General features: G+C 36.7%; 3 protein-coding genes, 1 long non-coding RNA gene and 1 pseudogene across 4 annotated transcripts in view; 2 read left to right on the plus strand and 3 right to left on the minus strand.

The window, feature by feature from the left end:
- Positions 1-5,758: 5,758 nt before the first annotated feature.
- Positions 5,759-14,482, minus strand: ABHD17B (abhydrolase domain containing 17B, depalmitoylase). Its single transcript, XM_074330563.1, has 3 exons — positions 14,016-14,482; positions 10,135-10,314; positions 5,759-7,300 (listed from the first exon to the last, which is right to left on the minus strand). The coding sequence occupies exons 1-3, from the start codon at positions 14,480-14,482 to the stop codon at positions 7,081-7,083; spliced, it is 867 nt and encodes a 288-aa protein (XP_074186664.1). The 3' UTR covers positions 5,759-7,080.
- LOC141571130 (cytochrome b5-like) lies at positions 14,348-29,615 on the minus strand (annotated as a pseudogene).
- A 20,526-nt stretch (positions 29,616-50,141) lies between these two features.
- LG04H9orf85 (linkage group 04 C9orf85 homolog) lies at positions 50,142-100,457 on the plus strand. Its single transcript, XM_019736676.2, has 5 exons — positions 50,142-50,305; positions 77,142-77,248; positions 92,285-92,398; positions 93,307-93,458; positions 94,720-100,457. Exons 1-5 carry the CDS (start codon positions 50,204-50,206, stop codon positions 94,755-94,757), a joined length of 513 nt encoding a protein of 170 aa, XP_019592235.2. The 5' UTR covers positions 50,142-50,203; the 3' UTR covers positions 94,758-100,457.
- A 17,904-nt stretch (positions 100,458-118,361) lies between these two features.
- The window catches only part of LOC141571345 (uncharacterized), a 72,769-nt gene continuing 46,951 nt past the window's right edge, over positions 118,362-144,179 (plus strand). The window contains exons 1-4 of the long non-coding RNA XR_012496107.1: positions 118,362-119,986; positions 120,993-121,149; positions 121,801-121,893; positions 132,442-132,514. This is a non-coding gene — a long non-coding RNA (uncharacterized LOC141571345). The remainder of the gene's footprint in view (positions 119,987-120,992; positions 121,150-121,800; positions 121,894-132,441; positions 132,515-144,179) is intronic.
- Positions 132,712-136,862, minus strand: LG04H9orf57 (linkage group 04 C9orf57 homolog). Its single transcript, XM_074331484.1, has 3 exons — positions 136,838-136,862; positions 135,680-135,802; positions 132,712-132,836 (listed from the first exon to the last, which is right to left on the minus strand). The coding sequence occupies exons 1-3, from the start codon at positions 136,860-136,862 to the stop codon at positions 132,712-132,714; spliced, it is 273 nt and encodes a 90-aa protein (XP_074187585.1).

Consider the following 144,179-nt stretch of genomic DNA (forward strand, 5'->3'; position numbering starts at 1 on the left):
GTTATGCTCCAGGTAGCTCATGAATTGCAAAATGTTCCTTAATTGACAGGGTGTTTGGGCTGTATTTTTACCTACCGTGCCTTTATCCTGATTATGTGTATTTGCTAAATTCTATTCCATATCCCCAAATGTTTGCAACTGCTCTACTTTTTGTCTTGAGGATTCTAAAGAGAACACTTGCAACTCCATCATCTTGGTCAATGATGGCTATTAAATAGTGCTAAACTCAAGGCCAATTGACGCATACTATCATTTCCTATGTTCCCTCTGTTTCTTAGATTGGTGGTGTCATTTAGAAGCCACTGTTTCAACACTGGCAAAGTTGGAGATGGTATATTGCTGTTTCTTGAAAATACATGACTTTTTTAGAAGACAATAGCAGTAACATTTTCCAGAGAAGCTGGCTCCTAGGAGCCAACCGTAGAAATCCAAATCTTCTAGACAGAAGCCAGTCTCCTGGGCAGCCAATAACTAATTCTTACCTCGGGGTGGGTAGCCTTGGTCTTGACTATCTGGCTATAGCTTATGTAACTTTCAGGGCCTTATGCAGAGCCATTATGGTCTTAATTTAGACATAATTTAATGAGTTCAGTTACCTGTTTGTTAGATCATCTGAGTAGAAACAGCAAGTTAGGCAGGAGAAAGCAGCTCACAGTAGCAAGTAGTGACAGTTAACAGTGTGAAAGGACAACTGAACAATTATAAAGCAAACATAAGAACCCAAAAAGGTAAAGCAGCCTGGGGACTATTAACATAAGAGCAGATGACTAATTCTGTAATCCTTGTAGCCCTTGAACTGAGAGTAACAGAGAGGAGAAAAAGAAGAAAAAAATATTTGAAGAATGGCAAAAAGTTCCCCAAATCTATAGAAAAACACTAACCTACACATCATGGATGCTTCATGAACTCCAAGGATAAATGCAAAGAGACCCACAAATAGACACATCATAGTTAAAAAGCTCAAAGTCACAGACAGGGAGAAAATCTTGAAAAAAGCTACAGAAGAACAATTTGTGACTTACAAGGGAGCCCAATGGAAGCCAGAAGGCAGTGGGAAAACATATCACATAAAAATACTGTCAACCACGAATCCTATATCCAGCAAAGCTATCTTTAAAAAAAAAAAAAGAAAGAATTTGTTGCTAGCCAATTCATCTTACAGGAAATAAGAAAGGAAGTTTTTCAGGTTGAATGCAAGTGATCCCAGACAGTAACAGAAATCCACAAGACCAAAAGTGAACGTAATTATATAACATAAATGCATATTTTCTTAACTGATTTAAAATGCATTTTCATTAAAAAATGTGTATATATGTATATATATTTGGGCCTGTAACATATAGAAATGTAATATATTTGCCAACAACACAAATGAGGTAAATGTGTGCAAAGCTGTAGTAGGCTGAGGAAATGACTATAGATGGTAAACAATGCATTGCTGGGTTTGTAACATTAAGAGGTAATATGTAGGCATTGTCTAGATAATACTTTCATTAGACTTGACATTGATAGTCTCAGATATTATACATTACATTCCCTGTCAAAAAACAAAAAACAAAAAATTCAACATCACCAATATAAGGAATCCGCTTCTTTCCTTTTGACTACTTTTTTGTGCTGCTCTGACAGCCAGGCTAAAAATGTGTTACTTCTCCGTGGTCTGTACTGGAATCCTGATTTCAGAAACCTGGACTTAGGAGCCAGTTTCTGACAGTGAAAGTTAAGAACCAGGTTTTTCTCTCTTTTTTAATAAAAACTAACATAATAGAAAAGATACCTCAGAAAGGGAAAAACCTCACCCATAATCCTACTACCTCGACACAATCATTTTTCATTGTATTTAGTCTTTCCTGGTTTTATTCCATAGGCAGTCACATTGTTTCATGGAGGTGTAACCATTTATATTTTTCTTTTTTGACTTGGTATTATATTTGGATACTTTAGCAAGCTTAATTATCATTCTTGATAGCATCACATGTACTCAGGGTTATGTTATTTTCTTGTATCTCTCCCTCTGCCCACTCTATCTTCTAGTGGTGGACATAGAAGGCTTGGAACTCAGACTTCCAGACTCAAAAAAACTAGGGGAAAAAAAAAAAAAAGCAAAATCTTGAACTTTGGTAAATATATAATAGATGGCCTCAATTTCACTGGTTTTAAACTTGTATTTACATAATTTGAAATTGTTTATACATACAAGTAGCATCTGAGTAAGATTTATAATGTAAAATGCTAATTAGAAGTTTTGATTTATAGTCTATGAATCCACCATACTTTGCAAGTAATTTGGAAAGGAATAGTACATTTAAAATTTTTGACTCAGATGCCCCAATATCCATAAACCTACCTGCTATCCTTCTTACCTCTTCAATTCAATATACTGCCTTAAGCAGTAATTTTGGAAAAAAAAAAATCAACTCTGAATTAGTACAATGGTAGTATGAAAACTGAAATTTGAATTTTATCAGCAGATAAAATATCAGATTGAAAAAAGCATTTCCCCCTATTTTTCTAATACAAGGATCTCATTTCTTAAAATACACATTAAAACTTTTCTCTAGATGCTATAATAGTATTACGAAAGTCAGTACATGGCCTACAAGAGGAAATGGAGTAAAATAATTTCAAGTCCCTCTGGCTTCTTACAAAAGGAAGAGTTCAACACCTTTTAGCTCACAGACATTTATGAAGACTATTCTTTTTTTTTTTTTTTTAACTCTAATGTCAAGTGGGTCATTTTTAGGCTAACGGTATTTACTTCCTTCCTTAGCATTACTCATTCAACTATTCAGAGGCACAATCCATTCAGAAATGTAATAGACAAATGTGAATTTAACTCAAAACACAATTCCAAGTACCATATGAATAGTTCTCTTTTTGGTTACAGGACATTTGGGGCGTACATTATTATTAGGATGCAACATGTTATCACAGTATTTGAATAGATTGCCTGTTTTAAATCAAAGCAATAAACCAAAAAGCCCCATCCATCACCAATTAGTAGTAACTGCTTTGGTACTTTATTCAATCTAATTGCTTATTCCTGGCATGTTATATGATTTATAGTAAAGGTGCTGTTGAAGTAAACACTTGTTTATTTGACTATAGTCACTATTTTCACTAGGTTTCAACACAACCAAATAGCTGTTACTGAGTCTAGTAAAATGAATTAGTGTTAAATATACAAGTCATTAATTTTGAGAAATGTGAAAGGTACAACATACCAATCTATCATTCAATGAATAACCAGCTGATAAGGAGGAACCTAGGAGCTAAATAAAATTATGATGAACATTGGAGAACAAAAAAGCTTACGCTGTATAATTCAAAAGGATCTTTGGTATATTAGTCCAGATAAATTTGGTGAAGAGACAGTACAACTGTTGACAATTAGATTGTAAACTGGCAAAGTCACTTCGAGTTTCCTCACAAATAAAAGGATCAGGCTATTATCATATCTAAAGTTTTAAGATTTATGAGTTTATCTGGCTTCCCATAATACCTGTTGTTGAAAAGTTACTTTCTGTCATATGAAATGTCTAAATACACTACAAATACCCTATTTACATGACAATGTAATCTTATAATTTTAAAAATTCATTTTTATTAAGCTTTCTTAAAGTTAGCAACACCAATATATGCACAGAAATCAAGAGAAAAAAATGACTGCGATATATATTCTTGGATGAAATACAGAACTGGTAAACTTGAGTAAGTTAGAAATCTGGAAAAGTGGGAAGATGATAAATGAATTCATTCAAGTTCTTATTCTGCTTTTGTACTTGTAAGATATGGCAGGAATAAATGTATACTGCTGACCATTTTCTCAAGACTAGTGTTACCATTCAAATTACACCATGTTTGGTATGCACAACAGCCAAATATCAAAATAAGTTATCTGGGTCTACTCTAGCTAAGGTTAAAAAACGATATGAGTAGGGTTGAGAGATTTTCATGTTACATTAGCAAAGTGGGGGATTATGTTAATCTATCAGTTCCATCTCTTCTAGTGAAGAAACAGGTGGTCCAGAGAAGTAATCCGCCAATGTCAGAGCTAATTGTGTCAGTTGAGAAGAGCCCAGGTCTGATTGCCCATTCAATTCTTCTGCATAATACTGTCTTTCAATGTCACAGGGCAAGTGATGCAGATTCGGTAGAAGAAATCTAATGAAATATAATCTTTTAATATAAAATCTTAAAGGGGTCTTATACATGGTCCGTCTAGTTCAACTTCTCATTTTAATCTGAAATTTCTTCTGTAGCCTTGTGACAAATGTCATTCAGCTTCTGCTCTGCTCTAGTCATTAATCCTTCGGAGGGCATTGCTTTCCTGGATGGACAAATAACCATCAAGTTCTTTCTTACACTGAGCTCTTACCTGTCATTGTGCAATTTTCGCTTCATTCTACTTTGAGAGTCAAAAAGAATAAATTGTACATGCTTCTCAAATATTTGAAGACAGCTAGCATTCCTTAGTAACGTAATTCTTCAGTTAGTTTTAAGGTTTCAGTTTATGGGACTTTAACTTGTAAAACTCCCCAGGATTTGTTCTCATTCGTGAATATCCTTTCACTGCACCCTGAAATGAAATTAACATTGCAAATGTGGTTTGACCAGCACTTTATATATACAGAGGGTGCCAAAAAAATGTATGCACGTTAAGAAAGGAAAAAGCTATTAAAATTGTACTATTCAATATATACCGATAACAGAAGATGAATACAAGTCACGTTTGACTTCTGCACTTACAAGAGGTGCTCAGAGTGGTTACCATCAGCGTCCAGACACTTGATTACAGTGAACTGCTGCTTGAGCAATGTTGACCAAAGTGTCCACTGGTAGACATTTTTTTGGCGCCCCTGGTATATATAAATCATTCTTCCATGATGAATTTTTCCACACCCTAAGATTATATCAGTTTCTAAACAGTTGGCTTACGTGTTATTTGTAGCAAGCTAAAATCTCCAGATTCATTTTGTCTGCAAACTCTTGACACATGCAGTTTCCTGTTTCTATCAATGGCTTTCAATTGTTTCAGTGATCAGGGCCTCTGATACCATGCACGATTGTGCCGCTAGCTAGCTGGCTAGCCTCATCTCTATGCTATCCTTTCCCCTTGACCTCTGGCTAGTCTACTCTGTTTCAAATGTATCATCCTTCCTCTATGCTTCCATACACTGTTCCCCTCAGCCAGGAATGTTTTTCCTGGGCCACCCAGGTTTTGTCATTTCTTAGGCATCTTTCAAAGCTCAGTTCAAACACTATTCTTCACGGGACTCTTCCTTACCCTTCTCCCCATGCTCTTCTCCCAGGAGTACCTTTTACCTATAACAACACCCTACGAATCTCCTTCAGCCCTTACCAAATAGTAATACCTGTGCAATGAGGTATCTGTCTCCTTAGCTACTCTGTGAAGTCTGAGGATATGGTCAATGTCTCTCTTTATCTGGCATTTGGGTTTTGCACGATTTAGACATTCAATAAGTATTTGTTGAGTGAATACGGAATTAGTATGATCAATATTTTGATTTCCCCAGGTAATCAAAGAAAATACTTAGCTAAATTCTGGGGCTTATGTTGTACATAGAAGGACTCACATAGGCTCCAAGACAATCTTGAGAAGGAAAAACCTCTCTAAAAGAAAGAAGTGATGATAAATTTAGAGAACTACAGAAATATGTTCTATTAAGATGAATTATCTTTTTTCACTCTTTATAGTAGGATGTGGAGAGCATGGAAGAAGGCAAGCAAGCACAGCTGAGTGGTATATTTGTTGTTTTACTGTTAGTTTGACACATCTGAACCGAAGCATTCACAATACTTGATATACTTTGAAGAGAATCATATACTATAGTCTTAGACATAACCACAGAACAAGCAGAACAATTAAAACTACATAAGGCCTTAAAATATATCCACAGTGTGTATTATTTCAATATTCATTCATTTACAAATTAGACTACATACCGTTAATTTAATTTTTATTTTTCTTTCTTTGTTTTATTCAGGCAAGATTCATTCAAGGAAAGGCAACTTAGTTTTGTGTGTGAACTTTATTTTTTACTACATTGGTTATTATAAAAGTTATGAATTAAATGTTTTCTTAATTCCTGCATCCAGGAGTGAATCCATGAATTTCTCAGATAGTAATCCAAAACAATAGGTCCTATTCTTAAAAATAGCCAAAGTGGAAAGGGACCAAAGCCAGTCTATTTGTGGTCTTGAAGAACGTGTAATGGACTTTCAGGTTGTCTTATATCGAAGAGTACTGCAATTGTAATTGTACGAGATTAGTCAAAATTTAAAACATTGCATACAAAATCATTCTTGAAGCTCTAAATGCCTTTTAAATAACTAAAATAAAAATTTTAAGTAGTTGCCTCACAGTACCAAACTTATAAATCAAAACTAGTTAAAATTCAGTGCTATTACGACTTCTCATTTACAAGGTAACTAGTTGGTAAATTAACAGATAGCATAAAAATTAAGACTTACATCATTTTTTTGTAAAGGAGAAAATGTATGATAACCAGGAAATACAGAAAATTCAATGTATTTTACAATAAAATCACCATTTAAACCTCTATCCCTGTACAACAGGGTTTAGGTCATCTTTAGTGGACTTGTGTGTTTTCTTACAGTTTATTCTATTATGAGTACTTGAATTATTAGATATACAGCCTTTTATCGAAAGAATATTACATTTGTATACCAGGATATTTAGTACATTGAGATGTTTTAAAAATATTTATAAATTTGTTTCTTATATGCAAAAGCATTTGGCAATACTTTTACAGCATCTGATTTTACAGAATTAAAATTCCATACAGTACTCATCTTGATGTTTAAAAAAAAATTCACAGAAAAAATATAAATTACACAGCCTGACTGCATGATACTGTTATTTCCAGTTCTAGTTCTGGTAATTAAAACCTTCATTAAGTCTGTTAACAAATCATTACCTGTACATTTATGAAGGCAACTGACATGATTTGCAAACAAAACCTTCAGGTTTTATGTTATTTACCAAAGAGTGCAGTTCAGCAAAAGAAAACCAGGTATGCAAATTTACAGAATATTTTACAAATTTACCAGTTCCTGAGACACAAACTGTTTCAACCTTTCAAGGTACTGTCCATAAAGTTCCACGTCATTGTGACCTGCCCCTTCAACCCACAGAGGCTCCACGGGTCTTTGGCAGCGCTCAAACAACGCGAGGCCATGGGAAAAGTCAATGACTTCATCTTCAGTCCCATGAATTATTAATACTGGAGAGGTTATCTTAGAGATTTTGTCAATGCTGTAGGGAAAGAGGAGGGGGTAGAAATCAATGAATTAACTATGAAAAGGAACATGAAACAAATTTTCTTGTGCTATGTCAGACAGAGAATTTAAACATAGAATAATCTGAATCGAGCCAGGAGAGATGGATGCCCCTTGGATTTCAGATAAGATTCAAAAGTCATCTTTACATACTGTACCTTAAGCCTATCTGAGGAAGTTAACTTCATGTACCTGTTTTGAGGGAATCAATCACTCAGTGGTGTTACCATCACCCTACTCCAACTTTCTACAATGTTGATGTTTCACACAGAGAAACTTAGGTGGCGAGGAGAGGAGGAAACTAAGGACCATTTCAAGTAGGTGCTTAACTTCATACCTCTCTGCACTCATGACAGCAAAATGTTTTTTTGTTTTTGTTTTAGGGTACTAAGTCACAAAAATAGAGTGAATGTAATAAAATATAAAATCTTGGAGCTGAAAAACAGATAATAGAAAACACAATTTTAAGAAGACAGAAGGTAAAGTGAAGACCCAATCCAATTTACACCATGGAATACCCCAGAAGGCTAGGAAATGACAGCAGGATGAAGGGGGTGATTGAAACCTTAGAATTTATTTAAAGTTTGTTTAAAAAATAGTTTAGGTCCCTCTCCCCCAGGTTCTTTCCCCTTCTTTTGGCAGCTGGGTAATTGCTCTCTACCCCAAACTGGCCGGTTTATGGACTAGGGGGTTGGCAGACAAAGTTTAGGGCAGATTCATCAAAGACCAAGCAGACATTCACATGTAGGCTGCTGTGAACCTTTTCCCCCACTGGGATTCCAGAATGCCGGCAGCCAGGCCTTCAGCCACATGGGGAGTTTCAGAAAGTCTTCTTTGGAGACTGCATCCACTTTAAGAGGAAAGATATCTAAACATTGACATGGGAGTGGGGTGGGGATCCACAACTAACTGGCTTGAATAGATCATTCTAGAGGGAAGCTCACAGTCCAAAAGCCTCAATCACCTGCTTCAGATCAGCACTTTAGTCCCTCACCCTTACTATCAGCAGACAACCAAGAATTATCAGACATCAGAAGAGAACACTTTAAATATAAGACAGGGGCGGCTGGATGGCTGTTGGTTAGAGTGCAAGCTCTGGTTCAGTTCCCGCATGGGATGGTGGGCTGCGTCCCCTGCAATTAAAGACTGAAAAACGGCGATTGGACTTGGAGCTGAGCTGCGCCCTCCACAACTAGATTGAAGGACAACGACTTGGAGCTTATGGGCCCTGGAGAAACACACTGTCCCCCAATATTCCCCAATAAAATTTATTAAAAATAAATAAATACATACATACATACAACAAAAAAGGACAGAGATCAAAACAATCAGAATTTAAAAAAGGCAACTCAAAGGAAATATAAACTACAGAGATATAAGAAATATTACAAACAAATAACTCTTAAAAAACCCACAGAGAGAAAGATAAAGCATTATAACTGTAAAACGAGGACAGAATCTTGAAAAGGAGACAAATCATCAATGAAGTAATTCAAGGATGCATTTGGTAAGGAAAAATATTTGGGTATATTATTTGTTATCAAATGCTCAATAGTAAAGGAATTAGAACAAACAATAAAAAGAAATATATAATCGTTTTCAAAGTTTACTGTTAGTGCTGTCCTCTCTGTTGGTGTAATAATGAAAGAGGGAGCTAGACCGAGATGTGTTGTATGGTGACAGCCGTACCCCAAATAACTCCACATCGTCCCTACTATTCAGCTAGACAGAAGAAGTATAACGCACATACTTTCCAATCTACCGTTATCTAAAAGCAAAACAAACCCCAAATGTGAAAATCAAAAGTACCCCCTCCATACACACACAGCTTGTTCTGGTGATAAGATCATATACTTCCATAAGCTTCCCTGGAAAGTGAACCCTTACTGGCTAATGATGAAAAAAATTTGTTTTGGAAATGACCCTTGTTCTTATAGAGAACCAAGTCATGACTTGGCCTTTGGCGCATCTATCACTCATCTATCTGTCTGTCTGTCTATCTATCTATCTATCTATCTATCTATCTATCTATCTATCATCAACAATACAAAAAATCCTTTGTATTGTTGCCTACTAGGGAAAGAAAAGAAAACTGAAATTTGTCAGCTTCTCACTTCTTGCCGTTTCCCTTTGAGAAAAATAGGCCATCAATTTTCTCCAACTATGAAGAGGAGCTGGTGGGAACAACCATCCTGACTTCAGAAGCAGCAGGAGAAACAGCCTTTTTTGCAAATTTGCCTAACACTGCATGTTTGCAGACTTTGTGGCAGCAACTTATTCTAGTTCATTTAAGACTCAACATTTTGCATTTCACTTCTTTTGTCAGTCAGATATCATTAGAAATCATCCACTCATTTTTATGCACACATGTCTCATCTTCCCTCCACTTGTTTCTTTCCTCCAGTACTATGTGTCTCACTGAATGGCACTATCGTCCATTAGCAGCCTACGTCAGAAACCTGGGAATTATAGTCAAGTTCTCTTGTTTAGCATCCTACATCCAGTCTGCCATTTAGTTCTGTCAATTGCATTTCTCAAATTTACTCTCGTCTCTAGTACTAGCACCGGCCACCGTCTTGGGTAAAAGGCCCTCAGTCCTCTTCACCCAGATCACTATGGGTCAAACACCTCAGCCTCCTGACTGGTGTCCTGCCACCACCTTCTTCACAAGTGAATTCTTCACAATTTCTATAATATATGTAAAACAGAAGCTCATGGCTGAGTGAGTTGTATCATGAATACCTCAACCGACGGAATAAAATTCCCTCAAAAGTTTCTTTGAATTCAAATATTTTGAACGTTGACACTTACTTTGGGAATGCATCAAAACAGTAGGTCTTCTTGGTATCAGGAAAAGCAACTCGCATTCCCGAGGTCAGAGGAGAATGAAGAATAACAGCAGCGCTCTCATATCGAGCAGCAAGGTCCACAGATGGTACTGTCCCTATACTTTGGCCATAGATTATCACATTTTCAGGGCGAATGCCGTATCTACAAAGTCCAGAAATTAAAAAAAGAAAAAAAGAGTTGGACTGGTATGAAATGTGCAATCATTCCTAAGGACTTAATTTTATAACAGGATGATTTAGAATGAGACAATATCAACAAATTTATATTGAAAATTTAAGTTTCTTAGACATCGCTATCATATTTTAATGCTGTAGTAAGATCTACTCTCTTAGCTTATTTCATTTGTTTCAGTTTCATCTTTTGGAAAAACAATTGCTGAGGTATTTTAAAATTTCAATCTTAAAAATGGATTAAACCACTTGTGTAATTCAGTGAGGCATATTGTTGACTAAATTTGGACATGTATTGCTAATATTTTAATGAATTGAAATTTAATGGATATGTAGTGTTTATTTTCCACTTAATGTAACAACATTTTTTATTTCCCTAGATACCAAAAGTGGCTTATTTTATTTTCTGAAGTTGGTCATAGTGATGAAAATGCGACACAGTTACAGTATGGAATGAATAAAATATATGCATCATATTAGGCAAGAGCAAATGACTATTATTTCTTGAAATTTGCCTTTACTTACCATAGAAATGGACTGATGATTAAAAAGATAAACAGATGAATGAGAATTCGAAATGCCAAATGGTTCAGTTAATTATGAACAGACTTCATGCTAAAATCTCGAGTATTGCTTTACTCCCTTTAAAGATGCCTCAGATTTAAATACTTAAACTCACTGACTCAATAATATTGGGTACATACCATGTTCCAGGCACTGTTACTTGCCTACAGTATAATTGCCCCAACTGTAAACTGCCCCAACTACAAGTTTAAGTGAGATGTGACACAAGCTAATGAATGTGGGGTTAAGGGTTAGAGTGACATCAAACATGCCTCTCTACTTAGACGTCTGACAGTAGTTACTTTTGGCTGCTAAGGGCCATTTGCACAACAGCTGCTAATCTTTTGAAAAGGTAATAGAGCTTTACAAATTATCTGAACATTTACCAGGAAAAAGCAAGATAAACCCCATGTGCTCCCCACGGCCCTTTCCAGGGGCACAGGACCATTGGAACTACCCAGTTAGTGACATACCTCCCCATAGTATCTCCCAATCAAGCACTTGGCTATGTCCCAGAGACTGGGTTCCATCTACTTCAGACTGACTCTTAAATGTAAGTAAACTCAGAAAAGCTTTTTTCTTTAAATAGGCCTAGCTGTACAGGAATAAAAAAAAATTAGGAAAATGAACAATTGTGGCATCAGCATAACTGTTGAGGTTACACAGTTGCTGTTAGCTGAACAGCGGCACTGCTGGTGGCAACTATGGATTTTAGGCTAACGCTAGTAATGGCAAGGCTCCAGAATAGCAGAGGCAGCTGCCAATTTAGCATCAGAGGACTCAAAGCAATAACAGAATTTCAGAATAGTACAAGTTAGAAAGGACTTTAGAGACCATCTAATCTAGTTCAGCTGCTTACTGAGCAGATGTTCAAAGTCAGTTAAGTTAGTGACAGACCTATAATTAGAACCCAGGTATCCTGACTCATAGTCCAGTGCTTTTTCCATTATAGCGCAAAGACAATGATTTCAAAGAATGTAGGGTAAGGCTGTATAGTGAATATTGGTCCCTTATTTTCTGTTGATCGATCAGAAGTTCAGAAACTGGGATTATTATAGTTTATTTAGAAAATAAGACCATTCGAATAATAATTACTTAAATTCATTATTTATTTTCCCCCTCCTGGTTATTTAAGCCCAAACTGTTTAACTTTAATCAAATAAAGGAAATAAAAGGCATGAATTCTGATTATATACATTTTATTAGATGATAGAATTCCAGAACTGGAAAGGATCTGAGAAATCATTAAACTCAACTTCTTCATTAATCAGATAAGGAAACAGGCTCAGAGAAGTTAAGTATATCTCCGAAGACTACCTACACTTACTAACTCTTCCAACCACATTTAGGGTTCAACATGAGAAAAAATATAAATGTGAAATTCCATGCCAACTAAACTGGTATGTGAGACTACTTAGCAATTTTCTATTCTGTCCTTTTTCCTCATTCATACTGATCAAGTGTGTATAAAAAGATTAATTAACCAAGATTAGGAATCATTTCAGAATGTTTCCTTCAAATTGATAGCTGGCAAGATTAAAAAAGAAAAAATAATTAAGCTGACCATTTACAAGGGTGTTTATATAAACATACAACACTGAACTATATAGTAACGTTTTACGTGAATGAAGTCATCCTTTTGTGTTACTTAGAAGTACTACAACGAAGGCTATCTGCTTTAACTTAGCATCCTTAAAAACTACACTAATTCACCTAAGTTATGCTTCAAAAGAGTGAATTATGGTATGTAAATTATGTCACAATAAATCTGTTATTAATAAAATATTATCACACTTTCCTGACAGTTACTATACCACATACAAGTACATTCAACTGGGCACTAATTTTTGTTTCTTTGTTTGTAGGCCTGAGGGGACTGACCTCACTATATCTGAAGCTGATTTTGACTTAAGTTCTTTTAAGGTGGTTTTTAAGTTTATGTATTTTTAACATTTCGCACCCCTCTTCCACCTCCCCAAACTTCTTACCCATTACTTATACTACTTACCATCTATTTTTTTTCTTACTCATCAGATATATGGTTTCGTATCTTTTCAATTGATTCAAGAATCCCCTTTATACAGAACTTTGCTATGAGAGTTTAGTTTTATTATGTATCTTGGAGGGGTAAATGGTTCTAAAGACATTTTCTAAAAAATGTTACACCTACTAACAAAATTGAGGAGGTTCTTCACTAACTGAAACCACTAACAGTTAAACATTTAAATTAGAAATGGTAAGATTTCTTTATGTCCCTTAGATTCTGTCTAAAAGACTCTGGAAGTCAGGCAGCTTACCAATGTATAATATAAATAACTTGTACTAAGTTATTTCTATTTATTGTAAACTGTCTAATGAGAAAAAACAGTCAAGTCTACAAAACTGCATTATTTTTCAAGAAAATTTATAAGTATCCTGGTGACTAAAAAAGATTAATTCAATTTCTAATTCCCCAAAATGTATCCTTATAATCAAAGAACAACTGACATAGTAAGAGAATTTACTAAAATGATTTACCATAACATTATTCTTGCTTGAGATCATCTCTCCAAATTTTATGAGTCCAGAATGCAAAGTAAAAATCTCCATTTTACAGAATGAATACTTTAAAAATAGTTCTAACAAGGCATCTTTAAGTCACACCTTCAAGGAGGTGATTACATAAAATCATCCAAACCCTGCTTTAGGGTTTTAACAAAAACAATTCAGTCTTTTACATGGTTAATGATAGATCAAGTGAATGATTAACTAGCTAAATCACTGTTTTCTCTTATTCCCTTGAAATGTCGCAACTTTGAATAAACATGTTTATATCACATTCTAACAAGTTTATAAAACCAAACATTTGTCACTGGCTTAAATTTTTAAGAAAATGACACACACATATATACACTAACACACAGACACACACACACAAACGTGACCTGAATTAAAAAAACTTTTTGTCATTACATAAAATTTAAAATTATAATCTAAGTTTAACTCTTCATTGGTATATAATGGCAAATATAATCTTTATTTAGTACTTCAAAACATGTGTTATAAAAAAAGCTTTTATTTTATTCTTATACATAACATTTTGGAAAATAATTCCCAACTACTATTTACCTTGTCCTAAGAGCAAGCCAAGCAGCTTCTATGTCTGCATAGAGGTTCTTCTCTGTCGGTTTCCCAGAACTTGCACCATATCCAGAATAATCATATGAGAATATATTACAATTAATCCGTGATCCCAGTCCTATGTAAAAGCTGCTCATCTGACCAAGATCAACAGCATTTCCATGTGAGAAGAGTAAAGTGTATTTGGCATTGGGTGAGCAACGCACAAACATGCAGGCAATTCTGTTGCCTTTACTGGTTCTAGTCATGAAACACTCAATAGCATCTTTTTCTCTAGAGGAGTACTGCCAGTCTGCTCGTTCTGATAGATGTAAAGTCCAGCGGCTTCCACTTTCATCACACATTAGCGTGTAAGTTGGATCAGGTGGCAAAAATGCTAATTTTGAAGCAATTTTCCCTGGACAAGGTGGACAGCAGAAGAGGCAACATAGCTCACTAAATGAAAGATTATTCATCTTCTGAAAAAGAAAAGGAGATAGAAAACGTTTTAATCACAGAATGTGAATTCTGCATTCTCATACAATAGAAGGTTTAAAACAAAGACACCAGTGGTCAGTGTCTACTATTGTTATTTCAAGTATCATCCCCCCCAAACAGATTTTTGGGATGTTCCTAGAAATGCTGTAAATCCTGGGATGAGGCAAATATTTCTGACTAGGAGAAAGACTCAAATACTATATGATATGTTTCAAACAGTAGTGATTATATTTTATAGTATTTAACCAAAATATGAAAAATAGTACAAAGAGGAGAGGTGATATTTGTTTTTTCTCTACAAATAACATAGAAGGTATGAAATACCTTTAGTTTGTAATTTCTGTGTAACTCAGTGAAAATTCTCAAACTCATGGAGAAGTTCAGGATTTAACATAGTAAATCTATAATAATAGCACTTATAAAGCACATACTATTTGTCAGGCGCTGTGCTAAGTGTACTATGCATATTTCTATGTTTAATTTTCAAAACGACCCTGTATGTTGGTCTGAGAGAAGAAACCTGCACAAGGTGAGGCAGTGGTGGAGCCAGGACTTGACACCAGGCTCAATCACTGTCCTCCATCACCAGGGTTCACTGCCAAGGGCTCAGAGCACTGTTTGTACCAGGAGCGGATCATTTCAGCAACAGTGCCAGAGGCCCAAATAACCTATAAAACATTAAAAAGTATGTAATGACTATCCAAATTAAAAAGGCTATAATATAAAGTCCATTAGAGAAAAAAAGGTAAAATTTGGTAAAGGTAAAATTTTCTAAATGGTTAGATGGGAAGAAACAAAGGTTTGTAGTCAGAAAGGGAGGTGGAATCCTGAATCTACCACTTACTAGCTGTGTTCCCTTCGGCAAATTATTTACCTTTTTGACCCTCACTGTCTTCTTAAGTGGAGCCAATGCCTACACTGAACAGAGTGCGGTTGAAAAGAACAAATACAATGGTAGAGTTAAGGCATATAATACAGTAACGGCCATATAACTGGCTCACTCAGGAAGGACCCACTCTCCAAGTATCCACCTCACATTAACTCGTTTGCCCTATCAACATTTCCTTCTATCTTGTCCTTTCTCAAATTCCTACCTCCTTTTAGCTGTAGTAGATCTTTGCTTTAGTTCCAGGAAGAAGGCATTCAAAACAAACACCTTTCAGAGGTTGGTGGCACCTAATTTTCTCCCAAAAATTTAAATACAAAGATAGGAAAAAATGTACATTATACCAAAAATGAGAAGAAATCATCTCAGGAATGACTAAAGAGGCAAAAATATTTGGAAAGAAAAGAATGCCTTGTTCACTTACTACTGAATCAAAATCTAGTTTGTATTGCCCAATACAAATATGTTTAGTCCTTACTGTGAACTAATTAAGTACAAAGGAGAAGCAGAAATAGAACAGAGAGAAAAAAGGGTAGGGGCGCCATAAAAGGCTTTAAAAGATGAGTAAAAGAAGGGTAGAAAAGTGTCGCTTAGACATTGGGAAACATCTCTACTTGTTATTCTACCTTTATTCCCTTTCAGCCTTCAAAGCAAATAGAGTTTGAATATATTAATGTCTTAATCTGGATGGAACAAGAGTCAGGACAGAAATGACAACCAGGTGTCATCTCTAGTGTTAACTCTAATTGGATCCCTGAAGTGCTGTGCTGAGAAGGATTCTGAGGGCGTGCCCAGGGCTTGGCAGCAAAGACTATGTGATAAATTGGTAATGTCAACTGCAGAATTTAGCTATAAATTTATTATTGTGGTCAGCAGGATAAAGGACCTGGTGAAGAAGATGGCAGGGAAGGGAGTTCAAATGGTCAGTTGCAGAGAAAAAGATGACTTGGTCAAAAGATGAGGTAGCGGAGGCCGGTTAGCTCAGTTGGTTGGAGTGCGAGCTCTTAACAACAAGGTTGCTGGTTCAATTCCCACATGAGATGGTGGGCTGCGTCCCCTGCAACTAAGATTGAAAATGGCAACTGGACTTGTAGCTGAGCTGTGTGCTCTCCACAACTAGATTGACTTGACCTGGAGCTGAAGGTCCTGGGAAAAACACATTGTTACCCAATTAAAAAAAAAAAAAAAATGTGTTGACCAAGGACACAGCTAAGCAGGTTTTTTTTTTTTTTTTTTTTTTTTAAAAAGATGAGGTGGAAGGTACAATATAGCAATGCTATCTGTTTAATAGTCTGCCTATGGTTAAGTCTCGCCCCCAAATACCTTACATACCATCAACTGGTGACCCACAACAGCTTATTAAAAGCTTGATTAATAAGTAAACTGTGTATAGCTAAACTATGTTCCTATAATTTACCTCTTGAAGACTTTTATATACTATAATAAAGTTAATTTTGAAGTAAACCTGGATGACTGAACACCAAAGGTGAGAAGCACACAGGAGAAAAGCTGCAGTGCTAGGTAGGGCCTGGTCCAATGAAAAGACAACCTCACTTTCTTCATGGTGGCAGAAGAAATTATTTCCACCATCACTACCTCAAACTGAGATAACTAGTGTCCATTTAATAACAAAAACTTGCAAATTATCCCCTTCCTAATAATAAGAGGCCTGGTATACAGCAGCAACACAGACTTGCTTAAAAAGTGAACTCCTTTTCTGTAAGTGGGAATAATAAAAGTATAATAAAACCAATAATCCTACATTTTAGTATGATCAGAGCTGAGCAAGTAACTGAGGAAAAACATTTCATTCTTGATAAAAAATTTAAAAATCACTGAAATAGCTTGTTAAATTTAGATTAAGTCAGATTTGTTTTATATAAAACTCATCTGAATAAAAATGCCATTTACTAGTTATTTCTTGGCAACAAAATATTCAAGGGATAAGGCAGTGAATAATTGTAGGGGGGAAAATGGTAGACATCTCAGTACATAAAAGCCATAAAAGAGACAACAAATTGATTTATAGAATTTTTGTACCAAACAAGGATTTAAAATATGTTACAATAAACCTGTAAAAAGAGAGAAAGAAAATGATACTTAAGGATGATGTGGAAAATACTGTCAAAGAAAACTCCAACTGGAATCCCTGATATAAAAAAAAAAATCACTACTGAATTAAAAAATTAAACTGGTGGGTATGAGAATCAATAACAGTTGAAGAACACATTAGTGAGTTGGAAGATCAGGTAGAGAAATCCCCAAATATGGAATTTTTCAGGGGGAGAGGGAAGAGACAGAAAATATTAAATAAAATTTAAGGAGGATAAAAATAGAAATACCATTATCAGTCCCATAGGAGTCCCAGGGAAAAAATAGAGAGGAGAAAATTAAGATAATCTAAAAATTTCTCATAAGTAAAGAAAGTTCAGATTGAAATAGCTTAGAATCCCAAATAGATACTTAAGAACAAATTATCTACAAAGCAACAAGAATCAGATGAACATGACTTTTCAATAGCAACACCTTAGAGGGATAATATTAAAGTAAGAAGAAAAATAAACTTTGAAGCTAGAATTTTACATAGTGATAAATCATTTTAATACGAGGATAAAATGCAAATATCTGCAGGCATACAAGATATTTTTACCAAACCAAGACCCTTTTTGAAACAGACCAGCAAAGATGAAAATCAATCTTTGAAATCACTGAAATATCTTGTTAAATTTAGGTAATTTTAAGTCTAATTTTACATGAAACTCATCTGAATAAAAATGCCAGAAAGTTTACCAAACCAAGACTCTCTGAAATATTCCAGCAAGGAGGAAAATAAATCTTAGAAGATTCTATGAGATATCTGAGCTATGTATGACAAATAAAGGAAAAGTTAATATGTATTTTTTCTGTAAGTAAGCAATGAAGGGAAAAAAAAAGGTATCAAACCATATTCCTAACAATCCAAAAATCAAAACTCTGGAGAATACTAGTATAGAGAGGATTGGAAGAAGAGTTAAAGAGTATTTAAGAAGTGAAAATGTACTGGGTCACCAGTCACTTGACTTGTTCAGATAAGCTTGAAACGTGGAAGAAAAACATGAGTGTAAGTATGACTCAGATATAACCACCATAAAAATTGTAGTTTGTAGGACACACCTTAAGTATAGTTATTCATTACAAACGTCTAGCTTTGAATATTTATTAGTATGTTGAACTCAAAACGGAGAGTAGGCCAAATAAATAAGAAAAAAGAAATTAAGGGCCAATATCAACAATAGAGAACAAAAAGTAACAGAGAAATTGAGACCTACCAAAACCTGAATCTCAGAAAAGACTTCCACTACTACCAATAGCAACTATCATTCACTGAGCACTTACTAAGTGTCAGGCATTGTTTGAAACAATTTTCATATATTAACTCACTTAATCTTTTTAACAACCACCCTCTGATATAGGGACTATCATTATACCATTAGGGGAAACCAGCACAGAGTAGTTATGTAACCTGCCAAAGGTCAGGTAGCTGGTAAGTGGTGGAAATTCTAAGTGGTAGGATGACTGGAGCCAGAACTCACAAGCACTGTTTTGTGGAAAGAGTGCTCAGACAAGACCAATCAAGAGAAAAGCAAATTACAAAATACTGAATGAAAAAGACAGACCTACATAGTTAAAACAAAACAAAAGCCTCAATAAATTAAATTACTTTCATGAAATGTACGAATTTCTTAGGTAATAAAAAAGGACAACAACAACAAAAAAAACAATTAAAAAATGGACAAAGAATCTGAATACACATTTCTCCAAAGATATACAAATGGCCAGTAAGCGCACTGAAAGATGCTCAACAGGATCAGTCATTAGGAAAATGCAAATCAAAACCACAATGATAACACTTCACACCCACTGGCATGGCTCTAGTAAAAAAGACCGATCAGATCAAGGGTTGACAAGGATCTAGAGAAATTGGAACCTGTTGGTGGCAACTAATTTGTAGAACAGCTTGTCAGTTCCTTAAAAACTTAAACACAGTTACCATTTGATCAAGCCAAGTCCACTTCTAGGTATATACCCAAGAGAAATGAAAATATATATCCACACAAAAACTTGCACATGAAATGTTCACAGCAGTGTAATTCGTAATATCCAAAATAACCACCAAAATGTCCATCAACTGATGAATAGATAAGCAAAAGTGTTATATCCATACAATGGCATATTACTACACCATGAAACGGAACAGGTATTGATTCATGCTACAAAGAGGATGAATCTTGAAAAAATTATGCTAAGTGAAAGCCAGTCACAAAAGGTCATTTATTATCAGAATAGGCAAATTTATACAGACAGAAATAGATTAGTGCTTCAAGGGCTATGGTGGCTGGAAGGGCTGGAAGCAATGGCTGAAGAGTATGGGGGTAAGAAAAATGTTCTAAAATTAATTTGGGTGGTGGCTGCACAATTCTATTGATAGTATATTAAAAACCACCAAACTGCATATTTTAAATGAGTAGATTATATAGTATATGAATTATATCTTAATAAAGCTGTTAGAAAAAATAAAGTCTTTGGAAAGCTAAGGTAACTTGGCAAAGAAAGAGCATAAACACTCATGTATTTGTTGGGTAGTTGGGAATTTTCCCTCCCAGGTACTAAGACTGCACAAAGACAAATAATAAAGACAGACTGGTGCAGGCACAGAAACCATCAGACCTAGTAACAGGATACAGAGCATATAAACAGACCTATGTATAAATGAGAATCTCCTATGACATAGCTGGTTTCTCAAAGCAATAGGAAAGGATGGATCCCTGAGAAGATGGTCCTAGGAAATTTACCACATAGGCAAAGTGGTTGGATCCCTACTTCTCAGTATGTAGAATATAAACCCCAGAGACCTAAAAGGCAAAATTAATATAACTTTAAAAAGAAATCCACAAAAGATAAAAACCACTGGTACTTTTAGCTTCGTTTATAAAAAGGATTTCTAATTCAGTGAAAAAAATGCATGGGAAAAATGATTTATTACTTCATTCAAAACTGTCAGAGTGTTAATATTAAAATATAAGGAACTTCTGCAAAAACAAGAAAAAAATAGGCAACTCAAGAGAACAAATGGGCAAAAGATACGAGTACGTGATTTACAGAAAGATAAACAAGGCTAACAAGTATCTGAAGAAAGGTCACTCTCACCAACTACTGGAGAAATGCAAGAAATATCACTTCAACACTTTAAGAGAAATGAAAATTAGAAACTGAGTAATATCAAGTACTGGTGAAAATGGAGGGAAACAGGAACCTTTGTGATCTGCTTAGTAAGCCATTTTGTCTACCTGTGACCCCGAATCCCACACTTGGGTTAAGTACTCCAAAGAAATACTTGCACGAGCCTTAAGGTAACATACTAGGGTGCTCACTGCAGCATTATTTATATTAAGGTGTAGGAAGCAACACAGATTCCATCACTGGGGAAATTAATGTAAATGAGTTGGATACAGACAATGGAATATTATGCAGAGTCAGAAGTGGTGACTTTGATGGCTAGAGCTTAAAAACATAGTACTAGGTGAAAAAAGTAAGAAATAAACAGATCTATGCTACCATTAATACAAATAAAAAACACATAAATGTTATGTATCTTCAAGGACAAATATCTAAGGACATGCACAGCTGAGTGGATGTTTATGGAGGGGGAAAGGAGGTTCAAGGGAAAAACGGAAAATTTAGTAAAACAAGAGCAGGGTCTATGTTCATAGATCGATGATGCTATGTGCCGCGAACTAGTCTTGAAGTTCCTGGGGGCAAAATCCCATCTGCTTGCTCACCACTGGACCCCGAGTGCTCAGCAGAGTACCAGGCACATAATAGTGTTTGTAATATATTTTGGATGAATGAGTTAGTAAAATAATAAGATTAACAACTCTCTGCATCTAAGAAGCCCCCACAAAATAAAAAAGTTTACTAAATCACGTTAACAAAGAAAGCAAATACATTTTGTGACAACTACTTAGGTTTCTTGTATGAACAAAATAGAAGCAAATAAAAACCTATGAACCTAAGTTTGGGGAGGTGGGTGTATGTGGGAAAAGCACTGCTAGTTACTAAAATCATTCAGTGCATTACGAAGCTCAGAATAGGACAGTCTTCCCGGGAGGAAGAAACCTTGCTTCTCCTGAAATCAATTCACAAAATGAAAGGTCAACTCAATGTTAAACAGATGGCCCATTGTGAAAATTAAGGTTTTTCTTTTGGCAGGGGACTCAAGTTACTTCACTTACAGTAGGAGGAATTTCCTAAAACTGTATGAAATAATAATTTAAGAACCGGCTTCTCCTGGTAACTTTTCCTGCTCAATGACAAAGAAAAAAAGATGAACATCTCAGTTCTTTCTCAGCAAAACAGGAAGACTAGTGTTAAAAAAAAAAGTCCCTAAATAGAATGACCTACTATATCTCCTTCCTCTCTTCTGACAGAAGAAATTACTGAAATGACTCCTGTCAATTCCTGATGTATTAACATTTTACTGGAAAAAAAAAAATTTTTTTTCCCCTTCGATCTTTTTTTCTTGGCAATGTAGATTGACTCACATTACTACCATCTACAAAGGACAACTGATTCTTTTAGGGTTCAAGATTTTATTGTAATGAACAGAACGAGCAAAGGTCTTTTAAAGGTTTTCTCTCAACATTTTTAAATGCTTAGATTTTCATTTTGTGTGATATTTTGACAACTATGTTGTCAAATTTAGCCTGTAGGTAGTATACCATGAACCACTAAAATTCTGATATACTTGATTTCATGTTGAGAACTATATTCTAAAGTCCAAGATGAATTATTTTGAATTTGGCTTCATTCACTAATAAATTTGGGGAAGTAACATTACATATTCTGTTCTGTAGAATGTCAGAATGTATCCTGTCACCTAGAGAACCAGCAACAACTTCCAGTCAGTTATAGGCCCATTTATTTTTAGCCATCAGGCTTCAGGAAGTCCCAATGATTCAGAATTCACAGCAACACTTTTCAGATATTACGTTTTTTAAGTTATAAACAAATCTCTGAGTATTTAAAGGCAAAAAGTAATTGAAAACGGGAAGACTGCACAAAATGTAAAGACTGTCCATTTGCTACCATTAAAAAAAGCCCCCACAAACCCATTTTTGATGCTCATCTTTGGTTATCAAAATTAAAGCCTGATGGTTTTTAGGGTTAAGGGTACCAAGTGAGTTAGGCACTGCCGCCCTAAGAATTAGTATGCAATCTGTGGCAGCACTTACCACTTACCACTGTGCAGTGATAAGCAGAAACCATGAGTGTTATGGTCTTTAGAGAGCCATATATGTTACAGAGTTTAGTGCATAGAGAGAAGCTGAATGTTCACCTTTCAAGAAGTTTGGGAATATGCTTTTTCAGTCAAGATGGAGCATCCAAAACATTTATATAATGGTCAAGATTTCCACTAAGTGTAACTTAGAAACTAGGTGTTTAGTATGATGTTGTTTTAACACATTTTTATCTTATTTGTATATGCACTGTATAGAAATATAGCTTGTGAACTCTTTTGTCTCTTTGGGGGTAGGCTGTATTTCTTTTTTTTTTAGACTGTCCTAGGAATCAGCAGCAGAGGCATCCACTCGGAGAGATCACAGGACATGATCAAGTGACTCTGCTAGGAAAATTCAACTCTGATGGAAGACACAGACCACATTATCTGTGCTACACGGGAATGGAAACTGAAAAACTTAAAAATGTAAAAGTACTGTATTTTTTAAAATTTCAAATTGAAAGGAGAAATTTTGGCAAAACCATTTCTTTTTTAAAAGGAATTAGGTCATTTACTTTTTAAGGTACAGTTATAATTTTTAAATACTATTAAGATTCTAGAGATACTTAATGACAAGCATCTATCTACCAGAGATATCAAAATAGTCTCAACCCTAGTGTTAGTTCTGAGCTTACTATTTTCATTAAATAAAGTTATGTAGTAAGGATCCGAGGTGAGAAAACTGGACCTACAACAATATTATAGAAGATGGAAATTAAGGCTGAAGAAGCCTGTAAACTCTGTCAAGCAAACCAATTTGGATCAGAAGTCCTACACACGTCAACGGAGCCATTTCTATACTTATGGTTTCCCTCAGTTTCTTAATACTGCACTAATATAGGAGCCGTTAACTACATATGGCTATTTAAATTTTAATTAAAATTACATAACCTGTTTCCCCGAAAATAAGACCTAGACAGACAATCAGCTCTAATGCCTCTTTTGGAGAAAAAATTAATATAAGACACGGTCTTATTTTACTATAAGACTGGGTCTAATAAAATATATAATAATATAATATAATACCAGGTCTTATATTAATTTTTGCTCCAAAAGACGCATGAGAGCTGATTGTCTGGCTAGGTCTTATTTTCGGGAAAACACGGTATGCATTTTCTCAGTCACCTAGCCATATATGACTAGTGGATATCAAATTGCAAAGTGCAGAATGAACATTTTCATCACTGCAGAAAGTTCTATCAGGCAGTGCTGAACTAGAATCTTCCAAACCCAAGCAATTCAGGATCAGAGCTTACTTGCTTTATATCCATACTGCTGTGTTTCCCCAAAAATAAGACCGGGTCTTATATCAATTCTTGCTCCAAAAGACACATTAGGGCTTATGTTCAAAGTATGTCATCCTGAAAAATTATGCTAGGACTTATTTTCCGGTTCGGTCTTATTTTCGGGAAAACACGGTAGGCAATTTTTATCGGTCCGCCTATTGAGCAGTGTAAACCACATAGAACTAAATGAGATTATGTACACAATATTGTTTTAGGAGAATGTGATCTTGAGAAAAATATTACAACAGCTAACCCAATTTTAATGTAAAAGCCATTTTTATTAAAAACGAGCACTTCAAATCAATTAGGCTAGCTATACATTTTAACCCATGGTCAGAGGGATTCCCGTTCTTGAAAGGTTCCCCATAAGCTGGAGTTGCATGTAAACCCTAAGAAAGTATAAAAACACTTGTGACTATTAGACAACTATTTTCTGAACATAACCCAGGCAGTATTCTAAACACTTAACAATGCTGATGATCCACTTAAGCAGTGCCCTAACAAGTGAATCAAGTCTTCCAGATTAAGCAAGACAGGTTGTCGATTTCTGCATATGCTAATTCCAGATTCTCATCGAGCTTTTGGTCTCTGGAAAGTGCAATTAGCTCAGCTTTCAAAGTCACATCTCTAAATGTTGCTGAGCATAAGATAAAACGTGGACACACGTTTCTCCACCTTAATCACCAGTTTCTGGCACCTCTATGGAAAGACTTTCCAACACATGCTTACCCTCAAACTTCACAGAAATGCTGTCATAACACATTAGTAGAGACATTCCACAAATACACATTTCCTCCTCATTTCTAAGAAGTAAAATCTGTTCTTGGGAAGCTTTTCAAGCGAACATTTATTCAATTTAATCCTTCTGTATCTCAGGGGGACCCCTGAGTATACCAAAATCCATAGATGCTTAAGTCCCTTATATAACATGGCGTAGTATTTGCATATTACTTATACACATCCTCCCGTATACTTTAAATCATCTCTAGTTTACTTATTCCTAACATAAACGCTATGTAAATAGTTGTTATAGTGTTACTGTTTAGAGAATGACAAGAAAAAAAGTTTGTACACATTCATTACAGATACCACCACTGTAGGCCTAAATACATAGTGCACATCAGCAACAATGCAACATTTTGTTAAAAAACGTTAACATTTTTTTCTGAATATTTTAATCCCTGGTTGGTTGAACCCATGGATGCAGACCACATGAATATGGAGGGCCAAATGTTAATACCCATCCATAGCACAATATAATCAGTATTATCTAATCAAAGTAGTAATACATTTTGGAAAATTTAAGAATAAGTGATGATTATAAATAATGAGAACACAATTTTTCTTTCAAAGAGGGCTCATATTACTGGTATACTGGTTTGACTTTCTAAGAGTTATAAAAAGCAGTATAAAACGATTTACGGCCAACACTGCATATGAACAAGTACCCAATGAGCCATTCCTTACCAAGCAGTCAATAAAATAAGCAGTTCCAATAAAGTAAAAAACTATAAACAGCAACGTTTTTGTTCTCAGGCAAATGAAACTGCTGCAAGATTAAACTGGAGTCCGAGTCAAAGGACAGAAATGTAAATGGTGATAACACTACCATTACATTCAAATAATTATTAAACAAGCTGCATAATTAAGGTTTGATATATTAAAAAATAACATTGTAATTATAAAAGTATTAAAAGACATGGTTTTAAAAAAATTCACACTTCATAGGAAATTACAAAATAAGAAGTCTCCCCACCAGGCTAAAATAAGGATTGGTTAAAAGTAAATTTAAGATTTTGTTTCCCTAGATATTCTCTCTCAGAAGACCAGAGGTTTACACTGGAAGAACATTTTCTGAGGTATCAGACTAATCTGAACAAAAGATCCAAAGATACTGATATGGGGGTTTACATGGGGAAGTAGGGAGAATGAGAAGGATGTGTGCAAGGGCGGTGGGGGGCTATATCCTCTTCTGTGGGATGTCAACATGTCAGAAGTAGCAATGTAATGGTGTTATCTAGAGATATAGAGGCAAGCATCAAAAGAATCCTTCAAAAGAAAGTAAAGGCCCCTGGAAAGGGATATATCAAGGAGATGGGGGCACAGGCAAATTTTCATAACAAACTTCACAGAATCATTTAGTTTATTAACCATGTGCTTGTACGAATTTGAGAAAAATAAAAATTTAAAACAAAAAGTCTCTTCCCTAATCTCAACCCAAATTCGGCTCAATTGCAGAAATTACAATTTTCGATCAGTTTTTTCTTGTTTTTAAAGCCAGATATATTTTTTTAAAATCATGCCTACAACAAGTACATTATATAGTCATGGAACATGAAAATAAAGTTGATGAACAAAAAGGGACTTTGCAAACTTCAAGAGTAGAGAGAACTTTTTTTTTTAAATTGGGGAATATTGGGGAACAGTGTGTTTCTCCAGGGCCCATCAGCTCCAAGTTCAGTAGCCGTTTTCAATCTTTAGTTGCAGGGGACGCAGCCCACGATCTCATGTGGGAATTGAACTGGCAACCTTGTTGTTCAGAGCTCGCGCTCCAACGAACTGAGCCATCCAGCCGCCCCAACAGCTTTTTTTTATTTTTTTATTGTTTTGTTTCTAACAAAGGAGGAAAGGAAAAGAGGTGTATTAAAATTACTTTTCAGGTGAAGGTTTCTGTCAGTCCAAGCAGTTAACATTGGTTTTTTTCCCCTTGGTCCAAAGCAGTCTTTTCTTTGACTGGATTCTGAGGATACAGCCTTATGCTGTGTAGACATGATACATCACGGTTACAACCAGTGCTGAGATGGCTGGAATCACCCAATGGTCCACCGCCTCGAATAAGAGTTTCCAAAGGCTTGATTATCTTTGATCTATCATCTGGATGAAGCTCTCCAATGATGTACATTTTGGACAATTCTCCAGTATCTGTATAGTGTCCAACGTCTTCCAAGTTTTCAGCAGCATCACCTCCAGCTTGTTCCCTAAGACTTCTTCCCCACCAGGATGCTCCTCCAAAAATTTGGTCAAATAGTATACACCTTATGGTGCAGGATCAGCCAGCGGCTCTGGCTGTGGTTGTGCTTCTGGATCTCTTCCCCGCTGTAGCACTGATGGCCTTGTCTGACTGCTCGGCCATTTCAGAATGTGGGGGGTCTCAGGCCCTGCAGACACCAGCCGAGCGGGGCAAAGCAGAGTGAGGGTCTCAATGAGCCAGGCCTGGACATTCCCCGGGCCCGGCCCACCCCACTCTGCCCCCTCCCCCTGTCCCCAACCCCATGCCCAGGGCTGGGCAGCTGGCCCCACAGAGCTTGGGTCATTTGTTTTTAGTTCTGGTGTTTAATGCCATATATTTATCCTGTTTATCATAAGGTATCCTCGCAATGAAAGATTCAGAGAATTTACCCTATTTTCTCCCTTCTCTGATCACTCTGTTTTTATTTTTTATTGCTTATATAACTTTAAATATTATACCTGAATCTCCATTTTTTGTTCTATCAACTTGGGGAAGTTTCTATTGGTTCCCCATGTGATCATTTACTATTATTGTTGGCTATATAATTATTTTCTCATTTTTATATCATTTGCAGTTTGCTTTATAACTCAAGTTTTTCTGTTTATCTGTAGGTGGATTTTTAAAAGTTGGGTAACAAAGAAAGTATTTATAATTTTATTCATTGCCATCCAAGCAGTGTGATAAAACCCAGAGAATGAGTAGTTATTCTATGTCACTAAATTCCAAGTGCTGAAAATTGTTCCAAAATAAGGCACGGTTTGCATCATATTTGGGTTTTCTGAAGACTCTCTATTCTTCCTGGAGTTTCTGCCTTTAATTTTCAGAAAATCCATAAACTTTTATCATATTTAACATATCCCAGCTTCTTATTCTTAAAATCTGTGCTAAAGAAACCATGCTGTTTTTGAAGATATTTTTAGACCCCAATGAGTTGTTTTCATCTGAAACAATTATGTTCTGGGCCAGTTACAGCCCAGCTGTCTGTTTACCTACAATTTCTTTCCATCACATCCCTCTGTTGTTTCTCAATCTCATATTTTAAGCTTTTTGTGGGATTCTCTTTTGTTTGATTTTGCTGGACTATATCTCCAATCACTTTGCCATGTCTCCTTCCTAAGTGCCTGGGGCTGTAAACCACATTTTTATGTATACTTTCATAAAGTTATTTTGATTTCACACCTATAGCAAACTAGGTATGCTTCAGAATTATAGGCTGCTTTTTAAATTTTCCCTCAAAATTAAAATTATTAGCCCACATCTGCATCCAATGTTGGTGTCTAAAACCAATTTGGTTTTGTTTAACTGATTCCCACCTCTTTCCCACCAAAAATTTATGAAATTTTCTTTTATAGTTAGGTCTGAAATTTTATGATACTACATATATTAGGTTGGTGCAAAAGTAATTGCAGTTTTTGCAATTGTTTTTAACCTTTTAAACTGCAATTACTTTTGCACCAATCTAATAAATGTGTTATTTTTCATCCATTCTGTTTTGTATTTGTAACAGATCCTTTAGCTCAAAGCCCTTGGATTTTCTTTAGCTCAGAGTGTTTTTCTTCTACTATTTGTTTATTTTTCTCTCTACCTTCCTCCCTATTCCATTAGGAATTCCTATTTAGGAATCCTACGGACTATCCATTATACTAGTAAGCTTTTCTCTCCCCCCCCCCCATTTCAGCTCTACGTTTTAGGGAAATTCTTCTAGTTTATCTTACAGATCACTACGTTAGTATTCCAGAGTGTAAAATCAATTTTAACATTAAAACTCTGTTTTTGTTTTATGGGTGCAATATCCTCTCAAATCTCTCTTAGAATACTAATTAAGACAAATTTGTTGTTCTTTCCATCTTGAATGTTCATGTTGGACTGTTTCTTCATTGACTGTTCATTTATATGAGCAGAGAACTAAACTGAGTTTCCTTGCACTTGTGCAAGCCTGCTGACGCAGAAAACTTCTAGTCTGAATTAGGACGGACTAGGCTTAGATGATTTCCGAGGATATAGTACTTTGAGAGTAAGTCTCAAGTATCTGAAACTCTCAATATCGCTCATACACAGACCTACCCATCCACATCTGCCTATGGAACAAACAAGCTTGTTCTTTTAACCATTTTCAGTGGTAACAGAAGATACTTTACAAATATTCAATAACATGGTACTGCTTTAACTGTTTGGTCCAGTAATGCAAACAGGGATTCTACCCGGTAAATTATTCCAATGAGTATACAGTGTAGTCCAGAAAACATGAAGCTAAGAATCAAGAGACCTGGATTTTAGTTCTAGTTTTACTACTAAAAATTTGATTTTAGGGAAATCAATCTCCTTATACCTAATTTTCCTTTTCTATAAAATTAGAAGTTTGCAGTAGATATTAAAGTTTCTTCTAGTTCTACAACTTTATGACATGTCTTTATGACATGTCTTTTTCTTCTCATAAACTTCAGATTTAATCTTCCATAGCACGTAAAAAAATGAAATTTATAATTTGAAAAACTTCAAAGATTTTTAAAAGTCTTCCTGACCACTAAAAACAAAGCATCTAAACAAGAACATTAATTTATATTTAGCAAGTTATAGTTAATGAGTTGTAATTTTGGGGGGATGGGTGGGCAGGGGAGTGCAGGTGTTTGTGAGGGGGTGAGAGAGAGTCCCTTTTCTCACAGCTCTGCTTTCCAAAACGAGTGATTTCTCTATCTGCAGGCCACTGTGGGTAAACAATGTTTTTTTTCCTTTTAATTGTGATAAAAGATACATAAAAAATTTATCACTGCAAGCATTTTTAAGTGTACAGTTCTGTGGTACTAAATACATTTACATTGTTATGCAATTATCACCACCAGTCTTCTCCAGAACATTTTCATCTTCCCCAAATGGAATGATGTATCCATTCAGCAATGACTCCCCATTCCCTCGTTCCCCCAGCCACGGGCAATTACCATTCTACTTTTTGTCTCTATAAATCTAACTACTCTAGGTACCTCATAGAAGTGGAACCATACAATATTTGTCCTTTTGTGACTGGCTTATTTCACCTGGCATAATGTCTTCAAGGTTCAAAATGTTGTATCGTGTCAGAATTCCATTCCATTTAAAGGCTGAATCATATTCCACTGTATGTGTATATCTTGTTTATTCATCAATGGACACTTTTTGGCTACTGTGAATAATGCTGCTATGAACATGGGTGAACAAACATCTGTTCCATTCTCTGCTTTCACTTTGTGTGTGTGTGTGTGGGGGGGGGGCACAATATTTTTTAAAAATATAATAATATTTTGTTTTACTGTAATGTAGATTTATTGTTTGAATTATATTTTACTTCCCATCAATTGGAAACAAAGAGATGCTGTATCTAGTAACTTGTATAGTTAAATAAAACAAAACTGAGTTAACACTTCAAAGTAAATTTAAAAATCTGATTTAAATATACTTTAAATTTTAATATGTAAAATATAAAATTGTATGAGTAGTCAACTATTCAAAATATCTAATTTCTAAAATAAAAAGTTGATATATTTCTATTTTTCAAAAAATTTAAACATACACCCTGTAAATTCTCTAGGCTTCAAAATTTTTAGACATTTTACATCTGTAACAGTGAATTATCACTGAAAAATTAAATTCCAGTTTGCACAAATTATTAAAAGGTATCTTCTAAAATCATGAAAACATCTACGAAGGGCCTAAGAAGTCCTGTTTCAAAAGGGGCCAGACTTCTTGGCTTTAAAAATGTTTCCTCTTTAATGTACAGCATAGGAAAGATAGTCAATAATATTGTAATAACTTTGCATGGTGAAAACTGTTTACTAGACTTACTATGGTGATCACATTGTGTAAGGTTTATAAATGTTGGATCACTATGTTATACACCTGAAACTAATATAAAATTGTAAGTCAATCATACTTCAATAAAAAGTAAATTTTAAAAAATGTTTCCTCTTTATTATACAATTAATCAACTGAACCACTTTGTAAATTATGAACTATTTACTAACCACAAGGATGTATTGTTTTGAATCATATCTCACACACAGACCCTTCACTGCATATACTTAACATTCAAATATACCTACTTCTAGCAATGACTGTCACATAGAAGTCACTCAAAAGCCAATGTTAGCTGAGCTGAAGTTTGTAAAAATCAAATAGCATTATCACTAACTTTTGACATTGAAGAATATAAATTTGCAGGTCTGAAATTTTGCTAGGTCATGAAAGCCAGGCTACTGTTCATTTATCAAAATATCAAGCTAGATTTTATTATAAAGACTTCATAAATATTAACCTTATTTAATCATCATAACAACCTTATGTGATTGTACCATTATCCCCCACCCTCTCCCCTCATAGCACAATTTACAGATGAGGAATCAGAGCAGATAAGTTTAAATTCTCAAGATCACAATACTAGTAAATAGTGAAGCCAGGCTTCATACTTAGCATTATGGGTCCAGAGCCCTTTTTTTTTATTCATTGAGTTAGATTAGCATGGGGCAATGAAATGTTTTGCTACAGTGTAAACATGGAGAGTATAATGAAGTCAGTGGAGAAAGAAATATACGGATGAATGAACCTCCCATTTCATATACCAAAACAATAAAAACAAATAAATTTTTAAAAAAAACCAAAGATTGGATGAAAAAAATAAAGGTGAGATAATTGTTCAGAACATGAGAATATGTATCTGGGGAGAGGAAGGAAATGGTCCTGGCCACCAGAAAAAAGGAAAGTAAAACCTGGACTGGCATCTATAAATTCACAACTTTGTTGTTCTCTTCTGAAGATTCTGAAATCACTTTCAAACGGCTAATTTTACTTGTTACGTGGAAGAAAGTGACATATTTTAGTGGTCTTTAAATGTGTAAGGATTCTAGTAAGTCTTTGGATATAGGCTTCAATACTGTCAAATTTCTATTTCATGAAATGTACCTGAAATGGACTACCAAACTGCTCTCAAAGGTGGCATCAGTTTGCAGTAACACCTACACAGCCAAACCCATAGGGACCTGTCATTTGGATTAACTGTGATACCTTAACGACTGTGAGACTCTGTTGGGATGCGGATGAGCGGCACTGAATCTAGAAATCAATTTGAGAAGAACCAAAATCTTTGTATTCTTAAACAAAGTATCTCTATTTATTTTAGCTTTCTAAAAATCCCATTTCCTAACTGTTGATGTATAGAAATGGAATACATTTTTGTAGCCTTACTTAATGTACAACAACTTTGTAAATCCTTATTCTCTCATTACTGCTTCTTGCTTTACTGCACTGGCTTGGATTCCAGTATACTGTCATTTATAAGCTCCTGCTTTAATGGTGAAACACTGACAGTATTCTTTTTAAGCATAATTTTTCCTATAGAATTTTTATGGATACTCTTTAATCTCTAAATATTAAGAAGTTTCCTCTTTTCCCAGATTTCTAAAAGTTTTAGTAGGATAAATACCACAAAAATCAACCTGGCATTTCCGGAATAATCCTGATTTGATGATAATGTATGCTTTTTTATATATTGTAGATTCACTTTGCTAATATTTTGCACAGGATTTTTTTATGTCACGATTGAGAACTGTCTTTAATTGTCCTCTTTTGTGCTTCTCTTGCCAGGTTTTTGTATTAAGGTTATGCTAACCTCATAAAATTTAGTTGGGGAGTGTTCTCTCCCTATGCTAAAGAAAAATTAGTTACATTTTCTTGTAGCCAATTAGATTTACTATGACAATTTTTCCCCTAAAGGTTTTCTGTGCTCTCTGTTGTTTTTGCTACTCTTTCCCTCAATTTTAACTCTTTTTAAAAACAGTTCTCTAGTAGCAGCTGTTTCAATGAGGTCAGAGAAATGGATGACTTCTCAACAAAACAACATTGCCTATTGCACAGAAACTAATATAATGAGTCTTAACTTCAATGCCTTGAAGTTTAAAGATTTAACATGCAGTGTCAAATGCTGGAGGACAACTGAAGAGGCTGTCCTTGCAATAATACATAATGGTTGCTTTGAGACTAAAGTACAATAAGAAAGATCTAACTCAAATTTGAAATTCAAGCTGAGATTGTTTGTTGCAAGAATGAGTAAGAGCTGGGGTCCTATCAGCCATCAGTAACAGAATTCTACCTCCAAGCTTTAAATCTGTCCTAGAATGATTCTTTTCTATGAAAGCTTGGCAGGCTCCCTGGGGCACCATGGACATGGGCACGGGAATGGTGTTAGTGGTAGAAACCAACTGTGAATCTGAGCCAGCTTAGAGCCCTTGAATAGCTCCTTCCCCACTTGGGGATATATATGTATCAGGTCTTGTCCTCCACAATTTCTTTCTTTTTCGAATTTCAATAACTGGTCTGTGGTATAAAGAACACCAGACCGGGAATTAGGAAGGCTGGATTCTAGTCGCTATGCTGATACTAAACTAGACTGAGCCATCATGGAAGTCATTTTTCCTTCCTGAACGTCAGCTTCCTTACCTCTAATACAGAGGTTTGTGTCCAACAGCACCTGAATTACGTTCTAGCACAAAGGCTTCTTAATTTTGAATATCAGTATAAAGCAGCTAAGAATGACTAAGAGTGAGTTCCTAAATAGAATGGAAACAAAGTACTAATTTATTCTTCCCGCAAAATGTTCTTTGAATTCTTGGGCTTTTCTCTTATCAAATGTATCCAAATGTATCAAATGTATCCAAACGGTTCTTTTCTCTGCCAGTTACCTTTTCCCTTGGTTCCTTTGGATATTATTACCGTCTACGTAGGCCTTTTGTTCAGAGACTCTTTTTGAACAAAAAAAAGAAATTTCAACTTCCTTCCTTGTTATGACATTCTGTCACCTTATAGAACAGACTAAAATGGAAATGGTTCAAATTTGCACACAAATATTAAACATTAATTGGGACAACAAAACCACAGAACTGCATCATAAGCAGTATACAAGTGTATTCCTAACATCTATCAAACCCTTCTCCATATATAATATCTTTTCAGTGGGATACAGAAGGAATTATGGCATTTATGCCATGTCAATAAAGTACAATATTCCTTAACAAGGTTCATTACTTCTCTTCAGATTGTGTAACAAGCCAGCAATTCTTTACTCCTATGGCTAGCTTGTCTATCAACAGTTTGTATATCTACATAAACTGCCATTCCACCACTTCCTTTTTCTCTAGTTGTCAGCTACCTTAGTTAGCTATACTCATCTGTAAGGAAAGGTTTGAAGAAATACCACTACTCCTAGAAAATGTGCAACAAACACTTGTCACTGTCAGTTGTGCTTTCCTGGACTCAACAAACCAACATTTTGCCAAGGTTTCTTAAAACATGGAAATTGTGCCTTTTACAGGAGTGCATAACAAGAACCAGAATTATTTCAAAGAAAGGTGTAAACACCGGAGAAAATAAAAACAACATATTTAACTGATTAGGAGTCAATTTTAAGTCTTTAAAACCTTGGGCAAATCACTAAACCAGAGTCTTTTTCTTCATCTGAAAACATAAAGTGATTGGCCTAATTAATGTTTGTTAAAGTCTCTTTAAATTCTACAAGGGGTGATCAAACAATATGGTGAATACTTAAATTAAAAAATACAGTAAAATATACATTGCCATTAATCTTCCTCAATATACCCCCCTCACTTCAAACAAACTTATCCCATCGTTCTTGCCACTTTCTGAAGCAGTTCTGGAAGTCCTTTCATGAATGTCTTTAGTTGTGCTGTCGTTGCTTCCTCAATGTCCTGAATCGATTCAAAATGATTACCTTTCATGGTCATTTTGACTTTGGGGAAGAGCCAGAAGTCGCACGGTGCCAGATCTGGTGAATGAGGTGGATGAGGACACACCGTAATGTTTTTATTTGACATAAATTGCTGTATACCCCAAGCGATGAGTGACACGGAACCTTTCCGTTGTGATCACAACATATGGTAAATGCTGTTGCCAAGTGCCATCCAACTGAAATGCAGGGATCTTCAATATGGGAAGCAGTACATAGAACTTTAGTAACAGTGTTTGACAAGTTTCAACTTGTTTGGTGCAGTCAGTTTAGGGTGTCAGCTACAGTTGAGAAAAGGTGTGTTTTAAAGCATGCTGTAAATCATCGTCCATCATGACAACACTCCATGTCACGCATCACTTCTGGTATAGGGCAATTTCTGTCAAATAAAAACATTATGGGGTGTCCTCATCCACCTTATTCACCAGATCTGGCACAGTGTGACTTTTGGCTCTTTCCCAAAGTCAAAATGATTCAGGACATTGAGGCAGCCACGACAGGGTGCAACTAAAGACACTCATGAAAGAGGACTTCCAGAACTGCTTCAGAAAGTGGCAAGAACAATGGGATAAGTGTGTTTGAAGCGAGGGGGATTAATGGCAATGAGTCTTTTACTGTAATAAGTTTTTCTTATTTAAACATTCACCGTATTGTTTGATCACACCTTGTAAATTCACAACTTTTTTGTAAGTTGGTACACAGTATTTTAAATGTATTACAATGAATTAATATATAATTTAATAAATCAATGCTCTACGGGTCTTTTTGTCTTATGAAAAATTAGGTGTTATGTAACGTGGAGTAGATTTTTAAGCTTCAGAAATCAGATAAGAGTAGGTATCAATAATTTGAAAGACTCTGTGAAGGAGTTAGAACTTTATAGAGTTAGAAATGATTTCCAAAAGCATAGGGAAAAACCCTCCAGGCTAGGAGAATAATACATGTAAAAAGTACAATGGTGAGAAAGAACCAAAGCAAAGGGTGCATGGTGGAAAAAAATTGGGAAAAGGGGTCGGATTTGATAAATGAGAAATTTAAAACCTGTCAACCAATGGTCATTGGCACCAATTCAACACCAACAGGAAACCCTAATTTGGGGTGCAGCGAAAAAGGAAACTTTATTCAGTGCAAACAGTTCAACTGTGATACAGCAAGGCAGGGTGGCTGTGGAACAGATCAATAGTGTTTTGTATAGCTCAATTATGAGGCAGCATGGCTGTGGAACAGCACTGCTACGAGGTGGCCCTGGGGCAAGGCAGCCTCTTTCTGCCTAGACAGCTCTGCTCTGATCTGCTCCGCTCCAGTCCAGTCTGCTCAGCTCTGCACCAGCAAGACATCTTTGGTGTTACTGCTCCAGCTGGGGAAATGCAGTCTTCAGGATTTGGTGGAAAGGGAAAGTGTGCTCTGTGAGCCAGAGGGGAGCTGACTTATGTAGACATAAGTTCCCAGTCCTGGTCCCTGACTGGTCAGTCCTCATGCAAATGAGGACTCTAAATCCTTGCAGTTTGATTGGTCCAAAAGGCACTTTCCTGATTGGTCAGAATGGAGCCACTCTGAATGGTTGGTGAAGATGCTGATGGGATATAGCTGATTGAACAGAGAAAGTCTTAGTTCTATTGGTTGAAATCGGATTCCAGGAACTCCTCTGTAACAGCTGGCTCAGATGGCAGAAACAGTGCAGAAAGGCAGTTCAGTGCAGGAGGCAGGTAGCTTAAAGCAGCATTCTCTTTGAATGCAGTTTGTGTGAGAGGCCTCTGTAGAGAAATGGTTGCTCGGCTTGGTTTCATTTTGTTTTTAATTTGAGCCCAATGAGCCAACAGGAGCCCATCTTAGTACTTTTTTTTTTCTTTTTCAGGGTCCACAAAACAAATCTGTTTAATAATGTATAGAAAACCACTGTAGTTCTTTACACATGTAATATATAGAGTGATGTAGTCAATTAGGCAACTGCATATAAGCCTACTCCGACTTGAATTTACATTAGAATTTGATGGTACTGATGACTTAAACAAAGCACAGTAAACTTCGTAACTCGTGCTGCTGAAGAATTTTATGTATTTAAATTTTAAGATTTTCAAAAGCAAACCTCAACCTGCTACATGGAGGTATATCAAACACACTGTTAAGAAAGGAGAAAATTAACAAATGAATGATGATCATTTGTATTGCAAAATGTATAAACCACACCCTTCGGTTAAATATCAATACTTGACTACATTTAAAAGCAATATTCTCCAAATTAGTAACATGTGTAACTTTCTACTACGCAAAATAAAGATCATCTTGATTTAATGGATATTTCAGTTAATAAATACTGTCTTATATTCTTCTAAAGATCAGAAGCAAACAAGTGGATATTGTAGACCCTTTTGTTTTCTTTTAGAGACAATTTCTACTAGAATAGGTCTGAAAAGTAAGTATTTTAGGTGAAGCTGACAGAGAACAATGTACTGACACTGTATGCCAAGTAATGTAACTGGAGAAGGATGGAGGAAAGGGGAACAGAGGTTGCAAAAAACAGTTAAGGCAAATTCTTGATACCTGATTTGAGAAGAATCTGATAGCTAGTTTTTGGCAGTCTACATGTCTAGTTTATCTCTGGGGTAAATATTTGTCTGGGATGAGGAAGAAAGAAAGCAAGCATTAAAGATCATTCTTCCAAATGTCATCAACTGGGTTACTAAATACTATCTTACATACTACTTTAGGCATGAAATATTAAATTCACCTAATTGTTTTTTGGCATTTCATGCAATTTTCTACTTCTGAAGAAATCTTATTTCACATTATACATATCTCATTTTAATAAAATAAAGGAATAGCAGAAACAGCACAAGCCCAGAAACTTAGGTTCTACTTATAATTCTATATAAAATAAGTTCTTAAGCACTGAACTGCCTCAATTTTAATGCGAGAAGACAGAACCATTAAGATCCAAAGCTTTTCCAGCAAGAATATTTTATTATACTAAATCCTCACTCTCCTCAATAATCTGCCTGGATTTTTTTTTGGCATGTTATCCTATATTCACATTATCTTTCTTTATACAACTGGATATGGTTTTCCTCCTCTCCTTGCAACTACAGAAAGAGGAATCTTATTGTACATTCTATTAAAAATACCAACAATACAAAAATACTAAAAAAAAAGACATTTCTAAAGAAAAAAAGGGAACCTGTGGGAACATTATTAAAAACAAGTCAAAACAGTATCAAATAGCAGGTCTTTTTCACTTAAAGCCTAAACAAACAAAAAAGATAATTCAATTGGGAAGTTATTCAATTTTTGTCATCCTTAATTGTATGTAGATGAGCACACAAATGCAATTCTCTTGATTTACTAGGGCTACATTTTCTACCCTTTGATAGTAGTTCCCAGCTTTTACAAACAAAAGGAATGACCAGGGTTATGTAGAATAAGACAATAGAAGGAACATTTTGTGTGAGTAAACAAATAAAATATTTGAGAGTGTGAATTTTTTCTTTTACAAACAAAAAATCTCCTAATCTTTTCTTTTCTACCTAGCCTACAAGGTGATCTCCTATTTAAGAACTCCTTGGTGGTTTCCTTCTGTCCTTGTAATAAAATCTAACTTCTCCATGGGTCTTTAAAGATCTTGTACGATCTGGCCTTTGCTTACCTCTCCCAACTTATTTTGATCCTCTCCCCTTTCACCACGATAGTTGCAGTCTTCTTTACAATCTTTCAGTTTCTTGAAAGCATGAAAGCTGTTTCCACATCAGGAACTGCATACATGCTTTATTCTCTCTCTCTCTAACTTCTCACTATTCTAGTTTCAAATCGCCACTTTTCCTGAGAGATCTTGTGCACCCCCAAATCTAAATTAGGTTATTCTTTCTCATAGTCCCAGTTCTTTCCCTTTAGTATAATTGCAAACTGTGATCTCTGCCATGTATTCAGCTATGGGCTTACTTGCTTAATGCCTATTGTCTTTACTATGAGGCCAGTGACCTTGTGTGTTTTCTCAGCAGTATATAGGCAGCACCTGATCCATAATCTACTGACTAAATGCAAGAGAAGAGTTAATAACCTGCACATATACCTAAAGACCTGAGAGTATATAAACTGAGACAATGCTAAATAGAATCAAAATAGGTTTTGTTTTGTTGTTTTGAACCAAATTAATAACGCGTGTAATTTATGGCTTGATCTTTCTGGAAACCACACTAACAAATTGTGTTTAAAAAAATACCTTCAGATACACTTACAATCCCTAAGAGAAGAGATAAACAGACAATTAAGTTGAAGATAATTACCATATATACAATTTACTAATTTGCTAATCAGAGATGTTTTATCTGGTTAATGCCAATTAACTGCAACATAGCAGGTCAACTTCCTGATTATAAAACTATAATACTGTATTTTTATATGTGAAGTTATATCATGAGCATCCTCTGTCAAGGCGGGAAAATCCTTTTTTAAAAAGGTTATTTGGATGGTGGCAAAAAAAGAAGCTGAAATGCTTCCCAACTGATTAATTTGGGAGGCCATGTTAGAGAGCCTAGTATTCATGAATTAGTTTGAGGAGTTAATTTAAGTGTTGTATTGGCAAAACTGAACATTCTCTTATGTTTGACAATTTCTTCTGAAATGTGTATCCTTGAAGCATTCACTTTAAAATGATTTGCGCACTTAAATAAATGAGTGATTTGCTCCTGTACCCAGCCGCCGAGTGCGCCAGATTGTCCCTAAATGACAAGTGATAATGCCCTAATGCCACCACAAAAAGCAATTCTGTTTTTAAAAGTGCCTTGCCTTGCTATCCAGTCAGGTTAATCAACTGTAGCTGCTAACGAAACCTCAGCTGGTGCAGACCATCCTCAGTCAAATGTAAAAGTAGACCACCCAGTGACTGGGATACTCAGATGACAAGAAACCCAGTTCTTTCCTTCTTTTCTACCATTAGCATCAATATCAGGGGATATTAGTGAATGTCATGCTATCCATCTCCATAGCCTTCAGGACAGGAGAATGTCGGCAATAATTGTTAAGCCCCTGAACGTTGACTCCCCCCCCCACCCCATATTACTCTCATTACTTTCCAGTGCCATCACAAGCATAACTTCAGATTTATTAAAGAGAATAATAGGGATCCTAGCTCAGTTCCTCACTCTGGTAGAAACCCTAAAAAATGAGTTACCCATGTTGATTAAAGATGTACATGCTATTATAGTTGGTTGGGAGATATTTATATTTCTATAAGCAAATGCACTTCTGCATACAGGATAATATTTCCCATCTGGGACAAAGTAGGACAGTAAGCCATGTTACAAAATACGGTTAGAGCAATTTGATTTCCTATTCCTGAAAATATTTTGATTTACACTTGCTCTCAGCAAATTTAAAAATAAGCTATAATAAATAAAACCCAAAGTATCAAATAAATTAACAAAAGGAAACAGTTCATGAATTCATGCTCTGTATTTTTCAGTTGCTTCAGTTTATCAGTCATTTTATTAATTTCTTCGAAGTTTGGTAATGTGAACACTTACAAATCAATTTGCAGCAAAACAAAACATGAAAGAAGTTTCTAATATGGGAAAATACAATATTAATTTTTAACAATAAAATGTTCAGCTATAACAATTGAAGTTTGGTATGGAACTGTAATAATGTACTTCATTTTTATATATAAAGTTGTTATTTCATGAGTCTTTCTTGGTAGGGGTGGCTTGAGGATTGGTGTTAATCTATGATAAAGTTTTTACCATTATTTGGCAAAATAAGAAGAGCTAAGGACAAAAGTAGTGGGTTTAATAAATTTAAAGGTTTGCCTTTTATTCAGAGTATGTCCTTTATACTTTTTCTAACATTTAAACATCTTTCTTGTTAAAAATTAAACTTTTGTAAAAAATTTTAAAAACTGGTAATAGATACTAAGTTTTAATTTTTCTGAGGTGATTTTACTGGGCAAAACTTAAATCCGTAGCCTCTTATTATTCTTATTTTTGGGAATTTAACCGGCCCCTCAAAAATCAAATAAAAAGTTTTAGAACTATCAGGCTTTGGAACTACACATAATGCAATCAAATCACAGCTTAGATACCTTCCAGTTGTATGGCTTTAGACAAATTGCTTCTCTGAGCCTCAATTTTCTTAATCTGTAAACCGCCAAGTTGCTGGAATATTAAATGAGACATCACCTAAATTCCTGGCATACTAGATGCAAAAAGGATGTTCTTTTACTTGGAACAGACAGCTCTGTATATGATAATCTTTCTGGACCCTAGAAATCAATCAAATCCTAATTTGCCTTTTCACTCGCAAGATGTCTCACTCCCTCCACACATATTCTGGAGGGTTCCAATGCCTCTAGCATCTTCAGAGACCCTGTCTAATCAGTTACCTTCTCTGTAAGTTTCCGGTACCTTCTGTCTCTCCTGCTTTACTGATTCAACTCTTCTGTTTACAAATGATATATTCAAGGATCGCAGAAAAAAAAAGTATATCCACATTCTAACCACTGTTTCTGAGTGTCCTTCAGAATCAAACTTCACACAACTCCTCATCGGGCCCCAAAGGAATTGTGATCTAAGATCTATCATCAAATTGTTGGTCCATCCACCTTATAACTTCAAAGTGCAATGGGTATTTCTGACTTCAATTCACAAGATTACTTTGTGGCATTAAACACCACTGTCCTTTCCTTCCTTCTTGAAACTAACTTTCAATCTTGGTTTTTCTGATGACCTCTTCAAAAGTTTACTTATTTAATTAAACAAACAAACAAACAAAAAAACCAAACCAGACTGTCTTTTGTCTTCCTCTTATCTTTTAACTAACTCAAACCCATGGCTTTAACTACCACTTTGTTCTCCTTCTGTCCTCCAGTCTTTTTAACTCAACCATACCCAGGGTTTTAACTACAACTTAGACTCTAGTGCTGCATAAATCTAAAAACCTCAGTCTCTAGCACAGACCTCCCTGTTAAGCTACAGACCCTGAAAATCTCCATTTGCATTTCCCTCCCTCCTCCTCTCTACATTCTTTTAATTTAATCAAGGCCTATCTCCTATGTCTCTATCCCCCTAGCCACATCTCAGCTCAGCCACTTTAAACTTAATGTTATAAAATCACTTACTGATATCTATCTCATACCCCTTCTAATCCACACTCTACACTGTTGCTAGGTGATGACACTTTCCTGTTTAGAATCTCTCAATGGGCCTCATAAGCCCTCTTGAATAAATTTTTTAACATGTGATACACGGTTCCTCCACCCTCTCTGCTTCCTGGTCTCTAGCCTATTTCTGATTCTGAGCACTTTCCTATTCATTCATTCTACTGAACATAATGTTTCTTAGTAAGAGAAACATTCTCTCTTGCTTTTATGCCTTTGTGCACAGTTTGTTCCCTCCTCTGTTGGTAAAATTCTCCCCTCCCATAAATAAGTGAAACTTTTACTGCTTTTTTTTTTTTCTTTCTTTCTTTTAAGCCTCTGTTTAAGTTTTACTTCTTCCTCTAGGGGGAAAGACGTTCTCCTGAACTATGCTCATGTGGACTGATTTAGATAATCTCTTCAGTCAAACTTTTTTTGTGTGACCGATTTAGATAATCTCTTCAGTGAAACTTTTTTTTGTGTGTGTGTGTATGCATGTATTAGGTCACGAACCAAAATGTTTTTATGGATCTTAACAAAAAATTGAAAGCCATTACTCTAGGTGATTGTCTGAATATCCTTAATGTATAATTTTAAAAAGTCCTCCATTCCAATTAACTTTACTGCCCTAAATCTTTATTAATAAATGCAACATTGAGGTCTGTTAAAAAAAAAAAAAAAACTTAACAAAATATTACCTGTAGTGTTTCAGATATAAGCTTGCCAAGTTACTGAATGGTATTATGCAGGATACCAATCAGAAACAAAATATCTAGGCCATGAGTTGTGGATGGTATTTTTGGGAAAACCTTACTACAGGAATTATTTCAATTGATTTTAATTTTCAGAACACATTTAAGGTCAATCAAAATTCAGAAACCAAACAAGTTTATTGCAATTAATAAACTGATGTCTTCTATTTTTATTCCTGGAAGTACTTGCTTTATTTACCTCAGGTTTGTTGGGACTGGAGTGGAAAATTGCCTACCCCAAGTTAATGAGGTTATTTCAACCCCCTTTCTTATTCATCCTGACCTATATTAAGCATGTATTTCTTTTCTTAATCTTATTCTTTTAGTGTTTCTACATCCTAAAAATAAATCTTAGTTAAACACTCTAAGACAGTCACAATGAAACAAATTTCTTTAGCAGTATGTATTTTTAAGGGTATGTATTTAAAGACCTCTAACTCTACTGCCAATTCTAATATTACCTCCTTAGACACTAAAAAGCTTCATGAAGTAAAATTAAAATCATAACTAAAATACTGTTTATGTCTTAATGATTTTCCAAAGGCCATGATTTAACAATATAACATAAATCAGTTTTGCTTTTATAATTTAGTCAATTTTAGCAAAGTTGCAGAAAGAAAAAAAAGAAACAGTGAAAACATCACCAAATGTAGTCAGATTTGATCCAAATTCTCCTTGACTCTATGCCATTTAGCAGCTTCGATTCCTTCAAGTGCAACATACATATCTACGGCCTTCATCGCAATAATGTGTGGTGCTAAATGAGCCAATGCCTACAATACAATGTGAAGCTCTAGCATAAAGACAGTATAATACAAAACACTCTCAACAAATCTGCATGAGATGATTTTCAAATAAAAACAGCTTTAAAGGTAGTTTACAAATGACTATATGTTAATGAAATATATCATTACACTGACTGGTTCTTATTAATATTTCAGAATGGGTGGATAAAATTTATCCACCAATGGCACAGATTATTATACACTGTGATAAATGCTATGAAAATAAAGTACAGAGTGCTACATGAGAACTAGGTGGGGGGCAGGAGGTAGATGCTTTCACTTATTATCTCCTTTAATCTTAATAATACTTTTCTCAGGTTATAATCCTTTCACACAGGAGAAAAATCAAGGCTTCAGGTTGTTAAGCCAATTAACTTGTCCAAGTTCACACAACTTAAGTGGGAGAGCCAGGAGCACAGGTTTAACTTAAAGATTACATTCTGTCCACTCTTCTAAGATTTTGCTAATGTCTGCATGGCTAACGTCCTCACCGCACATCTCTGTTCATTCTTCCCTTCTCAACAAGGCCTACCTTAACCACCCTATTTAATAGATCCAAATGCCTCCTATAATTCCCCCTTATCCTTCTCCACTTTTTCTTTACAAGTATTTATCGTTTCTAACACATAATATATTTATTTATTTTGCCTATTTATTGCCTCTGGCCCTCTGCTAGATGGAGAGCTGCTAAGAAGTTAGGGATCTCAGCTTGCTTTGTTTACAGATATATCCATAAAACCTAGAATATGGACTGATATACAGTAGACTGGCCCATTTTTCCTTTCCCACATTTCATCTTTACCTGTGTGTAATAACTTGTTTAACCACTCTTGCTTTTAATTCCTGTGGGAGAAAAAAAAAGGGACCTATACTGGAGCCAAATTAACATTAAAATAGTGTTTAAATTTAGTCTGAAATACTGTTTAAAAATTAGGGTCGTAAGTATCATTTAGAAAATTCTAGCCAGAATAAAAAGTGATGAAAAGACATGTAAAACATGTAAAACAAACGGAAACATGGAGGATGCAAATGGTGACAGAAGACAAGTACTTAAGACTGTCTGCTCACTTTCTGTGTTTTAGAGGCTGAATGTGAGGCACAGATGAAACGTAGGAATCAGAGTACTTTAAAGCAGTGGTTCTCAAACCTTATGGATTTCAAAAAAGTTAAATTAAAAAAATGGTTGGAATTGGAATGACAGTTGCCAAATTTTAATTTTGCCAAAAAGGGACATTGGAAACTAAATACAATCTACTACCACCATAAATTTTATCAGAATACATTAACATAAAAATTACAATTTCAGTTTTACAAAGGGTAGTCATTTTATTAAGCAAATTTAGATTCATCTCATTATATAAAAATAGTTTTATGTGAATTTAAGATCTGACTGTGAAAAAGCAAAACTTTTAAAAGAAGCTATCACAGAATCCATCTCTTCAGGATAGAAAAGATTTCTTTAAAGAGAAAAAGCACAATCATAAAAGAATAAATCTGACATTAAAATTAAGAATACCTGGTTATCAAATGGCACCATATTTAAAGTGAAAAGGCATGCTAAAGACTAGAAAGATACTTGTCAAGTCTACCAAATATTACTATCCAGAATATATAAAAAGCATTTACAAATCAATAAGATAAACCCCACTAAAACAACAACAACAAATAAGCAATGCACAGAAAAGGAACATGAATGACTAGAAAATAAATGAAAGTGTTCTCAGTTATGGATCTAATTGGGGAGATGCCAGTGAAAACTACAATGAGGTACCATTTTGCACTCCTCCGAATGGCAAAACGTAAGCAGTCTAAAGTATTGGAAGGTGGGGAAATTAGACCTTCTCACCCATTCAATTTTATTAAATAACTACCAGTTTTCTCTCCAAAGTATGTTTTTCTCCAAAGTGTTTGTATCAGTAATAACACACACTTTGGAAAGAAAACTGGTAGTTATTTAATAAAGTTGAAGAAGCAGCATCTACCTCGTGTTCTAGCAAACTAGATTTATATCCTAGGGCAATCTTTCTCAATGTTGGGTTTTAGTTGTTATAGCAAATCAGGGGCACTACTGAACAGATTCTAGGGATACTAAGCACTCTTGGTGCCTACAGATAAGGCTGTCCCATGTCTTTTCAATATTTTACTGGACGCTCATTTAAGGGAACAGGGGAAAAAAATAAGGTCAGATATTTATAAACAGGACTTTACACAAAGTATATTTGTGTTGTTTTAATATAGACGCAGATTTTTAAGAATGCAACCACCATGTAAAGAGGTAAGACCGCACTTTTATTTTTGTTCAAACTTTACTGAAAATAGTTCGTTATGTCAGCAACTCATTTATCAACAACAGTGCCACCACTGGTATTTGAATGGCCAATTCAACACACTGTTTTAGCCTGCATTAGTAGCTGTCTTAATTCATCGTGTTACTTATCTGACTACTATTTCTTCTAGTAGTGCTTCTGAGACTTTAATGTGCACACAAATCACCTGGGAATCTTATTAAAATTCAGCATCTGAGTTAGCAAGGTAGGGCTTGAGCTTCTGATTTCTAACAAGCTTCCAGAATTCTGGTGTTACTGGTTTACTACCTCACATGGTAGGCAAGATTTAGAGTGTGGCTGAGCCCCAGTGAAATATATTATTGGTTATAAACTACTTCTTATATTTTAGTAAGGGTATTACTTTCTTTAAAATGTCAATGTAAGTTTATTATTACAAATTTCACTTTAGTACAATATTGGGAATGTTGCAAAATATTTCTATAAAAATGGGATAAAGGGTCAAGAAGCACTGCCCTAGACCTAAGTAAACACATACAAGAACATTCCCTACAATACTGCTTAATAAGCAAACAATTAGAAACAACTACAATGACCAACAGAAACCTAATATAGTCACATAATGGAACACATATCATATTGCAGTAAAAATAAAGAAACTAGGAACTACCTGAATAAACACAGATAAACCTTGGCAAGTTGAGTGAAGAAAGCAAGCTACAGATACAAACATCATATTTAAATAGTCTTAAAACAATCAAAGGAAAACTATATAATGTTCATGTATATAAAGGTATGCAGTAAAATATAAACATGATGGATAGGAAGGATGTATGTCATTTTTTGGTTAATGGTGTAGAGTGGGGAAAAGGGAGTAGGATCTAACGAGGGGTATATATATAAAGTACTATGAGGAAGTTTCATTTTGTTTTGTAGTTTTATTTCTTCAAATTGGTAATGCGTGCATGAATATTCATTATATTGTATGTTGCCCATACTTGCATTGCTGTATTATTTCCCATTTCATCTGAATTGGCAAAAAACTGTTGGGACTAGACAGGTGTTTGGAAAACACTGCGCCAAAGCAAAGGATTTAGGAATAGATGTCAGAAAATCCAGCTTCAAGTCTCAATTCTGCTTCTTATAAACTGAGTAGCTTTAGGCAATTCAAATAATTAACTTCTCTGATCTTTAGTTCACCTGTAAAAAAATGATAAAACAGCTCTTGCCCCCTCCAACCCACAAGGCTGGGTTTCAGAGGCATATAGGGCAATATATGTGAGAAACTGGTAGAGGAGTAATTTTTGAGAACAGCAAATCTTGGCTATATTAGAAATAAAACCTACCAGTAAATAAATCAAGTTAATTCGTCACTTTTGTTTCTTGTCATCACTGATTCAAAAGATATAACACCAATCTTAACATGGAAGAAACTTTAGTTTATTAATTCCTAAATGGCATATAGATAGGTATTCTCCCCATTAAAACTATGTTTCTTTAAGCTAATTCTTCACGAAGAAATTGAAATTCGTAATACCAAAACAAAAAGAGGACTGCACTAAAAAGTACTCTTATATAACTAAAACAATCAATGTCACATAACCAGAGTAACTATTGGTTCTCATTGCCCTTTCTCTAAAGTGAGTAGGTGGCACATTTTACTAGCCCTGTATTACAGACGGAGAAACTGACTGAGCTGGGAGATAGCTTGCCTAGAGTTGTAGACCAATTCAGTGACAGAACTTGAAACAGATACTAATTGCCTAGTTCTGTGTCTATTAAGCTACCAAAAACATTATTTTGCCATGGTGTTTCATGGTAATTCTATTTGTCACAGAGAAACAGAAAATTCTTTGTCAGATGTCATTTCATACACATTTCAAAATGGGCAAAGATACTCAAGGAAACAACCACTTATCAACTACAGTACCATTCAGCAAGGGACAAAATTAAAACTGCCTAGGCCTGCTAAAAATCTAATCTCATCCTTCCCAATTAACTTTATTAACACTAGAGTAGGAGAAAAGAGAGGTCAAATTATGAGGAAGGGTGCTTTCCATTTTCTCCTGGATCTCAAATAATATTGCAATCATTGCATAACAGGGATTTTATACTTTTTATTAGCAGAAACATGACTATCTCCACTGTTCTTCTTTAAGAAACTCACCACACCGAGTTCCCAAATAAAAATTTACTAACAAGCAAAGAATTGGGCAGTCTCAAATTAGACCACTGTAATTATGATAATCATCAAAATGTTGGCAATGATTAGGTATTAGATGTCACCCAAATGAGTTTATGCTATAAACATATGAAGAGATAAATTTTTTATGGAGAAAAGTTCGTTTTAAGTCTCCCTGTTAATGTAAACAAATGTATCTTTTTACTCAGACTTATTAGTTTAAAATGCTGACACAAGATCGCTAAAGTTCTTTTTATTAATCAGAGCCTTTAAAAAAAATCAATGAATAATCTTGCGGATCAAGTATTATATATTACACAAAGTATTAAACAGTAATACCTTTTCTCCTAAACAGACAAAATTTAAAGGTCACCCTCTCTGTATTCCGTTATTCATCCTTTTGCTACCAAATCCATCTCACAGACTTAAAGCATCGTTTTAAAAAAATTGTGCCCCGACACGGGCAGAAATTTCACCATGGATCACCATGAACATTTTCTTTTTCTTTTTTTTAAACAAGAAGCAGGGGTTAAGCTCTCTTTATAAAAGCCCTGCACGACAATACAATCTAACTTGATAGAACTTTCGTTTCAGGATTCAAAAAAAAAAAAAAAAAAAAAAAATCCAAACATAAACTGATTTTTCCAATTCACAACTCAAAAACAGATAAGACTGAAGTTCAACCATCTAGAGAAAAGGAACCCTACCGGCCGACAGGATTACACAAATCACCAAGCTCCGGACAGACAGAATCTCAAATCGAGGCTGGCACACGAGGACATTCAGGAGAAAGCTTTCAGGCACCGCGAATCTCACAGTGAGCCAGGGATGGGAATGTGAACCTGACCCCATCTTTCGGTCCACAGGGAGAAAAGCAAAGGAAGTGAAATGAGACCCTGATCGGCAAGGAGGACTCAAGACCTTTCCCAGTCCGTCTGTCCGTCCCTTCCCTGCCCCCAGACTCCCGCAGCCTCACCGACCCATAAGAACACTACGACCTCCCCCCTTCACAGAACCACTGGAGAATCCTCTCCAAAACGCAGACCCGATCGGGAGTGGCTTCCCCGCCTTTCCCCTGGAGTCGAGTGGGATCCCGGTCGCCAACAACAAAGACGTCTCCCGCTCCCCTCCCCCCGCCGGGCTCTTTCGGGTCCCTCCCGCGCTGCGGCTCCTGGCCTAGCGCCCCCTCCTCGAACTGCAGCGCCGCAGTCCGCGCGGCCCCACGCACCTGCACCTGAGGGGCCGCAGCCAAGGTGTGAGACAGAATGGGCCGGGAGAGAACCTCTGCCGATCCGCTGTCTTCCACAGGGCGCGATTCGTGCTGCCGCCACCGCCGGACTCTCCCGGCCTGCGGGCAGAGGGATGAGGGCTGCAGTCCCCAGCGCCGGAACGAAGAAGGACGGCAGCGCCCCAGAGGGCCGGTTCGCGCTCCCGAGTCTCGCCTCCCCGCGCCGGCTCTGCTGCTCCACACGGGCTCGCGTTCTGCTGACTAACGGCCCCGGCGCGAGGCGCTGGAGCTGCCGCCGCCGCCAGCTGCTCTCGGGCCTCAGGTCCCGAGCGGCCGTGGTCGCAGCCGCCGCCGCCGCCGCCGCCACCACCTCCCTTTCTGGCACTGCAGACACCACCCAGACCCAGCCAGGTCTTTCTTCTCTTTGATTCTCCTTCCTTTGCTCCTACTCAGCCTCCCAGCAACGGGTCTCGCTCTCGTGGCGGGAGGGAGGCTGGAAGGGAACCGAGGGGGCCAGCAAAGGACTCTTCAAGCCAGGAGGAGTTGGTCACTGACTGGAGGAAGGTGCCAAAGCTGACCCGGGCTCCAGCCTGCGAGCGGGCCAGGGGAGGGACGCAGCCCAGTTTAGCCCGACTTCCACCAATCACAAGCCTCCTAGCGGAGTCGGGCGCCGGGAGAGGCTGAACTGAGGCGGCAGGAGGCGGGGATTGCGGAAAAGACGAGCCAATAGAAGTAAAATTTTCCCGCCCCTCCGCCTTGATGGACTGCCACGTTCGGACCAATGGGGGAATTCTCGCTTCGAAGAAAGCGGGATTTATACGCCGAGTGGGAAAGAGAAGTTGTGCGGCAGGGGAGGGATCGAGGCTGGGCCGCAGGCAAAAGACTTGGTTGCTGAGAGATCGGAGAGCGTTCTTTGACCTCCGCGCGGAGTCACATGGGCTGACAGGGGCGGGGTCAGAAAGGCTGGATAAGGTCCTTCCGGGTCAGTGACAGAGGCGTCAGCTCCGTGAGGTAATTCCTTGCGTTTTGGTCTTTCTTCATCTTCCTTGTTTCAGCGCGTGTTGATTGTGGTTTCGGCGATGAGCTCGCAGAAAGGCAACGTGGCTCGTTCCAGGCCTCAGAGGCACCAGAATACGTTTAGTTTCAAAAATGACAAGTTTGATAAGAGTGTTCAGACCAAGGTAGGAACCTGCCTGTTGCACTAAATCTGACTCCAGGAAGGAATAGTTTAGTGGAGGGGAAAGAGGAAATGAGAGGAGTTGGCGAGGGTGAGTGTGGACCGCAGCCCGGAGTTAGTTTTGGCTGCAGTGCAGCCCTTTCTAAAATGATATTCCCACGCCCTTTGTTTGACCTGGATATGTTGTCTCATCGTAAATATATTTAGCGGTTAACACTTAACTAATTGCACAAAAAGTGAATGGGACCCTCATCAAACCAAAAATGCAGATGGGGAAATTGAGCGTTGAATGCTCCCATCTGGGCACGAGGATTATGGCACGAGTGTCTCTTTCAAATTTTGTGCGAAGTTTATGCAGCCATATTGGGGGACACCCCAAGCCCATAGGTTTGTAGGGGCGATGTGAAGGAGTAAGCGCTCGTAACCCCAGGGCCTGTCCTCACCAACAGAATGGCAGTATGTCTCTTCTGTAAGATTGTTTTGAGGAGCAAATTGTTTGATTCATGTAAAAGTGCCTGTTTTGCTTTTGATAAGTCATTTACTTCTTTAGCAGGATTTATGTAAACTGGTGGAAAATTCACAATATCTAGATAGCTAGAGATGTTGGGTTGCATACAACCACTGTTTTGCTGTAGGTGTCTCCCCCTGCAACCTTTCCATAGCTCTATGAAGAGGAGATAACTGAAGACAAGGTCATCTTGAGGGGCACCGTCAGTCACATCAGATAAACGTGATATTCACATAAACTGGAGTTAACATTTACTAGGGGTGTGGCTTAAGTGAGTTATTTAATATTTAATTTGTCTTGAGTCTTACTTTGGTCTAAAATGAGAAACCTGGAAGGATTATTGTGAGGCTAAAATATGTGACATATATAAATGGTCTAGATCATAATAACTGTCCAACAATAATTAATTTCTCAACACTGAGAAATTAATGTTGAAAGCAAAGTAAACTTCATGGTAACCTGTTATCTCCATTTCCTTTTCTCTTTCTGTCTTCACTAACTACAAATACTTAAAGTTCCTGTGCAAAGCTCTGTGCTCAAGTGCATACAATATTATAAAGATTTGACTGTCTTCAAGTAGCTTATGGTTTCCTGGGTGATTGGACAATAAGCAAACACAAAGATATAATTATGAATTATGATAAATCCTGATGAGGGTGAAGACAGTTCAGTAAAGAAGAGTAAGAGGGATATTTTCAATTAGGTGTTCAGGGGACCTCTTCTTTCCCTTACTTAGATTCAGATTCAGAAAGAAAACTGGAGCAACATTTGGGAAGACTCCCAAGTTTGTGCCTCTTATCAATAGGTAAACCAGAATAAAAAAACAAAATAAAAAAAAAACCCAAAAAACCAAAACTGTGCCGTTCCCAACAGATGTCTATCTAGTCCTGTATTCTTACTCTAAATTTTGGCACAGGCATTTAATTCTGATTGTTTTTCATCTTGGTGTTAATCTAACAGCCATGTCCTATCTCCCCAGTCTAGAGATGTACTGTAGGGAATGGTCTCAGATTGGTTCAGGTAATTTCTGATCTGAGTAATTTTGTTGTGAGTAATGAAGTGTCAATCATGGGAATAAATGTTATTTCTTAATCAATGGGTTTCTATAATTAAGGGTTAAACCGGGGGATGGCCATTGAACACATTTGCAGTTGGGCAGATATAAAATCCACTGTGGTTTCAAAGTAACCATCTCTGGTACTCTAGATAGAGATCGCCTGGGACTGCCTTTGATTTTTTTCCTAATTGGGTCATGTTTTCTGATATATTTCACCAATGCTGTCTATTAAGTGGGTTTATGTTAAATGACTTGTTGCTAAATTAAACATGCTTTTTCAGTTGACAAGATGACTTACTCTCTGGCGTGGTGGGCCTCATGATATACAAAATAGTGTTATACCAAATAAAATTCGTAGTGCTAGTGAATATTCACTATGGTGAATATTTTGAAGTATTGTATTTTCTATTATTCACCTCTTATATTCTCCCTTTCACATGAAATACGATTAATTTCATCCATGCTTGGTATATTCCATATATCTACATTTTCAAGGTGCTTTCCCTTGAAGCCAGTAAATCGATTCTGCATGTTTCTTAATGTCGAGGCCTACTACAACATAGTTGTTTTTTCCTACTTCAATCATATATTTTAGACATTTCATTTTATGTATAATGAATGACAACTGGCATTAGTTTGTCTTACTTTGATCTCTGTTAAGGAATAATACTATTGTCACTGTTATGTTATGAAATTTTATAATTCTATTGTCAACCCTTATTTCTATATAAAGTTCAATAGTATACTGTTAGAAATAGAGTATTCTCAGAATTTTTCATCCAGGTAAATTAGGTCACCTGAGAGAAAGTCATAATTTATATTAACTCTCTCCAAAATGGGCCATTTTCCATTTAGAGAAACACTGGTAGGGAGTGGTGCAGTTAGACAAAGAACCTCAGGGCTGAAAGTTACAGGCTGCTGTGGTATTTGTTATTTTAAGCTGAAGGACTCTTCACACCTGCACAAGTGTTACTATGAGGTCACAGGCAGTAGTATGGAGAATCCTGTTTGTCCTCAGAACAACCCTGCTGCCCTCTCACTCCATCCTCAATTGTCCCTTCTCTTTTTCTCACCATTTACTTTTGTGAAAGGAAGAAATGAAATGAGAAGGGGCTAAAGGAATAGCTAACATACCTAAAATTTCTTTCTGAGATTTTTCCTTCTCACTCTAGGCCAAATAGCACTTAAGTGTATTGAATGAATTAAATAAACATTTCTTTTCTGAACTTGTCTGATGTGTGCAAGGCCCTGAACATGAAGCTAATTCATTAGGATTCCTTAGTTGCTAACTTAAGCAGAAAGGGAATTTATTGGAAAGATACTGAGCTGCTTATAAAAGGTGTTGGTTGGTTTTTTAGTGTACAAGATTCCCAGGTTGGCCATTACTACTGGGAAATTAATTACATCCTCATTTGACTGTACATATCCTACTTGATGCAATCAACCAAACTTTCAGTGTCACCTCCCCTAACCCTTTCAGTTTCCTCCTGGGATTGGTAGTTTATTATCACCAAATAGAGACATAGTGTTGAAAATAATTTTTTTCACTTTCCTGTCCTACCTGACTGACTATTCCTCGGAAATCTGTTTCCCTGTAGCAGTCCTTAAGTAATGATGTTTGTTCACCCCACATCTTCAACTCCTCATTTAGAACCCTTTCTCCCGTTTGCTTCTTCAGTCCATTTCTTCCTTACTCAGAACCCTAGCTTTTCTGAAATACAGACTGTTATACCCTCCAGATCTGTCCTTCTAGTTGTATCTCCTCATTAGTACCTAGCTCACTGCTTTTCCACAGTTCCTGTCATCATGCTTAGTAATTGCTACATCCACATGGATAATCCAACATCTGACCTCTCAGATGTCCCACCTTGGAAATCTATTCCCATGGTCATCCTTAAACTCGCTCATTGCTTATAACTGCTTCACTTAGGAACTTTAAAAAAATATTGGCCACCATCTACTACCTGATTTCTTTATTCCTCAAATAATTTTTTTTTAACTCCATTGGGTACTTCTGCCCATTAACCCATTCACTTTTCACTGTACCTCATTCATGCCCTTTTTCACCCTCTTTATGTAGCTTGGAGTCCACGTTCCATTGATATAACTGTTCTTTTGCATATACCTCAGCTCCTTTATCTTTCTTTCTCTCTGGGGTACTTGCCTGACAGAACCTTGCTTAGATCCAGCTTTCTGTTATTCCACCATCACATCTACCAGATTACCTGTATCTGTACCCATATATGTTGCCTTTTTACTGCAGTGGGTGAAATGCCTGTCTTTCTCTAAGACTAGTCCCTCCATTTGAACACTGGAGCTCATTCCATCTTGCCTGCCTAAGGGGCTTAAAGGCTTAAGGCTCCTCAGTTGTCCATGTTCTCTTGCATCATCTATCTTTCCCTCTCTCAGGCATTATTTCAGTTTCTTAAAAAACCCTCCTTAGATAGAACCCATAATCTTTTCTAGCGCCAACCTATTTCTTTCTTCCTCTTGAGAAAATCTCCTGGTTCTCCATATTTTTTTTTAACCTACTGTTCTTTCTATCCCTATCCAAATAGTTTTTGTACCCACCATTTCACCAGACCGCTCTTGTCAAGGTTATTGATCTCTGTGTTCCAAATCCTTGGTTAATAATGCTCCGTTCTCATCTCAATTGCTCAGTAGCATTTGCCTCTCAGTTTCCAGAAATAATTTCTTCATTCAGCCCAGTTCATGGTTTTAAATGTCATTTTTATGCAGATACCTTCAAGATCTGAAACTCCAGGCCAACCTCTCCCCTGAGCTGCCGAGTTTTTGTCTCGACTTCTATGCTTGAATATCTAAAGGCATCTTAAGCTTTACATGGCAAAGAAAGAACTCTTCATTTTTCTCTCCAACCCTTCCTCCTCCACTCTTTCCCAAATCTGTAAACAACTCCAACATTTACCTAGCTCCTCAAACCAAAAACATAAGAATCACCCTTGACTCTTACCCTTCGCTCACATTCTGTGTTGCAGTTTATCATCAAAACTGAGTTGTTACATTATGTTAATTTTAGTCCACCTTAGACTATGATTGTCATGAAGGAAAAGATTTTCTTAACATCCTCAATACCTAGATCAGGGATTGATACATAGGAGGTATTATATAAGTAATTGGTGACTGAATGAAGTAAATAAGTAATTACAACAGTGTGTTAAATGCTGTGATGAGGGGGGTACGGGGAGTACCACAATAATTCAGGAATAAAGGGAGGAAAGGGGAATCATTGATGTAGTATTATCCTCAAGGAGGTAGTATAGCTTGGGGATGAAAGGTCAAGTTGAATCAGATGAATGGAATAAGGCAGAAGGAAGAATGGGTGCTGATGAGTTTGTAGTGGGTCAGGAAGTTGAAGGAATTTAATCTGAAACAACAAAATGAAAAGGATCAGGTGAAATTGTTACACTGGGGAATCTTCTGAAATCAAGGCTTCCCTTTCATTCATTTTTGAGGGAAGATTTTTGGACACATTGAAGGTTCCTCAGTAATGTTTGAGTGAATGAATAAAAGGTCCTCTTAAAAGAAAGAGAGAAGGGCAAAAAAGGCTAAGAGTCTGTGATTTTTCCCCCCAAAACAAGATTATAAACAGGTATTTATGCTTATTTCCAAAATGAACATATAACATGTGGTGGCAAAAGCATAAGAATAAAAGCCTCTCGTAGGTAATAGACTCACTGGTTAGAAGACTGTTGTTGACTAAGACCTTTTTACCAAATAGGATAGACAAATGGATTAATCTCAAACTGAATTAAAATTCCAGTACTGTCAATTTATGCCATCATTCTTATAAATGTAGTCTGTTTATTTTAGTTTTGGTCAGTTTACTTGGAAGAATAAAAATATTTTGAAGTATATGCATTGGGTGGGAAGAAAATTCTTTACCAGTGTTTGTCAGATTTAAGATGTGAATTTTTGGATTTTGAGCCAAAGGCATCAAGCTCTTGTTTAAGACAGTGGCAACATGGTGTGGTAGAAAGACACTGATCTTGAAATCAAAAGATTAGGCTGTATAACCATGGACAAATTTCTTAACCTGTCAGGGTTTTAGTAGGTTTAGCTGTATTGTGAGGGTTAAGTTCATGAAAATGCTTGGTACTTGGCATTAAGCATTCTACAAGTGCTAGCCAATTCCTTCATCTTACTCATCATGCTCCAATGCTACTCCCTCAGTTATGGCTTTCCTGATGAATCCCATTGGAATGTCTCTCTCCTTTCCTGTGGTGTTTATTGCCCCCACCACACATATGGTTCATGTCATATAAGTTCTCAGCATCTATGTCTCGGCTTCTTTTTCTTTCTTACACATATGCATACACAGATGCCATCTATCTCTTAGGAGACAGGGACTCAAGCATTTTTGAACTCCTCATGCAGTATAACATGCACCTGTAGTAGTAGTTCTGTCTTGTGGGATGGAGGAATGGAAATCAAGTAGCGCTTACTGCCATTGTATGATGGATTACTGGTCTGTGTTAATTCACCTGTCTTCATTGAGTCCCTAGTATGTACCAGTCATTGACAAAAGAAGAGTATGATCTGAGTCCTTCGTTCAGGAATCTCAAACTAGTAACTACTTCAAAAAGTATAAAAAGGTAAATATGGAACATTTTCATTTAATAAACTTTTGTTGAAGTATAGCATACAAATATATAGAAAAGAGCAAAAATAATAGAGAGTTCAATGAATTTTCACAAAGTGAACACAGTCATGTAATAATACCCAGATCAACAGAATGTCACTGACCTCTCCTAGTCATTACCACTCTTCTCTTCAAATATAACCATTATCTTGATGAATATGAAGTATTTTAAAATAATCTTAAAGTCATAGCTTTTGGGGCCAAAGGTGAGAGAGACACAGGTTCCCAGATGACCAGCCTATCTTTTCGAAAGTGATATTTATTAGTAGATGTAGAAAAACATCCTGATGGATCATCTTACCTGTTTAAATATACAGCTTCATGTAATATTTCTTTGGACACAAACAAATTGTTGTGATTTGATTTCCCAGCAGTGATTAATTTGGTCCTGTAGTATTTTTGGCTTCTAAAAATGTCAAGAGTAGATTTGAATTTCCCCGTAGCTTTGAAGCTGATTATTTCAACCTCAGTCCTAGTTGTCTTCCAATTTATCTGCTTTTTCATGTGGTTGAGAGACATTTTTAGAACTTTATGGTGGACATTTTGTTAGATATTTTATCAAGTTTATTTAGTTGGAAAAGTTGAGTTTAAATTCTAAAGTTAATATAATTATTCAAATGGTCCATTTGGAAGTTGTATTTTTTTTTCCCCTTTGGCAGAGTAAATGTCATTAAACGATTTCTTGTAGGTGATGGAACTGTGTATGTATAATAATTTTCAGTGATGGTCCATCAGCAGTAGAATTCTATGGTAACTTTATTATAATAATCAGATCTTGGTTTTGAAGGTCATTTGGTGTTGTAGGCCATTGACAATATGCACATGAAATACCAAATTAAGCTAGGGGTTATTTTAAATGCTTTATTGTTCTAGGAAGATTTGTATAGTACTCAATGCTCAGCCTTCTCTTATCACGTGGCTAACTTGTTTGTTTTGAAATTACTCATTTCACTGAAGTCATCAACTTGAGTAATATATTTGACATCATGTTGTGCATTTGTATATGTGAATGTTCTGTATGCCATCATTAGCCTGTATCATAAGACATTACAGTAATGTGATGTCATGTTTCCTGCAGACTTGAATGCTTGTAGGACATGATGCTAGATCTAGTTTTTAATAAAGTTAAGATAGTCATGTGGGATAAATTATCATCTATATAAAATAATATTATGATTACTTTTACATATGTGATGCTGTTGCTTTAATTTAAACTCTATTATTGAACCATGGGCAATTTTTTGACCCTTATAGGATGACTTCAAGGTCAGCTGTTCCCTAGTATATTTCAATTAAAAATTCCCTGGGTTACTGTGACAGTTAACTCTAATCTCAAGGCTTCCCTAGGGACATCTTTATTCAGGCCTTCATTTTGCTATCTAGTAAGAAAAGTAAGTCAGATTTTACTAAGGCTTCTAATTCAAAACGGCTGACATTTATCTTTCTGTTTTCCCCAAATTTCAGTGAAATGATAGAAGAAAAAATAAAATTACAATTATTAGAAAACTGATAAAGAAAAGAACGTTAAGGAAATGTAAGGCATAAAATAGATAGGGTTAGATTGACACCGCTGAACAGTTTATGAATCTGTAATACAATATAGATGGAAGTCATAGATGATGCCAGAATTAATAAGATCTGTACCAATCCTTTGCATTAAGTGGCTTTCTCTAACAGTTGCCCTCAAGATAAAGTAAGCAGAACTCTCTAAAGTGGGTAAATGCCATGAACGACAAAGGCAGAACAATATTGCTGATCATTTTTGGTCTCAGAGCTTAACAAAGAACCTCTTACACTTGGAAGAACATGCTTCTCATGCCTGCAAAGCAAAAGCTATCAAGCTGTTAACTTTGATCCTATCATCCAGAGCCAGGGATTATATCTGGATTCATTTCCAGAGCAATAGCGAATCTCAATTCTGCTTTAGTCATTCCTTCTATTTTTGGTATTACTTATTCTATACCAGTACTACCTAGAAGAACTTTCTGTGATGAAGGATATATTCTGTATCAGTGCTACCCACTATGGTAGCTGCTACCACATGTACCAGCTGAGCATTTGAAATGTGGCCCGTGCAACTAAAGAACTGAATTTTAATTTTATTATTTCAATTTAAATATGCACATGTGGATAGTGGCTACCATATTAGATAGTGCAGATCTAGGCTCTCATTTATAAATATCAGCAGACTACTAAGAAGCACTAAAGTCTTTATGAAAACCAAAACCATGAGATGTACAACTGGAAACCCTACCTCCCATGCCCATTTAATGGAGGTAATATAAGTCACAGAAGAGAATTTGAAAAAAGTATAATTGGTATCCATCCTTAGTGATTCAAAAAGCTCTCCGTATCCATAAAACAAGGATAGATTGCTGTTAAAAAAAAGTCTGTGACATTTCTTAAAATCTACAACTGTGGTTATAGAAATGTAAAGTAAACATCTGAATAGGATGGCTGATAGCAGTATGGACAAAAGTAAAGACTACCTTAGGAATTTGGGAGCTCAAGCCAATGGATGAGTCTAAAACCTAGTCTTAACAGGCCAAAGGGATAACAATGATGAAATGAAATTTGAGTTATGGAAGATGAGCTAGGAAAGTCTAAAGGAGATCCAGAAGGCAAGGAAGGTGAGGAGAAATGATAGAAAGTAAAGAAAGCCCAAATTTTACAAAGTTGCAGGAAATCTCAGGCCTTCATATAGAAGGGTTCTAGACAGATGGTGAATGTTTTAAACTCCAATGATCAGAAATCCGTAACATTCCAGAGAGGGAAAAAAGAGATTAGCCATAAAGCAGCTATAATCGTGTGGGCATCAGACTTCTCATCTACAGCTTGTAGAAAATAGGGCAAGGTCTGCAAAGTGCTGTAAAGGAAGTATTTTTAATTTAGATGGATTTTTGTTTTGCTTTTTTTAGAGCTAAGCTGTGGCTCACATATCAGGGCAAAAGAATCATCCAGACTAAAAGTTTGTCCAAAAAGTCTGTATATATTTAGGGACGTACTCCTGAATATAAGAAGATTACGTGGTAAAAGAAACAGTGGCAAACCTAGAACCTAGTAAAGCTGAGTTAATGTTAAATAATCGTTGACAATATGGCAGTAAAAGTTAATGCTGTTATTATATGTGAATCAAAATAGAAGAGGTAAATTTTTTGGAAGACAGAATCTAGAGCCATAGTTCCACAGTTCAATCAAATCTGGGAATTAAAAATAAAAGCAAGCAAAAGGTCTTGTTTGGGTGGTGGAGAAACTATAGAAAATAAAAAATCAGTATCAGCATCAAAGTTTTAAAGTCTGCATGCCTTTTATTTGCTCGGTATCTGTGGTAGGCATACAGCGATGAAAGTAAGACCTCGTTCCGTTATAGTCTAGCTGGGGAGAGAAGACCAATGTATAAGAAACAATAAGGGCAAATTAGTAAATTTACCAAGATCTTCTTACAATTAAAAAAGGCTTTTGATTTAAAATAGCTGAATTAAGGGTTTGAAATGTATTTTTAGTTCAGTAAAGTAAAAAAATTGAACTGCGATATTATTCATATAATCTAGCATTAGAAACAGGATTTCTCTCTCTAGAGGCAGTGATCCAAATCATCTTATTCTCTCTTCACTATCAAGTCATACACATTTCAGGAAAGGCCGAAACACAGCGGCCTGTGTGAATATCTGTACATAATCTCTCCTGCTTCTGTTTGTGGATGAACCTATTTCTAGTTTTAGTATGTGATTAGAAGAGGTACAGGAAAGCATGAAGGAAGATGAGTTGCTGTTGTTTTAAATTAAGCTAGTGTATCACTTGTGTAGCAATGGTCTTTGAAAACATAAAATGCCTTTCCCATTCTGAGACACCTTTGCGAATTAACCATAATTAATAGAGATGCTAGATCCATGACTCCCTCGCTTTGTGCCCCTTGGTTAGGGCTGAAGGAAACTATAGGTTTTGAATCAGCTTGGACCTGTGCTGACTCCCCTTCAGCCCAAGTCCTTCTGAAAACCCAGTTTGAGAAAGCCCAGTTTGGAAAAAAAAATCTCTTATTTTGAACACCATTTTGACTAACAGATACTGCTTGCCCTCCAAGTTGACTCAATGCCCATTACTTTTGTCTCCCCAACTAGGTTTTAAGCACCGTGCTTCATACGCTGGGCAGGGACTCTGCATCATACATCCTCAGAATGCTTGCAATGCCTGGGGGAGTGTGAGTACATAGTAACTCACACTTTTTCAAATTGTTCCTATAGACAGAAGAGCGATAGCCATGATACATGCTGTATTTAATTCTCATCCCTGACACATTTGATAGTTTGACATGTTGGAACGAGTCTTAAGCTTGGAGTCGGGGCACCACCACAAGTAGACCCTTCAGACCCCTGCTGTGGTTGCTGAGCCACTTTCTCTAGCACCATGAGTGAGTTGTATCAACTCTATAAATCAGAATAAAAGTAAACAACAATACAACTTCCTTCCACATGGGTGATGTGAGAATAAAATTAGAAGCATTATAGGACAAATTCAGATTTTGAAAAAAATCTGTAGAAATAAAATGTAGTAGTATTTTGTTACAGGTGATTTGCATTTGTCATTCAGAATATACCTTAATTTTATCCCTTTTTATGTTCTTGTCATCCAAAAAACATCTGTGTTTTCCTTTTAAGAAAATTCTCTGAACTGAAGTTAAGGAAGTCACATGTGAATACTGAACTCTAAATGAGTCATGGCACAAGCCTAATGTTTTCCTGATGTGACTTGACTCCTGAATCAGTTGTCAGCATCAACAGGTTATTCTTGACATATTAATATGACCAAAACAAGGCCATACTTGAAGAAGTTAAATAGCTTCAGTATCATAATTATTCTTATACTCATATACCTGCCTCCAAGCAAATGACTTACGATGTTGACTTATTTTAAAAAGATAAAATCATTTGCTTTGTGGCCATTACCAATTATTATGGTTGAAAGAGGTAAATCCATAAATTCCTAAAATATGCTATTAGGAGGAAATGAACATTCTCCTTTTTTTTTTAAACCTTGTTAAACAATGGTCAGTCAGTAGTTTGTCTCTTTTAAGATCACTCACTTGGGGCATACCATACCGGTTGGACAAGATCTCAAAATGTGACTAACTTCTAATGAGTGCTTATAAAAACATGTGTGTTGCCTCATGACACTACGCAATTGCTGCTTGAGCTTTTCACATTCCAGCTGAATTGTATGTAGTTAGCACACGAGGCTCACCAATTAGTTACTACTTATTGTCTAGGTCTCAGTGTATTGAAAGTCTGTGAAGAACATAACAGAAAAGTAAATCCTCTTTTAGAACATTACTTAACACAGATAATTTTTCTTTCCTAAATGAAATTTTCTAACTCTGGAATTTTGTCTTGTGCTTTTTAAACAAATAGTGTCATAATACTGCAAGGTTGCTTGAGGAACAAGCCAGCAGGTTTGGCCCTATTTGCAAAACAATTAATATACAAGTGTTAGAATTTGAGTCAAAACACAGTACAAATTGAAATGTGTACTTTGCAAAATAGCGTGCTTTTCTCTTTCTTTCAATATTTAGAAAACCTTGAAAGCTATAGGGAAACACTTTCTACTTGTAACTTTAATAGAACGCCCTAAACTAAAAGGCATCTTTTTATGGGTTCTGCCTCTGCTCCTGATTAATTGTGTGACCTCAAGCAAATCTCTTAATTCTCTAAGCCTCGAGTTTCTCATCTGCAAAATGAAGATAATTATGCCTGCCCCCAGCAGCAGGAATGTTCTAAGAATAGCAGCAGGAAGAATTTTTATAAAGGTTTGGGTATGTGGTTTGTAGATTTATGATAGCAGTCTTTTGTCTAAAAATTATTTAGTTTGTTTTATTTTTATAATGAAAACCAAAAAAGATTTTGTAATAAACCATGTAAACAACTAACTCTTTCCTAAGCATGCTTTTGTCTAGACACCTGGCCAAAGTACAGACATGTCCCATGTATGTGAAATGACTCAAGGACGTGAGTAAGCAAAAGAACATTGACCAGGAACTGTCAGCAACCAAGCAGAGAGTTAAATGACAAGTATAGTAGAAGATCTCTTGAGAATATAGAAACACATCATTTCGCTCTGTCTCCTTTAGTTTTGACACAGACTTCTTCTTTTGGGAGAGAATGTATCAGGATCTGTCTTCCCTGTCCTTCCCCACTCCTGTTAATTAATATACACTATTTTCTGTATTTGGGGATAAGAGTAACATGGGAACGTGAATAGAGGCAGAAGCAAAGGTTGAGAATCACTCATCTAGCGATTACCCACATTTCCCAGTGTGTTCCTAATTTTAGATTCCCTGATTGAGATTTGGTCTGACATTTGATCTCATAACTAAGGCAGGGTTAAAACATAGGGAAGCGCAAAGAAGAAATAACTTCCGAGCTTTCAATGTGTTTAGATTCGGCTGAAATTCCAGGAATGGGAATGAAGACCAGAAACTGCTGATAATAAATTCCATTTTCCTTTGACCACGAGGAAGTGAGAGTAGCAAACAGATGGTTTCTATACAGCGCCATACCAGTGTGAACCATGTCTAAATTAAGGGACTTTAGACATACAGAGTTTGAAAATCTAGGATAAATTACATTTTGGGGTGATGTTTCTTAATATAAAATTTTGGAAAACCTTCTTAAATTAGCATGCAAATAGTCTAGTTGTAACACTATATATTTCAAAGTTTTCTCTAAGTCACTTGGTTGGAAATCAGAGTGCATCTTCCCAGAACGCATCATCAGGCTGAGATTTCGTTTAGAGAACAGACAGTATGGAATAGTGGGGCAGAATAATGGAATTTGGAGTCAGGGCATGGTCTTGACCCCTGGCTTTATTTCTTTGTACATAAGTAATCACAGGCAGATTATTAAACCTGTTTGGATTTGTTTCTTCATCTGTAAAAAGGGAATATTGTTTATCCCCCAAAGAGTTATGAGGAAATGATATAATTAACTGTGAATATTGATTTTTAAGCAGAAGATACTGTATAAATTTTATTTATTATTATTTCTTATGCTAACCGGTGGTGTTTCAACAATAATAATCGTAACTTTCTTTGTAAGGAAAAGCATTATCACCTTAATAATAGTACTCTCAGTAGCAGAGGTGAGGTAGGAAACATTCTTTTCTCTAGACATGTCCACTTGGTAGTTACCTAGTGTAGTGGTTCTTAAACTTTTCATGCTTAGGGATCATCTGGAAAGCTTGTATGAAATGCAGAATCTCAGTTGCCAGAAATTTTCAATCAGTAGATGTTGGGGTTCGATCCAGGAATCATTCTAAACAAACCTCACAGGCGATTCTAACATATAATAAATACGTGGTCCTCCAACCACACAAGAAACTATAATTACCTCCTCCCATATTTGATAACTCTGGTCTGCATGACTGACTTCCCAAGGATTGTACTGTCTTGGTTTCTACATTTACGTCTATCTTGGGAAGGTGGGATGAGGAGGGATTGTTGTCCTAGAAGCCCACCCTGTCTGAGCTCTGTCTTGCTCCAGAGCTTTTCCCCCTCCCGTAACCTTAACCACAGGTTCTCAAAGTGTGGTTCGTGCCACAGAAGCTCCTGAGTTACAGAATCACAATCTCAGGGAGTGGGGCCTGGAAATCTGATTTTTAATATGCTTTCCAATTGGGTTTTGTGTATCCAAGAGAACTGGCTTAAAAGTCACTCTTCGCCAGAGTCGTGTTTTGACCCAACTGTACTAGTCATCTGTTCTCTAACCAATTACAGAATCTAGATAATTTCTTCATCTTTATTATCTCCCATGTCTGTGCCCGTCTCTCTGTCCCCACTGCCACAGCCAAATTAGCGCTTTCTTACATAGCGTTTGTAGATGACTACAGCAACTTCCTTACTGATCTTTGTACTTCCTTCTAGTATTGTCTTTAATTGCTGCTTAGGATCATCATACCCATTCAGGTCCCTTCCCTGTTTGAGTTTAAATTCTTTAGCTTGGCAAACAAGTTCTCTTATAATTTAGCTCATTCCTCCCCATCTTCTCACAGCCTGTTGTTCAGCTCTTGCTCACTGCTTACAGTTTCCCCAAAGGGCCACATACTTTGTCGTGCTTCCATGAGGCCTTCCCTGTACATTGGCATTTGGGCTTCGGTAGCTACACGACTATCGCAAAGCACCCTTTGTTTATCTCTGTCATATAATTTCCACACTGCCTGCTTACTAGTTCAAGGGCAAGGACCTTCTCTCTCTTTTTTTTTAAAAAACTGTATTCCTAGTATCTAATATGTACCTGGTCATAGTAGGTGCTTTATATGTATTTTTTGAATTGAATGAGATTGGAAGCAGTACAAGGGATCTTAGGCAATTGCTTGGAAGACAAAGCTGGAATTTGAATGAAGAATTAAACTTCAACACACAAATACAGAACAAAAGGAGATGCATTGTAGGCAGAGCAGACTTAGGAGGAGACAGAATATAGTTTCTGTACTATCAGGCTTGTTTACTTGGAAGTGCTTGAATGGATAGGGAAGAGAAACAGGTGATAGGACCAGAAAAGAAGTCGGGATCAAATTGTGGAGAGTTCTGAGTATCAGTGTTGGGAGTGCCTCCATGAATATAAGTATCTGACCGGAGGAGGGATGTGGACAGATGTCTGTTAAAACATAACTGTTGACAGTTTGGTCTCCCTTTCTCTACCTTCTTTACTCTCTAATCCATATTCCATTTGAGGGGACTACTTCAGTAATACAGATCAGAAATGAGCCCCTGATATAAGGAAGTAGGGAGATACAAAGTAGAAGACAAAGTTGGGGACATTGTGGAAAAATTGATTTTGTCAGTGTTGGCATTTTGGTGAAAAGAGGGAGAAGTCAAAGATGACCTGAGATTTTGTACCTGAACCTACAAGACTTTTTAAAGATGAAGTTTGGGACAAAGGAGGAACAGATTTTATTGCTAAGCTAGTGATTGCTATGTAGCCTGTGAATTTGAGGTGTTTCAAGGAGTTCCATGAGGAGGAAAATGGATATCCCACATGCAATCTGAGACATCAGGACTTCAGAGAGACAGTAGGACTGGGGACATAGTTTTGGATGTAATCCTCATTGAGCTCATTGCTTAGGCTATAGTTACAGGTTCAGTTGACCAAGAGTAAATAGTGTGAAAAGAAAGGAGCACTGAACAGGCACCTAGATTGACGAGAGAAACAGAGACAGAGTGAGAGAGTGAGTGAGTGAGTTGATGATTAAACAAATATTGGGGAATGGGTATTTTTAAGGGGTAAGTAGAGGAAGAAATATTAGCAAACGCTCTTGAGAAGGAGCAAATGGAGTTGGGTACAATCCTGTGTTGTAAGGTGCGTCTTTTTTCAGAAAAGACAAATTATTCCTAGATAAAACCATTGACATTTTCGCCACTTACAGCAAAATTCTGAGGAAGCAAAGCTTACTTCCTATAGAACTGCTCTGACAATGAAGCTGTTTATTTCCATTTAGAAAAGTTGTTCTTGTGTTACTTACTTACTAAAAATGTCCTATAGTTAATAATTAAGATGGCACAAAGATAATTAAAAACACGTTATCTTAAAGTACTTAGTGCCAATGTTTTAATTGTTGAAATGCAAAATTCCCCTTGTCAGATTATTACTTCTCTGTTCTGTTTATAATATGTTTTTAGCTTGCATTGTGGGTCCTTCTATAAAAACGTGTTTTTTTAAACATTCATAGTTATGCCTTTTAGAACAAAATGGAGAGAATTAAAAACTTTCACACCAGAATGTTGTTTGGTCCAACTCTCCACATCTTTTAAAGATGTCATTGGTTTATCAAGGCAGTATTTTGGTTCTCACAATCCTACAGAAATTTTGTTGTTGTTGCTAAAATACACTGTACCAACTTATGTTATTTTTCTTTGAAAACAAATGAGTGAAATACACTTCTGAAAAAAAAAATTTGCTTTCTTAATAGATTTCCCTACTGCCAGAAGAAGATATTGCAGCAGCATGTTTCTGCCTGTAGGCAGGTGTGGCTCCATTTAAGTGTCTGTTTGTATTAAGTTTGTCATTGAAAATCTGGGTAGTTTGCTTGAGTGATGAAATAAATCAGTAGGTACTTTGGGTAGTTTCTATATAAACCCTCTCTGTATAATTGCAGCCAAACACAATAGCTCTACCCGCTTATTGAGAGAATAGTCCCTCTGTTTGGGATGATCAGAACTCATTTTATATTCAGTCTTTGGATAAAAATGCAATTGTTTATTTTCGCAGATGTCGCCTATTAAAGATGCCAGTAATAACAAAAAAGTGAGAGAGGGAATCAAATACTAATTCTTGACTAGAAAAAACTTACGTTGTAAGTATATTGAACAAGAAGAGCACTTTGAGTATAATAAATATTTTCACTTTTCTGCTTGGTATTGGTGTTTTATGGACGTAAGATGAATATAGAGTGAATTGGAGGAAAATTGAGTAGACTTCAGGGAAGAAAATTGTTTCTGTAGAAATATACCTCCTGGATGCCTTACGTAGCTTTTAATTAGAGTTTTATACAGTAAAAGAGTCAAATATTGGTAACAAATATTTATGTATTTGATGTATGTATATGTGTATATCAAGTATTTTATTTGTTTATTTTTATAGGTTTTACTTATTTAATCACAGTTTGTCCCATCTTAAAGGGGAAGTTCCTATTCTGATTAAAAATATTCTTTCTCAAAGAGAGGGTTTACAACATTTTGATTCCACAATTTAAATGCTACATTTTCAAATCTCAATAACCCACTTCCCCCAATAAAAACAGTTTTAGAGAACTGTAATTAGAGATTAAATTGAGAGTAGGTGGCATGTGGAAACTAAATTATAAAAGATTGGATTCCACCATTTATGGAACTCTGAGGTTAGTCTGATTAGTATCTTTGTATCAGGTTCTTGCTTCCTAATTCTGATTTTAACCAGCAATATTTTACTGTTTTAAACCATTGGGTATGTCCAATATTTTAGAACACTGGGGTAATATTTTGCTTAAAGGAGACTTGGACTAGATTTGTTGTGAAAAATTCTTTATGATGTTGACAGCTAATCTCTAATTAGCTACATTAAACAGATGTGGTTTCCTAAAAAGAAACAAGCCTATAGTAACTTGGGTTTTATATTTTTCCTTAAATGACAATAAAACCAATTTTACTACTAGAACTCACTTCAAAAGTATTTCTGAACTATTTATATGACTGGTTCATTTTGTGAAATAACAAAATACATTAAAAATAGTAAGACTCAGTAACTTATCCAAATAAGGTATTTCTGAGAGTACGTAATAGATATTTAAACTATTACTTCTTATATTAAAAAAGAGTTTGTAGGTTTGAAAGTTTTAAGTGAATGGAACTCAGGATTGATATTCTGGATTATATAGTAGTGGTGTTCTATCTATAATAAGTGTGATATTAAGTTGCTTATAGCAGGAATATTTAAAAACATTTTTTTGAAAAGGAAAATGGCAATGTCTTCTGTTCTTTTAAAATTTTAACTGCCTGGATAAAAAAGCAAAGCAACTTGTTATAGACAATATTAGGAAACATTTGCTTTAATATCCAAATAATATGTACTTGATTGATGAAAGGGACAATTATTATGTATAGAAAAATGCAAACTTTTGTATGTATGCTTAAAATGCTGTAAAGTATAGAATATCAGTGATGACACTTGTCTTTTTTTTCTTTAACTGTATTTTTATACACTTTCTATAATGTGAACATATGTACTTAAATTCTCATTGTTTTAAATCTCTAAAGTTATTTTTCATCTACAAAAATAAGTTATTGTCATAAGCAAATCATACAATATAATATACCATTGTTAGTACACAGTAGAAATAAAGAAAGGGAAAGAAATAAAGCTAAGTGCTGGGAGGTGAACAAAGTTTACAGACTACTGGACAGAATACAAAAGAGATTTCTATATGAAGTTTGAACTCTGTCCTCTTCCCTGCCCCATTCGTATTTATCCACTATAAAGTTCATTTTCCTAAATGTGTTCTGTAAATGTGATCAAACCAAAGGCTAGCTATAGCTATAAGAAATTAAGCTCCATCTAGTTAAGATAATTATTTTTTCTGTGTTTGTGACAAAACACTTTTAAATGGATTTTTATTTTATTTTTTTAATTTTATTAGTTTCAGGTACACAAGACAAAGCAAAACTTAGACGTTTATCATTTATATCCCTCACACTGTGTGAACCCCCCGCCCCCATCCACTATCCCTCTGACCTCGCACAGAGCCAATACTTAAATGGATTTTTTAAATGGGTTTTTAAGCACTTAAAAATGTGGATTTGGGCTTATTGTACGTGATTTTTTTAATATTAGAGTGTTCTTCTAAGGAATATAAAATCTTTACTACTGTTTTAAATCTTTAATTTTATCCATGCACAAGAATGCTCTAGCAACTGAGGTAGACACCAAAATGAGACAAAGACATTATAAGAAAAAAAAACAATTATGGACCAGTATCTCTCATTGTACTTAGACACAAAAATCAACAACAAAATATTAGCATTTTGTATTCACCAATAGATAAAAAGTAAACTACATCACAGACAAGTGGGGTTTATCCCAGGAATGCAGTGTTTGTGGATTGGAATAGTCAATATTGTTAAAATGTCAGTTCTCCCTCAAATTTATGTATAGTTTCAATGTAATTCTAATCACAACCACAGCAGGCTTTCTTGTTGAAATCAACAAGCTGATTCCAAAATGTGTACAGAAATGCAAAGGAACTAGAATAACCGAAACAATTTTGAAAAAAGAACAGAGTTGGACGCACAGTACTGATTTCAAAACCTTAAAGCCACAGTAATCTAGACTGGGTGGTACTGGTGAGAGTAGACGCGTAGTTTAATGTGACAGAATACTGAGTTCAGAAATAGAACCATAGCTGCTTAATTTTTGACAAGTTAAGCACAATTCAATGGTCTGGAACTTGGACATCCACATATAATTTAAAAAGAACTTCTATCACTGTTTTGTACCATGTAAAAAGTTAACTCAAAATGGACCATAGACTAAAAACTAAAATTACTGAACTTCCCAAAGAAAACGTAGGTGAAAATCTTGATGATTCTTCAAACATTTATTAGAATTGATACAAAAAGCATGGTCCATAAAAGAAATAATTGAAAAAGTGTTCTTTGTTGAAATTAAAAAGATCTCCTCTTAGAAAAACACTGTGAAAATAATGAAAATAAAAGTACAGGTTGGGAAAATATATTTGCAAAGCATATATCAATAAAGGCCTAGAGAACCCTCATGTCAATAATAAGGAAAGGAACAAGCCAATTAAAAAACGGGCAAAATGTTTAAATAGACCCTTCACTAAAGAAAATACACGTTGGCAAGTAAGCACATGTAAAGGTGTTCAACATTATTAGGGAGATGCAAATTAAAACCATAATGAGAAAATACTACACACCTATCTGAAAGGCTAAAATAAAAATATTTATAATTTCAAGCACTGGAAAGGGTGCAGAAAAAGTGGATCTTCATACATGGCTAGTGGGAATACAAAATGATACAGCCACTTTGAAAATCTATTAGTTTCTTACAAAATTAAGCATAAAATCATCATGTAACCCAACAATACCATTTGTAGAAACTAACTCAAGAGAAAAAAGATCTGCCCAATATTAAGATATCAATTCTTGTATGCAAATATTTATTAGCACCCCAAATTAGAAACAATTCACATGCCCTTCAAATGGTAAATGAATAAACATTAGGGCAGGAATACCATTCACCAATAAAAAGAGTTCCTCAAATATATACTTTATCATTCCATTTATATTACATTGTGTGGAAAAGGCAAAGCCATAGGAGCAGATTAAGAAGTCAGTGTTGCCTGGGGAGTAATAGAGGGGACTGACAACAAAGGGGCATGAGGGAACTTTTTTATAGTGATGGCAATGTTCTATGTTTTGGTTGACAGATTCATAGAACTATGCACCTAAACTGAGTGAATTTTACTGTATATGGATTATACCTCAAAACTGACTTCATCTGGCAACCTTTTAAAGATAATTAGTGTAGAAAGAATGATAGAGTTAACGTTTAAAATGATTTAGTCAGGTAAAGGATATTGAATGGATGCTAAAACCATGAAGTAAAATATTATTGTGGAATAGTACATTGACACGACCCCATAGATTATTGCTGATCTTTATAATTTGAAGAGATCTGGGCAGTCACCACCTTAATAAATTAACCAAGTGATCCGTCACAGTTTGCATTGCTGACTAGGTGAGAACTGGGCATTTTGAGCCTCCTACTTGGAGTAATATAAATTTCACAGCAGCAGCATGGATGAACTATTCTTGTCAAAAAATATTAAACCTGGATCTAAATCAAACCTTTAAACCTAACTTCCACTTTATGGAAATACAGGAGACAAAGCAATGAGTTAAATTACACCATTAGAAAACAATCAGACAAATCCAGAATGTGGGATATTCTTGAAGACAGTTTGCCTGGTATTTTCAAAACCATAGTGTAATAGAGGAGAGCCTTCTAGATAAAAAGAGAACAAACAGTACTTAAATACTGATATAGTGGTCGGGGGGAGTAGTTGAGGAAATGTCAGTGTAGATTGGCTGTAATCAATGACGTGAGAGGTATTTTTCATTTCTCTGAGGTGTGGTAACAGTATTGTTGTTAAGTTGGAAAAGTCTATTTCTAGGGTATATATGATTGCTAGGTGAAGTGTCTTGATGTCTGCAACTTATTTTATAAGATGTGATCACAAAATAAGGTGAATGTTTAAATTTAAAAAAAATTATTACAGTAAAAGACACATTGCCATTAATCCCCCTCAAAATATTCCCCTTCGCTTCAAACATACTTATCCCATCATTCTTGCCACTTTCTGAAGCAGCTCTGGAAGTCCTCTTTCATGAGTCTTTAGTTGTGCTGTCGTGGCTGCCTCGATGTCCTGAATCAATTCAGAACATTTTCTTTTCATGGTCATTTTGACTTTGGGGAAGAGCCAGAAGTCATATGGTACCAGATCTGGTGAGTCAGATGGATGATGTTTTTATTTGGCAGAAATTGCCATATACGAGAAGCGATATGTGACACAGAGCGTTGTTATGATAGAGGATGAAGTAAAGACACTCACGAAAGAGAATTTCCAGTACTCATTCAGAAAGTGGCAAGAATGATGGGATAAGTGTGTTTGAAGTGGGAGGGTGGGCAGTATTTTGAGGGAAATTAATGGCAATGTGTCTTTTACTGTAATAAATTTTTTTTTTAATTTAAACATTCACTGTATCTTTTGATCGCACCTCGTAAGTGTGCACACATGAAAAGCAAGTAGGTAAAATGTTAACAGTTGTCTCTAGACAGTGTGTATCTGGCTATGCGTTTGTATTATTTTAACTTTTTTCTGCATGTTTGAAAATTTTCGTAATAGAAGTGAATGTTTTTAGAATTCAATTAAGTACTATTTATTGAAGATGGCCTTATGTTATGCACGCATTCCACTAGACCCTGTGAACATCAGGAATATTATGTTTTTATGGCTGCTAGGAAGCTCAGATCTCGCTTGTGGCCCATCTTTAGCAAATGCACTTCCCAGCAGCACTCCTGACTGCTTCATAATTTTCCCTACCTATTCTCATTTCTCCCTCAATCTGATTCCCTCATCTGTTTTTTCTTTTTTGCTTATGTTTGTTTTGTAAGGTACTTTATGCCCAACAATGTGCTAGCCATATTAAAAGGATTTAAAATAATGTAGTTTATGAATTGAAAGTCACAACCTCTAAAAGACAGATTTTCACATTATTATTGTTCGTCATATAAATTCTTGCACTCAAATCCAAAGATCCTTTGTCCTCTAACCAAATTTATACTAAGGGACTGTTACTAGAAAATTCAGAAAGATACATGTTTAGATATAATTAAAGATTATTTAATCTTTGTTTTAAATACCCTATTTAAAATACCCTAATTTTGTGGGAAGGGATAATACTGGGATTCCAAGGAAATGGATTGTCAACAATAGTTAGAATTGGCATTTTCCTCGAGAATTTCATTTTTTAAGCTGTTTTTCTTCTTTTCGATTAATGAAGGGAACTAAAATATGCCATTGTTTTACTTTTTGCATTTCTGAAATAATTGTGATGTACGAAAAGTCCTAATGAGAGATTATATTAGTTGCTCTTGAATGGTAGTCAAATTTCTTCCCCCCCCCACAATAGTATTGTCCTTCTGTTAAATTGTACTTTATATTTTATTAAGTATTTTTCAGCTTCAGCATGTTGATACAGATGTTATGTTTACAACTTGCTCGTGCTATCTTCTTGGGAAGTAGTCTTCACCCAGTTTCTTTTTGGGATGGCTGTATTATATTATATTTGGCTGTATTATATTATATTACATTATATTATATTACATTATATTATATATACTATATATTATATACATGCTATATATTATATATACTATATATTATATATATATATGGCTGCATTATATTACATTATATTTATATTATTATATAAACATGCATTGTCTCACAGCAGAATGTTTAAAGCAGGCACAACAACGTTTACCATAAAATATGTTGCATGAATTAATGATAGCTAAGACATTTTTAAGACTTCACGTATATACTAAGTAGGAGTGTCTTTTGATATACCTTAAGTTTATTCTCTTTTTTAAAAAAATATTCACTTGGTAAAGTTTTCTTCTTTAATGAAGATTCCTAAGTTCAGTGGAATCTTACACTGGAGATTTTTCCTTTAAAAATCTGTAAAGAAGCTTGTTAAATGATCTTTAAAAGCTTTTGTCTTTACAAAACTTAAGTTTTGATTTTATATTTGGACATGCTTAAATCTGAACCTTAATAGCCTATGCTCTTCTACCACGAGGAATATTCCAAAATGAATTGCCAAAACAGGGTTAGCTGTAAAATAAACAGTATAGGTTTACAGTGAGGTAGGATTGAGTGCCATCTCCTTTGCCCCAGGCAGAATGATTCCTAGAACAAGGACTTTCATTGCTCACGTCTCTGGAATTCACATTTTATAGTTTGCCAAAATACAGTAAAATAAGGTGTACAGTTTTCTTTCTTTCTGCAACTGTTTTTAAGTGAAGGTACTACTCTCATTCTTACTCTCATTCATTTCTTAACACGTGAAAATCAAGTTTAATTTTGTAGTAGTGCCTGTTAATCATGCGAGCTCTGTACACCTCCATTTACACTGCTTCACACATCACTCACAGGACAAGTTCCCACAAAGACCTGTTTTGTTCTGCTGTTGATCCACCCTAAATAAACCCGTTTCAAAACTATGTGCAGCTTTGTAAATCAAGATGAACTAGTCAGAAATTGGATACAGAAAAAAAAGAGAAACCAAATAATGCTTCCTAGTGAACAAGCAGTGTTATATATAATAAAATTGCAGGTAATGAGATGTTCTGCATTCTAAGAATATTCTAATTAGAACGGTTATATTGTATTCATATTGTAATCATAGGTCAAGTCATTAACTTGTTCCCTTTGTTAGAGTTATGAAAATATATAATTAATGCTTTTAGTAAGATATTCTAGGCAACAGAGGGCAGTGAGAACAAATGATGAAATGTGAACTTCAGTTCTGAGTATTTCTCAGTAAGCCTACCTAGTATGAGATAACTAAGTACCAAGGTTGATAAGAAGAGGAATTGGATATTAGTCACAGATTTCCTTCTTTTCTGGCAACAGTTAGCAGACCACTGTAAGAAGGACTTACGGTGGCATGCAGAGTTTATTTTCCCTGGGACTCTCCATCTGGGTCAAGAAAAAAAGGAATACTTACATACCATTCATAAGTAACAGAATTATGTTTTTCACCATAGAGTTAAATTCAAATATAATGTATCCAACAGCCTAATTTATGATCTTTGAAAATACCCTTGAAATATTTCTCTTTGAATAAATGTTTTGTCAGGTTATTTTGCTTCTTGTTTAGAACTTTAAAGAAACCACGCACTATTCAAAAGTTTTGTTTCAGGTGATCTCTAACGTTGTGCTTTTAACTAGGTATCAAATAACCCTCCAAAGAATCTGCATCTTTTGTGATACTTTTCTTTTTCCTCCTGAGAAATGAAAAAAAAGGGAACAAAGGAAGCAAAGAAAACTTAAAATGTCTTATACTCATTATAACGACAATAGGCAAAGACCCACAGGCAAGTAAGTTAGAGAATTCTCAGAGTACTTAGTGAAAATATTTAATTTACGTCCTGAATCAAATGAATATGTTATAAAATATAAAACTATTATGGAGAACACATGGCACATTTAAATATTTCCTATCCTACTTAGTTCCCAACACATTTTGGGGGAAAAATCGTAATAAAAAAGGTTTCTTCCCCTCTCATAAAGCCCTTTTCCCTCGACAGATACTTATGTGCACATATTTATTTTCTGTTTTGAAGAAACATTAGCAAGGTAACTTTACTAAAACAGTCTTCTTTACATGCGAATACAAAAGGATTGAATTAAATAATTAAATGCCTTCTTGGTTGCAGCTGCTTCTCCCTGGCACTCCTTTCTCAAGTTTCATGGCCTTTGCCTTTCCCCACAGAGTGACATAACAGTTCAGGACTGTCTAATTTCTAAGTTTGAGTTCTCATTTCTCAAAGGTAAGATTTGAATTGTCGAAAGAATAGTCCTAAAATATGAATTACTAGTTCTTTATTATTACATTTTTATTGAGATATAACTTAATACAGTAAAATGCACATATATAAACTGTACAGTTTGATTTTTAACATGTACACATCAGAATCAGCAGTGAGGACTTTTTCAAAATACTCCTTCCAGGAGATTGAAACTTTTTTAGATGATTCTTAACTGCACCAGTTAAGAATTTTTGCTTTTGTAAAGAACAAAGTTGAGTAATTTATGTAAAAAGATCATAAAATGTTACACACATTAAAGTTAGGTTACTGTTTCTTAAAAAAACAAATTTCTCATGTGGCTTTTTGTGTGTTTAATATCATTTAAAAAATGTTTTAAATGTTTTATTTTTCAATTACAGTTGCCATACAATGTTATATTAGTTTCAGATGTATAACACAGTGGCTAGACATTTACATAACTTACTAAGTGATCACCTCGATAAATCTAGTACCCATCTGACACCATACATAGCTATTACAATGTTATTGACTATATTTCTTATGCTATACTTTACATCCCCATGACTTTTGTAACTACCAATTTGTACTTCTTAATCCCTTATCCTTTTCACTCATCCCCCAAATCCACTCCTATCTGGCAACCCTCAAAATGTTCTCTGTATCTGAGTTTGTTTATTTTATTCTTTATATTTCACATATAAGTGAAATCATATGACATTTGTCTTTCTCTATCTGACTTACTCCTCTCAGCACAATACCCTCTAGGTCCACCCGTATTGTTGGCAAGACTTCATTCTTTTTCATGGCTAAGTAATATTCCAATGTATACGTGTACCACCTCCCCTCCTCCTCGTCCCCCCCCTCCCCCCCAGGATCCATCAGCTCCAACTCAAGTAGTTGTTTCAATCTAGTTGTGGAGGGTGCAGCTCACAGTGGCCCATGCGAGATCGAACCAGCAACCTTGTTGTTAAGAGCACCGCCCTCTAAACAACTGAGCTAATGGGCTGCCCTCCCACCTCTTCTTTATTCATTCATCCATTGATAGACACCAAGCTGCCTCCATATCTTGGCTGTAGTAAATAATGCTGCAATGGGCATATGGATGGATGCACATGTCTCTTTGAAGTAGTGTTTTGGGTTTCTTTGGATAAATACTCAGTGGTGGGATTACTGGGTCCTTCTTGGTCTCTTTTTATAGCCTTTGTTTTAAAGTCTACTTTGTCTGATATAAGAATTGCTACTCCAGCTTTTTTATTTTTCATTTCAATTTTCATGCAATATATTTTTTCATCCCTTTACTTTCAGTCTGTGTGTGCCTTTTTATCTGAAGTGAGTCTCTTGTAGGCAGCATATGTAAGGCTCATTTTCTTATCCATCCATCCATCCACCTTATGTCTTTTGATTAGAACATTTAATCCATTTACATTGAAAGTAATTATTGGTAGATAAGTAGTTACCTCCATTTTATTATTCATATTTTTTATCTTTTTTCCTTCTTCTTAAGTCCGTTTACCATTTCTTGTAATACCTGGTTTGGTGGTGGTGAACTCCTTTAGCTCTTTGTCGTCCGGGAAGCTCTTTGTCCTTTGATTCTAAATGATAGCTTTGCTGGGTAGAGTAATCTTGGTTGTAGGTCCTTGCTTTTCATCACTTTGAATATTTTCTGCCAGTCCTTTCTGGCCTGCAAAGTTTCTGTTGAGAAATCAGCTGACAGTTTTATGGGAGCGCCCGTTTAGGCCTTCTTCTGTATATGCTTAGTTGCAGGACTTCTATTTAGCTAGCCTTCAGGTGATTCTTGATGGTTATTCTGTAGTTTAGTTGTCATTTTGATGTGGTCATGAGAGGATGCAAGCACAGCGTTTACCTACTCTGCCGCTCATGTGCCTTTTTCATGAGGTTTGCAAAGCTGGTTCACAGGTGAAATTCTCAATTTGTTTTCTGTTTGCTTTTAAGAAAATTAATGCAAAACTTCATGATGGAGTATGTCAGCGCTGTAAAGAAGTTCTTGAATGGCGTGTAAAGTACAGCAAGTACAAAACATTATCAAAACCTAAAAAATGGTGAGTCAAGCTTCTTTCCAGTATTATATTGATCATAATTTATTATTTCATTCCCCCATTTTTAAAATTGTATCTTAATAAATATTAAGGTAAATAGAGAAAAAATTCCATTCTCTCATGTAGAATTTCATCTTACATGCCAAATTCTGAAGGCAAATAGATTGAAAAAGTGGATTCATCATTCCCTGTCCCATTCTTCCATAAATAAATAATGCACTGTTTTTACAGAATCTTGTTCATAAAAGGTGGGTTAGGGCAGAGAGGAAGAAGTTTGTTTTGCAAAAGTCTACTCCCACTGATGAGGCAATAATAAAGTATAAGTGGACACTTAGGTCAACGTTGCTCAAGCAGTAGTATGCCGTAATCAGAAGTGTCGGGATGCTGATGGTAACCACTTTGAGCACCTCTTGTAATTGCAGAAGTCAAACGTTACTTGTATTCATCTTTTGTTATTGGTATATATTGAGTATTATAATTTTAATGCAGTTTTTTCCTTTCTTAAAATGTGTATACATTTTTTTGGCACCCTCTGTATATACAATGGAATATTATTTAGCCTTAAAAAGGAGGGGGATTCTGCCACCTGCTACAATATGGATGAACCTTTAAGATATCATGCTTGGTGAAATAAGCCAGTCACAAAAAGACAAATACTGTGTGATTCCATTTATATGATGTTATCTAAATTCATAGCAACAGAAAGTAGAATGGTGGTTACTAAGGGCTAGTGGGAAGGATCAAGGGGAATTGTTGTTTAATGGGTATAGAGTTTCAGACTTATGAGATGGAAGAGTTCTGGAGATCTGTTGTACAACAATGTGAAAGTACTTAACACTACTGAACTGCACACCTTAAAATGGTTAAGATGGTAAAGTTTATGTTATGTTTTTTACTACCACCGCAAAAATAGATGATAGATAGATAGATAGATAGATAGATAGATAGATAGATAGATTGATTTAAAAAATGGGGTTGGTCTATAAAAGATTATCTTAAAGGTCTTATTCAGCTAATTTGATTAGAAAAAACTTTATAGTAGAGTGTGCACATGGTGATCCATGAACATGAATCAGTGTAGCCTATTGAAAAGATTTTCTACGTGCTTTGAATATACATTTAATAAAGAGAAAACAAGACTGAGAATTTTGGGTTCGTGGTTGAATATCTATACTTCAGGTGGCTTGATCATTATTTTTTTGTTGTTCTTTTATCAAAAAAGGTAAACATTGTTATATACTATAATCTCAGTATCCTCCATGTTTATCAGCATATGACAATAAACTATATAGTTTCACCTCTTTGATTATTCACTTCAGCTCCACCATTTATTATAATAGGCTGAGTCGCTGATGGTTAATCAGTGATGTGAGAATCACGTCACCACATTCCAGGAGTGTTAAAATGTCCTAGAATGGAGTTTTAGTCACAGGTTGCTCTTCTCATCATATTGTAGTGTATGGTGACTGTTAACCCTGCCTGTATTCTTGTCCAGAACCTTGGTCTTTAATATTTAAAGGTAAAAGTGGAGTTTTCATTACTCTCATCAATTGTTCACCAGTGCATGAAGCCTACTTTTTGACATTAATATTGATTGATACAGCAAGCTTTGATTTAAAATTGCCTCCCCTGAAAAAAGAGATTTCACTTTTCTCTTTTTTTCTCTAAAGTACTCTTGGTCAGGGGTGAATATTTTGCACTCTTTTAAGACTATTTCTAATCAAATCTACTGAAATAAGAAGTGGTAGTGCAACCCCTCTATTTATTTTCAAACATATCATTTAGGGACACAGGGAAGTGAATTGTAACTTCTACTCCAAGTTCTTAGAATTTGGGGATATTTTTTCCTTAAAAGCATTTTCTAAGTAGCATATAAGATGTCATTAGTGTAGTTTCAAAATCTTTCTATGTTAGTACAGATTACTTAGGGCCACTGGAGGAAATGTGACTTTATGGGACTCTGTCGATGTGGAGTTTCTATTATTTGTACACCAAGGGTGGAGTGCCACAGTGCACTGTTTACGAAAGCACCTAGTCATCTTGTATGGGCGAGTATTACAAGTGGAGCTGAATTATGATAAAGGTTATAGTGTAATAATATAACCAGGAAATGAAAACACTGCCAGAAAAGTTGTGGCCGAGTAAAATAAACCTTTGACTGCTAGTAAGTACTAGAAATATAACACCAGTTCATTTCCCTATTGGTATTTCTTGTCTAGATTACTGGTTCTTAAAACTTTGTTCTCAGAACACTTTTACACTCTTAAAAATTATTGAGGACCCCAGAGAGTTTGGTTTATTATATGGGTTATAGCTATCGATATTTTTGTATTATACATATGAAAACAAACATTTTAAAAATAATTATTTAATAAATAATATGAATATAAATAACATGCCAATTAAGTGTTAGTATTAATAATGTTTTATGAAAAATAACTTATGAAACAAATACTAATGAGACAAATGGCATTGTTTTACATGTTTACAAATTTCTTTAGTGTCTGGCTAGTAGAAGGAAAAGGAAAGTAAATATTAAAAGGAGTAAATGTAAACTTTAGTAGCCTTTTCCAGATAATTGTAGAAATTCATCTTTGATACTATATCAAATCTCAGCAAGTGGCAATTTCCTAAAGATTACGGGAGTTACGATGTAGTATCTGAAACTACATCAATGAACACTTTATGCTGTTACACTAAATTGGTCTTTCTTATATACTTTGAGTGGATCTTTCACTTATGGATGATTTTGTAACATCATGCATTTGCTCATTTGGAAAATACTTGTTCATTGAGTTATATAGATCTTCCAAATGTTGATATGTTTTATAATACAATATAAAAAAATCATGTTAGTATCACAATGATGTCACTAAAGCGTATGTGGAATTTTTATTTTTTAGCCATGAGTTCGTGGAGGTGATGAATACAGTGACAACTAGTACAATTAGGTGCCACTGTCTTTGTTCATGCTAAGGTGCCAATACTTTTATATCCATTATAAGAATGAGACTCAAAGAAGTTAAAGTGACTTTCAAAGATTATATAGCAAGGACATGTCTAAGCTAGGCTAGAATCTAGGTCTTCTGTTCCCAAATCAGTGCTATTTTCAAAATACTGTTTTCTAGTATTTACAATGGTCCATTGAAAACTTAAATTTTTGTCCCTGATTTTTATCTTTAAATATGGTAACATTTTTTAAAAGTGTACTTACTGTCTCCTTTGTTAGTAAACATGGTCTATAGGCGTGACCTGTGTTTTTATTTGACCCCAGTTTCCACTAAAGTGACTAGTTGTGGCATAGGAATAGTCTAGGTTGTTCGATTATTCCTAGGAATTATATTCCATGGAGAAATGAAGGCAGAGCCATCGTTATTTTAACATCTCTGACGTTTTCTTAGCATTGTACTCAAAGTCTTTTCAAAATATATCCATTTTCAAGGGAAATTAGGTAAAGTTTTTATTTAGATGAATTTAAAGTTTTTCCTTACTATGCATTTTGGAAAAAAAGACACTCAGGAGTGTTTAAATAATTTACAGTTATTTTAAAAGATGTTTCGGTATAGTTCACAAGTTTTATGACAACTTTGAATGCATATCTCATATCATTACAGTAATATCTAAAGCAGTCCATCCTTAAGATCAGGATTCTTTGGCTAGATAAATGTATTACTCAGGGGGAAAAAATTCAGAAATTCAATTACCTTCAGACTTCTCACTTTAAGCCCAATGAGGAGGTAAACCATGGATTAAGAATTTTGAAAGAGAAGGCACACAAAAGTCCCACTCTGTGACAGACAAACTGGAAGGCTGTAAACGTTTAAAAAATTTTATAGCTTACATTTGTACACATTTATAAAAAGGAAACAAGTCATTTAAAAATGTGTTTGTATCTCCTTATAAATAGGTATATTTATATTCACAAAGGTACTAGCCTAATAAAACTGTTTTTCAGAATGAATTTAAATTTGAAAGAGCTTAATTACTTTCAGTGATTGATTGAATTCTTTCTCTTCTCAGAATTGGCCATTACAGTCTCAACCAGCAAGGGAACACTGGAAATCCCCCACCAGGCAGTGCTACTTTGATCTGGTTAAGATTTCTCAATAGCAGTAGTAGTGTGCATGAGAGGATCTTGAAGAGTTTGTTTAACTGGCAGATTCTTGGGACCGGGACCTATCCCCAAGATTTGATTACAGGTGGCGCCATGAATCTGCATTTTAATAAGCTGTGCAGGTGGTGAGCCAGTGCTAAGAGTCACTGTTTTGGGGGACTAGTTGGGCTAGAGAATGTAGAATCTGTGATCTTTTGACTTCAAATTCCAAAATGGTATTCCATTTTTAAACCCATTTTACATGTAAATTTTATCTTGAACAGTTGCATAAATATAGTTTTATCCCTCAATTGGCAATTTTGAATACTTAAAGGATTGGTTTACCCCAGGAGTTCCTGGTATGAAAGAGAGAGAAATATTCTAATTTTCTTGAGCCCTTAGAGGAACCTAACCAAGACAGACTCTTTAAAATTATTTTAAAGCTTTAAAAAGTTGGGGCCAGCCCGGTGGCTCAGGTGGTTAGAGCCCCGTGCTCCTAACTCTGAAGGCTGCCAGTTCGATTCCCACATGGGCCAGTGGGCTCTCAACCACAAGGTTGCCAGTTCAATTCCTCGAGTCCAGCAAGGGATGGTGGGCTCTGCCCCCTGCAACTAAGATTGAACACGGCACCTTGAGCTGAGCTGCCGCTGAGCTCCCGGATGGCTCAGTTGGCTGGAGCCTGTCCTCTCAACCACATGGTTGCCCTCCACAACTAAGACTGAAAGAACAACAACTTGAAGCTGAACAGAACCCCCCACAACTAAGATTGAAAGGACAACAATTTGACCATTGTTCCCCAATAAAGTCCTGTTCCCCTTCCCCAATAAAATCTTTAAAAAAAAAGCTTTAAAAAGTTATAGCCAAAAAACACTGAAAATTTTCATAATCCATTTGGATTATTATAACTGTGTGTGTTTTAATGGTATACATTTTTAAATCTATTTTTGTTTTAGAATAATTAAGTAAAGCTGTTTGGAAAGTCAAAACACCAACATACCAAATAAGTTAACAGAAATTCTTTAATAAATATTTTAACTTAGGTTGTAATTCAAAGAGGTTTTTTTTTTTAAAATTCGAATTATTTTTTCAAGTCAAGTCTCTTGAAGGTATAATTTACATAGAGTAAAATTCGCCCTTTGTAGTGTACAGTGTTAAAAATAAAATTCAACTTATCGCATTTTAAAGATGTTATTAGTTTTATTCAACATCATGAATCAGGCAGCATCTTATCTAGCAGATAGAAAGGCGCTCCAAGGAGCTGTACAAAATGAGACTGTTATAGGAAGAAGGGAGTGGGAAATAAGTTAGAAAAAAGCTGGTTGGTTATTGCAAAATCACTTTTCTTTAAGCGGTATCAGGGATTTATCAGGCAGGTTACCAAGTTTAGTGCTGATTAGGCGATTCCTGGTTTTGACTGGTTTAAATTCCATTTCTGGGGGAGCCAAAATTGACATTAAATCTCTGGTGACTTGGGGCTTAGCATAAGTGAATCCATTTGGGCCTGTTGTTTTTAACAACAGTTTTATAAGTTGTGACAATGAGTACAGACGTAAGTCTGACACCACAATTAAAATATAGGGACAGTTCCATTACCCCAAAACGTTCCTTCATGCCACTTTATAGTCACTCCTCCCCAAGTCCCAGTTCCTGGCACACACTGATCTGTTTTCTTTCCCTGTACTTTTACCTTTTCCAGAATATCCTATATGTGAAATAATATAGTATGTAGTCTTTTCTGGCTGACTTCTTAACCTGGCCTAGTGGATGTGAGATTCATCCCTGTTGTGTGGATGACTAGTTAGGTCCATTTTATTGATGAGTAGTAGTAAGTATTCTATTGTAAGGATGTACTAGTAGTAGTTCATTCATTCACCAGTTGATGGACATTTGGGTTTTGCTAGTTGTTGATGATTCGGAATTACACTGCCATGGCATTTTTGTGTACAGAATTTTGTGGGAACATGTTTTAATTTCTCTTGAATAAATACCTAGCACTGAGATTGCTGGGTTGTATGTTAAGAACGGTATGTTTATAAGAAACTGTCAAACTGTTTGCCAAAGTGGCTGTACCATTTGCATTTTCACCAGTAGTATATGAGAGTTGCAGATATTTTAGCTGTAAGTGAGGAACTATATATCTTATTGTGATTTAAATTTGCACTTCTCTGATGATCAGTGATGTTAAGCATCTTTTCATGTACTCATTTTGCATCCTTATTTCTTCTTTGGAAAAATTCTGTTCATATCTTTAGCTGTTATTTTTATTGAGTTATTTTACTTACTTATTACTGAGTTTTGAAAGTTTTTTCTATATTGTGGGTATAAATCTTTTATCAGATGTTGTTTTGCAAATATTTTCTGCCAGCCTTTGACCTTTTTATTCTCTTAGTACTGTCTCCTGACTGGGATAAATTTTTTATTTTGAAGATCAGGATTTATTGGTCATAGTTTTGTTGTTGTAGCTAAGAAATCTTTGCCTAGCCTAGGGCCACCAATATTTTCTCCTATGCTTTCTTCTAGAAGTTATATAATTCTTGGTTTTACATTTGAATTTATGATTCATTTCTTTTTAATTTTGTGGCTCTCCAACTGTTCCAGAATCATTTGTCGAAATACTATCCTTTTTCCATTGAATTCCCTTTGTACTGTGTTGGAAATTAATTGATGATATACGTCTTGGTTTATTTCTGGAGTTTATCTCATTGACCTACAAGGTCTGACAATTAAGTTCGTGAACTTGCCACCGTGCGCTTACATGGGCAGCACTGTACAAACAGCTCAGTAAGGTTTCATAACCTTGGTATTTCAGTGTCTCACAGCTGTGTTCACGTGGAGGTGTGGCGCTGTCGTGCTGAGTGGTGTTCATTATTGTTGTTGCATGTTTTTGTGTGCCGTCGCGAGTACGTCTGAGCTTGAATTATGAGGCCTGACAGCTAAGTTCGCGAACTCATCCTAGAAAAAGTGCTACATACCTCATTGCTGAATATCACTACATCACCTTCGAAGTACTCCCTTGGGAAGCTGTGCACCAACGCCAGTGCCTAGTCCACCCTTAAAAGCAATTTTGGAACTTTTTCTGGAATAGCCATCCGAGCTGTCATATTACCCTTGATGTCCTGAATGTCATCAAAATGTCTTCCTTTCAGTATTTCCTTTATCTTTGGGTAAAGAAAGAAGTCACTGGGGGCCGGATCAGGTGAGTAGGGAGGGTGTTCCAATACAGTTATTCACTGGCTAAAAACTCCCTTACAGACAGTGTCATTGAGCGGGTGCGTTGTCGTGATGCAAGAGCCATGAATTGTTGGTGAAAAATTCAGGTCGTTTAACTTTTTCATGCAGGCTTTTCAGCACTTCCCAATAGTAAACTTGGTTAACTGTTTGTCCAGTTGGTACAAATTCATAATGAATAATCCCTCTGATGTCAAAAAACAGGTTAGCAACAGCGTTGTAACAAGTTCGTGAACTTAATTGTCAGACCTCATACTTTGATAAGCATTTTTACTATGAGTGGATGATAAATTTGGTCAGATGCTTTTCTGCATCTATTGAGATCATCATATGGTTTTTATTCCTTAGAACATTAATTTGGTGAATTGCGTTTATTGATATTAATATTGAATCTGGCTTGCCCTTGGGTAAAAGATCTTACTTGGTCACGATGTGTATCCTTTTTATATATTGCTAACATTTTGTCACAGATTTTTACCTGTATGTTCATTAGAAGTACTGGTCTGTAAGTTTGTCTTCGTCTTCATGTTAGGGTCTTGTCAAATGAGTTAGGAACTTTTTCTTCCTATTTTGTTTTCTGGAACGATTTGTGTAAAATTAGTATTATTTCTTAAATGTTTGATACAATTCATCATGAAGGCATTTGGGCCTGGAGTTTTCTTTGTTGGAGAGTTTTAATTATGATTAAAATTTTCTTTAATGGATAGAGGAATTTTTAGATTAACTACTTCTTCTTAAGCGGGTTTTTTTTTGCATTTTTTAAATTAGTTTCACGTGTACAAAACAATGTAATAGTTAGACATTTATCATTTATACCTCTTACAAAGTTCTTAAGCAAGTTTTGATAGTATCTCTTTCCAGAATTTATCCATTTCAATGAAGTTGTTGGACTTATGAGCATAGAGTTTTTAGTAAAATTTCATTTATAGTCTTTTAGATCTTTGAATCTGTAGTGCTCTTCCCTCTTTCATTCCTGATATTGGTTGTTTTTCGTCCTCTCTTTTTTTATCCTGATCACTCTGGTTTATGTGTTTATGTTATATTAATCTTTTCAAAGAGCCTGTTTTTTGTTTTAATGAATTTCTCTATCTGTTTTAAATTTCATTTATTACTATTCATATCAATATTGCTTCCTTTGGTTTGCTCTGAGTTTACTTTTTCTGCTTTCTTAAGGTAGAAGTTTAGATAGTTCTTGTTTAATGTAAACATTTAATTATATAATTTCCCAAGATTCTTTATCGCCATTCTAAATTTTTTTTTTAACTTATTGGGGTGACAATTGTTAGTAAAATTACATAGATTTCAGTTGTACAATTCTGTATTACATCATCTGTAAATCCCATTGTGTGTTCACCACCCAGAGTCAGTTCTCCTTCCATCACCATATATTTGATCCCCTTTACCCTCATCTCCCACCCCCCTCCCCCCTTACCCTCTGGTAACCACTAAACTATTGTCTGTGTCTATGAGTGTTTGTTTCTCATTTGTTTGTCTTGTTCTTTTGTTGTTTTTGGTTTATATACCACATATCAGTGAAATCACATGGTTCTCTGCTTTTTCTGTCTGACTCTAAAAATTTTGATGCTGTGTTTTCATTCTCATTCAATAAAAATATTTTCTAATTTCCCGTGTGACTTCCTCTTTAACCTGTAGATTATTTAGAAGTAATTTAATTTATAGATACTTGGGCATTTTCCAGATATTTTTCTTTTATTGATTTCTAATTAATTTCACTGTGGTAAGAGAACATACTTCGTATAAGTTTCAGTTTTGTTTTTAATTTGTTGGGGTAGGTTTTATGGCTCAGATATGGTCTATCTTGGAAAGTGTTTCATGTGTACTTAAAAAGAATATATTGCTCTTGTTGGGTAGAGTGTTCTATAAATGTCAATTTGGCTGATAGTCTTCTATCTACCAGGTGTTGTATATCTTTACTGATTTTTTTTGTCTATTTGTCCCATCAGTTACATTGACATCCCTAGTTGTAATTGTGGATTTGGCTATTTCTCTTTAGTTCGATAGTTTTGCCTTGTTTATTTTAATACCCTGTTGTTAGCTGCATAAACATTTAGGATTATTATGTGTTTTGGGAAGATTGATCCTTTTGTTGTCATGTTATTATCCTTTTTTTATACCTAGCAATTTTCTTTGCTTGAAAGTCCATTTTGATAATAATGTAGCCATTCTAACTTTCTTTTGATTAGTATTTGCATGTTTTTTTCCTGTCCTATTTTTAACTATCAATATATTTATGTTTAAAGTGGATTTCTTACATCTTGTATCTTTCACTCCATGTTTTTCTTATGTCTAACAATTTGTTTTACTTTTTAAAAACAGCTTTATTAAGATTTAATGCACGTGCTATAGTTCATCCATTTGAAGTATACTATTCTTTGACTTTTATTATGTTGGAGTTGTACAACCATCACAACAATCAATTTTTAAACATTTTTGTTGTCTCAGAAAGAAACCCTGTACTCATTAGCAGTCAATACTATGGCCTCCAACCATCCCCTGCAGCTTGCTTTCTGTCTCTATACATTTGCTGATTTTGAACATTAAATATAAACAGAATCATATAATATATATTATTTGTTTTAGATTTTTTTAATTTAGCATTATTTTTTCAATCATGTTGTAACATTTATCAGTACTTAATTCTTTTTTATTAAGTAATATTCCATTGTGTAGCTATGCATCTTATTTTTCCGTTTGTCAATTGGTGGACATTTGGATTGTTTCTACCTTTTTGGCTATTACAAATAATGCTGCTATAAAATTTCATGTACAAGTTTTTGTGTGCAAATATGTTTTCAATTCTTTTGGATATATATCTAAAAATGCAGTCCCTGGGTTATATAATAACTCTATATTTAACCTTTTGAGGAACTGCCAAACTGTTTTCAAAAGTGACCATACCTTTTTGTTTCCCACCGGCAATACACAGATCCCAATTTCTCTACATCCTTACCAACGGTTGTTATTGTACTTCTTTTTGATAATTATCCTAGTGGGTATGAGGGGGTATCTCATTGCGGTTTTCTTTTTTTTGTTTTTGTTTTTAAAGATTTTATTGGGGAAGGGAGGGGAACAAGACTTTATTGAGGAACAGTGTGTACTTCCAGGCCTTTTTTCCAAGTCAAGTTGTTGTCCTTTCAATCTTAGTTGTGGAGGGTGCTGTTCAGCTTCAAGTTGTTGTCCTTTCAGTCTTAGTTTTGGAGGGCGCAGCTCAGCTCCAGGTCCAGTTGCTGTTGCTAGTTGCAGGGGGCGCAGCCCACCATCCCTTGTGGGACTCGAGGAATTGAACTGGCAACCTTGTGGTTGAGAGGACGCACTCCAACCAACTGAGCCTCCCGGGAGCTCACCGGCAGCTCAGCTCAATGTGCCGTGTTCAATCTTAGTTGCAGGGGGCGGAGCCCACCATCCCTTGTGGGACTCGAGGAGTTGAACTGGCAGCCTTGTGGTTGAGCACCCACTGGCCCATGTGGGAATCGAACTGGCAGCCTTTGGAGTTAGGGGCATGGAGCTCTAACCACCTGAACCACCGGGCGGGCCCTTGTTGTGCTTTGATTTGCATTTTCCTGATGGCTAATGATATTGAGCATCTTTTTATGTGTTTACTGGCCATTTATATACAGAGGGTGCCAAAAAAATGTATACACATTTAAAGAAAGGAAAACTGTATTAAAATTGTAATATTCAATATATACCAATAACAAAAAATGAATGCAAGTCATGTTTGACTTCTGCAATTACAAGAGGTGCTCAAAGTGGTTACCATCAGTGTCCAGACACTTCTGATTGTGGTGAACTACTGCTTGAGCAACGTTGACCAAAGTGTCCACTTGTATACATTTTTTTGGCACCCCAGGTATACTCTTTGGGAAAATGTCTAGTCACATCTTCTGCTTATCTTTAGTTGAGTTACTTGTCTTTTTACTACTGAGTTAGGAGTTCTTTATATATTCTAGATACACATCCCTTATCAGGTATGATTTGTAAATGTTTACTCCCATTCAGTAAAATTTTCTTTTCACTTTCTTGATAATGTCCTTTGATGCACAAAAGTTTTTAATTTTTTGTAAATTGAGGTTTAATTTCTTTTCTTTTTTTTAAAGATTTTAATTAAAATATAGCTAACATACAGAGTTATATCTGTTTCAGGGGTACACCATAGTCATTCAACATTTATATACCTAAAGAAGTGCTCACCATAAGTCCAGCAACCATCTGACACTACCATGCGATCACAATATTATTGACTATAGTCCCTATGCTGTACATTACATCCCCGTGACTTGTTTTATACCTGGAAATTTGGACTTACTCCTCTTCAACTTTTTCCCCCTTTCTGAAATTTTTCAGTTAGAGTTGACAGTCAATATTACTTTATATTCATTTCCGATATACAGCATAGTGGTTAGACATTTATATAATTCAAGAAGTCATCCCCCTGACTAGTACCCACATGGCACTATACATAGTTATTACCATATTATTGACTATATTCCCTGTGCCTTACATCCAATGTTTTATAACTAGCAATTTTTACCTCTTAATCCCTTAACCTATTTTACCCTGCCCCTCAAATCCCCTCCCATCACCCCAATAAATGTCATACCCATCAGACATTTTACATACATAGTTATTACAATATTATTGACAGTATTCCTTATGCTATCCCCTACATTCCCATGACTACTTTTTAACAATCGATTTGTACTTCTTAATCCCTTCCCCTTTTTCATCCACTCTCCCAACCTCCCTCCCATCTGGCAACCATCACAATGTTCTCTGTATCTATGAATCTGTTTTGTTGTTAATTTTGTTCTTAGATCCACATGTAAGTGAAATCACATTGCATCTGTCTTTCTCTGTCTTACATACTCCACTCAGCACAATACCCTCCAGGCCCATCCATGCCGCTGCAGATGGCAAGAACCCATTCTCTTCCATGGCCGAGCAACATTCCATTGTATATATGTACCACCTCCTCTTTATCCATTCATCCATCAACAGACACCCAGGCTGTCTCCACATCTTGACCTTTGTAAACAAGGCTGCAATGAACATAGGGATGAATACGTCCCCTCGAAATAGCATTTGGGGTATCTTCAGAAAAATACCCAGAAGTGGATTACTGGGTCCTTCTTTGTCTCTTGTTATAACCTTTCTTTTAAAGTCTATTTTGCCTGGTATAAGTATTTCAACCCCTGCTTTTTTTTATTTATTTCCGTTTCCATTTTCATGAAATATCTTTTTCCATTCCTTTACTTTCAGTCTATGTACAAGTATGTCTTTCTATCTGAAGTGAGTCTCTTGTAGGCAGCATGTGTAAGGTTTTGTTTTCTTATCCATTCAACCACCCTGTCTTTTGATTGATTTAATTCATTTACATTTATATCTTTTTTTCTTCTGTCTTAAAGAAGTCCCTCTAACATTTCTTGCAATACTGGTTTGGTGGTGAAGAACTCCTTTAGCTTTTTCTTGTCTGGGAAGCTCTGTATCTGTCCTTTGATTCTAAGTAATAGCTTTGCTGGGCAGAATAATCTTAGTTGTAGGTCCTTGTTTTTCATCACTTTGAATATTTCATGCCAATTCCTTCTGCAAAGTTTCTGTTGAGATATCAACTGACAGTCTTATGGGAGAGCTCCTTTATAGGCCTTCTTCTGTGTGAACCTTTAGTTGGAAGTGTTTGGTTCAGCTAGACTTCGGGTAGTTCTCAATGATGTTTGTTCTGTAGTTTAGTTGTAATTTTGATGTGGTTGTAAGAGGAACTAAGCACAGCGTTTACCTACTTCGCCATCTTGACTAGAAATCCAAATTGAGGTATAACTGACATACAACGTTATATTAGTTTCAGATGTACAATGTAATGATTTGATATTTGTATACATTATAAAATGATCACTACAGTAAGTCTGGTTAACAGTTATTACCATACACAGTTACAAAATTATTTTTTCTTGTGATGAGAACTTTTAGGATTTACTCTCTTAGCAACTTTTAAATATGTACAGTAATATTACCTATAGTCACCATGCTATACATGGCTTATTTATTTTATAACTGGAAACTTGTACCTTTTGATCCCCTTCTCTCACATTCTATCCCCTTGCCTCAGGCAACCACCAGTCTGCTCTCTGTATCTATGAACTAGATTTTTTGGTTTTGGTTTTGCTTTTTTAATTTTAGATTTCACATATAAATGAGATCATATGGCATTTGTCTTTATCTCACTTATTTCACTTAGCATAATGCCCTCAAGTTCTATACATGTTGCAAATGGTAAGATTTCCTTCATTTTTATGGCCGAATAATATTCAGTTGTACGTATATACCACATTTTCTTTATCCATTTATTCATCAGTGAACACTTAGGTTGCTTCAATTTCTTGGCTTTTATAAATAATGCTGCAATGAGCATGGGGGTTTGCATATCTGTTCAAGTTAATGTTTTCATTTTCTTCGGATAGATACCCAGACGTAGAATTGCTGGATCATATTGTAGTTCTGTTTTTAATTTTTTGAGAAACTTCCATACTCTTTTTCATAGCAGCTGTACCAATGTACATTTCCACCAACAGTGCACAAGGGTCCCCTTTCCTTTGTATCCTTGCCAACACTTGTTATTTCTAATCTTTGATAATAGCTTTTTGAAGGGATATCTCATTGTGGTTTTGATCTGCATTTTCCTGATGATTAGTGATATTGAGCATCTTTTCATGAACCTGTTGGCCATCTGTATGTCTTTTTTGGGGAAAAACAAACAAAAATGCAGGATTAGATACCTTCACTTTGGTGAATTCTACGAAACATTCAAAGACGAATTAATATCAAGCCTTTTCAATTCCTCCAGAAAATATAATAGGAGGAACCTCTTCCAAACTTATTTTATGAGGCCAACACTACCCTGATACCTAAACCACACAAGGACACCACAAGAAAAGAAAATTATAGGTCAATATTCCTGATTAATACACATGTAAAAATCCTCAACAAAATCTTAGCAAACCAAATTCAACACTATATTAAAAAGATTATATACCATAATCAAGTGGGATTATTCCAGGGATGCAAGGATAGTTTATCATCTGTAAATCATTCAATGATATGTATTATATTAACAGAATGAAAGATAAGAATCATACCATCTTGATGCAGGAAAAGTATTGAACAAAATTCAATATCCATTTATAATAAAAACTCTCCACAAAGTGGCTGTAGAGGGAAAATGTAGCTCACCATCAATGCCATATATGAGAAGCCCACAGCTCACATCATATTCAACAGTGAAAAGCTGAAACTTTTCAGGAACAATACCCAGAACAAGACAAGGATGCCCACTCTCACCACTTTTATTCAGCCTAATATTGGAAGTCCTGGCCAGAGCAATTAGGCAAGAAAAAAAAAAAAAAAGGCATCCAAACTGGAAAGAAAGAAGTAAAGTATCAGTATTCACTGATGACATTTTTTAAAGCTTTTAAGAAAGTACATAAATCTCAAGTACTGTTATTTTTTACTCAAGTACTCTATTATCTAGAGGTGCTTTATAATTAGTCTGAAGTGATATAAATAAATATCTAACTGAGGTTAAAATCTAGGTATTTTGATTTTTAGGCTTTTCACCTGTGCATTTAACTACACCCCCTCATTTCATCAAATAAATCTTAGGTCATTAGTAAAAGTTAATATTTGGTTTCATTTTCCACTTTCAGTGTTAAATGTTTACAAAAGACAGTGAAGGATTCTTATCACATAATGTGTAGACCATGTGCCTGTGAACTTGAAGTCTGTGCAAAGTGTGGCAAGAAAGAAGACATTGTTACTCTGTGAGTATTTCTTTTTATGTTTGGGATTTTACTCTTTTAGTAACTGATATGTGAATTTTTTTAAAAAGAAACATTCAGTAGCTCTAAGAGTCTTAAGTTGCAATATGTCACACCAATGTAGACTTTCTCTAGCTAACAGGAAAGAAGTCTTAATTATTTATTAAATTTTTCTGTCATTAAAATAAAAATGAAACATTGTATTTTTAGGAAATTAAAATGTTTATCTATGAAGTTCACATTCATTACCATTACAAAAGACTTTCTTATTATATAACTGCTTTTCTTCAATGGGCAGTATGTATTAATTTGTTTCAGCCTACTTTATTGACAGCAGTATTATAATTGGTTAGATCATAAGTTCGTCTTTAAGTATCTTTTTCTCTATACTTATTTCACTAGGCTTCTGTTTTTTTATGTTTGTTTGTTTGTTTGTTTTTATTAGTTTCAGGTGCACAAGACAAAGCAAAACTTAGACGTTTATCATTTATATCCCTCACACTGTGTGAACCCCCCTCCCCCCATCCACTATCCCTCTGTACGATCCCCAAATTAATTTTCATACCCCCATGACCATCTTGTGGTTTCCGACTATTTTTCAAAACCTCTCACCTTCCCCCTATCCCCCCCCCCCGTCCCTCTAGCAACCCTCTGTTTTTCCTCCATGTTTCCAAAACTGTCTCTGATTAGTTCATTCACTTATTCTTTTCTTTAGATTCCGCATATAAGTGAGATCATACGGTATTTGTCTTTCTCTTTCTGACTTATTTCACTTAACATAATGTTCTCTAGGTCCATCCATGTCACTAGGCTTCTGTTAATCAGGAATGTAGTGTAAAGTTCTTTTCAATCTATACACTTAAATAATGAAAGCCTGAGAAATAAAGAGAAGTTTTTTCTTCCATCGTTAGGTTTAATAAAGAACCAGAAAAGACAGAAAATACTGAAAATAATGTACGTTCCAAGTATAGAAGAAACTGCAGCAAAAATGAAGAAAAAAGTGATGAAGATTTAGATTTTGATATTGATTTAGATGACTCAGAAGAAGATGACAATCAAACAGGTGAACATAACTGAATCAGAGTTTGAAAATATGAAATTTCTAACAACTTTTGACTGTTACCGTCATACTTTCACAAAAAAATACTGTGAAATCCTAGTGAGGAAATCGGAAAAACCTATTAAAAATGGCAACATTTATACATGGACAATATAAATTGTGTATATTTGAATAATTATAAAACTTGCATCTAGAGTTTTCTTATAATAATTTCTTAAGTAGCATATGCTAACATCTGCCCAAATGAGCATTGAGTTACATTGCCGTTCATGGGATTTATTTAGAAGAATAGACAAAGTAAACAAGATTCAGTTTGATGGTTGTGTAAGAACTATTTCATGGAAAAATCAGACAACATTATTATATTAGTAGCCTCAAAAGTTGGTACTAATTATGTACCTTTTGATAAATTGATCTCAAGTAAATGGCCTACGTAATAAGAGCTCCTTTCTTTTGTTTGGTTGTTACAAAGCAAAAAGTTTATTTCTAAAATAATAATGTTTAACAAATATATAGCAATTTTTCTTTGAAAGTATTTTTATATACCTCATCATATTTTTTATCGTTTCTTTTGTGAAATATACATATGGAAAAATGCATAAAATATGTATCTATAGTTTAATAAATAATTATAAAGATAAGTCATACATATCTATCACCCAGATGAAGAAACTGAAACTACTCCTAAACAGTATAAATTAGCTTTGTTTGATTTTTTTTTTCTATTTTGAAAAATCTCAAAATGAAGAAAAATAGCAAAATAGTACAATGAACTTTTGTACTCCTCACCTAGATTCATATTTAACATTTTGCCATGTTTTCTTTGTATCTGAATAGATGGACATGGATGTATATTATTTGCTGAACCACTTGAAAATAAGTGGCAGGCATTGATTTTAAAGTTTTTATGAACAAATTTATACTATCCATGTTAATTTGTGTCTCTTTATTTCATTATTATGAAATTTGTGAAATTGATCCATGTTGTTTCAAGAGCTCTGATTTGTCCATTTTACATGACTGTGTTTTAATCCATTGTATATGGATACCACAATTTATTTATATTCTCTAATATTGAGGAACATTTGAGTTATCTTAATTTTTTTCTATTAAAAAAATACTTCCGTGAGCATAGTTATATGTGTTTTTTGGTACACGGGTCTTGTTTGTTGGTACACCTTTTTGTATCTGTGTATTGCAGTGGTAGAGGGCATCGGGTGTATGTGTCTTCTCTATAACTAATACTGCCAAATTGTCTTTCCAGAAGGATTGTCATCTCCTTCCCTCACAGCAATGTATTAGAGTTCCAGTGCTCTGCATCCTTTCCAACACTTCGTAGCAGACTTTTAAATTTCTGTCAATTTGATATGTGTGCAATGTATGTCTTTGCCTTAATAATTTGTGTTTCTCTAATTACTTTTAAGCATGAGGCCCTTTTAATATTTATTGACTTTGGTTTTTGGATCATAGATGATATTAAGGAATTGTTTTGTTGAAGTATAATAATGTTATTTAAAAAATGTATACTGAAATATTTAAGGGTATAATGTCATTTTACTTTAAAATATTTCAACATAAAAAAGTAAAGACATAGGGGCCAGCCCGGTGGCTCAGGCGGTTAGAGCTCCATGCTCCTAACTCTGAAGGCTGCCGGTTCGATTCCCACATGGGCCAGTGGGCTCTCAACCACAAGGTTGCCAGTTCAACTCCTCGAGTCCCACAAGGGATGGTGGGCTCCGCCCCCTGCAACTAAGATTAAACATGACACCTTGAGCTGAGCTGCCTTCCTGATGGCTCAGTTGGTTGGAGCGCGTCCTCTCAACCACAAGGTTGCAGGTTTTGACTCCCGCAAGGGATGGTGGGCCGTGCCCCCTGCAACTAGAAAACAGCAACTGAACCGGGAGCTGAGCTGCACCCTCCACAACTAAGACTGAAAGGACAACTTGAAGCTGAATGGCACCCTCCACAACTAAGATTGAAAGGACAACAACTTGACTTGGGAAAAAGTCCTGGAAGTACACACTGTTCCCCAATAAAGTCCTGTTCCCCTTCCCCAATAAAATCTAAAAAAAAAAAAAAGAAAACAGTAATGACTGGAAATTTGATTTAAATGAATAATAAAATAATTTATTTTTAAAAAAAGTAAAGACATAGACAACATTACAGTGGAATAAATATGTTACCTAGGAATAAGTTTTAAAAATACTCAACTCTGTCGACAGAAATATAAAATCTTTTGAAGACATTAAAGAAAATGGAGACATAATGGAGAAAGATAAAAATAAGTGAAGAGAGGGGCCATGTTCATTAAGGGGAAGTCTCAATATTCTAAGCTTATAGTCTTACAGAAAGTTTTTTTCCCAATTTGTGTGACTTACCTTTTTGCATATAAATTTATTTTCTGGACTATGTAACTTGTGATTAAAGCGATAACTAAATTATTATTAGCCCTAACATAAGTTTTTTCCCATCTGAGTGAATTATAATTCCTCAGGTTACTTTACCAGGACAGAAATTTAACAAAGAGCATCACCTAGTGACATATACTAATATCTGCGTTTCATTCGTTAGTGCTAAGAAACATTTTGTTTTCTTTTAAACAGACTTAAATTTCACTGTTATATTTAATTCACTTTTATTTCTTTAGTAATTATCCTTTCTAATATTTTATATATATATATATATTTTCTTTTTGGAACTCAGCATGGATCTGAATCCTGGTTTAGTCACTTACTAGCTGGGTGACTTGGTACAGATTAATCTTTCTGTGCCTTGGTTTCCATGAGGTTGATAGAAGCATTGATAGGTGAAATGCGTAGAATCTATAAGAGCACTATGCAATTGATATTATTGATATTATTATTGCTACTTTGTGATTTTATATATATACATATACATATGCGTATACATATATATATGATGTCCAGTTAGCTCAGTTGGTTAGAGCATGGTGCTAATAACACCAAGGTTGCCAGTTCAATTCCCGCATGGGCCACTGTGAGCTGTGCCCTTCTTAAAAATGTGTGTGTGTGTGTGTGTGTGTGTGTGTGTGTGTGTATTCATTAGTAATGTAATGAAGACATCAATTTGGTTGTTTGCCTACATTCTGCAAAAGAAAAGTTATATATATATTCCATGTAAATGGAATGTAGAATGTGTGTATACACATATATATGTGTATATATATATATATATACACATGAACAAGTTATTTGGTGACTAAAAGGCTTGGAGTAATAATGGTAATAGTAATAGGTAACATTCATTTATTCAACAAATAACCATTGAGCACCTGTGTGTGTAAAGTACTGTTCAAGATACTTGGGGTACGACAACCAACAAAACTAAGGTACCCATCCTTTCTGAGATAAATTTTCAGTGGGTAGAGATAGACAATAAGCCATAAACATAATAAGTAAATTATATATTAGAAGGTGAAAAGTACTATGGGAAAAAATAAGGCATGGTAGGGTGACTGGAGTTCTAAGAACATGGATGGCATAGAGTTGAGGGTGTCCAAGGGCTATGATTTTTAAAGTATCCAGAAAGACATGGGGGAAGTATTTCAGGCAGAGGAAACAGCCACTGCAAGTCCTCTAAAGCAAGATTGTGCCAGGCGCGTTCACAGAACAGCAAGGAAGGGAGTGATTAGCTGGAGAGTCCTGAGAGATCAGGGAGGTAATGGAAAGAAGGGTCACGTTAAACCTGCTTTAAGATGTTTCTGATCTTTGGTTTTCATGCATTTGAGTATGATGTGTAAGGTGTCATTTTTAAATTTATGCCACTTAAGGTTTTCTGAGTTCCCTCAATCTTTTGGTCAGTGTCTTTAAACAGACTTGGAAAATTGTTGGTCATTATTTCTTCAAATGCTACTTTTTCTTATTTTCACCTTTCCTTCAAGCTCTCCAGTTACATTTACCGTTAGACCTTTTTGACTGTATCCCAAGTCTTTCTCATGCTCTGCTTTCTTTTTTCCATTCATGGTTTTCTTTCTGTGCTTCAGTTTATATATTTCCTGTTGTACTTTCTTTGTATGTATTAATTCTGTCTTCTAGATAAATAGAATTAATGTGTTCAGCCTGCTTTTAAACCCATCTAATAAATTATTAATTTCAAATACTGAATTTTACAATTCTAAAATGTCCACTTGATTCTTTTTTATAGATTTTAATTCTGTTAAAATATTGCATGTCATCTATCTGTACATCTTTATGTTTTGGCATATTAATCATAGTTATTTTGAAGTGCTTGTTCACTTTGTTTGCTTTTATTGATTATTTTGTCTCTTGATTATCGGTCACTTTCCCCTGCTTTGCACATCTAGTAATTTTTATTATATGCTAGAAATTGTGGGTGATAGTCATCCTCTGAAATAAATTACTGTGGATCACCTTGATCCTGTTAAAACATGAGTTAGCGTTGTTAGGGGTGGTCTATTTTAGTTTAACATTTATTTCCAGAATTCTTTATTCCTGTGTCTTACTCCTTAAGTATTGCCTTTATTCCTAGCCATGTATTTTCTGGGGTCTTGTCTTAATGGCAAGGGTGTTCACCAAGGTCTCTCCACTCAATATAAGCCTAGACTTTAGCACTGTGTGACCTCTGAAGTCTCTGCCTAGCTCTCAGCCTCCCAGCAGCTGTTCTCTGCCAGGACTCCTGGAGTTGTTCCTGTGTACATGCAGCTTGGGAGACTGAGGAGTGACCAGAGAAGTAGGAGAATCAAGAAAGGGTGTCCCGGAAGGCAAGGGCCACATGTATTGTTTACTGTATCCTGGCACTGTGTTAAACTAAGCCCTTTATAAGCTCATTTAGTGTTCATTGTGGCCTTGTGCAGTGATAACTCTCACCGTTCACATTTATAGATGAGACACTGAGAATAACTAATTTGGCATACAGCCGAAAAGTGTTGGGGTCAGGTTTTGAACCTATGCAATCATCTGATCCCAGAGCCTATTCTGCATATTAGTGTGTGTGAGTTGCTGACTGGACAACTCCATTATTTTCCATACCAGTATTCCAGGACTCTGCTGACAGTCCTTCTGCCATGCTTTCATTTCCATTATTTTAGACAATTGAGAGCTTTTTTTCTGAAGAACTGGGTTCCAGGCATCATTGGAGAGTGCTTAGGTTTTTAGCTATTGCTGATGCAACGGAAGTCAAATCACTTTTTTATTTTCCACCCCCCATGACTTGATTTCCTCATAGGAATCATAACACCTGCAATATTATATTGCTGAATGTAATTAATATCACACAGAACTTTCTGAGAAATCCTTAGTAAACCAAATGATCAAAAATTATATATTTTGAAATTACGTAATGAATTTAAAATAGAAAGTGAATTAGAAAAGCATATTCTATTACTAATACTGAACTTTAAGTTATAAATTTGCATATATATAAATAAAATTTTTTGTGTAATCGAGTATGACCTTATCTATTCCACTTTAATCTAGTAGTGAATTTGTTTGTGGAATATATTTAATCTGTAAAAGAGTTTTTTTCTTTTACCATTATGAACAAAAATCATGGACACATGGGGAACAGCAATCTAAATGACTGATACAGGAAATGAATTGGCCCTGTGGGTATTGCCATGACCTGCTGAGGTTAGGAAAGGTGGTCTACAGGACAAAACTGACGTCCCTTAGCAGAGGATATTACAGCATGTCCGCAAAGTCAGGAAACATAAGATAAGCTGACTTGAAAACTATTTACACTTCCCAATAGTACACACAGTATGTTTTCTGGTGAAGTACTCTAAAGCAATAGGTCCAATTGTTATTCTGGGAAAACAATACACTAAGAATGTACAAAACAACTGGAAACACGGAGAATAGTGTACCTATTATACTTTAACCCAAAGCATACTGAAGATACTATTTGGAAATGTAACTGAACAATGAATTAAAGTAAGTTTCTCCTGTTTCTCGGTTTTGGAACACTTGTGGCTGCCAGCTGAACAAGGCAGGTGCAGAGCGAGTGGCTGCCAGTGGACAGTGACAAAAACAAGACTTACTGAAAGAAACAAGTGTTTCTTATAAATAATTTGGAAATGATTTTGGAATCCATTTCTTGGCAATGGAAACAGTACATTTCAGATCCTATCAAGTGATTGGTTTATATGTAGGAAGTCCTCAGTTGGTAGTTCTGGAAATATTTGCTGCTGCTGTGCCACTGTTGGTAAAGTTGAGAGGATATCCTACAGAAAATGAAAATCCCAGAGGAAGGAAATCACGTGGGGCATGTTGTTTCTGAATGCTCACAATCATTTAATATAAGGTTTGCACTGTAGAATTGTGGAGACCCAACCAGTTATAACTGAAATGGGCCCTAGGGGATAGATTAAAGACAAAACAGGAATCCATGAAACAGCTCTATTATATATTTGGACAAGCATCTGACCAGTCAACCTTTGTGTAGTTTTCCAATCATGTGACTTCTTTTCTATGATTCACTTATCGAGCACATTTTGCCCGTACCTGGGACATACCTATGTCCAAAAGTCAGTCATGTTTTTCCCTGCTGTAAACTGCCTACAGAGATGACTAAAAACACCATGGAATTGAACTGAAAGTCGTAATTTTGTTGTTGTTCAATGTTGCATTAGGAGGCGAAAAGATTTTGAGGGAGTTTCAACTCAGGGATCTCACACTGATCCTACCAGTTTGCCAGAAGCCTATGAATCCACATGTGCATTCTGCATTGTCAGTAGATTGAATATGTCTTGCATATTTACGATTGAATAATATGTCTTGCATATTTACTATTTTTATATATAGTTGTGATTAGTTAAAGGCAAATTCAATTAAAATTATTACTGAGCTTGCAGTGTTCTTGAAATTATGTGTTTCCTCAATTTATACTAAAGATTCAATTCAAATTTTCAGGATTGTCACTGGTTTTGCTGTTAAAAAATGGTTGGGAACCACTGATAAAAGTGTTAGTCTTTATTGTGCTGTAAATTCTGTAAAATTCTATAAAAGCTGTTTCCATGATGGAGTGATAATTCCATCTCTATATTTTTTAAATGCCTTATTGAAGTATAATTTATATACCATAAAATTCATTCACCCATTTTAAATGTATAATTCTATGATTTGGTAAATTTGCAGTTATGCGGTTTTCACCACAATCCAGTTTAAGTACATTCTCATTACCTCAAAAGATCCATCATGCCCAGTTTTAGTTATGTTCTATTCACACCCCCACTCCCAGACAATCTTCTTTCTTTGTCTATAAAGTTGCTTTCTATGAACTTTTCATGTAAAATGAAATCGTAAAATGTGTAGTGGTTAGGTCTGGCTTCTTACACCTAACGTTACATTTTTAAATATATCCAGGTTGTAACATGTGTGAGCAGTTCATTAATTATTCTCTTACTATTTCTGAGTAGTATTCCATCGTATGGACATACTAATTTTGTTTACCCACTCTAATTTTGATTGTTTCCACTTTATCACTGGTTATTATGAATAATGCTGTTGTGAACATTTGCATATGAGGTCTTTGTGTGGACATATGTTTTCATTTTTCTTAGGTATATATACCTACGAATGAGATTGCTGGATCATATGGTAAATTTGTGTTTAATTTTTAGGAAACTACCAACTATTTTCTGCAGTGGCTGCATCATTTTACGGTCCTGCCATCAAAGTGTGAGGGTTCCACATTGAGGAGGTTCCACGTTCTCACCAACTCTTATAATTGTCAGTCCATTTCGATTATTGCCATTCTAGTGGGTGTTAAGCCTCACTGTGGTTTTAATTTGTATATTCCTAATGACTAATAATATCTACTCAGCATCTTGTCTTGTGCTTATCAGCCAATGGTATATCTTCTTTGTTGAAATGTCTATTCAGATATTTTGCCTACTTTTAAAATTGGGTGGTTTTCTTATTGAGTTGTAGGAGTTCCATATATATATGTATGTGTATATGTGTGTGTGTATATATATATATATATATATATATACACACACACATATATATGTATATATATATGTGTGTGTGTGTGTATATATATATATATATATATTTATATATATATATATGTTCTTATCAGGTATAACTTGGAAATATTTTTCTGCCAGTCTGTGGCTTGTATTATATAATAAATATGCCTCAATTTGAAAAAATACTACCCTTCACATTAAGAAATTAACAGTGTGGAGATACAGTAATCTCTGTGGTAGCCATGGAGGTTTGGATTCCTGACGTCTGACAAACAATCCATGCTCCCTCCCAGCTACATGCTACATCACTTATGAAACTTTTAGAGCAACCAGGGTGTGTGCAGTTTTGTTTGAACAGATTTTTGGAATTGGGAGACCTGTAGAGAGCATGTACATTGCCTCAGTAGGTAAGTTAGTATGACATTTTCTATGAGGCATTTTGGTTTTCTTCTGTGGTGGGGATACTGTGGACGTGTCCACTACGACGGGGGAGGGGAGGAAAGCGGCATCCCCTGAGAATGAAGAAATGGCTTTCGTTACTTTGAAGTCACAGTGGGATCCCAGGGTGTATGTGTGTGTATCTGTGGGTGTGTAAATAAGTACGCGTGGTTAGAGGGGTGGTTCAACTAGGTACTTGGTGAGGGGAAACAAAAAAATACCTGGACCTACCTTCAATAATGAAGACTATTTACAGCAAATGATAAAAGCCATAACATGGATTCTCATAACAGCCTCTGGTTCTTCCGAAGGAAACGGTTATATCATCACTGTAGTTGCAAGAATAATTTTGGTCCATTCTAGATCCTCTTTTTGGTGTTTTTTTGTTCCTTTTCCCCAAGTTCTATTGTTCATCTCTGGACTGGCTGCTTTTTTGCTCCACATCAGAGACCCTTTCAGTCATTGCTTATGTTCTTATTAAAATGAGCCTATCAGTTATTTTCTACGGAAAGCATTTTATATCTTACACGCAAATGTCCTGCACCTGTAGTCTCTTGCCAATGCAGTTTCTTTTTTTCTCTCCTCTCTTCCCATTTGGTAGAATGAGGCAATTTCTGCTTGATTCCTTAGCCGAAATATTTTCTCCACTGCCCAGAAGTGTGGACACTACGAAAATCACTGTATAGTGCCACTAAACTGCGACCCCGCCCCCATAAAACTCAGCAACCAAGATTAACGATTACTGGGCAGTGGTCCCCAGACTTGGGTTCCATTAGAAGCATTTGTGATGTGTATTTAAAATACAGATCCTCTGGCCCCACAGGCAGAGCTCCCCCGCCACGTCCATACCAGGGAGCTCAGGGAGCCACGAAGGCAGGTCAAAACGGCTCGGTGGGCCAAGGGCCAAGCTGTCAGTGCATTGTGTCATTACAGCGCGCCTGGCACACAGGAGGATGGGCAACAGGCACTGCGGAAGCTTAGGCACAGAGCTGTGTAAACCTCGGGTCTGGGCCATCCCTGGCAGGGGCAAGCTGCCCATATTTGGAAAATTTCTATTGTAAGGGGCACATGTGGGTGAGATTTAGAAGTCAAAGGAAATATAGCAAAATAGACTAAACCTTGTGCTACAAGAGAGACGTGAAAGAAACAAACAGTTGGCCAAGGCGTTTCCTGACTGGGTGACTTGTGACCACGTGGCCCATTGGGTTGTAGCATCTCAGCCTCCTGGAGGTGGCTGAAGGAGAGGAGCAGCAAGAGCTGTGCTGGAGGGCAGATGCGTCCCTTCCTGAGCAGCGGTCAGAGTTCAAGCTGCCGGAAGGAACCCTGTAGCCTCCGTTTTCCATCCCTGTTGTCCTCAAATGCTGCTTCTAGTGTATGGGATCTGCTCACTTCCTCAGGATGCTTAAGTTTTTGCAGGTGTATAGAAAAGAGTTACCCTCACCCACCCCTTAAACATCTTATTTTGGTTTTGGTGGGGGGAAGTGGTCCTTCTCTCTTTCAGCATAGTTTCAGATGACATAGTAGTAAGATTCAATTTTGCTTCTATCAGATGAGAGGGAACGTGATTGTGAGGCTCTCTTCTAATTATAACTTTGTCACTAACTGGCTCCATGTCTCCCTCAAATTACTTTGGACTGCCCGGCCTGCAGGTTCTCCTTGTTTAAAATGACAGAGTTGGTCTAGATCAGTGGTTCTCATCATGCGGCCGCCGGAGTATCAGCATCAGCATTACCTGGGAACTGTTAGAAATGGGAATTCTTGGTCCCCACCCCAGACATACTGAAACACACTCTCGGGCGGGGCCCAGCAATGTGTTCCAACAAGCCCTCCAGGGGTCTGGTATTCACAAAACTTTGAGAACCACTAGCCTAGATTAGTTCTCAGCCTTTGCTGCACATTAAATTCACCTAGGCAGCTTTTATAACCTACCAATCCTGGGCTCTGCCTGCCAAAGATTCTAATTTAAATGGTTTCTGGCAGGGCCAGGACATTGTTTCACAGTTCTAATGGACATCTAAATACTAGGAGGTCTTTTATTAGTAACAGTCACTGTTCCCAAATGCACATGCTCTCATCCAAACCTGCAGGCTTTGTACGTAGACCACTAGGTGTTGCTATAATAGAGAAGGAAAGGCATTTTCAAAACTCTGCCACTGGATATGCAGAGGAGGAAAATGTCTTTCTTAACCTGATAAGCGATTATTCTGTGATGTATATCTGAGTACAAGTTGTTGAATATTCATTTCTAATTTGTTCAGTTTTATTCAAAGGAATTAAATGGCCCTCAGTGATACAATGAATCAATTGTGGTATATACATACAGTAGAATACTCTTCAGCAATAAAAACGAACTAGGGAGGTACATGGTGACACTGCTGATTCTCACTGTTTAATGATGAGCCAAAAACCCCAAACAGATGGACACAAACTAGAAACACTGTATGATTCCATTGAAATGAAAAACTGAAAAAATTAATCTATGTTGATAGAGGTCAGAATAGTGGTTACCCTTGGGGGTAGGGTGATAACTAAAAGTGAGCAGAAGGGAAACTTCTAGAGTGCTGGAAATGTTCTACTTTTTGATCTGGTGATCATTATCTACATATACACATGTACATATACTATACATATATATATATATATATATATACACACACACACACACACACACACATATATATAGAGAGAGTTTTACTCAAGATTTGTGCACTTTACTGTATGCTATTCCTCAATAATAAAAACTTACAGAAATTAAAATGTAATCCACAAAGGAAGTAATTGACACATCACTCAGTAGACATATTATTCATGCCATCTGTGGTCACCAGAGATGAACATAGCACCTTGATTTTACGTTATTATGTTAAAATGTATATATTAATCTCTGTGGCCCCCAAGCTGAGAAGGTAATGGCATGGTCTGTATATATGTAAAGCCCTTATTTGTCTTGAATGTTTGTATGTGTCCAGGGCACACATTGTGCAGCATACATTTGAGTGATTGATTCTCTTAAAGCACCCCTTTATTATCTCTTCCCTACTCTTCAAATCTTGTAATAGAATCTAAGAAATAAAAGGTTCTTTATTTTTTTATTTCTTTTAAATCATATCATTGTCATTACCACTAAATTTTTTAAAAATTTTATTGGGGAATATTGGGGAACAGTGTGCTTCTCCAGGGCCCATCAGCATAAGTCATTGTCCTTCAATCTAGTTGTGCAGGGCTCATGTGGGAATTGAACCGGCAACCTTGTTGTTAAGAGCTAGCACTCTAACCAACTGAGCTGTCTGGCCACCCCTGCCTGTTCTTTATTATCTGCAGAAAAAGACCTCACCACCTCTCTTGTCAGTGACAGGAGGTCAAATGCATCCTAACAAATCAAGGTGAGATAAGAATCAATCTATAACAGAGAAACAAATCCTTGCAAATTTTTCTAAGCCAGTGACTGTCAAAACAGGGCATATTAGAAGGGCATTCAGGGAAGAAAAATGTGTTGGGGAAATGAAAACCAGAGTCACTTAGCAGAATGAACAAAAACCCATTGGAAAGGGACCCTTATCATAATATAGATGGGAAATTACCATCCATTACTCAGCTATCACTTTAAAGCCACATGCTGGGTGATCTGATTTCATCTTAAGCCCTGCTAATCAAAAGCAGGGGCTGGACTGGCTGACGCCTACCTATGAAATCATTGAAGGAGAGCCAAAATCTTTGTTCAGCTGGGAGTATATTAAGTGCCATCAGAGTTTTACCTGATCCAGTCATTTTGAACTGCTGTGCTCTGTCCCATTACGTTCCAATCACTTTGATGTCCTTTTGGAATTGGGCAGGATACCTAGGGCAGATTATTTTCTTCAGATAATTTATATGTTTGTGTGTGTGTGTGTGTGTGTGTATGTGTGTGTGTTACATATGTATTATGTATATAATATGTATATGAGATCAGACAATTAAGTTCATGAACTTGTTGCAACAATGTTGCTAACCTTTTTTTGATATCAGAGGGATTATTCATTATGAATTTGTACCAACTGGACAAACAGTTAATCGAGTTTACTATTTGGAAGTGCTGAAAGTGCTGCATGAACAAGTTAGACGACCTGAATTTTTGTCAACAATTCATGGCTCTTGCATCACAACAATGCACCAGCTCACACGGCACTGTCTGTGAGGGAGTTTTTAGCCAGTAAACAAATAACTGCATTGGAACACCCTCCCTACTCACCTGACCTGGCCCCCAATGACTTCTTTCTTTACCCGAAGATAAAGGCAATATTGAAAGAAAGACATTTTGATGACATTCAGGACATCAAGGGTAATACAACGACAGCTCTGACAGCCATTCCAGAAAGAGTTCCAAAATTGCTTTGAAGGGTGGACTAGGCGCCAGCATCGGTGCATAGCTTCCCAAGGGGAGTACTTCGAAGGTGACCATAGTGATATTCAGCAGTGAGGTATGTAGCACTTTTTCTAGGATGAGTTCGTGAACTTAATTGTCTGATTATATCTGTAATGCTTTATACCTTGGTCTCTGAACATTGAAGTACTTTCATTCACTCTTGCCAAACTATTCCAGGTGTGACATAGAAGGCTCCGTGGAAGGATAAGACCGTCTTTTTCCAAAGGGGTTTATAGTCTCTTTGAAGGGACTGAACATAAACACACAGAAGTTAATTTTAAAAAACCACAGGATAGCTTCCGTTTGTCCCTCTAGATTCACTCTCCATCCTGTTGCAACCTATTCTGTGACCTGGGCGGCTCAACTTACAGTTCACATTTATGGATGTCCTTGTCCTTTGGCTTCCAACTGGATTCATTCAATGGGAATCCCCGAAAGAAGAGTCCAGATTATTCCCCTGGCTGTGGCAGGAAGAAAGAGGTGTAGAGACGGCTCTCACCCAACACTGTACTGGGCCACAACCTCCCGTACCATTAACTCTAACCTGTCCGGTGTTTTCTTTACCCCATCACATTGTCAGCTGTCCTGTGTACCTAGGTAGATGACAGTAGCATTTTCAGAATATTTGAACTTAACTATAATGTGAAGAGCACAAAGTCATAATAAAATTAGCAGTCACAATTTTTATCTGTAGGACACCTGACAGATCAAAAGTGTTTTCTAGTAAGTGCCTTATAAGATATAACAGCCCCCAAGAGATAGGAGAGGCAGATAATTAGATTTCCCAGCCTCCAGATGAAAGAGTTTGTCAGAGGTCTCAGTCTGTGGTAGAAGTGGGATTAAGGATGATATCCCTTGACTCCAATTCTCTTTCAAGTCCACTACTAACAGTCCGCTTAGATTCAGTTTAAAGGAAGTCAAAGTCTTCACAACTTTGCAGGTTTCAGTTCAATTTTAAAATAAAAAAAAACTTCTTTGTGGATAACCTCGGTCTCCCTTACCCATTCATCTTGGGGATACTTTCTAGCCCCTGATAAAAGCCCTTGTTCCTAGGGTACACTTAGCCTTGACATATTTCATCTTTCTCCTTGGAGCCACTCTATCTTTTACTTCTCCCCCTTTTTTATTCTTTCCATTCTATCTATCCCTACCTCCTCCTTTTTGCTCCAGCACTCTCTATTTCCTCTCTTCTCTCTCCCTTTCTTCTTCTGTCCACTTCCTCTCGCTCCCCTCCTTTTCCCTCTCTCTTCTTCCTTTCTGTGTTCCTATCTTGACACCGTCTTCCCAATATTTGTCTTAGTGTCATCATTCTGTCTCTTGCACCTGCATTTTAAATAGCCATAATATTATCAAATAGCTTTGTTATATTTCCTTCCGGCATACAAAAGAAACTTGCATTTGCAAACTGAATCCATCAACCTTTTACAAGTGTATGTTCAAACAATCCAATTAAAAAACAGGCAAAGGACATGAGGAGACATTTTACTGAAAAGAATATAGGGATTGCAAATAAAAACATGAAAAGACATTCAGCATCATCAGCTGTGGGGGAAATGTAAATGAAAGCCACAATAGGATATCACTACACATCTATTGTTCTAACTAAAATAAAAAATAGTGACAATACCAACTACTGGCAAGGATAAGGATCTTTTATACAATGCTAGTGGGAAGGTCAAGTAATACAGCCACTCTGGAGACTACTTTGGCAGTTGCTTAACGTACTAAACATACACTTAGCATATAACTTTTCATCACACTCCTGGACATTTATCCCAGAGAAATCACAATTCATCTCCACACAAGAATCTGTACACTAATATTCATAGAAGATTTCTTTGTAATAGCCTCAAACTGCAAATAATCAAAATGCACCTTGATAAGTGAATGACTAAGACTGTGGTGCTTTGATACTATGAAATTCTACCCAGTAATAGAAATAAACTGTTGATAACACATAATGACTTAGAGGGATCTCAAGGGCATTGCGCTAAGTGAAAAAAAGCCACTCTCAAAAGGCCACATACTGTATAATTCCATTAATACGACATTCTCAAAATGACAAAATTATAGAGATGGAAAATAGATTAGTGATTGCCAGGGCTTAGGGGTGTTGTGGGTGAGGGGGTGGGTGTAACTGTAAAGAAGTAAGTAGCACAAGGGATATCTTTGTGGTGTTGGAATAATGTTTCATGCTGATTGCGGTGGAGCTGCATGAGTCTACATATGTGATAAGATGGCATAGAACCATACACACAACATTGTACCAATGTCAAGTTCCTGATTTTGATATTATACTCTTGTTACATGAGATACTGTACTACAGTTATATAAGATGGATGAAGGCTACAGGAGACCTATCTGTACTATTTTTGCAAGTTGCTGTGAACCTATAATTATTTTAAAATAAAAGTTTAAAAAGGTATATGTTAACAATTTAAAATAATGCAATAGATTGACATGATTCAGAAACCAAAAGGCATAAAGCAGTGTACAATGAAAAAATTTGCATTTTATCCCTAAAACCCATCGGCTCAATATCTGTCAGTCAAGAACCCAGCATGAAGTAGACGGCAAGCCCAAGTGGGGTAGCTGAAGAAATTTTGACGGAGGGATGATTTACAAAGCTTTGTGCAGGGTTGAGGAAAGCCAACCAAGAATGATCAACCATGCCAAGGACAGCAAAAACAGGGCTGTGGGAGAAACATGTGCTTGGTAGGGCTCAAGGTGCAAAAGGAGGTCACTGAAAGGTCACTGAAACGAGAGAGAGTTTTAGGAGAGTGCAGCCCATTAGTAGATGTGGCTGGAAAATAAATACCATCCATCACACTCCCTTGCCCTCTGATCTCCTGCTTTACCTGCCATTTTCCAAGTTTAGCCCAAAGTTAGAGGGCATCCATAATGCATAACATTCAGCCTGCTGGGGAAGAGTAAGGAGAGGACGTTTAAGATTGGAGCTGGAGGAACAAAATCAAGAAGATTCAGGAAAATATTCTTCTAGAGCTTTTTTATTTGTCTACAAAGATACCATGTTTCCCCGAAAATAAGACCTAACTGTTAAATAAGCCCTAGCATGATTTTTCAGGATGACATCCCCTGAACGTAAGCCCTAATGCGTCTTTTGGAGCAAAAATTAATGTAAGACCTGATCTTATTTTCGGGGAAACACGGTAGTAGATTCTTATTCTTTCCCCCTGTAGATACACAAGGTAACATACACACTGCTCTGCAACATGCTTTTCTCCACGCACTATATCTTAGAGTTTCAGATTGCTTCAAGAATAATTCCTCATTGATTTTTTGCAACTGCCTAGTATTCCATTATATGCAGTTATATGTATTATAACTTATCTAACCAGTCCCCTATTATTGATGTTTGGGTCCAATCTTTTGCTGTCACAATAATACAATGAGCAACTCTATATACATATGTCATTTTAAAGGCATGCCCTAATGGATGAAGGATGAATTCCTAGAAATGGAATTGCTAGATTAAAGGCATCTATCTGCGTTAGTAATTTTGATGGTGACAAGTAGCTCTCCACTGGAGTCGTGTCCATTTAAAGTCCTACCAGCAATGTGAGTAATGTATCCATCTTCCCATTGCCTTGCTAACAGAATGTGTTGTTACTTTTTTGCATTTTTGCCAATCTAATAGAGGAGAAAATGGTATCCCAGATAGTTTTAATTTGCAATTCTTTCATTATGAGTGAAGTGAAGCAACTCCATGAATTTAGTCATTTGTACTCACTTTTCTGTAAATAGTTCATATTTTTTGCCCTTTTTTTCTACTGGTGTGTTGGAGTTTCTCTGTTTGATTTCTAGGAACTCTTTAAATACTAGAGAGATTAGCTCTTTTTCTGTGATATTAGTTATAAAGATTTTTCCAGGGTGTCATTTATTTTTTATTTTACTTATGATTCCTTCCACCCCCAAAGCAGAAGCTTTTCTTTGCTTTTCTTATGTAGTGGAATTTAGCAGTTAGCCATATTTTTTAATGTCTACTAAACATAGTAAGGTCTTCATGACTCAAAGTTATAAAAGAATTCCCATATGTTCTCTTTTTAGAACTTGTATGCTTTTATATTTTAAATCTTTGATCAACTTGGAATTTTCTTGGAGTAAAGTGCAAGATATGGTATTACCTTAATTTTTTTCCCGGATGTTAACCAGTTATTCTATACTATTTGCTGAATAATCATTTCCCCCACAGATTTGAGCTGTATCACTTGCTACAGTAAAAATCTGTCATGCATTTAGATCTATTTATGAACTTTCTAATCTGTTCCATTGGTCTGTCCATCTACTATATTAGTTATTGAAGGTTTTTTTGTATGTTTTAATATCCCATTGGGTTAGTCTCTTTTTTACTGCTCTTCCTTTTGAAAGTGTTTCCATCATTTTTAATATAGACTTTAGATTTATTAGTCTAGTTCCAAACAAACAAACAACAAAAACAAACACAAAACCATCCTGGTTTGTACAGAGACCACATTAAATTTATAAATTCATGTTGGAGAAAATTAACACCTTTTGATGTTGTCTTCTTATTCATTAGCATTGTAAGTCTTTGCACTTGCTCAAGTCTTCCTTTCTGCCCTTCAATTATGTCTTAAAATATTATTCATATAGACCCCATACATTTCTTGTTAGGCTTATTCCTAGATTTTTTTTTCCTATTATAATTAGGAATTTTTTTCTATTGTATCTACCTTATGGTTGATTACTTAAGTGAAAACTATTTACTTTGTGTATTATTTGGTCCTATATTACTTTGCAGAATTCTATTTTTAGTCATACTATTTTTCAGTTAATTACTTTGGATTTTCTATATAGAACCATATCATTTGCAAGTAGTGAATGTTATTCCTTTTCCTTCTAACTTTTAAGTTTTTTCCTTCTCCAAATGGGTAAGATAATACTTCTGGTACAATGTTTAATAAAAGTGGTAATAAGGAGCATACTTGTCTCTTCCTGATTATGGTGGGACTGCTTCGAATGTTTCCCCATTAAGCACAATTTTGGTGTTTTTTTGACTGAGATAGATAGAACTTTTCAAGTTACGGAAATCAACTAGATCACGTTCTTTAATAGTGGTGCTCAAATAGTCTTTATCGTTACTGAATTTTTTTGTCTGTTTTTCCTAAAAGTTATTGAGATGTGTATTTGGACTAGGCAAAAATTGATTAAATAGGAAAAAAACAAAACACCTCACTAAACGTACAGGAAAAGTTTGATAAATTGTACTACAATAAATTAGACAAGTCTGTATATCCAAAGACATCATTAAGAGTAAAAAAGGCAAGCCACGAGATAAGAAAAGATACTCGCAATACCTATATCTGAATATAAAGGGAAAACAAATAAAACATTAATAAAGATAGCCCACCAATGTAAAGATGGGCAAAAGACTTGAACAGTCAAGTCACAAAACAGGATGTCAAAATGGCAATAAACCTATCAACATATGCTCATGAGCCTTCAGGAAAATTCACATTAAAACTGCAATGACAATCCACCAGTGTAAGTAAAATCAAGAAAAGTTCAATACAGCGTGCTGGTATGGATGTAGAGCAAGTAGAACTCTCATCTGTTGGTGGTGGTGAGAGTGTAAGCTGTTGACACCCACTTTGCAAATATGTATGACAGTGTCTCCTGAAGCTGAGCCTCATATGTCTATGGCCCAGAATCTCTCTCCTGTGCATGTACCAAACAGAAATATACACCAAATGAGGTGTACAAGCATGTCCAACGGAAATAATGAGTACATAGTGATATGTTCATACAGTAGAATATTATGTAGCAATGAAACTGATACACTAGTTATTTACAAATAAGTGACTCTCAAAGTAAAATGTTGAGTATAAGAAGCCAGACACAAAGCTGATATACTGAATGATTATAAAATGTGCAGAGACAGGCAAAACTAATCCATGTTATCAGAAGTGAGAATAGTACTTTTGGGTAGTTAGGAGGGGTAGGGCAAGTGCTGCTGGGATTATGCTCAGATTCTTGATTGTGGTGGTTGTCAATGCATGTTTATTTTGTGATAACCCATAAAGCTGTACACTTGTGATTTGTGTACTTTTTCTATGTTATACTTCAATTAGAGTGTATTAAAAAGAAGATTGACTTTCTTTCAAGGGTCCATTTGATGCCTGAAAAAGCCTCCCAGATGTGAGCCACCATCAGTAGAAACATGGTGGCTCCACTGTAGCTCTCTCTACCGGCCTTCTCCTGCAAAACTGTCACTTCCAAAATCTTCCCATGGGGATTTACACACCAGTCCGTGGCTCCCTAAAATTCAGGGGGCAGGATTCTGGTTTTTCAAGTTGTTCTCTTAAAACACCCACCACCCATCCACATGCCACTCTTGTTCAGGTTGAAGTAGAACAAGTACCTGTTCCTCAAGAATGAGGAATACACAAAGATATGATGACAGACATTCCCATTATGAATTGAACTCCAAAGTCGTTGTTTTCTTATATTTTATTGCCTTTGAACTTGAGGTGGATATTTCCTTGTTTTGTTTTGTTTTGTTTCGGTATCAGGTAAAATTTTTTCAGCAAGTTAACTAGTATTTTGCAGCTTGACACAATGTTTCTCTCTTTTGTGGCAGAATATCCTACAGGTATTGTGGTGTTGTCTTCTGTTTATCCTTCCCTGAAAATATCTTTCCAACCCTGAAGTTTGCCAGCACAAAAGAGGCCTGCCCTGCCTCCTCCACACTTGATGTGCCTGTGTACCCTCCCCGCCCCCCGAAGGAGCCACTATTCTGAATTCATGTTCTCATGCACTTCTTTGTAATTTAGTATTTATCCAAAGATAAATGTCCTCATGTTTCTATGTATCCTTAAACTTTTCACACATGCATGCACACACACACAAATAGTATATACATATGTGTGTGTGAGTATATATATATATATATATATATATATACACACACACACATATACATATATATACATACATATATACATACATATATATATACAGATATATATATATATATATATATATATATATATATATATATATATATATATGTTTTACCCTGATTCATTCCTTTTCACTGTTCTTGGAGTATTCCATTTCATGAGAATACCACAATTTCATACTTGAAACTTTTATCAACCTACTGAAATTCTTTAACCTAATAACATTTTTTGCCTTAGCTTCTATTTGGCAGATATTACTATAGCCACCAGACATGGGGTAGCTGCGCAAAAAGCAAGGACACTCTCTGAGGCCTGCTGCCACCTGCTGATTCCCTTAAGGTTTAGGAACTGATAAAGCCTTGTGTGACACATAAGTTGTGTGAGGCAGTTTCTCAGGGAGTCACTAGATTGGGAAGAGCTGTGGTCACCAGACTAATGTAGATTCTGGTTTGGTGCCACTGCTGAGCCTGGAACTACACAGCAAAAGTTTCAGAGAACAGGGAAGTGAGTTGCTGCCTGCCTGGGACCTGTGAACTCCAATAGTTTTCCAAGAAAGTGTAATGCAGGCGGGGCTGGCTGCTCACCGAAAAAGTGCCTCCTACACTGGGGTGAGTTGGGTAGGGCAGGTTCCCAGTGAGTCAGCAGAGTGGAGCTGTGGAGCTCACCAGACCAATCAGATTCAGATTTGGCCAGAGGCGGAGGGCTCAACACAGGAAAGATGGTGCCCACCTGCCGTCTGCACGGGAACAGAAGCCTACACAGGGAAAATGGTGACTGTCCTCCAGTCCTTGCCTCAAAGCCACACACCTCAGCCTGCCTCTTGTATGCCTCAGATGCCACGCAAGTCACCGTCCCTTTGCTGAGCCCAAGGTGAGTGCCTGTGAGCGAGTGAGTCTGCGTGGGCCTTTTAAGAGGATGTTTGGGTTTCCCTAGCCTTCTGTCCCACCTGGACGATTGGAATCCCCAGTGTTTTTCACAGCCAGATGTTGTGGGGTTTCCTTTTCCCAGCACCAGTGCTCTGGGCTGGGGAAGCCAGTGTGTGGCTGAGACTTTCGCTCCTCTGGCTGAGATATTCCTCCTTATTCTAAACCACCACACGGAGGTTTGAGGCCAGCCCGTTTCGCATCTCCATCCCTCCTACCAGTATCGAAGTGCCTTCTTCTTTATATCCCTTGTATCCTAGTTATAAAACTTCTGTTCAACTAGACTTCAGATGATTCTCCAGGTTGATTGTTCTGTAATTTAGTTGTAATTTAAATGTGTTCATGGAAGGATGCAGGCACAGTGTTTATCTACTCCACCATCTTGGATCTCTCTTGGGTTCCTTTTTTTTCTCCATGTGTTTGTTTTGGGCTTAAATTTTTCCTACTTGAATCTTTCAACAAAAGTCTGGCTATCCTTCATTCATAGCAAGTAACATTCTATGAAGGGAGATTGAGAGGAAATTAAAAGATGGAGAGGATTTGCATTTGCTGCTATTGTTTTTGAACTAGGCATCTAATTCTTGACTGTCATCTTTTTCTCAACTTTACATATTATTGTTTTTGTAGGAAAAAAATCCAGGCAATCTTGACTTTTTAAAAATAATAAGAAAATGTTTTCTATTGGTGAATGTAAAATTAGCCATGACCTTGTAGGGGATTTTAATAGTATTGACTACAAGGAGATATATCTCTTTGTCTTAAGTTTTGAGGACCAACATTTTACGCAAAGAGACTTTTAAGAACACTAGACTATAAGTTGCTGGGTTCTACTTCCTGGTTCTTGCTGTGTGATCATTGGTGTATCGCTTTCCTTCTCTGAACTTCAGTTTCTTCATGTGTAAAATGAAGTATCTTTTCCTCACTGGGCCATTATGGGAAACAGATGTGACAAACCATTTGTGTTCACCCATAAATCATCAGTTTAAAAGTTCTTAAATCCCTCTGTTCCACAAGATTTGCAAGCATGACACTAGCTTGTCCAGGAAGGTGTTACTCTTTTTGAAAGAGTAACGTTTGGCTTAGGGTTGGCAAACAGCTGCCACATTTTAACTTCTTGTGATTTTGTTGTTTCCATTTCTCTAATCTGGCCTAGTTTCAATGGTTTTAATCTGGATGAGAATCCTGAGGCCATTTTTTTTTTTTTTAGACTGAATGGTCTTTTAAACACAAACATGAAGTTGATGTCACAAATTTAATGTAAAAAAAAAAAAAATGACTTTAGTCCATTAATCCCATTGGGTAGATAAGACAGGTGGCTACTGAAAGTATAAAGGAATAATCCATGAGTGACTGAGGTTAAACATAATCCTCTTCAGAACTAGGTCAAGCAGTTTATTCAGGGTTTGGTTGATGACTCACCCCATAGAGGCTTGGGCTTCCAGGTGGAAGGACTTGTGAGGTGGTTTGGGAGTGTATGTAGCTTGGTGGGAAGGGCAATTCATTCTTGTAGAAGAGCCTCTGCGTGTCTGTCTCTCTGTCTTTCCATTTTTTTCTCTCTCTCCCTCCCTCCCTCTCTCCCTCCCTCTCTCCTTCCCCCTTCCCTCCTTCTCATTAATTTGCCCAAGCTCACACTCTCTGTAACTTTTTTTGTTTCTCTCAGACCTACCTTGACTCCTGTTTCTTTCCAGCACCTAAGTCTTGTGCGAGGATTTGCCTGAGATATGGCAGGGCAGGGGAGGGAAGAGACTGGAGTGTGGTGTGCCCATGGCTGCCCCTAGAGGAGCTTCATCTGCACCCTGCCATTCCTCTTCTATCCATTCCATTCCCTATGCTGGCCTTTATTTGGGACCCAGTGATGTCCACAGAGAAACTGCAATGGGGCTCTAGCTGCTATGTCATCTCCTCTCACCACTCCCACTTTCCTCCTACTCCTGCTTTAGTCTACGTTTTGAAGGCCTCTAGGCCTTTGGAAATATTTCTGTGGAAGAAAACATGAGAGAGTTTTCCTGGTCTTCTATGTGGGCACACGACCACAAAAGGGGCACACAACCACAAGAAAATAGATGATGAGGAAAACAAATGGGGGAGTTTAGTTTTAGTTACCAAGAAGATCACAGATGGCATTACGGGGTAAATAGTCATTGATTTGCTTTAAGGGAGAAATTTTATGTATACTTTTCTTCAAAAACAACGCATAATCATGACAAGGCATGACGCTGAAATAAATGCGAGACTAGAAATTAAGCATAGATTTCTAAGATAATGATCCAAGGAAGACATAGTACAAAGATAAGGAAGAATAAATCTGTATTTATTGAGATTGTATGCTACCTGAAAGCTGTGGCAATGTTAAAAATAATAAATGATTCAAAGGTCTCTGGATAAATATAGCTGGATGAGAACAAATGAGTAACACCGGTTAAGTAGATAGTGCTTCTATGCATAGAGATATTGTAAGTCGTAACTCAGTTCACTTCACCCGTTTATTAGGCACACACCAGGGACAAAGCTCTACTTTAGGAAGTAGAGCTACAAAATAAATAAGACACTGTTCTGTGAGGGCAATAAAGACTTCTGCTATTTTATACGTATTTCACTCCTTCACATTATGCAGCTCTGGTGTTGTATTCTGTGTTACGTTCTTCTCACTGGTTTTGTTCCTGTTGAGGCTGTGAGGTGACACTTCTTTTTCTATGGGCGCATGTGCATCTGCCCTAAAGAAAGGGACTGGGGAAGACAGGCCAGACCTCAATCAGGAATCCAGGGGGGCTGTCAGAACGCAAAGCCACAAAATAGAAGCCACATTTATCTGGTTGGATCTAACTCAGTGTTGTTGTTGTTGTTGTTGTCTCCTCCCCCCCCCCCGCCTCCCCGCCCTGTTGTTGTTTGATTGCTTGTTTACTTTTTTTTTAATTTACTGGGGGTGACAATTATTAGTAAAATTACATAGATTTCAGGTGTACAATTAACTTCTTGAGTCTTTACGAAGGTCTCCTTTCAAAGTACCAGCCTTGTTTCACCTGTGCTTCTGAAAACACAAAGAAGGGTTGTAGGTCTTTGTGAGCAAGGTTCTCAAAGTGTGTTCTCTAAGGCCAGCGGCATCAGCATGCTCTTAGGAACTCATTAGGAATGCAGATCGTTCGTTCCCACCCAGGCCTATTGGATCAGGAACTCTGGGGGTGGGGCCTGGCAACGTGTCAATAAGCCTTTTAGGGGATTCTGAGGCTGGTTCACTGTTGAGATGTGCTGCTCAGCTCTGGGAACTGAAGGGGAACAGCGCCCTCTGGAGGCCATGTGGTCACAACCGCCATGGAAAAGGAGCTCAATCCAGGGGGGCGACAGGGAAAAGTCCTTTTTCTAAGGCCAGCTGTCCCTTCCCTCACGAAAAGTCTGCTACCATGGTCAGCTTTGGCGGCTCTGGATTGATTTAATTAAGGGATACTGCTGTTATTTTTATAATAGTCCAGGCTTTCAAGATGAGTGAATATGGGGGGATTCTAAAATGAGTATGTTATTTACTTTTTTCATTTCTGGTCTTCGTATCACTCCCCTATTCAAAAACCTCCAGTGCTTTCTCCATTAAACAGTCCTCTCTTCTTCAATGCCTCTGCAGTGGGTCCTATTCCTGCTTGCAGGCTCTCCGTCACTTCTTCCCTACATGGAAAAATGTTTCTTTTCTTCTGTGCTCATGTAACTCATGCTACAGCAGCAAATCTCAGAAAGTGTCAGTTTACAACTCTGTCCCTTCTCTAGACTGGGCTCCTTGAGGGCAGGGACCACATTCTACTCCTTTTTACCACCAGCATTTAGCACAGTTTCCAGTTAGCAACAGGTGATTGGAAAATGGTTTCAAAATGAATAAATGGATGACCTTTTACATATATTATCTTATTTATGTAGAATTAGTTGCTGTCCCTGGAACTTCCTAACTCTGTCTTCCTTTGTGCAGTTCCTTTCAGTGTGAAGTGTCCTTCCACATCTACCTCCAGCCTCTCAAAATCCCACCCATCCTTTTAGATTCACTCATAGTGGCTTCTCAAGAAACATGTGGAAGTGAACTGTAGAGCATGGAATGCACACTTGATCAGGCAGAGTTATCAGCTGGCAAGTGTACTAAATCACACTGCTCCCAGGCAAAGAGCATCCAGGATAAAAATAGCACAAATACTAACATTAATCTATAATATTGACCGGGCATATGGATTGAGTTCTCACCATGTGCCAAGTCTTGCATTAAGCCTTTTACATATATTATCTTATTTAATTCTTAAATTAGCCTGTGAGAAAAGTGTTGTTATCTGTAAAATAATAAATGAAGAAATGGAGGCCCAGAACGGTTAAATAATTTGCCCAAGGTCATATAGCTATAGTCAAAACCAAGATTAAAGCCCAGGTCTTGTTGACTCCAAAGTCAATGCTCCTAACTTGAAACTAAATAGATCATTGACAAAATATATAGCTATTAGAGACATTGGTGATACTGAGTGCTGAATCTAAACAGATCAGCAAAAAACCTGGACTCCTGTGCTGTTCAATGAATAAATTGTTATTTATTAAGCACCTACTGTGGGATGAGCATTGTTCCAGGAATAAGAGGATATAGAGGGTGAATAACACAGGTAAGATCCCTGTTCTTAGGGAAATTACTTTCCAGGGGGAGAAGCTCTTTGAGGAAGACAACATTTGAGCAAGCACTGGATGTCTAGAAGGAGTAGCCCCGTAAAGATTTGGGAAGTGTCTGTTTTGGGCAAAAGGAAGGAAGTGCAAAGGATCGGAGGCTAGGAAAACTAGTGGAGGAACCAGCAACCACAAACCACTGAGTGCAACTGACCCTGGGTCTAGCTTTCTGGGCACAGGTTCTGTAGGAGTAGGAAACCAAACCCAGGTTGCAAGCAGCCCAGAACTTGAAGGAAAGCATACAGAGCCAATTACCCTATCTAGGAAGGACGTCTGAGTTGAAAGCAGATTCTGTTGCTGCTTTTAGTAGTCACACTATTCCCAGTAGCTGAAAATGAATGAAATTTGTAGACGACTTTGGTGCAAAAGCAACCATCATCATTAAATAATATCATCGAGAAAAATCAATTTAAAAACTCAGTAAAGTGTAACATAAGTCTAGGATGGACCTTCTTTTCAAAGACATCATACTGACTGAGTTCTGCATGCCAGATGTCTCCCAACTGTTGCCTTTTCAGAGTAATTCTATAAGCCACATTCTCACTAATGCTCCATGTACAGTGGCAGGATCCAATGTACAGTAAAGTCCTCACTTAATGTTGTTGATAGGTTTTTGGAAACTGTGACTTTAAGGGGAACGATGCATAATGAAGCCAATTTTATCATAAACTAATTGATATAGACAAGAGTTAAATTCCTATGGCATATTTGTGGTCACAAAAACATCACCAAACTTCTAAATAAAGACCCCAAAATACTTCTAATATTAAACATTGGGATAAATGTGAGCTATGCTTACATTTAAGAAAGATTAAGACAAACAAGGAAGATAATTCTTTGCCCACCTGCTTACTCGGGTTCTGGGTCGCGGCCGGAAACTCTCCTGGCAGCTCAGGGCGCAAGGTGGGACTCATCCCGGACAGGACACCCTTCCATCAAAGGCCACTGACACACCCACACTCCCTCAGGCTGGGACAATCTGGACAGGCCTGTGCACCTCACGTGCACATCTTTGGGATGTAGGAGGAAACCAGGATACCTGGAGAAAACCCATGTAGACATGAGGAGAACACGCAAACTCCACACAGACAGTAGCTCTGGCGGGGAATTGATTTTTCTTTCTCCTTTTCATCAGTGTTATGATGAATCAACGTTGAACGAAACGATGTTATTTAAGGACTGGCTGTATATACAAGGTCAGTGATAAACTACACTGGTATTTCCCTGCTGGGGCAGACCATTCCCACAATGGCTCCCCTAGTATTCCAAATCCCCCTTGCGATGCCTTCTTGCTCCTTCCTCCTTGACTGCATACTTGATGTCCTCCACGTGGTCTTTCCTGAGTCTGGAGTGACTGTTGCTTTTATATGAGTGTGATAAGGCGCTCCCTCCCTTGTTTGGGGGCTCACGGCACTTCTCTTTACCAAAGAATTTCCCCACACCACGCTGCTCACCTGGTTTTGTCAAAAGTGATGCTGCCTTCAGAGCATCCCTGAGAGAGAAGGCCTCTAGACTTGCGGAGATATTCTGCTTTCTTGGCCTCAGCTCTAGCAGTGAGTGGCCGCAGCCAGTCCATGCAATACATCGTCCAGAACACCCTCACCCTAAGACCTTTGCAGAGCATGTCCACATCCATTTAAGCAGATGTTTAAGGAGCATCTCCTATAGACCAGGCACTGTCTAGACACTTGGGGGAGAGCGGTCAACCAAACAGGCATGGCCCCTGCCCTCGGAGCAAATTCGGTTCACTTGAGAGAAAAAGTGAACAAAATAATTTCAGATGATGATAAGGGCAATGAGAAAAATAAAAGAGGATGATGTGATAGAGAGCAACTTACAATAGGCGGGTTGGGGGTGGGGGCGGGGGAGCCTCCTGGGGAAGAGATATTTGACCAGAGACCTTGAATGCCCTAAACAGACAGACAGCCCAGTCTTGAAAAGATCCGGAGGAAGACCATTATAGGTAGAGGAAAACATAAGGTCAAAGTTGCTGAGCTAGGAGTATACATGGTGTATTTGACAAGCAGAAAGAAGTCAAGGTACTTAGAGCAGAGGGACGGGAAGGGAAGTTTTGGGGTGAGATCTGTTAGGCAAACATCATGATGCGGAGTTTAGATTTTATTCTAAGGTCAAAGGAGAGCTAGTGGACAGGTGAGTGGCCCAATATTACTTACGTATATTCTCATTTAATCCTCTCAACAGATAGTGAGGAAATTAGTACTTACGGTCAAAGTAAGGAAGATATTGAACAGTTAAATGGTGGATCCAAACTTCATCGAAAGCTCAGCAAGGACCTTCAAATATGGATCTTCAAACTCCCAAGTCCAGCATTGTTCTCTGGGCACTAGCTGAGTGCAAGGTAAGATTAATGGCAAGGATGAGATCATGAACGTGGTATGTTACTTGTGCATATTCCAAGTGTATGATCAAAGAATCCGGCAGTGGAGGTGTCCTTGAGAGACATATTTCTTTCCTTTTTTTCGGTTAAATTTTTTTTTTTTAAATTGGGGACTATTGGGGAACAGTGTGTTTTTCCAGGACCCATCAGTTGTTGTCCTTCAATCTAGTTGTGGAGGGCGCCGCTCAGCTCCAAGTCGCCGTTTTCAATCTTCGTTTCAGGGGGAGCACCCCACCATCCCATGTGGGAATTGAACAGGCGACCCTGTTGTTAAGAGCTCACACTCTAACCAACTGAGCCATCCGGCCGCCCAAGAGAGAGAGAGACATATTTCTTAGTGGACTAGTATATGCAGCAGGAGATCAGCTAGCTCTAGAAGAAGTTAAAGATTTCTGGACGACAGAAGAACTGGTTCTGGAAGAGTCTGACTGCAGGATTTTAAGAGTTCTACAGGGTTAACGGATAGCAGTGCTATTGCAATAGCTCAATCTTATGGAGCACTTACCGTGTGCCAGACAAGGGCAAAGTTTCTGAGATACTAATAAGCTTGGCATGTTTGATGACTAGAGAGAGGTCAGTGTACTAAGAGCAGTAATGCTTTTATCCCCACAGCAAGCCAGTGAGGAAGGTGACGTTATTCCAATGATGCAGATGAGGAAACTGAGGCATGGAGAGGCTAAGAATTAGCCCAAGATCACACCATGAGTAAGTAGCAAGAACTCTAGAAATCACACTTTTCAACCCCGTAACAAACTACGATTTACTGAGTGGTCCACATGTACAGGAATTCTACACAAATTATTCATGACTCTGAAAGGGGGTCATCATCAGTGTCCTCATTTAGTAGGTAGTAGAAGTTCAGAGCGTATTGCAACCTCAAGGTTGCCCAGGGAGCTGGATTCAAACCCGGATGTGCCTGATTGCCTGAAGCCTGAATCCATAATCTTTGCTTTACCTTCTGCTGCCTCTTAGTATCTCCAAGGAGGACCCCCTCTCTCAAACTGGACCTAACAGCAGGCCTTTCCCAATCTGCAATGCTGAAACCTAGGGTAGACAGCATTTTAGGTGTTTTGTTATTAATCTACTGAGATGCCCAAATTGCAAGAAAGTAGTAGTCCTGGGGTCTTGCTGAGAGTAGGGTTGTAGGATTTAAGGGGCAGGGCACTCCTAGTTGTCATAACCAAGAATGTAGCTTCAAAGCCTGAAGCCAGAACTTCTCCCATCAGGAAGATCCCAGAGAACTGGGAAGGTCCAGGAATGCCCCTTTACTACAGACCTGTGAGCAGGTCCTATTATCATTATTTTATGTTTTCTCAATGACCTGACCCACGCAATACTTGTTCACATCTCCCAAGAGGCAGGCATATGGTGACTGGTTTTGGGCCAAGAGAATTTCATGCTTGTGTAGTATATAAATTCTTTACCTCTTCTTTCTCTGAATATTTTTTTCATAATCCTCATTAGTTTTAAATATTTCTTATGATTGTTTGCTAACAGTCAAATCCTTCCAAATATATGATTGAATGTTACTGTGTATGTGTCTGATGTTGAAGGGATTATATGTGATGACCATTATGTGTTTCTGTTGGATTTTTACTGTAGTATTTAATAACCATGAAACTTGTACAGGAACGGCCTTCTGAAATCTAAAGTTCAGTGTCAAGATAATTAACATTTTAAACAATAAAGTTAAGATGTATAGACCTATTGAAATCTTAAATAAATTGGTATCTATATTTAATCTTGTTAAAAATTCACGTAAAGTTTCTACTGATTTTTTTTAGGGCTTTTTCTAGTCTATGCAAAGAATGGAAATGTAGCTTTCAAATGGTATATGCAGTCAACAGGTAGTGTTGCCATGAGTAAATTGCAACAAACCTCCAAAACCTTATGAACATTTCTATAAGCCTGTGATTAAGAGGGTCTTTTGGGTTAAAGAAAGGATTTATGTCCACAGGGCTCAGAATTCATGAGGTTATACTGTTTCTATAGATTATTACTTTATATTCAAGGGTTCCCTTGCCAACTGCAGCATTAGAACGGAGAGCAATTAGTGACCCCAGGAGCATTTCCCAGCCAATGGGTGTTGGGAGCCAGTGAATAAATGCCCCAGCCTTCCCTCCTTTATGTGGACAATTCTGCTTTTCAGAAGGTACCACAGGAATTCTAACCCTTTCCTTCCTTCCTCTTTACTGAATCACCTCACAAGTAAACAATCTGCACTCAACTCTCAGTCTCAAGTTCTGCTTTAGGGAGAATCTAAACCAAGACCTTTGGTACCAGAACTAGCCCTAGAAAACGGATCATTAGATTGGGCTCCTGGCAAAGTCTTACTCACTGATGAGATGGCTGGTTGTTAGTGGGGTGGTGCTAACCCTTTGCCGGCTGCCGTGTCACGATTACTAAGGCTTTCCGTGTGTGGGCTGGGATGAGGCATACGTGAAAGAGGAAGCACTGAGTTGTTCAAAAGCTCAGCACTTGATTGGTATGCGGCAATATTCATCATAAAGATGATGGAGTTGGTTGCATGTCTGCTCTTGGATCTTTGAAGGAAAAGGAGAGATGCAGGTCAGCCAATTACTAACTCAAAGGGAAGCCAGAAGGCTTGCTTGGCAGCATATAAATGAGTCTTGTCTCCTGAAGCCAAAGGGCAGCCTGTGCTAAAAATCACGCCCAATATTTATTAATAAGGTTTGTTAATGAGCTTTATTAATAAGGGCTGCAAAGAACACTTGACTGCACAGCTTCCACTATTCCCTATGCTAAAGTCAGGGCTCGAGGATGAGGTAATTTGAATGGATGTGTCTGAAAACCTTGAACCCCTCCCCATATCTCCGCAAACACTCCTGGCTGGCAGAAGCAACAGTGCTCCTTGCTCGAGGAGAAAGAGCGTCCTCTCCTTGCCTGGAGACCATGCAAAGACCTCACCCAAGGTGGCTATGTTACAAGATGATGTTTATTCTCGAGATCTGACATTCCCACCCCCACCCTCCAGCTCATTGCCTTTAGACAGGTCTCAGCATAACCCAACAGGGGAGCTTTAATACCTGCTACGGTAGAAATGGGTATTCACAATATAATTACAAGGCGTGGCTAAAGTGTACTGTGCAGAACCAGGGATGCATGTTCAGGAATGGATTTTGAGAGTATCAGGATGGGGGAGAGAATGGAGGAGAATATAAAGCTGGAAAGGGGAGCGTGAAATGACACTGGAGCATTCTCCTATGACTCGGGAGTAAATGTCCCGGTAAAAAAACATAAAGCTGGTCCCAATATGCTGCTGGGATGGCTCCTGAAGTTTGAACATGATCATGACCTTCAGCAGATGAAGTGGAGATGCCAGAATGGACGTGGGAGCACGTGGAGGAAGGGGTCAGTAGGCTTAGGCAGGTGGGCACGCGAGAATGGATTTATTACGTCAGACCAGAGAAGCCACCTGCTGACTAGATTCTCAAAGAGGGCCCAGGAGGTAGTCCTTTTATAAAAGTGATAAGGAATGCACTAGTGAGGGACACGAGAATCCTTGAAAGCTCAGTAGTGGCTGTCCTCGTTGGCTGGGACCGTTCTTAGACGGAAAGCGAATCACTTGAAGGGGAGGATGGGTCCCTGGAGGTAGGCTTCTTCTACCCTCCAGCAAGTGTATGCAATAAATATTCACACAATTCTTCCCCAAATACAACTGTTCACTGGGGAAGTTTCTGTGTGAGCCCTGTCCATATAAATACAGGGTCTGAACCCCAACTCTTAAAGGATACCCATTACATCCCTATTCAATTCAACTGTGTGATTCCTACAAAACCCAGATGGGATCATTTCACTAAAGGCAGACTATATAGACAAATGCATGGTAGCTTCAATTATAGCTGCTGTACTAGCTGTGATATCTTTAGTCTTACAGATCTGGCAGTTGGTATGTGGCTGTTGGTCTCGGGAAGGCATTTTTTCCCCCCTAATTCTGTAAGTAAGGGTGATCAAGAATCACATTAATGTGGAAAAGACAGAAATGAACATTCACTGACTTGGATCAAGGCTACATTAAGTCTCGTGATCTCTGACATAAAGTGGTCTCCCAGGACCTTGATCCTCTTGACATTTTGAAGCACAACGTGCTGGTCCATTTATATCACTGATATCAATTAATTGGATATAGTGAATAGAAAGTAGCAAATGCTGTGGATGCTTAGTTAGATATATGATGTCCAAAAGATGAATTTAATAAAGTGAAGAAGATTCAGGGGCTGCCATATTGTTGAAGTTATTAGGGGTCCAATTGTCTGGGGTGTGCTGGGACATCCCCCTTAAAGAGAAAACCAAATTATAGCACCTTGTGCCCTCGACCACTAAGAAAGAGTCTCAGTGCTTGTTGGGCCTCTTCGGATTTGGGACAAGCCAGTTTTGAGTGGAGATCAGAGCAGGAAGGGACTTTACAGCAGGTTAGGGTTTCATTGCAATCTGCCCTGAAGTTTGTGCTGGTTGACCCAGCAGACCCAATGATGCTACAGGTATTCACGGTGGAAAGGACACTGTTTAGTCTCTGATAAGCTCCAGTAGGAGAACTGCAACACAGACTCATAGGGCTCTGGGCATCGTCCCGCCTTCGGTAGCAAAAAACCATTCATTGTAGACACTGAGCCCCTGACCATAGGACAAAATGACTGTGAGAATGGGGCTGCTCACCATGGGCCAGGCATTGTCATTATCATTGAATCATAAGGAGCTGCCACTACCCACTGTGATGAAAAATGGTTCATCAGAATCAGGCGGAAGTAAGTCCAGAGGATGGCGCTAGCGTCTCTTCCTCAGTTCATGCACAAGGCCTCGTAGAAGCTTCCAGATGATCTGATGACAGACATCTTGTGTCTGGTTCACAGGTGGGTTGGAGCAGTATATCGTGGGAAGAAGAAAAAGGCAGTTGTCACATCATAGTCATTCAGTATTGACCCTCAAGGACATAGTGAGGGGAGATTCTTCCAGTGGATAGAGCTGCAAACGGTATAGTAGGTATTTCACTTTGTATGGGAGGAGAAGAGGCCAGAGACACAGATATGCATAGTCTTCTGGGCAGGGGGAAATGGTGTGGTTAGTCAGTCAGGGATATGAAACTAGCAAGATTGGAAGATTAGAAACATGTGAGTGGTTCTATAGAGGTGGGCGTAGTATGAGAGAGCATCCATTCCAGAAGAGATGCTCAGTAACCAGGCGGACAGGATGACTTACCCAGGGAATATCAGCCAGTATCTCTCCCGGGGCCCCAGTGCTTGAGCAATGGGTCCGTAAAGAAAGGAGCTATACTGGTTGGGATGGAGACTACGCATTTGACCAACAGAAGGAGCTGTCTGTCACCAAGGTTGACCTACTGGCCACTGGCTACTGCTAATCCTGAATGTCCAACATTGTTAGTATTAGTGAATGACATTGAACTCTCAGTTGGGTATAATACCTGGAGGACATCAGCCAGCTGCCTGGTGGCAGGTCATTTACATCAGGCCTCTTCCACCTTGGAGGTAGCGATTCAGATCATATGCCAATTCATATCTGGGAATGTATTCTCTTTGAGGGCAGATACAGACATTTGAGTTTAAAAACATAAAAAGGACACATAAATTTCATTGAGCTATTTCTAGTTTAAGCATAATTACTGGCCAACCACTGGGACTCCTTCCCTCTGGTTCTGCCTTTAATGGTTATGAGACAGGACAGTGACCTATTATCATTCTGCATGGGAGAGCCTTTTAAAAGCCTAAAAAGATTTTAAATGACTTCTCCATAAACAGTCCCAGTCCCAACTTTTCCCTCAGGTTCTCCTGTATACCTACATCCCTGCTAAATATTTAGCATTGCTCCCTTACCACAAGCACATGGGTATAATATGAATTTGCCTAGTCTTGAAAAGGATTTTGACCCGTCTCTGTAGTAACATTAATTAAAGCAACCAATGACTGAGCACTTTCTGCCTGCTAGTCACTGCGCTAGGTATTTTTCATAAGGTATCCTATTTAATTTTCACAACAACTGCACAGGGTAAATGTTATAATAATAGCGTTGTTCATGAGGACACAAGCATCAGAGAAGTAACTTGCCCACAGCTGGTAAGTTGTGCATCTAGGATAGAATCCAGGTGTGGTTCTCAACAATGCATACAGGATTATCACTTTATTTTTGAACTTCAGCGCTACATAATCCACTGGGTCAATTGAATTCATTATACCCCCAAGAATTACCTTCCCTCCTTTCTTTTCATCCTATGTTTTTTACATTGTCCCCCTCTGTCAGACTTCAAACCACCTCTGCAATCACTGTTACGGGTTTTGATTCATTTACTTGCCATAGAGAGCACTTGGCATACGTTTTAATAATTTAAGGCGGTTGATTCTGCATAACTTGGTGCAGGATACTGTGACCTAAAGATATAAATTAGGAGAGCATCCTGACATGACGGGATCCCAGAAAATGGAGTGCATAGCAGCCATGAGGCTAGACCACAGAGTGCAGTTACCACTGCAGGCCACCAGATGGCAGAGGCACCCAGGGCAGAGGGGTAAGGAGGCTAACGGTGCGCTGAGGACCTGGCTAAAGGTGAGGCTCCCCAAAGGCCTGAGAGCCAAAGGCAGACGAGTTTATTGACGTTCTCGGCAGGGAGGGCCAGTTGTTTAGGCAAACATAATACAGAAAGATAGGAAATCGGATTCGCTGGTGAGTTTCAAACAGGCTCACTGACTTTGGTATGCGTGAACTTCAGTTGTGATGAGGTTCTAAAAGGGACTTCCCACATTTTTTTTAATGCCATGGACCCATTTGACAGGCTGGTGACATTTATGGAGCCTGTGGTAGATGATATTTTACAAAAATTGCCTCAACCCCATTTTGAGTCTCCTTTTTTTCCATAAACTTTGTACTTCCCCATCAAGAGGGGGAGCCTGTGTACTATCCCCATGAACTTTGGGGGGCCTCAACGAACAGAGTCCAGTGGAAGTGATATATGTGACTTTGGAAGATCAGTAATAAAAGTCAGTAGTTTCTGTCTGGCCTTCTCTCTTTTGGGACCCTGAGCTGCCTTGTAAGAAGTCAGGCTACCTGGAAGCTGCCATGTTAGAGAGACTACGTGGAAAGATCATGCGGAGGGAGAGATGCTGGATGAGTCCCACCTGTTCTCGTCCCCAGCTAGACCTGTAAACTGATGATTTCAGCCCCAACTAGCCTCTGACTAATTCCATGAGAAATCCCAAACTAGAATTGCTTAGTGGAGCCCAGTCAGCCCCAGAACCAAGAGAGATCATAATGATTGTTGTTTAGGCGTCCTTTGCGCGAGCAGTTAACAGCATGAGCATATGATTCACTATCCGAACCTCATCACCTGCATTATACCTGACATGGGAGAAGTGCTCAATAAATATTTATTGAATTAATGAGTCCAATGTGCTTCAAATTTCCGCTGTCGTTGACTACTTCCTCTTTCTCTCTCTGCCTTCTCTGTAATCAGAACTAAACTCGGCCTGGGCATGAAGCTCTTGCCCCAGGTTTCTGAAATTTACAGGGTGCCAATTTTTAAAATGATTTCTCAATTAATGCAGCAGCACATGTACGTAGTAGCACTAAGCTTAACACCTAGTTAGGAAGAATAATTAGTTAAAACAGGAAGCTACCAGATGGTAAGTATCATCAATAACAACCATATGTGAGCCAAGACATGAAATACAAAGTTAATTTGAGGGCATATTTTATGCTTGCCCCGGCACCAAAATTGCTAGCTGCAGCTCTGCCTGGAGTTCCATTCTACACAGTAATTTCTGATGGCAGGTCTATTAACTTTGTTATGTATGGGGATGCGAAGGTAGAAAATACATTCACATTAGTAAGTTATGGGAAGGATAGATTATGGACCTATCTTTCTGTATTTGGCCTGCTAATTGGAAAGCTGAGATTTGAGGCTCAGCCAAGAGAGATTAGAGCATTACTTACCAGTGGTGAGCTACAGAGATCAAGGAAATACACCAGCTAGGAGAAATGTGTACACCAGCAGGTACAGACACCTGCAGTGCTTTCCCTTGTAGGATCTGCAGCCATATGGATCAGCCACATGGGAGAGAAACTGTGAACTACTCGGGATAAACAGTGCTGAGATGGCCCCAGATTGCCCCAAAGACGTCAGTGTTTTACTATGTCTCCAACATTGTACATCAGCCTGAAGTTTTAGCCGGAGAGGTGTTAGTCCATCATGTTCTATACTGCAGGAAATAAAAAAAAAATTAAAAGATGGCTCCCTGTTTATGTAGCTTGCAATATTCAGGGTTCCAGACTTGTCTTCATCATTATGTAATTGAATATTTCTTTTTGTACCAAGTCCTTGGCCAGACTCAGAATTGCTTATGAAGCTCCGAGGTCAGTCATCAGCCATGCCATTTCCTTCTACTTCTTTGTTCCTGTGCTTCTTTCAAGGACTGTCAGTCTCATTTCTCAGTGATTTGAAGCATATGCTAAGGGGTCAGGGCCACACCATCCCACAGTTTCTTGCCCACCCATGTGGTTCTCCTAAGGGCTAGCATTTGTGCTGGAGTGACGATCACATGATATGTCACCAGAAGTTCCCACTTTGCCACCCATTAGCTACGGGAGGCTTAGACTCCTCTTCAGTACAGTGGGAGAGCAGCAATGGAAGTGTCAATTCTAAAATGTGTGCTCTCTGGAACTTCAGAAAACCTTGTAACTGAATGCTAGCAGGCAAAATGTTCCATCCCTCCTTTGCTAATAGAATCATTTCAGTCTCTTCCTTGCCACATCCTTTAGATGCTCCATTGTTTGACTACAAAGACTTTTCTTTTAAATGAACTAAGGTTCATGAACCACTGAGGTTTCTATTTCAGTTGCAGCAAAAAATGGAATCAACAAGGAAGCCACCCCAGTATTAAGAGGATCAAAGCGGGTCCCTCGATCCATTAGCCCTTCAGTCTGATGTATATTGATTTTTAAAAAATCAGGCTAATCTGGTATCACTTTGTGTTCCGGTGTGATGGATAGGAAAAGAATAAACTTGTTAGCCGAAGAAATCTTGAATGGATAGGGTGGGAGGTGTAAGCTGAAAAGATGCAATTGCATGTCTGTAGGCCATCTGTGTGTTTCTAGGGAAATTCTGACTGAGAAATTGTTACAAGGAAGACAATGTGACACTGAGGTACCTCTCTTGAAATCAGATCCCATGTAAACTAACACTTGGGGGATAATGCCACACTATCCTTTGCATGATCCGGTGTATTTGTTTCCCATGGCTGCTACCATAGCAAATCGCCATGTAAAAAGAAAGCAAAATTTTTGTAACCACGCATAGTGATGGATGTTAACTAGGCTTATTGTGGTAGTCCTTTCATAATATATATAAATATCAAATAATCATGTACATGTGAAACCAATATAATATGTCAATTATATGTAAATGAAAAAAAAACACCATTATCTTACCATTCTGAATGTCACAAGTCTTAAAATGTGTCTGCAGGGTTGTGTTCCTTCTAGAGGCTCTAGGGGAGACTTTGTTTTCTTGACTTTTTCAGCTTCTAGAGGTTTTCCACATTCCTTGGCTGGTGAACCCTTTCCTCCATCTACAAAGCCAGCAGTGTAGCGTCTTCAAATCTCTCTCTGACCTTCCTGCTTCCTTCTTGTAAAGACTCTTGTGCTGACATCGGGCCCACTGGGGTGACCCAGGATCATCTCCTAATGTCACAATTCTTAATTTAAGTACATCTGCAAAATCCCTTGTAAAGTAACATACTTACAGCTTGGGGATTAGAACACGGACATTTTGGGGGACCGTTATTCAGCCTACCACATCAAGGATGCGAAAGTTATTTTTCTTCCCATGGTGACTTTAGGTCAAACCAGCATGCAGCTAAACCACTTCAGTGATGGTTACTGCTGTCCTAGCTTGCATTTCTCCTTTCATTTTCCTGGATTATACAGAGCTAAGTGAGTATTAATTATACAGCCAGAGCCTATCGCATGGGCTGTGTTGAGCACCAAATCTTATTTTTAATCTAAGAAAATAGCAGCAAAGGTATTGATGTTAGGATTTGAAGGGATCTGAGAGATCACATATTCCAATCCTCTTCATTTTGTTTACGCATGAGGAGAATGAGGTGAAGAGAGACCAAAGTGACTCACCAAGGTCAACTACTTAGTGACACAAAAAACTAGCACCTGCTTCCTAGTTCTCATTACATCACTGGGATTGCAAATTGAGTTTGGAGTTAACCACTGATTGTCTGAGCTTGTCATATTTTCCCCCATGCTATTGGGTGAATAAGTTTATATTTAAAAAGTAAGAAAAATAAAAGTAAACTCTCCATGCAGTTCACTGATCTTGGGTACCCACTGTTTACTAATGTGGCTAATGCATAAATTGACAGAATGGATTTAAATCTCAGGATGAAGAAACTTTTTTCTTAGTGGGTTCAGAAATGTGGTCTAAGAAATATGGCTGGAATGAGTGTGGAAGAAAATGTCTAGTTTCCTTGGGTTTTCTTTTTTTTTTAATGCTTGTTTTTTTTTCCAAAAGTTATGGAAAAGCATTTGTTGAGGGTACACTCCGTGTGAGACATTGTCCTAGGGTCAGAGAAAAAGACAACCAAAGAAGGTTTTATTGGCATTTATTATTTACTACTTGGATTTCTCAAACTCCTGCAAATACAGAGAAAAAAACTTTAAATTTTAAAACACAACAATCTCAAAGTTGCCTAAGGAGGGCATTGAATGAGAATAATTGCATATGTGGCATGTTAAAAAATGTGAATTGCAGTTCAACTCCTATTAAATTCCTTGTGGATGGGAACCTATTGCCCTGCTTACGCTGCATTGCTTAATCTGCCAAAATTAGACAAGCCAAAGTATTTAGGCATGGCTAAGATATGGAAATACAGAATTTGGACAAATCCCAACGCTGATGGGAGAATTAGTGTCAACCTTTGCACATGCCCGAGCCCTTTGCCATTTGGGGTCATAGTTCTCTCAGGCTTGGTTTGCTGATTTATGGCTTATTTTTCCTATGGTATTTGTTAAACCAGTTCCTCCCATACCATAAATTACCCCAAAAGAGCAAGGCAGTTTGCTTTGGAAAACAAATGAACACGTTCAGGTCATTTGGTATTTTGTGATATAGTTCATTTGTAACTATATTACGAGTATGGAAATATTTAGAAAAATTAGTAAACTAGAGAGGATGTACATAATTTGACTCAGGGAATCACATTTTTTACTTCTTTGTAGCCCTGAAGTCACCACAAAGGGAATCAAGCAGAGAAGAGAGGAGAGCGATGGTGTGGAAAGGGATGTTTCTGAGGTGAGTTGGAGGTGGTGTGGGAGAAGCGAAACATCTTGAAAGCCAAAATTGGTTTTAGACCATAATTCCTATGACCTGCAAAGGTCTGAGGTTTCTGCAGAGAACTGATGGAGGGTAGCTGTTGTCTTGTCATGACCAGGTCAGGCTTTCAGATCGACTGATCAGTCAAGCAATTTGGGGATATCTGGGCCTCCGGCTCAGAAATTGCACAAAGAACGATGGCAGCAGTGAGAAGTCTTAATTTCATAATGTATCACAGTTCTCTTGAAGCACTCCTCCTGGGTCTCTGTGCAGCCTTTAGTTGTAAACCACTGAATTCCACCTGAAGGAAACAAAAGAGGGAGAGGCAGAGAAATCCCTTGGGAGGTGCAATCTGCCTGGCCTCAGATGCTTCAGATAACTAACAGGTTAAACAAAAGAAATACAAAGCAAAATTCTAGGTTTATCAAAGTATCATCATCTTGCTTTTAAGAACTCCCACCTAAAAAGTATTCTAGTTGGGTACATTGCAGTGCAAAAGGTTTGAAATTGTAAAACAAAATAGCTTTCAGACTCAGATGATAAAAACCATGCAATTGTCATTGACTATGTAGAAGTTTTTGAATTGTTCACGGTTTGGAAGCTTTCTAATACCATTCCCAAGTTTAACCCAGGCCATGAGTTATTCACGAGGCTGAATCCACAGAAGGATCATTTAGATGTGTGCTTCTCAGAAATGGAGGTGTGTCCTTGACATTATTTAATTTCCCCCTGATTATAGAAGTAATGCATGTTCACTGTAGGAAATGTGAAAACTACACAAAAGTACAAAATAAATGACAGTGGTGTCCTGTAAGCCTAGCACCCCAGCTTCAGTTGTATGAGGGAGAATGTAGAGGAGGAATTTGCCCAAAGGCTGCAAATTGTATGATAGTTGGAAACGAGCCAACAGTAGTCTCTCCACTGGGGGTGATTTTGTTCCTCTACCCCAGGCCAGTAGATAATGCCCAGATATATATATTTTTAATTGAATTTATTCAGGTGACTTTGGTTAGGAAAATTATATGGGTCTCAAGGGTACAATTGTGTAACACATCATCTATATATCACATTGTGTACTCACCGCCCAGTCAGCTCCCCAGAGACATTCTTGTTGTTTCAACGTGGAAGATGTTACTGGCAATTCTTGGGCAGAGGCTGGGGATGTGCTAAACACCCTACAATCGGCAAGCTAGCCCTGCATAATAAAGAATTATCCTGCCAATATCGACAGTGTCAAAGAGGAGAACCCCTGTTGATAAAACTATCAAAAACATCGGTTCCAGTTCTATTTGTTTCACAGCAGTGTGTCATGGTAACATTCCCAAGTTGGGAAACTGGCTCTTCCTACAGCATTGTGGCCATTCCAGGCCCTTGTCCCACCGAGAACTATTGTCAATATTTTGCTATACGAGCTTCCAGGCTCTTTTTTAATGTGCAGAGTCCTTTAATACTTGTTTAGATGTCAAACTGACTGGATTATTATCTGTCCACATTCAGGAAGAGAAGAGCTGTCACTCATGGCCTTTGGGGACTTAGCACTTTTCTTCTTCAATAAGGAGGGTGCTCTGACTGGCAAAGGTACAAGTCAGAGGGAATCTGGGGCCTGGAGAAGGGACCGAGGTTAGACAGGTAGAACAAAGCTCAAGTAACCTTCTTAATCCCCAAATCCCAGCAGACATGACCCCCAAATTCTATTCCTTTCTCCAAACTAACTTTGATCTCCTCTCATTTTTATTCTCTTCCAATTCCATAGAGAAATTTAGAGTTTTGCTTTGTGGAGATTTTTAGTCATAAATGGTATACTATATGTACTGTTTTGCAACTCATTTTTTCTGCTCAACTATGTTTTAGAGGTTTTCCCATATTAACAAAGGGATCTAGTTCATTCTAAGTGTTGCATAGCATTCCATGGCTTGAATATACCATAGTTTACATAACAATCACCTATAAACAAACATTTAGGTCATTTTCATTACTCTGCTATTAAATATAAAGTTGTAATGATAACCTTGATATATGCCTTTTTGTGTTACGTGTAAATATTTCTCTGCAGTAGACGCCAAGACATAGAATTGCTTTGTAGAAGGCTGTGCTTGTTTAAAATTTCAACGGAGATTGTCAACAATGCTAAACAAATCTAAACTGTTATTGGAAATGCATGAGAGGTCCCATTTCTCCACACTGTCACTAAACATTGATATTATAAAACTTTTATTACTTTTACCAATCTGATGGATTGAAAATGTTATATTATTTCTGTAATTTGAATTTCTTTGATATTTACTGATGAGTGGAGCAGCTTTTTGTTTTCAGATCAGGTCATTTATATTTCCTCTTCTGAAAATTGCCTTTTCATTTCCTTTAACAAGTTTTTACAATTTTTTTTGATTGTTGGTCTTTTTAAAAATTGGTTTTTGAAAGTTCTTTACTCTGGATAGATATTAATTCTTTTTTCTGTTATTTATGTTCCAACTATTTTCATCCAGTTTATTCCTTATCTTTTAAATTTCGGAGTTGTCATTCATTTTAAATTTTGAAATGTTGATATATTCAAATTTATCTATAATTTTCTTTACAACGTTTCCTTCTTGGATGTTAAGGAGGTCTTCTCTCTTTCAAGCTTAAAATATGTTCTCCAGTATTTTCTTCTAATGTTTTCATCATTTGGAGTTTCCCATTTAACTTTTTAATCCATGCAGACAAGACTGGTTTCCTGGGCATGCAGCCTGTGCAGTTGTATAAGGCTGTACTTAGAAGGGCCAGCAAATTATACATTCATTTTTTGTGAGTATCTGAGTAGTGTAAAGGAGACAGTATATAGATTTATTAGGAAAGTGTGCTCTGGAGTCAAAGTACATGCATTTGAATCTTGGCTTCGACATTCATTAGTTGTATAACATCATGCAAATTTCTTAATCTTTCTATGCCTCAGATTTCTCATGCTTAAAAAGTGGGGATCATGACAAGATCTAGCTCATATCATTGTTTTGTTTCATTGATAGACTATAATTCAGGAAAAGCCCTTAGTATAATATCTGGCATGTCGTAAATGCTCAGTGAATGTTTGCTCTTATATATAAGGATTTTTCCTGTGCTCATTTTAAATAACTTTTCTTTTTTTTTTTAACAAGTGTCAAGACTTACCTTTAGTGTGGACCTCTTTAATACAATACTGACCAGGTTTTGCTATGCAGATTCCAAAGTCTAAAATACATCCATGGAAAGGAATTGAAAGGTTGCATGACTGACAAATCAGACCTTCAACATCTTCAACGACAGGAGAGAGAATATAAGGGGGAAAATAGAGATGGAGACCAAAGAGGAATAAAAGGGAAGAGAGATCCAAAAATAAAGCAGTGCTTTTCAACTTTGAAAAGTAAGCAATATTTTAAAAAGTAATTCTAGTTCACATATGCTACATTCATGCATTGAAAGTTCCCTGAACTGACACTAATTAGAAGTGAGGTCAGGGGATTGATCTTAAGAACTTAGTTGTTTAAAATGTATTCAGTTCCTCAGTGTCTAATTAGGTCAAACCAAAGTTATTTAGCCAGAAAATTTACTTCTAGCCATATACTCACTCTTAGGCCACCATTTTAATGTCTAAAGCAGCATATTATACAAAGTAAGTTCCCTGTGAATATTTATTGCTTGATTCATGTTTACATATTGGTTATCTTCCATACTCAGATTCAGTGGCTCAAAAAAATTATTAATTTTGGTTATGTAAAGATAGCCCAGCAATTCTTGAACTTAGTCAACATAGATAAAAATGGAAGACATTTTCTAGAAGATCTGTTTCCAGATTTGACTGTGCATCAGATTTACTTAAGCAGTTAAAATAAACACAGATTTCTAGAGGCCACTACCTCCCCCCTTTAGAATTTATAGGGAGTGGGGCCCAGGAATCTGTATATTAGATATACAGAAACAGCAGAAGGCTTGTGATTTGGGTATAGAAATCTGGACCAGTTTTTGAAAACCACTTGTTCTGCCAGAAGGAGGAAGGACAATGTGAGAGGGAGAGAAAGAAATGACAGCAGACCTCCCCCAGGAAAACAGTCTAGGGGCCGTAAGCAAGGCAGAGAAAGATCTGGCATCATGTAAATTCTCCACTTTGGAGACCTCTTGCACCAAAAGTCTGAGCCATGCAATGTAATTCTAAGGGCAAGCTGTGAATTTGAGAAGTCCAGACTCTCAGACCCCATCCCCCACCTGCTGAATCAGACTGCATTTTCACAAGATCCCCAGGGGACTCAGATGTACATTAATCTTCTGACTCTAAGAGAATGCCCTACTCACCCATAGATTCAGCATAGAGAGCCATCTTCATTAATTACCACCTTACTTTTTCACTGAGAAGGAGAATTCCCTTCATGGTGCTTGAACATGCCTGTTTGGAGATAACATCTACCTGGTTTGAGGGGCCTTAGGAATTGTGTGAAAGGAATAAAAAACCTCCCTGTGATGTCTTTTATGTGGTTCTGTCATAAATAAAGGAATGTTGGAAGTGGTGAAGAAAAGCACATATAAAAGGAAAAGAGCTGGGAGACCACTCCCTGTGCTAATTTGGTCTAATTAATTCATTTTCTTTGCCATATTTATAAGGGCTCCACCCCTGTATGGTTGGTTTCAGCTCAGTGATAAGTAATAGCAACATGTGGACCACCATCTACAGCTCAGTTTTCTCATCTATAAAATGGGAAATAACAGCACTTAATTCATAGGGTTTTCGTGAGGATTCAGTGAATTAATACAAATGAAATAGTTAGACTAATACCTGGCATATAGTAAGTGCTCAATAAATGTTAGCTCTTATTATTATTTAAGCACTTATTTAGGCCTTGTTATAAGCACTTTAATTACCTTAAGGTAATTACCACACTTCACTTATATTGCAATTCTGTAATTTTCTAAGTAATTTTCTACTTTTTTGATTTATGCTTTATTAATCTTACCACTTAAGAGGCAGAATAAGATAAAAACACCACCGAAAACAGTCCTTCTCATTCTTAGATTTCTAGCCAAAAAGGAAGATGGAAAGAAAGGTATGTCCCACCATTAAATCTTTCCTGGGGAAGTAATAAAGTTACAAATTTATGTTAGCTGTTATCAAAAAGGGAAATGACTATATTTCATTTATTTCATTAATAAAGTATAAATAAATTTATTTTGTGAAGGAGGAAAAAAAAGGTACTTGTCTTTGTCAAAAATTCACCATAAAACTTCTAGTTCCAGAACATTTTAAGTGTTTTCTCATTATCAAATACCATCACTTCCCTTAATTTTTTCCTCAAAAAGTAATTGTTTAATGCAAAAATATAAAGTGAGATAGATGATGTTTCTAGAATGATATCCTGTTAAAAATTCATGTGACTATTAGCCAAAAGGAAAGTATTTATGTATGCTTCTTTATAAACTAATGCTTTTATTGCAAAGTATCATATTTATAAGGAAAAGTATCATATGATAGTTGACCTTAGATAATACGTATTCAAATGAAGAGAAAGAAATTGTCAGATTCTCTAAAATATAACATTTCAGTTATTCATGACTTACCTGCCTTCATCATGAGGTATTATGGGAATTTTCTAGGTCTGCACTTGTTTAAAGGATAGCAACAAGTAAAATTTCTGATGTGATGAAGTCTGTTATAACCGAAACCAACAAGTCAAGTCTCTGACCCACCAGATTCCAAACAGTTTAAACAGTAAAAATTGCCCAAGTAAACAGATAGGAAAATTTTTTCACCTGAACACACTGATCTGTGTGGACCTTAATTGCCTTATGCATACAATTAACATAATAAGACTAAGTCAACAGTTAAACTGATTCACTGTAAATCTGGCTAAAGATTTCTATGCTCACTATCCTACAGATTAATTAGTTCAAATATACATAGTCATGTGGACATACTATTTCTTCCTTGTATACTTGGTCTTGATTATTAAAAGTATCATATCTTTAGAGCAGAAATTGGTGCATTCAGAAAGCAATTTGATTTTTAAAAATAATATTTATTGCTAAATATATAGTTCCAAATTAATATATTCTTCTTGAATTAAAATATGTCTTCCCAAATATAACCACATTATCAATATGTTGGGTATCCATTTTATTCTGTGCATTTTCATAATACACTTGTAACTTGGAAATATGCATAGTATTGCTTTTTGTTTTATTTTTGAAAAAATAGTATCATATTATACATATTATTTTTCCCCTTGTATTTTACTCAAAAATATGTTGAAAATCTTTCTATGTCAGTCTTTAACAGTACTTTACTATTTTTCATTGCTATATAATATTTTTGGTATGGACTATACCACAGTCTCATTGTGGGTTGATTTGTTTTTCCCTGATGATTAATGATACAGAGCACCTTTTTATGTATGAACTGTTGGCCATCTGTATGTCTTCTTTGGAAAAATATCTATTCAGATAGTCTGCCCATTTTAAAATCAGATTTTTTTGTTGTTTTTTGCTATTTGGTAATATGAGTTCTTTATATATTTTGGGTATTAATTCTTTATTACACATACGATTTGCAAATATTTTCTCCCGTTCGGTAGGTTGCTGATTTTTGTTGATGGTTTCCTTTGCTGTGCAGAAGCTTTTTAGTTTGATGTAATCCCACTATTTAGTTTTGCTTCTGTTGCTTTAGATTTTGGTGTCAGATTTAAAAAATCATCGCCAAGGCCAATGTCAAGGAGCTTATTGCTTATGTTTTCTTCTAAGAGTTTCATGGTTTCAGGTCCTATGTTTAGGCCTTTCATCTGTTTTGAGTTAATTTTTGTGTGTGGTATAGGACTATGGTGCAGTTTCATTCTTTTGCATATGGCGGTCCAATTTTCCCAACACCACTTATTGGTGTTGGGAAAATTGGACCGTCATATGCAAAAGGAAGAGACTGTCCTTTCAGCCTTCTATGTATTTGGCTCCTTTGTCGTAAATTAATTGACCATATATGTGTGGATTTATTTCTGGCTTCTCTATTCTGTTCCATTGATCTATGTGCCTGTTTTATGCCAATACCATACTGTTTTAAAATGACATTCTGGAAAAAGCAAAACTGTAGTGGTTGCCAGGGGTTGAAGGGGAAGGGATGGCCTGAGTACAAAAAGCTAGCATGAGGAGATTTTTGAGGGTGATCAAACTGTTTTGTATCTTGTTTGTGGTAGTGGTTACAGGACTATGCATTTGTGAATTTCAGTGACTATAAATTTAAAAATAAATTTAAAAAACTAATAAATCACTGAGTGCTGGCAGGGAGAAATACTGGGAGTCAAAAGATACAGTAAGGGGGAGAGGGTTCTAATTTATTATTTATATTGAGGGATCAGGAAGGCTCTGAGGAAGCAACTTTAAGCTGACCTGTGAAGAATGGATGAGGAGGAGCTGGCCAGGAATGAGGTGGGGGAAAGAAGCTTTCAGGTCGAAGAAATAGCTTATAAAGGTACTTGATAAGGCAAGGGAGTGCTTTGGTTCTCAAAAGCTAAGAGCAAAGCAGTGTGGTTGTAGCCCTTGTATAAGAGTGATGAGAGAGGGTCACACGCTGTATGGCCTTATGGGCCACTTAAGGATTTTGGTTTCTATCCAAGAACAATGTAGTTTTTGCCAGTGATAAGGAATAGCATGACTAGATTTATTATTATGCTTTAAAAATAGGGCTGCAATTTGAAAAAAGTGAAGATGAGGGAGAGTAGAAGTTGGAATATCTGCATGAAAGAAAAAATGGTCTGGGACAATCCTCTAATTCACACCCGCCTTCTGGGGAAAATTACCATTTCTAATAAATCCTTATGCCAGTTTCTAATGAATTTTGATGGAATAAAGACTTGTTCTGGGTAATAGTGACACATGTAGTTGACTATGAACTCACAGCCAGTCAAGAATCTAATCACCTTCAACCAGACTGTTCTTTCTTTCTGTGTCTAATCCATTCTCTTTTTCTAGAAAATTTCCCTACCAGGAATACATATTCTTTTTTAAATTATTTTCTCAATTTAATGTTTTACAAAGAGTCACTCGTTTTCAGCCTTTGGAAGACCTCTGCAGTCACAGTTAGCCATGTGCCCAGACACCCAGATTTCCAGACAAATTCTCTTTCCAAATTATGTTTAGCTTGAGGTCTGAATCTGGAAGGAATAAATATTTTAACTGACCTAAATATTTTTTCTTGCATGCACACAACATTGTAATAAAATGTTGACATGTTTATTTCGTTAAACATGTTAAAAGGTTTTAACTAAGTTTCTGGAAACTTAATCAGTATCCAAAAGTTAATAGCCTTCCTGAATATCATCAATAAACCATTAAAAAACGGAAACTCTAAGAGATGTCATTTATAATAACAATAAAAAATAAGGAATTTGTGAATAAATATAACAAAAGATGTGCAGGATCATTACGGTGGCACCAGGTGTTCCTTGGCTTGTGGATGCATAGCTCCAATTTCCACCTCCACCTTCATACGGCCTTCTCCTCTGTCTGTGTCTTCTCTTCTGGGTCTTGTGATACTTGCCATTAGACTTAAGGCCCACCTGGATAATGCAGGGAGATAGTATCCTAAGATCCTTAATTACATCTGCAAAGACTCTTTTTCCAAATAAGGTCACATTCACAGGTTTTAGGGATTAGAACATGGTCATATCTTTGGAGGGCCGTTCAACCCACTACCTACAGTAAAGAACCAAATAAATGGAGGAATGTACCATGTACAGATGAATGAACACAAATATTTTAATGAGTCAATCTTTGCCAAATTGATGCAATGTATACCAATTATATCCCCCAAAGTTTTTCAATAGAACCTGATGAATTGGTCCTAAAAGGGACAAATAGCCAGGATATTCTTTAAAGAAAACTGGGTAAGGAGATGTGACCAGCTAGAAGTCAACATTTATTTGAAAATTATAGTAAGTAAGACCATATGGCATTATCACAAAGATAAACAAACTGACCAATGAAACAGAAATTAACTTACGCATATACTGAAACTTGACATATGAAAGATGTGGCATGGCAGATCCAGTGGGGAAAGAATGACTTTTTAGGAAATGTTCATGGAGAAATAGGCTATCCACACCGAAAAAATCAGTTCCCAGCCTTACATGATATCCAAACATAAATTCGTGTATTAAAGTCCTACACGTGAAAGCCAAAATTTAATACTATTTGAAAAACATATAGAAAATTATGACAACAGAGAAAGCAATTATTTAAGCAAGAAACAAAAGTACTAACAAAAAAAGCTAAAGATGATAAATCTTACTACATTAAAATTAAGTACTTTTCATAAGTGGAAAGATGTCATAAAAAGAGTAAAAAGATGAGCTGAAAACCTAGAAAAGGTGGCCGGTTAGCTCAGTTGCTTAGAGGGTGGTGCTAATAACACCAAGGTTGCTGGTTTGATCCCCGCATGGGCTGCGCCCTCCTTAAAAAAGTAAAATAAAATAAAATGTGTACATTTAAAATAATAATAATAATAATAATAAAACCTTGAGAAGACACTGGAATACATACAATGGGATATCACTTTACACCCACTAGATTAGCAAAAAATTTTAAATTTTAAAAAGTTGTATTCTGTTGGGCCTAAGGAGCAACAGAAACCATTGCTGGTGACAGTGGATATTGTTACAAGCATCTTGGATCACACTATGGCATTATCTAGTAAATTTTAACTTGCCTATACTCTGTAACTCAGCAAATTTCTTCCCAGGAGCAGACTCCAGGGCCTAGAAAACCTCTTAAACTATGGAAAGCAGACACGTACAAGAATGTTCATAGAAGCAAGGTTTGTAATGACAAGTAACTGGAAATAACCCACACATCTATCAGTAGGAAAATGGACAAATAAAGATGCAGTCATATGATAGTAAGCTGGATAACCATGAACATGAATGAACCACAGCTTCTTACATAAGCATGGAGGACTCCTTGAGACTCAATATTAAGTAAAGGAAAAGCCATGGCTTAGAAGAATACATTTAGGTTTTACAGAGTTTACATTTTAATTTTATAAAATTTACCAACTAGCAAAACCAAACACTTTCCATTTCATAAATTAGACATTGGGCACTGCTGCGACTAAGCAGAGGTTAAGTGAGGCACTGGGCTCAGGTGCAAATTTAAGGGATGCCAAAAACTCAGTAATCAAGATAAATTATATTTTAATGCTATATTTAAAAATCAAATTGGCAAATCACTGCACTCAGGCGACCTGTTTTTGTTTCTAAACTTTCATTTTGTATTTAAGTGTGTTTTTCCAGAACCCATCAGCTCCAAGTCAAATAGTTGTTTCAATCTAGTTGTGGAGGGTGCAGCTCACAGTGACCCATGTGGGGATCGACGTGCAACCTTGTTGTTAAGAGCACCGCGCTCTAACCAACTAAGCTAACTGACCGCCCCAGGCTACCCATTTTTTTAAACAGAATTATATTGGAACCAGGAGGCTGGGATTAGAGCAGTGTTGTAAAAGTACAGGGTCAGATCCTGTCTTTATCTAAAATTGTCATATTTTGTTTATTTGTACCTCTTAAATTTTGCCCCCAAAACAAATGCCTCGTTTGTCCCACCCTAGTCCTTGTGCTGGATGGGTTACTTAACTATTATGCTTCATAGTTTAGAAAGCTGTTACATGTATTCTTTTAAATTTATCAATATTTCAAAATTAAATAAAAAATAAAACATAAAGAAGAAAAGAAGGCGAAGGCAGTAATCTGGAAGAGGAGCTGTTGCAGGTTAAAGAGACTAAGAAGGAGAAGCTACCAAGGTAGAAGGTAAAACAGACTGAGGCATTTCCAAGAGTGGGAATGTTTCCAGGTCTAGTGGGTCAAGACAGCTGCTGCAATAAATAGCTAGACAATCAGCTGTTAAATGTTCACCTTTTCAATCAGCTAGGCTTTACCTTCAGAAATCTTGCCTAACAATAGGCCTAACTGAGAAGAAAACACATTGTACATTCTTGCCCAGGAAATACAAGTTATAATGTAAAATTATGAGAAGCTATATTTTTGAGCAATCAGAGGTTTAGCATTTTGAGTCATTGACATGGCATGCTGGATTCATTGGAGAGACTGCTGTGCCTCTACCTGTCTTACTTTGCTGACCGGTATGTTCCTGTTATGCTTCAAGCCTCAGCTCAAGGGCAGTCTACTCTTAGATGCCTTCCTTGTGGTCAATTTTTCTTCTGTTTTTTACCTTTCACAATTGGCCCCCCAGAACAGTGTGGACAAAGAAAGCACTGAGGCATGCTTCGTACAGGAGAAAAGGCCATTGGAAGTAAGGAAAATACATATAGGATCTCAGGTGATTTAAGACAATGGGGCAAGCTGAAATCCGCTGGAGGAAGAACTTGTGGTTATGTCTGAGCTAGTTAAGAGCAGAAAAGCTTGAGAATATGAACAAAGATTTTGAATTTAAAAGAATGAAAGCGAAGAAGGTTATGTATTGTTCTGAGGACAACATTCAGATGCTGGATAAGTCAGGCATCCCTCCCTCCCTTTTCCTTCCGCATTTATTGAACACCTATTACATGCCACATGCTAATTTAGGGGCAGAGCTGCTAAAATTAAGACATGACCTGATATGACATTTTAAGAGTTCTGTCATATTTTGTTGATTCTAATCTGTGCATTTT

The sequence above is a fragment of the Rhinolophus sinicus genome, linkage group LG04 (assembly GCF_036562045.2).
Source record: "Rhinolophus sinicus isolate RSC01 linkage group LG04, ASM3656204v1, whole genome shotgun sequence".
Taxonomy (NCBI): domain Eukaryota; kingdom Metazoa; phylum Chordata; class Mammalia; order Chiroptera; family Rhinolophidae; genus Rhinolophus; species Rhinolophus sinicus.

Bases quoted from the DNA above. Each gene is read 5' to 3' on its own strand.
- ABHD17B (XM_074330563.1), bottom strand. From the start codon at position 14,482: ATGAATAATCTTTCATTTAGTGAGCTATGTTGCCTCTTCTGCTGTCCA. The intron at 10,315-14,015 runs GTAAATAGTAGT...TGGACTTTGTAG, and splicing joins TGGCTTGCTCTTAGGACAAG to ATACGGCATTCGCCCTGAAA. The intron at 7,301-10,134 runs GTAAGTGTCAAC...CTTTCCCTACAG, and splicing joins TGTTTTGATGCATTCCCAAA to CATTGACAAAATCTCTAAGA.
- LG04H9orf85 (XM_019736676.2), top strand. From the start codon at position 50,204: ATGAGCTCGCAGAAAGGCAACGTGGCTCGTTCCAGGCCTCAGAGGCAC. The intron at 50,306-77,141 runs GTAGGAACCTGC...TTTGCTTTTAAG, and splicing joins ATAAGAGTGTTCAGACCAAG to AAAATTAATGCAAAACTTCA. The intron at 93,459-94,719 runs GTGAACATAACT...TTGTCTTTCCAG, and splicing joins AGAAGATGACAATCAAACAG to AAGGATTGTCATCTCCTTCC.
- LG04H9orf57 (XM_074331484.1), bottom strand. From the start codon at position 136,862: ATGGCTCTCTATGCTGAATCTATGG. The intron at 135,803-136,837 runs GTGAGTAGGGCA...CTGTCGTTGAAG, and splicing joins TCTCTATGCTGAATCTATGG to ATGTTGAAGGTCTGATTTGT. The intron at 132,837-135,679 runs GTAAGTCTTGAC...TGTTTCCTTCAG, and splicing joins TAAAGAGGTCCACACTAAAG to GTGGAATTCAGTGGTTTACA.